The following is a 144,179-nucleotide window of genomic DNA, read 5'->3' on the forward strand; positions in this document are numbered from 1 at the left end:
AAAACTGGCTGGAGAGTTTATCACTGCCCACATGGAGGCCAAATAGGTTGTGGTAAGTACTGAATGGCTGGACAAGCATCATAAAGCATTACCTCAGATGGAGCAGAATTTGCTCTCCTCTGGTGTCAAAGTAATTTTAAGTGACTAAAGACAACTCAGATATTTAGATCAGTCTAATAGGTGGGTTCTTGCTACTGCATGAAGGACATTGCCCCGTATCAGTGGTTAGTGCTAAGTTTCAACACAGGGTTCATTTTCATTGCAGCTCTGCCTTGTGAGAGTCCACAGGGCACAAAGCATCAACTGACCTTAAAACAAGGTCCCCCAACTTCCAGGTTAGATACACACCATACAAGAAGAAACTCATTTACCACAGCTCCTGCTGCCTTGGCTGTAGACAGAAAGTGGCTGATAGCTCTATTGCTGCCTTCAATAAGTGTCAAGTTCAAATCAAATCTGCAGGAAAAGTTTGGTCTGACAGTCAGTCTGTCATCAGGATTGTACTTGCTAGCATCAACTCACACACCCTCCTGTGTTAATTTGGCATGTCACTCCTGAGAATGTGCTGTCCAGTGCTGGATTTTAAGTTTCATTTCCACACTTCTCAGTACATCAGAGGCATCACTTCCCAAGACTTCACAATTCCACTTACTTTAAACTGTCAGCATCAAACAAGTGATTCCTGAGCTACCTTGATACTTAATCTATTTTCAGGAACAGCAGATCAGGAGCCTACAAGATGGAGAGAAACATTTTACAAGGGCATGTAGTGACAGGACAAGGGGAAACGGCTTCAAACTGAAAAGAGGGCAAGTTTAGACTAGATATTAGGAAGAAATTCTTTACTGTGACGGTGGTGAGGCACTAGAACAGGCTATCCAGAGAAACTGTGGTTTGAGCCACCACACTACCCCATCCCTGGAAGTGTCCAAGGCCAGGTTGGATGTGGTTCTGAGTAACCTGGTCTAGTGGAAGGTGTCTCTACCCATGGCAGAGGGGCTGGAACTAGATGATATTTCAGGTCCCTTCCAACCCACATCATTCAATGTTTCTATGACATAATTGTATAAACATAGTCCCTATCTGTCAGGACTGGGCATCACAGGAACAGACTACTTCTGATATTGAAAGTAGTCAACAAACTGCACACAGATAGGAAGAACAACCAACATAAAACTTATTTTTAAAATAATAAACCAAAAATTGCTTTATTAAAATTATACTTACCTTGCAACATAGCTCTCATACCACCAATCTAAGATTAAAAAGTCATTTCTGATAAAAAAATGTGAAAGCAATAAACAAAATATAATACATGCAATGTGTTTGCCTGTGCAATATAGGATTTATTTAGCAAAGTTTAAAATAGAACTGCACGAGTCAACCTAAAAAAAATAGAACTCAAGGTAGTGCTGCTGCAAACCCACATCTTCGTACTCAGGAAGAATCGACCCGTCTCCCTCCCTCTCCCCCCAGTGCTCATTGCCTGCAGTCCAGCTGTCAGACAGAACTGCCTCCAATTTAGAGTGAAGCCTCAGCTCTGCCTGATAGCATTGCTCTCCTAGACATGAGTGATGAATGGGAGAAATGACAGTCTACACAGCCTAAAGCAGCTGTGAGGTACAGGTGGGCAGCGTAGTTACAACAAGGGCACAGTCTGAAATCTGAGTTTACTTCATTGCAAAAGTGATAAGAGTGTTTTGGTCAAAATTGAGAACTGTTTTTAAAACCTATTGTAATTTTGGGTTTTTCTGTTATTAAGAGCTCTGAGATTACTAAAGAGTGTTCTTTGGTGTTATATATTTATGATCCCTCTTACAACTACTCCATTGGCAACATGTTTTTCTAAACCAGAGTATACTGAAGTCCTAAAAAAAGTGTAACTAGGCTCAGGATTGGTAGGTATGGTCAATGAACATTACCATGCTCCTAGAGAAACACATACACAGAAATGATGCACCAGATGTTGTTTGACAGCCTTCAGTCTAAGCCTCTCATACCACTAAATGCAGAAAAATTTCCTTGTGATAAAGTTGGTCCCATTGCAGCCTCCTCTGCCAGCTGTTCAATACTTACACAAAGCTATTTGCTTCCCTGCAGTCAGCAAAATTAAGACAGTCCAAATTTCTAAGAAAGAGCACTTAAACTCTGAAGAAACTTTAAGAGCAAACTTGTTTAGCACTTGTGAAGAGCTTTCTGAAGCTACGATTACCCAAGATGGACAGAGTTGATACAACTCCTAGTTTACTCATGACGGAATAGCCCAGTTTGTAAGACAAAATGTTGCAGTGTTTCAGGAGTTTCACAGCATTTGAGTACATTTGTGCTATAATTAAGTTGCATTCATCCTTGCTTACCACCACCAAATAACTGTAGCCAACAACTGAGCTGGCACAGCAGCCACAACTGGGTAAATACTGGCTTTAACAAGTGACCTCATCAACTATGCTGACTCACAGAAACAAAATTCTAAACAAATGCTTAGAGTACAGAAAATTTTGCACCACAAAAATCAAGACAAAGTTAAAAAGTTTCAACACACTCACTCTAAATTAAGAGGCAAGTAAACTAACAGCGTGCTTGTCATTGTAAAACTACTTTGCTTGAGGGAAAATTCTGGTTGGCTGTTGAACATCTGAAAGGCTTCAAAAGATTAATTAAATAATCCTGTCAAAACAGTTGTTCCTTAATGCTCCCATAAAGAATAATACTAATTATGAATGTATACTGTACTCAATGTGTGTATTTGGAATTAATTTGGCAACTGTGACTTCAGCTCAAGTATCACTGCTTGACTAGATTTTAATTTTGGAGGGATTTATCAATTGAAGAACTCCATTTATTCACTACTTAACTTCTGATGCTTTTACACATATCAATGTTAAGACAGGAGCTTTTCAAGAAAACCTGAATAAACAGCTGTATCTATAGATGAGAAATTTGGTGCTGCTGGGGTTTTATTGTTTGGTGGTTTGTTCCTCCTCAGCCACCTCTAGAGTTCTGAGAGGACCACCCAGGGCCAGAGAAGCAGCTGTGACCCTTCACTGCTAGATATCCAAGGAATGAATCCCTATAAACCATGAACAAAAACATGAGAACAATCAGAGAGCTTGCAGCAAGAGGAAACAATGATGTTTCATGCCCAGCTGGTCCCCTATGAGGCTTCCAGAGTTTAAGGGGAAGTGTTGTGTTTGCAGTGCCCTCTACAACCAGTGCCTCGAGCACACCTTTGCACCATTGTGACCTGCAGGTCAATGAAGTTATGCCTACACAGCAGGCAGAGAGGTACCAGCCGTATCCCAAAGCCCAGCTTTAGACTGCTTTAGATCTGGGTACCACAGTTCAACTGTCAAAACAAACCAACCAAGGCTCCCAATCCCAGGAGGATCCAGGCCAGGACTCGGACCCAAGTACAATCAGCCATTCCCCTTCCACTGCTACCACCTTGTGCTCAGGGAAGGATTTGCCTGTGCTTATTCTGCATTGACATTTGTCTTTGCTGTGTAGGTGTAGGTAGACCAACTGTAGTAACTGACTACACAAATTACAACTCCCCTAAGATACAGTATTTTTTCATTTACGTGGTGTGTGCCCTTAAAAACAAAATTAATAATAGGTTGGCATCAATACCTTCTTCCTACAAGTGGCATAAACCAACTGCTACAGAAATAGATTTGAAGTAAAGCCATTGATAACCCAGTTCTTATGCACATTTGTGTCCCACATTTGGAGGAATCTTACTTTATGGAAATCAGAATTTAATACATTAAATACATTGCAGGATCACCAACTCTGAATACTAAAAAAGAAATCTCAACGCTGTACTTTTCCTTTTTTAAACAAATATTACAAAATTGAATTTTATTGAGTTTCACACAAGATGCACTTATAAAATTGATACAGAATGTCATTCAACAGAAAAAAAATGAAAGCAATTTCAAGCTTTCTTTAGCAACTGCTGAATAATTATGAAGTAAGATACACCAAATTGACAGATAATCTTAATTTCAACGTGTGAACATCTCCAATTAGTATAAAATACATCAAAAATTAAAGAATTTCTAATTTGTCCACAGCACAAGTCCTCTTCTTTTTACTCTCATCCCTGATCAGTAACTACAGATTTTGGCCATTACTCCCACTACTCTTAATGGGAGAGGAGAGGCTGAAAGACTGCAGCAACAAGTTCCCACTGAGCAGACCACATTGCCTGTACTGCAGTTCTCATTACCAAGTCTGCTCACATACATAACAACTCTGTCCAACTGCCTCCGTTTGCTATATCACTGTAGTCCTGCAAGTTTCAGGGATTAGCACATACATTAAACTTTCAAATGTTCATACAGCAAATAAACTTGGGCTTTCCCACTCTGACAAGTTATGAAATTAGCAAAGAGCAAATTGTCTTCATTTGTCCAGCACTGAAGTACTTTTATGATACCTTTCCTTGAAAAGTGAAACTGGTGCTTACTTAAATGTCTGAAAGGCATAGGAAGCTAATGCTGTGTTTTAACAACATATGAAGAATTTATCATTAACTAAGGGGTCTCTTCTGATACAAGACTCCAGCCCAAGTTTTGAGCTCAAATTTAATCCATTCTTGTTCTGAGGATTCAAAACCGTCTTTTGTGAACTCTTTCACAACTGCATCTCACATCAGAAATTAAGATGCACTGTAATGCTTTATAGATCTACTGAAGTTTGACTACAACCAATCAATTAAATTAAGATGCATAATTCTGATTTGATTGTCAGTATTAGCTTTTACAAGCATGTTCTCAGGCAAGTTAATACACAGATGTCATTCTTCTAAGAGTCAAATGCAAAAGGCAGTTCTTTTCTGCTGTATTAATGCCGTACATACAGTTCCAACATGACACTTCTTCGCTGCAGTTAACATTGCTGTTTCTAAACATCAGAAGTGTCCCTTTAAGATCTTTTCCCACAGCAACAAAAAATCCTCAGCTTTTAAAAGTAATTTTCTAAATAATTTGCCTTGCAGGACACACAACACATAAAATGGATATGCTTCATATTTGCCCAGTTAAGCAGAACCTTCATTACTGCGATCTTTCCTTGGTGTTTAGTATTCAGATAAAATACTATGCAGTAAGTCTTTCACTTAAAGGCAAAATTTTATTCTGATTACAAGATTTTCAAGATACATCTTGAAAAGGTTTTTGTTGACAAGAATAACTATCTTGACTTACTGGTTTGTGTATGTGTTATGCACCAATGCTTTATGCGTTTGTCGATATAAGCACAAGTTTTGAATTCTGCTTGCAGATGTTTAATAAAACACGGTAACAGGATAGGCAAGCTTCTGGTCAAGTTGTCATACATTTCCAGGAATATCCTTACACTGGAGGAACCTTCATGAAAAACAGTGTTCTGGAAGCATGGTTTCATAACGCAGAACAGGATTATGTTTTTTTCCAGTCTGTTTTCCAGCAAAGTGATACTGCAGCTCTGCCACCAGGCTAGAGACTCACGATCCACCACATTTTCCAGGAGGCAAGCTAAAGATCACTTACTTGACCTGACCAGATACCAAGCCAAGTTACTTGTAGAAAGAAATTAATATTCTTTTTTGCCATTAATAATTTAAGTTTTTAAATAAATATTTATGTGCCTTTTGGCAACTGTCCATTCTGGTAGCATCTGCTGTCCCAACAGCTCAGTATCCTTAGCACATTGATTTAAAAAAAACAAACCAAACAATCTTAGTCAATTCTGTTTCCACAAATAGTAAACCTGTCTATCTCCAACAAGTCTTTCTTTGCAGACCTGTGTTTTAATTCTGAACTGTCTTGGCTTATATCTTTTTCTTCTCCATCGGGAGTTGTCAGAAATTGATCAGAATTGCTTGTTACAAGTAAAGATGGCGTATTGTCCTTCTGATGCACAGGCTGATTGGTAACGGATGTAGACCCGTTTTCATCTGTGGAAATTCCTGTTGGAACAGAAGACAATTACAAAGATAATCATGAGTTTAACATGGACATATTGATGCAATTTGTAACATCCAGATTCATGCAAAGCTATTCTAAAAAAGTGCACTGCATCAAATCAGCAGAAGCAAGAGAATGCTTTCTGGAAGCTACTACCTCTTATTCGCTTTACTGTAGGAGATTTTCTTTCCTAATTTAGTAAATGGATAGAAAATTAATTCTACAGAAGTTCAAATAATGAGCAAAAGCATAAGCAGCAGAAGTTAGAGTATTTTTCTGGTTTACATGCTCATTTTTTTGGCTTAAGCAAAAAGATTTTTGACAGTTGTGTGAATCACACAAATATTTTCTACTGAAATGAACAAAAAGAATCTCTGTGGCAGGAACTAGATGTGCCTAATCCTCTACATAAGTACAATAAACCTGCCTTCTCTAGGGATGGCTAATAAATGACTCATGCACTGCTACACACTTTATTAGCACTGGCTCTTAAAGCAGTGCTGTTAAAGATGTCTATTTTTATTCTTGCCTCTTATTTCAGTGGGACTGAACACTGGCTTCATTAACCTAAGATATTTGTAAGTAATATCCACATATTGTTTCCATATTTTGTTAAAATTTTTAAAGAATTAAAATGCACAAGCAAATGACAAAGCAATATTTTTTCTTATTTACTATCTCCTTGTAAAGACAGAGGTATTGTTTCTAAAGAAATCTGAAAACATCTGACTGATGTAGAGAGTACGGGAGACCAGCCCAAGAGAACCTTACTTGTCAGAATGGTAGAACTATCCAAATTACTACAAAAATTTATTTCTGTAGAACATCTGTTCACAGTGTACCAACTACTACTTAAAGGTACATGGATTATGCTCTACAGTCTTATGCAAGTTAAGGTAATAAACTTGCACTGAGAAAGGAGACAAGTAATGCTAATTGTAGAACTTGGTTACAAACATAAGTATTTTCTAACTCATCATCAGCTGTCAGCTCACAAATGATTACCAGTAATTAGAACTTTCATCCTTCAAGAGCAAGTTTAAAATTTTATTCTTCAAAATTTTAACTGTTTCTGTGAATGAAATGGAAATCTTCAGAAAATAAATTGACTTAAATTATAAGCTGGCAGAAAGGAGATGAGATTAATTCCCTTACTCTAATTCTAATAAGAGATGGGTTGAGCAACTGTATTGAAAAAAACCTGATGAGTGGGAGATAGAGATTAACTAAGATAGTAGACCCAAGTAGTAATAATGCAAATACACAAAAGCTGTGAAAGGTAAAGTTATTCACATAATTGATTTCTAGTAAATAAAGAACTGCTAAAAAAGTATAAAATCCCAAAATACTGTAAAGTCAAGCCTTTTAATCACCAATGCTCAGAATATTCTAAATAAAATCCGCAAAAGCTTTTTGGTTGCTACTTTTCGATCAAAATCTTTCCATGGGAAGAGGAAATAAACATCTCTGCTACTTCAGTTAAAAACAGTCTTCAGGATTTATATACTGTAAGTTTAAGGCTCAGTATAAAGTAAGTGCAACTTATTAAGTGTCATACCCAACTGTAGTGCTAAAATGTTTAATTAAAACATTATCATCATGATAGTCCTCCAATGAAATGCAAAAGACATTTACACCAATTCATATTACATTCTTTCATCATGAACATAAAACAATTCTATGAATTTAAAGATAAATGCCTGTACCAAGTTCCTGCCTGATGTGATTTGACACAGGTGAGATGTAGAGATTTAGGACTGAAGCTGACAGATTCTTAACTCTCCTACTGCTGGCGAGACACTCTGACGACTAACGAGCACCTTGCATTTCAGGCTGTTCACGTCGCTGGCAAGCAGTAGTGAACACAATAAAAGCCTTACTGTTAGGTTCTCTAGGGCTCTCATTGAGCTTTTCATAGAGGAAGATACAATCCAATTCAGTTGACTGGAACAATGAAGGTTTCTATTTCCTTCTTTAATGTGTCACACAAGTACAATAATGCCACATTTCCATTATATATTAACCGCTAATGCTGACGACCTCTAGGAGAAAACTGCACTGCACAGACTTGAAATAAAGTTAGTAGAGACTTGTTGAAATTCTTATTTGGATTTCATAAAGCTTTTCATTAATTTTTTCATGACAACTACAATTAATTATACCTAATTATACCTATGCCTGAACCTACCATGTTTGACATTCATTTCCGTCAGAAATACATAGATTGCTAACTAAACTTAAGCACTGCCACAGCTGATGTGTAAATATTTACTTATTTGTGCAGTGACAGGGCAGAGGGGTTTGGACTACGTGTTCTGAAAGGTCCCTTCCAACCCCAAACATTCTATAATTATGATTTTCAAACAACAGCCTGCCACTGTTCCCTTGTTTCTATCACCTTTGTTTTTATCCATGTGTAAGGGTGGGATCTTATCAGAGATAGGAGTATTTATTACCAAAAGAAGATGTATGAACTAAAAGCAATAAATTCTATTACATTTACCGACTTATGTTCACAGCTGTGATATGGTACAATTAAGGTCCAGCAAGAGGGTGAATTTGCAGCATTTAATCTGAAAAATTTTTACTGAAAACGAACCAAGGCAATTAACCTTACCTTGGGTAGATTTAAACGTGCTTTGTTGTTTGCCAGCTGTCTTCCCTGGGGTTGCAGTCAGGACAGGATTGAATAATTTCTCCTCCATTTTTGCTTCCTTTACATATTGACATGATTTCCCCAGCAATACAATACTGTTAAGGACTTTGAGAGATATTAGCCTGAAAAAAATTGTTTACATATTTGCATTAGCATATTAAAATAATTGCATATTATTCATACTGCAATTACTTATATGAAAATAATTGCATATAGTTAGTGCTGTCTTAGAAGGATTAGCTAACAAATTAAATCCTTTCAATAGCAAGATCAAAAGGTAATTTCCTTTTCCTCACAATTTATTTCAGATTCAATGCTTAATTTTTTTTCCTCCAGAAAGCATCTAGAGAAAAATACCAAGTTTTATCATTCAACTAAAGGACTACAGGGACAATTAAGCAGCCATTTAAGATAACAAACATTTAAACACAGAAGGAAAAAGGGCCTTCAACAGTCAAACTTAAATGCACTACTCTTAGAACTGTAGCCATAAGTGTGCTCAGCCAAGGATCACTCGTCGACTTTGAACCACAGGACAGCAAATATAGAATAAGGTTGGAAAAGACCTCCAAGATCATTGAGTCCAACCATTAACCCAGCACTGCCAAGTCCAATATCTAGCTTTCACAAATTACAGGCTAATTGTAATAAGTCCTTTTTCACATCACAGAAGTCAGAGCATAAAACTCAACAAATCCAAAGTAGCAGCACTGCATTAACCATCACAGCACAATCCAGCTGGTGGCAGACTCCTTTTCTACTATCACTAATTTGCAGCACAGACTTTGGCAAACTACTGAATCCCTTTTACATCTGTCTTTTCATTTGAAGAACAGGAAGGTCTCATCTACCACCAAGTGCTTTTAGATTTACCACTCAAATAAGCCTTGTAATATCTAAGTTCCATCACTAGCTAACACACGACTCACAGACCAATGTTCACTGCAGTGAGTGAAGGCTCACTGCAGAACGACAAGGAAACAATGATCTATTCTCTGTAGGATGAATGAAACACTCTGTAGGCAAATCAAGCTATGTAACGACAGTGAACCAAATGTAGACTCTAAATTCATTCTCCACTCTCTGAAAAGTCTGTTTATTATGTACATCACTAACAGACTAAAAAGCCAACTTGGAGTGAACATTCACAGATCCATGGAGCAGGTCTAACTGCTTAATCATAAAGTAACCCAACCACACTTCAGCAGCAGCTTCACTCTCTCTCACTGCATTAATGTAATCAGAACTTGTCAGACACAAAAACACTTCTAAGGGAATTTTATGCAATACATTTACTTGTAGAAGAAATTTAGAGAAATGGAGGAATGAGCAGAGCACACCACTTTCAGTACTCTGAAGAAAGTGACATTTTAGTATCCAAGCAACCACAAAGAAAACATAATTTTATAGAAGTTGAAAGCTGTGCTTCTCTACAATTGTATTAGATTATTGGGACAGATTTTACTTCAGAGAGTTGAGAAGCTCTCCATGTTTAATGTTTTAGAGGTGTTTTTCTTACACTTCTTATGTAACATGTTTTTGTTCTGAGAGTAGGTTTTTACAGCATGATTTGTCTCTGATTTAATGAGATCAGAAGTTGAAAAGGCCATAAATCAACACTTTACTGTATCAGTTCCAGCTTCTCCTGGAAAATTATGCAAGTGTTTCTAGCAATTTTCCTTCATTCTATTCTGCCAGCCCACCCCAGGCTCAAATTTCTAACAATAATATAAGTTTGTAGTTGTTCAAAATTCTAGAAAAAGAAAACTCAAGTTTCATATGCTGGGCAAGACTTTAATACTATAACTTACAGTACTACAGTTGTTAATTATCAATATGAAACAAATCACAGGCTCAATCCTTTGCCCAGTTAACTGTTTCAGATTTTATTACGTCATTTCTCACATATCTATGCTATACTAATTTGATGAAAAGCTGAAATTTATGTTCATAACACAAAATACTTGAAAGATCCAAGAGGTAAGTTAGCTCCAAATCTGACTTCATGGCAGAAGTTAAACTCTGTTCTCATTTTTCAACAAGGACAAAATAGACCAAAATGTATTTATTCTTGTGACCTATGCCTTCAAGGAGCAGCATTTAATACTTCATGTTAATCACTTTATTTCTTCCTGCCCTCCATTCTCCAAGCCACAGCAACAGCAAAAAATCCAGGACTGGGCTGCAGAAGTGGAACGGTAGAGGTAGGAAAATATTACATAAGTTGGGAAAAAGGAGAAACCAGTGTGCAGAATGAAAGTGCTGAGCTTGGTATACCAGTTTGAATGGGATGATTAGGGGCTAGTGCTTTCAGTTATATAGAGCTGGCTTTAGGGAGAACACAGGCACAGCATGTAGTATGCTGGGGAAGAAATCAAAGTATGGTGCAAAGGAATGTGGCTGAAATTTTAATATTTGGCCTATATGCAATATCTCAAAGCCCTAGTTGTCTGACACTAAAAAGATGTGTTCCTACACTGATGTGGACTAGACACATCTGATCAAGTGATACTTTTTTTTTGCAGATAAAGGTCAGATTAGAGATAAGAGTCTACCTATTAGTGAAAAATGTGCAGAAATCTTGTTCTTTTCATAAGCTATTGTAAAACAGTAGTCTCCTCTCTTCCCCTATACCTGCAGAACCACTCCCCCAGACCTAGAAGTCTTTCACTTCCCAAGCCTTGCTGCCTTCAATTATAAGCACAACTTGGTAGGACACTGGAAGAGATATTCCCACAATAATGCAGGGCAGGTTCTTTGTAGCAACTTGAATCACTTAATTCTTTATGATTAATTTTAGGATGATTCCAATATGTATCAGTACTGAGAGACAACAAACACTGACAGATTTCCTAGAAACTGGCCATCCTCATGCAGTCTACAGCAAGTGCCTTGAGACAGGCAAACTAGATTGCATTTAAAGTACAACTATGTGTATCTCAGAACTACATACTGACTGGTGAGAAGCTAAAGATAACACAAGTATAAATGGACTGGGCAGCAAAGGGATACTTGCAAAGCATTGGTTTTGGAAAACAAATTGCCACAGGACATTATATTCCTTAACTGAGATTACTTATTAACCTCACCCTTCCCAGACAGGTGAGCCTTGCATTTACTTTTTTTTCAGCAGTTTCCTAACACAAAGTAAACCTTGCATTTAACTACCAGAGAGAAAAATTCACAATCTGTTCAGAGCACTTAAACTGCTTATTTTTGTTGTCTTATTGAATTTTTTCACAGAAAGCTTTATTCCTTAGAACTCAATTTTCCTTTTTACACAGAAGTATGGTGTTTGTCCGTTATAAATTCTCACATGAGCATAAGGGTTTTACATTTATGTTCTACTGAACATAAACTATGTTTACAATGATATCTAGAAGTGTCAACAGAAGCTTCTTTCATATATCTGATCAAATAATGGTGAGTACTTTTCAGTTGTATGCATTTACTTACCCACAGTAGAACAGCACAACACAAACATAAGCTAGGACTCCTTGTACTTTTATTGAGCTTGTTACGACTCTTATGAGCTGTTTTAAGAATAAAAGTTAATCAGTTAAAACTTAGCACACAGTTACAAACAGAACATCATAACAGACATTTCTTATTTGGTAAATTCAAGAAAAAGTAGAAACATTTACATTAACAGAAATTTATTCTAATGTTCTCTGTGGTAGTACCAACTATTCCAGATTTTGGGTTGAACAAGTATTATACTGCTTTGCCAAAACTGGAGTCTGATAACGTTTCCTTCACCACTGACTTTCAAGTAAAATAAGTGAAAAAAGTCTCCAAAACGCAAGGGCTGGAAGGCGAGGTAACAAATTTTGAGGAAAATATCAAGAGATTCTGATGCAGCAAAACAGAATCGGTGTTTTGCACCAAGTGAACCTTATGAATACAAAACTGCTTTGTGGACTAGGCATATGACTCTCAAGTTTCACTAACAAATGATCCTGAAAGCCCAGTTTTATTTCAGTAGTTCACAGCTAGGGTTTCAAGTTAGCAAAGCACTTAATTTTATTTTAAACCTATTAGTCTCCAGCATATCATATCATATGTCAGAACACAAATAACTTGAAAAAAGCATTTCAATTAAATTCTGACAGGATGTACTTTACCTCATTATAAAAGAAATAATGATTAGGATCATAGTTGTTTGTGGTTTTTTTGTGGTGCTTCTTTTTGGGGTTTTGTTGGTTTAGTTCTGATTTGATTTTTTGTTTGTTTTAAATCCTGAGTACAAACCTACATAAAGCCTGTCAACAGTATTTCCCCCATCTCAATGGGAGAACATTATATTTAAGTTAATTCATATTGATACTCTTCCAGGAAAATTGTGAATTAGCATATTTGCTAGCAAAACAAGTACACATTCCCAGCATTATGATAACTACTGCTTATCTACATGTGTGTATAGGGAAAATTAGAGCAGCTATTTACAGAAAACATTCTCCAATAGTTAATTCAAGACAGACAGCATGTGGAACAATGTTCCATTAATGAAGTGATTCATTTTACAGCAGCATGTACAAGTAACAGTCAACTATTTCAGAATGATGTATTCTACAACAGCTCAAAAGCTCAGTGTCCCATATAAAAGAATATTTAGTCATTAAGCATGCCATCACGGGGACAACCACAAGGACTACTATGAAAAACCTAAATAAACTGCTGCACTACTGCTAACCTTCTGGCAACCAGCTGCTTTGACTATTCCAAATGAATGAATAGGATAACTGCCAAAAGTAATATATGTTTAATAAACACAGATGTAGTTTAATTCCACTAGCACAATTCAAATTCTTACAAATTCTACCAAATTAATATATATTCGATTTTCTACAAAAGGCATTCTATGTCCTAAGAACCAGTAATGCATTTCTGAAGTCATAAGTAGTATGTGATAGAGGTTATACTGAATGCTAACTCAACCGTCCAGCATCATTTCAGTTCCTTAACATGATAATTTCATCCTCAAAACATCCAGTCAGCTATCTCAGAGTCTCATAGTCTCAAAAGTGAGATCTTATTGACAGAAGACTGATAGGAAAGATACAACTTACTAAAACAGCAAGTGGAAGAGGAATGAAACCCATTCTTCTGGAAACTGAATCACTATAATCCGTATATGCCTAGGAAAAAAAGAGGAAGAATAATGAACTACTTATGCAAAGGAATGAGCTTATTTTAGCTTGGCACACCCTCTAGATAAGAATAAAGATCTGTTAACAAACACTATACTGGCATAAAGTGTACCTATTCACATTTTGGAATCAAACAGAGATAGCTGTACTCTCAGACAAAAATGTGATACTGCCATGACCAGTCAGATTAGCTTCAGTGCTCTCAATCAAGAGAAACTGGAGTATAATACAAATCCCTTAATCGAGAGCAATTAGGATACTGAATCCAAAGGCACTGTGATATTTTATCTGTACATTATTAGTAGCTTAGAGATCTTTTTGTATTAATTTGACTGATCCTCAAATAGTCTACAGAAAAAACTGTATCAGGGATAAAAGAACAATTATCTGCCACACTAGCAATTTAAACTATTTGACAAACATCTATAATTAGCCTTAAGATAATTGTGTTAAAATAATTTTGAAAATGTGTTTACATTTGAATACTCAAAACAGTTTGCATGACAGCTTGCCTGCAGTACTGAACATCGCACCAGAGGTTAGTGCCTAAATGATACTACCTCACTTCCCACAGAGGATCCTTAGGAAAAGTAATAGAGTAATCAAAACTAAAAAACTTGGGTTTTTTACTATTACCAAATTATTAATAATTAATTTTTTGTAACTAATTTTTTGTAACTGAAGATACCTAACTTCTTTATGAGGTTTAACTACTTCATTCCTCACAACAGCCCTAGAAACATACCCAAGAAAACTACAGAAATTATTGTAATAAAGTTCATTTAACAGTTAAAGCATGTATCTAGAGCGCTGATGAGTGGAACCCTAGCCAGTGAACCCTAAAGAGCCCTCCTCCAGGAAAGGTGTGCTGTAAATAGTCTTCTAAAAAATTGTACTAAATAAAAACACAAGCGGTCTGTGTGTTCTATAAATACCCATGCCATAGCAGAAGCATTCATGGTGCAAACATCCCTATACATCTGTGCACGTTCTCTGTGAAGAAACAGAAAGTCCTAATGAATCCTGTGTTTTAACCCAACACAGTTAAAATACTGTGAAAAGAACAGGAATCTAAAATTATCTCAAGAATATCTGGTTAAGCTTGCTTACTTTTCATGTATCTCAAAAAGGTTATGTTACAATCATCACAAAAAGGCTGTTACAATCATCTGCTTAGTATAAGTGTATTTGTAAGACACTTCTCAACAATATATTAAATAAAGCCTGAACTGACCTAAACAACTGGACAAAAATAATAAAATAAATCAAAAGGAAATATTCGTTCTCTCTTATTAAAAAAAAGCAGAGTAGAATTTCAGCAGTGTAGGAATGTAATAGTACTCTACGTATTTCTTTAGTATTTTTTCCAATATCCCCCCCCAACAACCATGTTAGTTAATACAAGAAAGTTCCTTTTATTTTCAGGCTTACATTTTTCTGTCGGCTGCTAACAAGGTCAAATGCAAGACTGGCTCTGTATTCACTGTAGACCTGGAAAACATCCAGCACATCAGATGTGTGATTAATTTGTTACCACACTTTATAAAAGCAACAAAGCTCTTAATAAAATATTTCCATAGAATATTATAAACTCAAGTTTATAATAAAAAAGTCAAAAGTTTATAAATAAAAAGTCAAAGCCATTTTTTCTGAGGTCTGACTGCACCCTTCAAGAGATGAGCCTCTATTCCGGCAATAAAGCACCTTGCATATATATACAACAAACAAACAACACTATGTGTTAGGAACTGAATGAGGTTTTATAAAGTTAATGAATTTCAGGCTCATCAGAAATACAAAATAAGACAAATCACATTTACTTTTTTTCCCCTCACAGTTCATAATTGGTTTTAAGCTACAGGAAAGCTAGCACTACCATCAAATTAAACAAATGAGAGAGCTTTCTTATGCACCAAGCAAGTGAACCCACAAAAAAAGCAAACTGTATCAGAAGATGAAGGATGAAGTTTTTCATTCTCTTTAAATTTTAACAGTTCTGCAAATTAAGACAGAAAAGTGCCTATTCTAAGGATAAGTGGCAGGACAACTTGCACTGCAAGTGTTAAAAATTCTGGGAAAAGTCTCACCTAGCAACCATAAATCTTTAGAACTTCATACAAAAAGATACAAAGTTTGTTAAATAAACCTTGCAAAATTGCCAGTCACTACCCCCATCCTCCAGCTGTTTCAGCACTCTGAAGCATGCTACATTTTTGGCTATCATGACTTCATTACTGCTCTTTTCCACACTCTCTATATGAAAGTAGGGCACGCATAAATGCCTCTGGCATAAGGGAGCTTATTAAGTGCATCTATTACACTTGTTTCTCTACTGCACAATGCAGTTACTTTAGAGCTGTTGAAAAAGACAGCACTCCACAAGTTTTGATCTCATTTCCTGAAAAGTGGTTTTAATAGTGAAAAGGCACTAACTCACATCTTCACAAATTTATCAAGTGCATCTGAATTCACACAATGTGGAAGACAAATGGCCAATATATCACACTGTAACACACAAGAAGTAACCTCATTTACTGCTTTAAAAGAGGGACTGGATAATATATGCGGCCCAAGAAATTTCAGGAGTGGGAAACTAACATAACCTACTTCATATTAGTGCTCCAGGGACAGTGGAAAAAAATATCTGATTTCAGATTCCACTTTTAACACACATGCAAGAGCACAGTTAAAATAGCCTAACAAGGTCTGTTTTTCCAAAAGCCCGAATTTTAACCTACAAACTATTTTGTTAGGAAATGGTACAAGCTCTGTCTAGACTGCAGAACAAGCAACCTTCCATCAATTTAACTAATGATCACTTCACAAAAGGATCTGCCAGTTATGTGAATTGTAGCTATTATGTGAGCTGTTACACAACACTTGCAATAATTTATGGATCTGGAACTACTAATTTAGAAGCTGAGGTGTTACTTCCCCATTTAAAAGATCCTCAGAAGTATATTGTATCAGGAAATCACCAAGATTTTCCAAATTATATGTTATATATGAAAATAACTATTTTTACATTTTCTGCACTGGAAAAAATTTTAATACTTAAAAAAAAATATTAGGAAAATAAACTACAACTTAAAAGAGCACTCAGCATTCCAAATAGGATACCTACATCTGCTGTGATGTCATTGAATTTTGTTATAAAGGCGTGTTTCACAATATCCACCGCAATTTCTGAAGCAACCACCATGCAAACATCCGGGAATAACACCCAAAGGTGATCTGTAGGTTGGGAAGAAACATGTTAGGCCAGTTAATTAAATGCCAGATACAAAATAAAGATTATAACACTTCTGCTCAACTGCAAAAAATCTTCAAGAGTCTGAGAGTCCATGACTTTACATCACCACTCAGCACATAGTGTGCATCTTCCTTATTCCATCACTGTTCTAGCAACTTATCAGTACTATACAATCTCACCACAGTTAGGATAAGGTTCCAAAGTCTTTACTTTGTAAGGCTTTATCTCTATTAGGAAAAAAAACCTTTGCAAATACTAGATAGTACACGTTCAGTACACATAAGGAATAGGCAGAGTACCTGCAGTTTTTGACACTAAAATTTAGGTAGACTGGTAACATTAAAGCAAAATATACCACATAGATGAGGTTCAAAATTATTAAAGCAATGTTTTAATAAAATAAAAATCAATATTTTACTCAATATTTATTCAATATGGTATTAAAATCCTAAGTATAATCAATATTAAATTAAGAATGGTATTTTTAACATCTTTATCAAATTCCAGCCTCACAAAATAACATTTTCTAGGGAATCTTTCATTCTCTGTGTACCCCAAGGAAAGGAAAGGACAGGGAAGAAATCATTCCAGACACTACGCGAAATATAACTATGCACGTTTATGGTATAATGACATATATTTCTAGCAGAGGATAGAGTCACTCTTAAAAGAATGCCAGAAATAGAAAAATGAGAACCTAAGGTATTTGACAAAATTAAGATTCCTTAATTAAATGTTTTAGTTACCTTTATCTTTCAGATTAAGGAAAGAAGCAAGAGATACAGTTGCTGATTGGACAGAAATTTGTCATGTTTTATTTAATTTTTCTACTAGTTTACTCACCTGGATTCCATGAGAACTGTTCCATATTTCTTAGACATACAATTAGTAGCAGCACGTAATTGGTGAACCTCTCCTTTATGTCTAGAAAAAAAAAAAAAAGCTGTCAACTCCAAAGAAACATTTGCTTGCATACACAGGTATCTACTCATTCTGAGGTTCTATAATTTATTGATTTTTGGGTTAGATAATCTTTTCCACAAATTATTTAACCAGTTGGGAACAACACCACAGACAGGATTTCTGCAGCAGGCTGTGGCCTGGTCTGTCCGATGCTGCCTCACCTCAGGGTTCCAAGCAGCAGAGGGGACTTAAGTCATGACTTACTATCACCTTTTCCAATATGATAATAAAATAATCATCTTTCTCGATAAAATTTGTGCTTTCCTTCTGGGACTCAAAAAGAACCAGCACCTCCTGGTACAAAAATGATGACAATATACCCATCTGTCTTTTCAAGGTATTAGCAAGGTGCATTTCATTTTCTACAGACTGTGGATATCCAAATTGCTATACACTGGATTCAGTAATAGGAAGAAAAAAAGTGTTTCAAGACTATTATGCCTTAGCTAGGAGGTTCCTACCAGTCTTTCACACTGCCACCTTAAAAGGGACCAGCAGGATGTATCAGCAGTTATCAAAACCATAAGTACTGTTTATTCATGGCTAGGTTTCGTGAACGAAGATTTGGGAAAGGCTCTATCCACATTTGTTACAGGCACACTGTTGGCTAAAAAGGCCAATACAAGACAGACATGTCCGATTACAAAAGGCACAGCAGAAAGACCCCTTAGGTGGTATATTCTGCAAGGCACGATTCTTTCTGCGTTGTCTTTTCTCCTCGAGAGTGATCCTGCGTGTGTTCTCAAAAGAAGCAGCAGCGTTATAGATGGTGTGTCTCCAGGTCTCCTGATTTGAGGCCAGAGTAGACCAGTTATGGTGATCAATATGGTCAAGGCTGAGATGTTGCTTCAGGGAGCCCTTGTATCTTTATAAGTACTGTAACACAAAAGAATTCTGACTACACACAAAGAGTCCTATGACTTGCCCTCCCAGACAGGGCAGTCTTTTTTTCTGCTTTGGTGCCCTGTCTCCAGAGATGACGCATACAGCTTGCTTCAGGAAGAAAGCATCACATTTTTTAGCTTACTAAAAAACCACCTGAAATTACTGAAAAACAGGGTAAAACCTAAAGCAATATCACAATTAGCAAGTCCAAAGAAGTCTCTTTAGAAGACAGAGCTATTAGAAAAATCTGTGAAGATACTGTTATTGCTTATTACATCTGTTAATAACCATTACAATGATTTCTTTGTGGGCAAGTCACCTCCAAATCCAAAGGGTTCACTTCATCAAGCACCTCCTATATTCTGTGGGGTTCTAGCTACTGATTTTAGGAAAAACGAAATAGAAATGTTCAGAAGAACACATAAAAATTGATCTGGCCAAAAAAAGAAAAAAAAAAGTGTCAGCTTCCATCATCTCTGACTAAACACAGGTGAATAACAATGCTTGTGGCTGCAGTTGTATAGGGTGTGTATGGCATAATACAGTATAATACCCCTCATTTTAAAATAGAAGTTTCAAAATACTTTTAAGCCTGAAAAAATGGAGCAAAAAGAAAAGAACAAATCCTCCAGAAGAGTGGAACAAAAAGCGCAGGATTCAAGAAGAATGAGATTGCATGTACACACAAAAAAAGACATGTCTTGGGGTACATAAATTCAGCTTTCAGTACAGGCTCAGGAAGGGTCAGAGGAAGCACAAGCTTCCAAAACACAAGAAGTGATGTATTTATGGGGGAGGAAACAAGGAAATTCTTCAGTACAATAAATTTAAAGCTGAAAAAACCAGGACATAGATAATCATAATTTCTCAGTTTCTTGCCAATAACACTCCAGCAACTCAAGTATGTTCTTCTATGCTTCTAAAGTCACAAAATACTGCCCAAATGACCAGAACACAGTATTTTCTGGAAATCTAGTTATGAGATACCACTTGGCGCTGTCATCAATGGATTAAAATGCAGTCAAGCATTCATTGATCTAAATTCTTTATCACACCAATTAGCAACCTGGAAATAATCACTGAGTTTTCAGACTTCTGTCCAGAATCTCAGACAGGTTTCATCTTGTATTTCCCCCATTGCATACTTCCACACTGCCATGACACATCACTGGTCACCTATGTGTAAGACAACACACAGATCTCATCTTCAGTGCTTCAGATCTTAGGAGGCCTTTATAGACAGTTATTCTCAAGTGGGAATTAAGGACCTTAATTCAAGCCTAAATATTAAAGCATGTCTCAAGCTAATCCTCCAGACATTTATTACCTGCTTGGTTTATGTACCTCACCAGACGACAGGATTAAATGGAGAAGGGACACCTTGGGCTTTAAATTTCTGCTTGTGCTATAATAATAAACATTTTTCTTCCACTAATTTCTGAGACTAGGTGACAGCCTAATACCTATTTTTCCCCTCTGCTTATTTTTCCTATTCTCATTGGCCTCCCCTCTAATCTGTTATGTCTGCTGCCGCAGCTGTTCAAGGCTGTTAGGAGTGAGATGAATGACTGTGGCTGCTGCTCTTCATCCTCATCCCTCTCATCAACTGACTGTCAGAGATGCAAGCAAGGGAGACAGCATTTTACAGCAGTTTCAACAGTAATCCCAAACAATTAAAAAATTCATTTCATTTCTCACCCTTATGGACAAGGACAAAAAAAGCTTCAGGATATCCAAATCAACCACTGGTAATCAGTTTTAAATCCCAGTTAAAATTTCAGAATAGAAAATATGCAGCAGTAATGTTTCATCATTTATTATGAAGTTGTTTGATGTTACATATGTACATTCACGTTTTTTTAAACACATGAGGGGAATTTCCTGTATCATGTATTGCCACTTCTTAGATGATGTGGCGAACTATAGAGCAAGTAAGGCTACATTCCTAGATTCACACTTAAAGACAACGTGCTCTTAAAGAACAACTAAAGCAAAATAAATTATTGTATTTGTGAATTTAGTGAAACTGTGACAAGCCACCAGTGTTAGTGTTCAGTTACAGAGAGCTCAGGTAGTAGCAGAAGGAAATTACTCTATTCTGCTTTAGCATAACAAAGAATAAAGTAGAAAGAGTGCTCTCTTCATTCTCCATCATGACCATCCTTAGCTAATATTGATATAAGCCATTTCAACTCAGTTTGACATGTATCCCAAGAAGTATTGATGAGAAGCATATCAGAAACTGTTTTTCTGTTAGAATACAGTATAGCTCCAATAATCCTTTCCATTATAAGACACGATTAAATGAGAGCCAAAATGACAGACTTAGGACATTTTAAATGGTCTTCAGCTACCTCCACAAGCACATGATTAAGAAGTTTATTTTCTCAGTATTCATGTTCCTAAGTGTTGACTGACATCTAGCAGTAATTCAGATATATTTATCCCCTTGACCGGCCTCTTGTCAGCACATACCATGCATAGTCCTGATGACATAGAATGCAAGAAGTCCCAGTGAACATCAGTGACAAGTGGTGTCCCTCAGGAGTCCGTATTGGGATCAGTTATTTAATATCTTCATTAATGACACAGATGAAGGGATCGAGTGCACCCTCAGCAAGTTTGCAGATGACCATCAAGAGTGGTGCAGTTGCCACACCTGAAGGGTGGGATGCCATCCAGAGGGACCTCGACAAGTTTGAGAAATAGGCCCATGGGAATCTCATGAAGTGTAATATGACCAAGTGCAAAGTGTCGCACCTGGGCTGGGGCAACTCAAGGTATCAACACAGGCTGGGGGATGAACAGATCGAGAGCAGACCTGCTGAGAAGGAATTGGGGTTGCAGGTGGATGAGAGGCTGGACATAACCTGGCAATATGCACTTGCAGCCCAGAAAACTAATTGTATCCTGGGCTGCATCAACAGAAGTGTGGGCAGCAGGTTGAGGGAGGTGACTCTGCCTCTCCACTCTGGGGGGACACCACTTGGAGTGCTGCATCCAGGTTTAGAGTCCTTAGCACAGGAAGGACATGGACCTGTTGGAGTGAGTCCAGAGGAGGGCCATTAAGATGATTAGGGGGATGGAGCACCTTTCATACAAGAAAAGGCTGAGAGAATTTTGTTTGTTCAGCCTGGAAAGGAAAAGGTTTCAGGGTGACCTAATTATGCCCTTCCGTCACCTGAAGGGAGTCTACAAGAAAGATGGGGAGGGACTTTTTATAGGAGCATACAGTGATAGGACAAAGGGGGAATGGCTTCAAACTGAGAGTAAGTTTAGATTAGTTATTAGGAAAAAATTCTTTACTGTGAGGGTGGTGAGGCACTATAACAGGTTGCCCAGAGAAGTTGTGAATGCCACATCCCTGGAAGTGTTCAAGGCCAGGCTAGATGGAGCTCTGAGCAATCTGGTCTAGCGAAAGGCGTCCCTGGACACAGCAGAGGGGTTGGAACTAGATGACCTTTGAGGTCCCTTCCATACCAGGTCTTTCTATGTTTCTGTGATAAACTGCGTTCCAACGCCATGCTTAACCTGCACACTTACTAGGGCTGGCCCTGAAGTCTGGCCACACACCATACTATACATATACTGCCCAAACACACTTCAGATTTTTTTGAAAGACGGCACTGAATTTGCTTGTGCTTCCATGCATCCTCTGCTGGTGCAAGTGAGTAGATATGAGCGATCACATGTCAAAATCTATCCACAAGACCTTTTTCCATTAGGATAAATCACGTATGCCTATGAGGGTTGTCACATGAATAGAAGTGGTAAACATAGAAGTGGGGCAGTCTTTTGAACACCTAGTTATTTCCTTTCAGACTCCCTGGCACACCATGAAGGAATCCTGAATCAGGAAGGGAAAAAATAATTTTTATCATGTAAATCCCAGTGTTTATATGTTTAGATCACAAGCTGGTTATAAAATGTAACATGTAAAAGTGAAACAAGATCTTTTGGTTTACAGCTCAGCAAATCCCAAGTAGCTCTACTGACAGCTACCTCTGAACACATGACCAGAGCACCAGAAAGGATCAAAGACTGAACAAAGAATCATCAAGGGGGCACCGATCTCAAATGTACTCCTGCCCCCAAATCCCTCCTCCTTAAAATGAACAACTAGATTAGAATAGTGGTATTAAAAAAAACATAAAGCCACAAAAGAAAACAGTTTGAATTCCAAAGACCAAAGATAAAAATAAAGGCTATTCACTATTTTAATCAAAGAGACAGATAAATTGGGAACAAAGCAGAAAAACAGAATTAAAAAAGAATACAAAATTATAAAGAAAAAAACTGAAGTTCCTAAGACTTCAGAGTAAAAACAGTAAATTTTTGACACAAGAAATTTAAAAAACAGGAAACAGTCAAGCCTAACAGCCAACTGATGCAAATAACCTAATGAACTACACCTAAAGTACTTCTTTGTATGAGGTACAATTGCGTTTTGTGAAAAAAAATTTAATTTACAGCACAGCTTGAAATTAAAATAAGACATTTAAAAGCATAAAGGAAGGCAGCACGCTGGGCTTTCCACAATGATGAAAGAGCTTCTCTTTGTAATTTTGGTCTCCTTGTTCACTAATCCTGACACTATGAAATGAGTTTACAGATAACTATTTAAAAAAGAGAATATACTACTTAAATTAAGGGAAATATTTCTTCCTGCTACAACAAATCAAAACTTTTTTTGTCTTCTGTATAGAAGTCTTTTCTGACAGTCACAGAATTTAGACTGCTTGGATGCACCTGAATTTCCTAGTGAAAGTCAGGGTGACAATGCAGAAGTAGTTTTGCTGCAGCTGACAATCAAAGCTGCGGGACCGACATGACTGAAGTCACAGACGCTGCAGCTGCAGTCTCAGGCAGCTATGTAAGCCCCAAGGTCTTTGTTGACCTTCTGCACCTAAAAGATAACAGGTTCAGTTTTATTAGATAACAATGTAACCAATGCATATCTCATGGCCTGTTTAATTAGTTTTTATGCAGATGATTCATAATTCTTTTAGTCTTGAATTTTTAGTGAATTAGCTGTTACAGCAGAATTTTAAGTGGCCATACAAAGGTGAGGAGGATCACTGTTTCCACTAACACTAAGTCTAGATATGGAAATACTAGGGAACATAGTACACATCAGCTTGCTGTCCACAAAGTGATGCTGAGCACAATGCCAAGTAAAAATGATTTCACAATATCCAGATCTAAACTCCTAGCTTGGTGGTACTTCAATTCCTGATGTCTTACTACATACCAGCTTGAGCCAGGCAAGGCTCTGCGAGGTATTTCAACATGGGATACAAGACATTTCTTAGAAAGTACAACTTCAACAGTTCATTTCTGTTCTCATGCTTCTATTCACAAGACTACCTGCTTTAAAATTCTGTTTGGAGCAACTTCTCTTGAACACAGTATCTACTCTTGAGGTTATTGCTTATCTTTTCTGCTAGATCATATTCTTCTTTTGATTAACATATTAAATAAGACGGGAGTTTCACTTATTCGTGACAAATTCCTCATATCTCTACAAGATTTGCATTATTGCCCTCAAGAATTACTATAATTTAGCTACTGTATACTAATCAGTATCTTTTCATCGAACTGAAAACGTGTTTGACAACACTAATATCTTGAGCAGAGCCCAAGAAAAGGGGATGCAGAAGGGAATTCATTCTATCTAAGCTGAATCAGCTGCCGCTGCCATTGCTGCCCTACAGCAGATTGCAGACCTGAGAAAACAGCTGGAAGAAACTGAGAAAGGAAGGAAATATGTGGGGGGGGCTTATACTTAGTGTTTTCTTTCAGTTAAGTTCAGTCCAGGCATGCAGTTTAAGCACATGGTGTCTAGGACACACTCCAAAGCCTAACTGGAAGCTCAGCCGACAGGACCAGCCTAGCCTGAGTTCCATGGGTAGGATATGGCATTGGCATAGCATGCCAACACAAGATACCTCACTATTCCAGCTGCATAAAAAACACATTTAAAGAATACTAAAGTGATCCGAATACATCAACAATACTGTTCCATCCTTACTGAAGATGTGATGCAGTAAATCTGTTCAAGTTCAAAAGAGGTGAAAATCTCTACTAAAAACCTGTTTCTGTTATTTATCTGTGAGAAGAAAAACAGTGCTATTTATAACCATACTGAAAAGTGTTCCAGGAAAACTTATCTGTTTGAAGGGAATAAATTAGCTTGTTTTGTGCACTCTTCTTTGTAGGTACTCGCTGCTTCTATTCCCATGTGGTATAATGAATGGCATCACTTTTCCCACCAGCTGATAAAAGGAGATCTGATATTGCCATTATGTGTCTTCAATAATGATATCCAGCAATAAAACATTGATATACTTTTCTTTTTATGGAGGAAATTACTAGCCATTTTTAATATCAGTCCCTTGTTTATTTTAACATTTAATTGAAGAAAGAGGCCTTGCCTTTATTTAGCAGAGGTAGGTGCATACTTGTAACTATTTTCTGCATTAGTAAGGAAATTTAAAAAAACTCATCTACATTTTCTGTCAATATTTTAGTAAACATCACTTTCAGGTGTTCTCACTGTAAAGTTGAATACCTTCAATTTCAAAAATAGAGGTAATTAAACCTTGGAACCAAAAATAATACTATTAGCACAGAATAAATAGCTTATCAACCCAGCTGTAAAGATTATTTTGTTGTGTTTTTAAAAACTTTATGAGATAGATTAAAATTTAGTGCTAATTTTTCTGCTATGTGATATTTAAGATTTTTTTGTAAATAGTCTTTCATCCAAAGAACTGCAGAGCAATTGCCATTTAACATTTGCATGTAAAAAATCACCTCAGCAGCCAGAACTCAAAACCTGATGCAAGCCTGTTGAAAATTTAACTATTGATACAAAAATGTGAATCACCTGTTTTTAAATAAGTAGCTACTTTATTTTTTTTTTTTAACCTAGGGCACATTTGGGTTCTCCAGCTTAAAAACTATGAGCTGGAATGAAAAAGTATATTCTATTTTCTTTGCTTATCTTTATAAGTGAAAGTGGGGAAATTTAAGTCAGATATACGGAAGAAATTCTTCACTGTGAGGGTGGTGAGTCACTGCAATACGGTGACCAGAGAAGCTGTGGATGCCCCATTCCTGGAAGTGTTCAAGGACAGGCTGGATGGGGCTTTGACAACCTGGTTTAGTGGAAGGTGTCTCTGCCCACGGCAGAGGAGTTGGAACTAGATGATTTCCGAGATCCCTTCCAGCCCAGGCTATTCAATGATTCTACGAAAACAGTACAAGCAAAGAAGCTCTAGTACAGCCTGAAAGCACAATCTCTCCTATTAGCTTCCAAACCCAGAATTCAACAAATATTTCTGATGGCTGATATCAGTATTAGAAAGAACCCCCATCAGAGGATACCTGAACAGCTTTTCCTCCTGAGACACACTGAGTACAAGTTCCCAAAATTCATACTAAGCAGCAACACAGGTAAGTGCCAGAAGCATAGCATGTTTCCTAAGTACCCTCTGCTATTATTTTTACAGCACATCAAAACTTAAAGAGTCATCTCTGGTATTTTCTTTATATGCCAGCTACTTCATTGTTACATTGGTTGGTTGGTTGGTTTTTTTTAGGGATGGGGGGGAAGTATTTCAAGACCCATCCTCACAACTGCCCAACAAGATGCATTCTGAGATCACTGCCAACATAGCACGCTGCAGAGTCAACTTTTTGAAAACAGAAGACTTGAGACACTTGGAGGCATGGATATTCCGGCACACACACAGGTGTTTCAGTCGATAGGTTGTTTTAGCACCTCAAATCAAAACTAGAAGGAAAACCAATGTTCTTTGAAGTGGAATATCAGTTTCATCCTACTGAACCAAACGGTAATATGGGTGATGAGGAATACAAGTCAGAACACCCAAATTCACAAAGATAAAGTAATTGTAGTAAGAATATTAAATACACTGAATACATTAAATACATGAATAAATTAGAAAAGGAGCCTCACTTCACATTTTCTCCTGATCAGCACAGCTATACATACCGCTATTTGACATTTGGAAAAGATTGTTCTTCTCAAACTTCTTGAAAACACTTCCTTTTATTTCAACAAACTGCAATTTTAAAAACAGTTAGTTAGTTTTTATTGATGAAAAACTGATAAAACCAAACCATATTATCAAATAATATGTGAATAGACATATGATACACAAAGACAAAGGATGCTGAAATGAATTAGGGTAGCTATATAATAAAGCTACATACTTACATTATTGGACATCATGATGGTAAGCAGTGATTTATTGTGGGAATTGAAGGCCACATTAAGAGTTGTTGCTTGAACCATAATAAGAATAGCATGCAGGACTGGATAGCAGAGTTAAGGAAGCATAGTTGAAATAATTTTTCTGCACAACAGTACTGAAGAGCACCAAACCTCAAGTTTCCTCTTTTGCTTCCAAAGTTTAACAAAAAAGTTCCTATATCCATGAGAATCAGACTTACAGCAAGACAATACTTACACGTATGTAATATACCCACAGTGCTTTGTAGCATGTAATAACTAAATTTTCTTGTTGTAAAAGAACCCAATGACATTAGTCAGGAGAAACAGTGATACAATCTGAAGAAAAGAAATTTGAGCTAAAAAGATTCAGAATTAGTCTAAAGATTTCAGAGCAAACAGAGAAAAGTTCAAAAATTGTAAATTCATCACCATAACTACTGGACTATGCATCACTTGAGATATAATTTTCACCGATTCACTGTTAGGTTATTTCACACTAAGCACATTTGCATCCTGAATATGCACAAGTTTATCCCTTCATTTCCAGAAAATATGTTCAAGCTAGATGCATTTACATTCCACTAAAAACCAAAACCCCACTGTCTTCAAGACTCCGTGACCCAAAATACTCAAATACAAATTAGAAATCAAATTTTCCATGAAGTACCAATCACTGTTTTTCACTTTACTACAGGTATTTAAAAAGCTCTCTAATACTGCAGTGGTATACCATTGTGAAGGGATTTTTTTTAAAAGCTGGTAGTACTGGCAATTTTACTTTGCAAGTAAAGGAACACTGCTTTAGGAATACTATCAGTTTCTCAAATGTATTAAAATAAAATAATGCAGAGAAATTACTCTATTTTAGAAAATTGTGCAATTTATCACAGAAAAAGGATACAGACATACAGCACTGCCATGAAGAAGTGAGGAATCACACCTATGTGAGCTCTTTTTCTTTCCTTAGGTTCTGTAGCTGTCCAATAAAGGGCATCCAAAATATCTTGTCCAAATGAAGAAATCAGACGATCAGCCACCTAAACAAGAACAACTTTTTACTGCCTTTCACTACCTACTTTTCTCTCCAACACTCGAATATGCCATTGTAAGTACAGCTCAATTTAAAAAAAAGTTTCACATATTTATCACTTTTCATCTCTTATTTATTGCATTTCTGGATTTTACAGTGATACTGTTCCTTTTGTATGCTCAGCAGTTTACTCTCCCTCTCAAATTTACTATCCCTTTTCAACAGTATTTATGATAAACAATCCTGTGTTGTTATTTTAGATGCTTCCTTGAAAGACATTCAAGTGCAGTTCAAACCTCAGCCTTTGATAAAGCAATATGTATGTTGTGTCAAACTATCATAAATGTTCTTCCCCACCCCTCTGGGTTTAATAGGGGGAAAAAAAACAATGAAAAGTTAATTTCAGATGCATGGCTAAGAATATCAGCTTACAGGTACAAAAAGGATTGAAATTAGACTTGGCTCCACTGTTCCCTGTATACTGAAGTATATACTTTATGCAAATATCTGCATAAAGCAGAATTCAAAATTAAAAGGAGAGTAACACAATGAGTGATCAAGAGGTACTTGAAATTCTGCCAAAAAGGGAAAATTAGTTTGGAAAAAAACCCAATAAACACCTGAAGTGTAATCTAAAGAATATACGCCTAAGGAGGAAAAAAACCTCCTAGCAGTAATTCTAAAGATAGAAAACATATGCACAGCATTTTAACTTGTAATTTAATACCACAGCAAGAAAGGTCACAGGGAATTCCACCAGTTCTCAACACTTCATCATCCTCAAGCAGGTAAAACTGAATATCATTACAAAGAAAGAGGTTTTCTCTGTCTATACACTACAGTTCAGTAATTTTAAAACTAAGCTGCACAACAAAAACAACACTTCAAAATTTAAATTTGGTATCACAAGGCACATGTCTGGCTAGAAAAAAGAGCTATCTCTCATTGCTTACTAATTCAACCAAATAGAAACAGTTGAAATAGAGGTAGTTGAAAAACTACCTCTAGTTATTCAAGACAATATTTTCTCTTAGTGTCTTTCTGTAAGACAACAATTTTGGACACATTAAAACAACATGTAGCAACAGAGGACTAGGTGCGTAATGTACTTTCAAATGTTGAACCATATCTACTAAAAAGAAAGTAATTTCTTGGCACAACACAAATAAACCTAGACTTGGGATCATTTCCTGACTTTTTAAATTAAGAGTTCTCAAGGTAAAGATACCAAAGTGAGTGAAGTCATACTTATTCAAGAAACATTTATTAAATAAAGTTTCCTACAATATGAAAGCTGAACTAAAATAAAATTTTACAGGATGTTTCAAGTAAACTATAAAATATACTACCAAGTATCACCTATGAAATAGAATGAACAAGACCATGAGCTGATGAAATCATAAATCTGATCAGTTCAAGAGATATTTACAGTGGCATTGTTTTCGGCTTTTAGATTTTGTAAATTAGTGTGATCTTTATGATTTGGTTCCTGCTCATTGTGATGACCCATTGAATAATTACACCTGGTGTAATAACACTAACTACAGAATGCTGAGTTTGGTAATTTTTTTGTCCACAATATTGTGAGGGTTTTAATAGATAAAATGGTGGCTTTTGTTTCACTGCTATTTAAACAGTCCTTGTTTCTTAGCTGAAAGGATAGAAAATATTAAAACCCACCACAATATATTGTTGCTTGCTTTTCCAAATATGACTTACCTAAACCCTATATGCCGGCTCCAGGCTCCAGCAGAATTCCATGGTGAGTGCTGTCACCATCATAACGCACACTGGGGCTTCACAAGGAGCAGGAGCCGGTGGGTCTGAATCTAAAAAAGAAAAGTGTCATTTAAGCCAAATGTGCTGAATGCTCCCCTCAGGCTGTCTGTTGGGAGCATTCAGCACATAATTTGAAGATTTTGCATTCCTCATATCTGTCCAGGACAATATTCCCTGAACTTGCCAACAGCCGAAAACATTAGGACATTGTAAACATCTCTGTTGCTCAGTGATTTCACTAAATTAAAAAGATCTTCCTATTCTGAAAACTTGTGAAAAAATGTAAAGCATATTCCTTAAAAAAAGTACATTAGCAGTTCCTTAAAAAGCATTGCTTGCATCAATGGCAAAGACTTTTAATAAAAATCACCAAAACAGTCTAAGCAAGCCAATATTCAAACTGTTGAAAGCTAACTATCAACTAAGTCTTTCAGCAGGATCCCATGAACATTTTCTGCCAATACTGCTGCAAGCTGCCATAGTAAAAAAGCCCCTTAAAAACATGCTCTCTGCTTGGCATGTTTGGTTTCATGAGACACTATGGTAGTTAAACACTGTTTCCAGCTTCAAAGTCTAATATAATTTTTCTAATAACCATGAGTGGTAATAGATTTTTCTCTTTCCTAAAAGAAACACTCAGGTAGCACTTTTCTTAGTTGAGATACATGCTTTTGATTCTGCTACATATAGAAAAATAATTCAACTCTTCATTCAAAATGGAATGGCACGTGGCTTCCAATTCACAGCAAACAGTGTAGTATCGCTTCAAATGATTTGGTAAGATGAGAAAGTATAGCACTACTTGAAGTAGTCTTGAAATAAAGAGAAATTACTATTTTGAGCACATGGATTCATTTAGTAAGTGATAATCTCTCATCAATTATGGAACTATATATGGATAAGTATTACCCCACACAACTAAAATCCATATAGTAACTCAGTGCTAATTTAATATTTGTACATATTTTTCAGCAAATCTAAAATCAAAGGAAAATAAAAACCTATGAATAAACAACTGAGGTGGCTTGTATGATATTTATTTCACTTATGATAACAAAGTGTTTTATTTATGCAATATTTTCGTATTTTATGAAGAAAGAACAAGTGTCTTTAGACAACATATTGAGATTTAGCAGAGTGTAACCCTATTTTAACAGTCTTCAAACAAAGGTACAACAGATGTTCAAACAAGGATTAATGTCATTCAGAGATCCCAGAATCCTAGCAGAGTAACTTTTGTGTACAAAGCCTTGAGTGAGTCCTTTTTAAGAGGTTGTATTCCTACTATGTTCTATATTTGCAGGATGGAGATAAGATTGTAGCTATGAGAACATTATTTACTTTGTGAATCATTGATCATAAAAGTGCAATTAAAAATCTCATGCTTTACATTAATAATTAAACAGAAACTATTTTTTCACCAGAATTTCTCTTTATCTTGCCTCCTGAAAGAGAATTTCCTTTTCTTGTGTCACTACATTCATTCAACTTATTGCTTATGTACTCAGGCTTAAGTCTGCTAGCCAGGACTCAGACAGGTTAAGTAGTAACATGTGTCCTTGCATACAATGAAAGCTGTATTTCCATAGTGATGGATAAAAAAACAAATTCCATGTTTTCTACTATCTTTCTTCTCTGCTCTCTCTCTCGGGATCTTATCACTATTTCAAATCAACAGCTTCTACTTTGCTCAGTGAGCTCAAAACCTCATTCACTATCTTGCATTTCCTAAGACACATCTTTCATTTCCATTTCTCAAGTTTCATGCTGTGGAATTGATTAACAAGCTCCAGAAAGTAGGCAATTGGAAACAGATTCTAAAAACTTATTTTTCACAAACCTGCCTGTTTCACTGCATCTAGGCTTATTATCATGGGTATGTGCACATTTGTGAGAATACCAGATACGCCACATTCTAAGGACCAACACCGTAACACAACATTTTAGATAGTCTGAAAAAGGCATGCTTCATATTCTGATACCAACATTCTTACCTCAAGCATGTTATAGATGATGTAGAGCTTTATGACAGACTGTCCCCTTATCAGATGATACATCATAGAGTAGTCAACATAGTGCATCATGAAGTAGCAGATGACCAATATAACTCCTTTGAGAATGTCACATACCTGAGCAGGTTGTAGCAAACGTCTATCACTGAAATACAAAGGGCAAAAAGTTCCACTAAATGTCATGTACCCACAAAATACAAGTGTTACCAAGTCAACAGGAATTTACAGAAGCCATTAATCAAGGATATATTTCAATGTGGTTTATTACCGCCCCTTCCTCTGACCCTCACTTCAACTCCATGATCATGATACACATTTATAGATCACACTCATGAACAGGATCACATCCTCTTATCTGCCACAACCCTTTAGTTAAAACAGTGTATTTATTAAGAGCTCCCGGTTATTAAGAACCTTCTGCATGCATGCCCTTTGGTTTCTAATTTACCTTCCCTCTTCCAGCCAATCATATTTATGATTTTGACTTCCTCAGTTACAGAAGCTGTATTTGCTATGACCAAAAAGAAATGAAGTTGTCATCTTCAATTTCAGTCTAATGAACCAGATGCTGAGGAATAGGTTGTAAACATAATTCTGTATCTTCAAGCTCTAAGCTCTGCAGCAGTAAATGCAAACAATTTGACATCAGAGCTTGAGGTTGGTCATGAACCAATGCAGTTTTCTATCCACAGTCCCACGAGTAACCCAGGAGACTAAAGGAATCATTACACAATTTCTTCCTCTAAACTAGAATTAGAGGAAGAAAATAGCTTTACCTCAATTGCCCCAACAGTAGCCATACACATAATGAAATTGCAAGGCAGTATTTACTTGTCTATTTACTTAGTTTAGTATGAACAGGATGCAAAGCAGTTAAAAAGCCTTCAAATGAAATCAAAAGGTTGACAATTAAATATAAAAAAATGGAGGAAATAATTTCTATTATATATATTCTTTATATACCCTGAAAGGCTTTTACAGAAGTTAATGTTTCATAAAAGTTGGAACCAATTAGCAGAATGCAAGTTACGAATTTTCAATTTCTGTATTCTTAAATCAGTAGGTTATCCAGAAATTAGACAGTGTTCTCATAAACTCATAAGATGTTTAGAAAAAAAAAAGTAAGAATTTACACTATTTATAAAAAAACCCCATCCAAACAGTTACTTATGACTTCTGGGAGTCAAGACATTCTACAGACCTTGGGGACAAGACAAAAATCCCTGCAACTTCACTCTTTTTATTTAAATATATTATCAGAGCTGGAGTGTTATACTTAGTGTTTCTTTGTTGTCTTCCATTCAAAGAAAAATGCCCTGAAGACATTTTTGCATTACATTGCTATAATATTATTATATGGGCAAACAGACCATGCGTTTGCTAGGAGTATGAGCAAGAAAGTTTCCAGAACTCTCAGATTTACAGTATTAGACTCTGAACAAGGAGCAACTGCTCCTTTCACTTTTTACTGCATAAACTGTATTAAAATGCATTATATTCTGAATAATAGAATTCAACCTGGTCCAGCGTACGAGAACTGCTTAGAGTGGCTTTTTCTCTGTAAGAGACACTTTCCTGCTTTCAGAAGTCATCCAGTAACAATATCCACACCATTTATTTCAGACAAAGTCCTTGAGAAAAAGCCTCAGTGAACCTTCTTCCTTTCCCCACCCTCCAAACTGAGTTTTAACTGAAAATACTAATTAAAAAACTTACAGAAAACTGAAAGTGTATGTTTTGCCCACTGCTTGAAAACCTATGACTATGTCTTTGCATGACACACCTCCCCCCAAAAATGCACCCCAACCTGCAAAATCACATTTTGAAAATTTACTGCCTTATTTAACTACATCTGACTTAAATGGTTATACTTATTAAAATATAATAGCATATATTGAAATGCGTATGACATTTAAGCAAGCTCATGATTATGATTACCATTCATATGCTGAGTAACACAGCATGTTCCTTTTTCTCCAACCTACTTTCATTTTGAAAGTGTACTCAGTCATTTCAGTACAAGTCTACAGACAACACTCAAACTCTGCAACACAGACTGGGATAAAGTGGTAAAGGGTACTCCTACTCCACCACAGTAATGCCAGGTGTTAGCACGTGAAAAAGAGAATCAGAATTTGTTATTTAGAAAATTAGCATCCTCATACTTCCCAGTCAACAATTTCTTTATCACTAGAGAAGCAGTGAGCAGTACCTGGTAGAGTACACCTGACTAGCAAAAGAGACACTCACTTCAAAAGCCTATATTTTAAAAGTTTGGCAAGGTACCAATTTCAGTGATAGGACGGTGTCTTACTGAAATGCAGTAAGGAGAATCTGTTTATGAATCTTCTGAAGCAGTCAGAAAGATTCTCACAGGAAAATGCTTTGATGTCCACAAATCAATACAGACTGAAAATATCATGTCAAAGGTTTTCTGGCTTACAAGTAACATCAAAGATGCTCAACCAACACTACAGTCACGAGTCACAGATGTTCTGTACTCTATCACTCTTCTGCTTGTGTCGATTTTCATCTGTATGACTACACTCACTCAAGTGAAACCAATTCAGGAGAAGCCAATGTAAATGCAGACAGTAACCATCACAGGGGAATACAAACTCTGAAAATAGACTACATACAATCAAGAGCACAGCTGCTCTTCTAAAGGTGGTCTCAACTCTGCAGGCTAACACTGTATGAAGTTCCATACAAACTTGCACACAGCATCATCTACACTGGAAAGATTCGATTCAAAGGCTGCCCTAAAGAGGCAGTTCCACTACTCTTGATTGCTGATGCCTTACAGTAATTAAACTTGTAGAACAGATTACATTCAAATAACATTTTTAGAGAATTTTAGAATCATTTAGGTTGGAAAAGACCTTTCAGTTAATCAAGTCCAACTATTAACTGCCAAGTCCACCACTAAATCATGGTCAACACATCTTTTAAATACCTCTAGAGACTGTGATTTCACCACTTCCCTGAGCAGCCTGTTCCAATGCTTGACAACTCTTTCGGTGAAGAAATTTTTCCTAATATCTGATCTACATGACCTCTGGCACAACTTGCAGTCTTCTTGTCCTAACTCTCAGAGTGACTTGGACTTAACTTCTCAGTAGTGTGTATGTCTAGGAAAAAAAACTGCAGTAAACAATTTTTTTTCTGACATTTTAATTAAAAATACAATCTGTTAATGTTCTATTCAAAGTCGTACACAACTTCTTGTGCTTCTCATCCACACGGTCCAACATTAATGCTGTGACAATTTCTTCAAAACACAGTAGTCCTGGTATTGGCTGGGACAGAGTGCCTTTTCTTCTTAGTAGCTGGTACAGTGCTGTGTTTTTTGGATTTAGTATGAGAATAATGTTGATAACCCACTGATCTTTTGGTTGTTGCTAAGAAGTGTTTACCCTGAGTCCAGGACTCCTCAGGGTCTCATGCTCTGCTAGTGAGGAGCTGTACAGAAAGCTGGGATGGAAGCACAGCGAGAACAGGATGTCCCAAACTGGCCAAAGGGATATTCCATACCACAGAGCATCATAGCCAGGATATAAACTGAGTGAGTTACCAGAAGGGGACCCACTGCTGTTCAGGGACTGGTTGGTACCAGTCAGAGACTGATGGGCAACTGTGTTGCGTATCACCTGTTTCTTTTAGGTTCTGTTGCTCTCTCTCTCTCTTCTTATCATTACAATTATTATTACCAGCATAATAATTAGTATTATTATGAGCATATTTTGTTTCAATTATTAAATTGTTCTTATCTCAACCCACGAGGTTTACCTTTTCTTTCCAATTCTCCTCCCCCCGGGTGGGGGATGGAGTGAGTGAGTGGCTGTGTGTTACTTAGTTGCCAGCTGGGATTAAACCACAAGATCTCAGTCACAAAAATATCCTCACTGTTTCAAACTTCCTCTGTTTGATGACAGAAGAGCTGTCAGCATCTCTACCCCCTAGTCAGCACAAGGGATTACTGCAAAGGCTGACTACAGAAAACTGCCTTCTAGAAAGTGAGAAGAGTAAGAAGATTCTAGCATTTAAAATATATTTCAGTGTTCTTTCGTTGCACACTAAGAAAGACCCCTTCATATTGACTAGACAAGTAATCTATGGTGTACAACTAACATGCTTCTGACTGAGATTAACTATGTCTACTGTATAAGTCCACAGAAGCATTTTTATTGTAGCAGAATCCTTTTGCACTCTGGTTAATAACATTTACAAAAGGATTTCAAGGTGTGGTTCTGAATATAATATGGAATAGGGATAATTATTTCCTACAAAGACAAGAAAATCAAATAAATTAATAAAGTCTAATAATTTGTCACCTTTCAGCAAATATACAGAACTGACTGCAAAGCCTGCAGTTATGAAATGATATAGTCAGTGTTCAGTGAGAACTGAATGTTGCAGTTTTCCTATATGATCAGGTTCACATTGGTCCAATCTATATTTGTTACAAGTCATTCCTATCCTTTGCATTAATCTATTTAATACACATAAACACACACAGGCTGATATGATTTTATGCCTGTCATAACGTCCTAGCCCACCCATTTCACACGCTATATTTTCTGCATTAATTTTTTTCAATATGTTTCTATTTATTGTCTTTAGTAACTACTCAGTACCAACACTGAAAAGTACTTTCAGAACATCTTAAGCACTAATTAATCAGACTTCATGATTAATATAACACACAAATTCATACTGCTGCAGTCATCCACACCATGAGTACTACAGAATCTCAAAGAAACAAAGATAAAAGCTGCTAGTGGCAGCTACACAAAGGCCAAAAAACAAACAAGAAAAATACAGCATAGTGCTGATAATTTTAATATCTCACCTGAAAGTAGGAACCCAAGTTGTAAGAATTAGCCATTACTGAGCTACTGTGATAACTCAGAGCAGGATACTGTACAACCTTATAAGTCATGCTCTCTGAGATGCTCTTAACAGAATTTTACAAGTGGTTTCATTATGCTAAGTCTCAGGTTTCCACATTAACTGTACAGCATAGACTATCAACAAATCAAATTTTAAAACTTCCTCAAACAGCAAAGTACCTTAATACTAAAGAGTAAGGCTTATCCATTCTATTGCCCACTACATAAAATCTTATATTGCTACACTATTGCTATCACTGAATACCCCAAACTTTTAAACATGAGATGATCTTTCAATCTGCTGAATTCAGAGTGAAAATCCAAGCATTTCTCTACAGATAAACTCTCTTGCACTGTAATGTTAACTAGCACTACAGAAGAAAAACCACACAGAGACTTCAACTTTCTACGGCATGTACTTCACAAGATGTGGAAACTCCTCAGCCTTTGGGTAAGTTTATCATTACATCTACTAATTGACAGAAAATCTCCTACAAAACAAAGCCTTACATCTCAAAATCATACAAACACAGAAATGCATGCTTAAGGGCATATACAAGCTTATTATTCATTTTAACATAAGAAAGTTATGTGCAAGCCATACTACTATGCCTCCCCATTCCACCACAGCATGTTTCTGTTTCAGCCCAGTCATTTAACAAAAGGAGAAGTGTGCCAAGCTGAGCGCTTATCATACAGTGTTTAAAGCAGTTAAAAGTCAAATTATGGCAAAATTTATACAATGCACTGACTGACATCAACCAAGAACTAGAAATTTAGAAAAATCGGTCTGTTACAGAAAAAATTTACTTTTTACAATATACTAAAAATCAAGGTTTAATACTCATACTTCAAACTTTCCAGTTTATGGTTTGTTCACCTTGAGACACATTTAGAAAGTGTGAATCCATGTCTTTCCCCTGTTCTGAAAACCACCGGATCTATGCATGTCCCCCCACTTTATAAAGCTAAAAGCAAGCAACTTTCCTTATAACTAGTTAGGAAGCATTACTTTGCTACTCTATAAAATTAATTAAAATGCTATCACATTAGAATGCTACCAAATATCCTAGCTACCCACAAATTTCTTTTACAAATTTTAGGAACAACAACACCACCAAAAAACCTACTTTTTTTCATGATTTGTGATACTTGTGAAAAATCCACTTTTTTACAAATACAGCCAAACTCATATCAAGACCTACATAAAACAGTTACCCAGAGAAGAAAAATCTGGTATGGAAAACAAGTGGTCCTTGTAAGCAAACTCACTAGATAAAGTGAAAGTTTAAGGAACTAGTTACCTGTCTGTAATTTTCAAGGTCTATCTATTTAGTATCATACACAAAATGCCATGATCTTCATCTTACATAGTAATAAGAGTTTTGTCTCCATCTACTGGTTGAGAACCATTAAGTTCAATCATCCACATGGTCTATGACTACACAGATGGTAATATCACTGGATCTGTAACGTTTGCTACGGAACAGCATGATGGATTTCACAGTACTTTACTAAAGAAGCAAAATGGCTCAAGGCTTTCAGTGTATTGTTATCTACCCCATCAAGCCGTTTTTTGTTCCAACAGCTGTACAACTGAAGTTACTTAGCATTCAGCAGAGCATTATTAGGAAAAAAATCACAGTTTACCAATATTTATCTTTAATATGTTAAAAATCACAAGTAGCTAGTGCACAAGTTTAAGTGAGTGATTTCTGAAAAAAACAAGACTGTGTGTTAAGTATTTTAACAGGCCTTGTTTGTTGAATTTAAAGTTGTTAAACCATGTGGAACATGAAATGCACCCTGGACAAAGAGAAATTTGTTCTTGCTGTATAAAAAACCCTCCTCCCTACAGTTGTTTCTCGTACGCTTTTCAGTAACTGTCACCGCACAATGAACAATGTTTTCACTATATTGTGCAATCTGCAGACAAGTACACTTGTCCGAGCTCTTAGTTACTTTAGCATCCAACCCATACGCACTCTGAATATATTGTTATAAACTTAACTATGCACAGACTGTCATATGATGTCATACGACTTCTTAATTTTCGTCTTTCAGGCTTCCTGGTGCTCCTCAATTCTTTACTAGTCTGATTATACATGGTTTTCCAGTCACCTTAGGGTTGTTTGCATTTTGGTTGTTGTGTTGTTTTTTTTTTAAACCAACAGGTATTCGAGACATTTTTCTTGTTTAACTGAACAGTTAATTGCATTTTAAATGGTTCTTTTCTTTTAGTCTGCTTAGTCTCATCCAAATAATTCAGATTACTCTCCTTTGAAGTTAACACAGACAAAATTTCCAATACTGATGTCATAGATACAGTAATTTAAGATATGAATACGGTAACAGTGTAATAATGCTTTAGATCGATATTTTCATATTAATAAAAAATAGACATATACATTTATAAACTTATTATAAGAGTAATGTTTCTATAAATGTTGTTTTATTTCACAGAAAAAACCCTTTTCATTTACACAGGTTTATTGTTCCGCTAATAATGCACTGAAGAAGTCTTTTAGCACTGAGGTTACAAGTTTGAGCATGTATTTTACAGAAAACCTTTTCTAATTATATTATTTGCAGGATTTTTTTTTCCTGTAGTCTTTATCAATCTCTCAATTCTCCAATGTATCCTTCATTAATCAACCGTGGTGTCATAAATTTCTAATCTTACATGAAGCACTAACAAAAATGATTAGATTAACACATAACAGGATATTTTCCTGTTAGCATAACTAAAGATGTCAGGGAAAACAAAAAATACAAGCAAGTTTGTCTGAGGGGTATACCTGCCCACATAACTACACACTAAAACTTTTTAAAATGTCCAAAGTGATCCATTGGAAATATTCTACAATTATGCTCATTTGGCTTCAGGAAGAAAAGCTATTTTGATCAAATCTAATATCCAGTTTGAGGCTTTAAAAAGACATACATCTTATAGTACCCAGGACTTCACTGTTGTAAAATTGTGATAATAAAAATATGTCCCAAATGAAGAATTCCAAGGTACTGAGAACTCAGTTTGCCAAGATTAGATGGCATTGCATTTCTTAAACAATAAAAAGCCTCTACATGCACACAACACAGCACGAGACCATGCTAAGAATGAAACAAAACCAACCTTGCTGTTAGGCCCCGATGAGAGCTGTCTCAAAATAAATTAAAAAAAAAAAAAAAACAAAAACGAGATTTCAAATAAGTGACAACTAGAATAAGCTTTCATTAGGCTTTTATTTTTTTAACAACAGAATCAACTATAACTGAAGTCAGTAAACAAACTGCTCAAGTGCTGTATTTTATTATGCACAGAATCGTCTTCAAGTCTGATACTACGACACCTGGCAATGAACTCTCAGGACTCCCCAGAATTTAGGTTAAGCATTTCAAAAAAATACCTGCTTGAAGTACACACAAAAATAAAGCTATGAACCTGATTGAAGCAGTACTTAGAACAAACATCAAAAACCTTAAGGCACTATAAACTAAAGTACAGCAGGGGCTATAGTTTTTCCAGCATATCCTATTTTAAAATGGGCCAAACTGGTCCATGGGCACTTTAAGCAAAAATGTTTTAAATCTAACATCACAACTTCCATAGTGATGCAAGTTACATATGAAAATATACCTACTACAAACAGCACTGAATCAATTTTGTGTGTTGGTTATTAAAACTAAGTGTTGCTTTCTCCTTTGAAGTACATTGGTTAATTTAGCTATTTGTAACCAGCCTTTTTACTGATTACATGTAGATGTGTGAATTTGGCTGACAGCACAGAAGGAAAAAGAAAATCAGGATTTACTCACCAAGGAGGAATCCCTGTGACACCACATTCCATCCTATAAAGGAAGTGAAAGTGCTCTTCCCTTCGGTCTGATTTACAAGAAAGAAAGAAAGAGAAGGTTGTAATGTTGCTACACTATGCACTGCTATGGAGAGGAGAAAGGACTACTTGGTCTGAGAGTACACTACTGAAAATAATGAATGCACCTTCCTTTTTTGATTGGTAGAAAGCTACACATTTTGATGGGCAGGTGCATTACTTTCTCAATGAACTTAAGGTGACCATTATAGTCCTTCACAAAAAAAAAAAAATTAGGCTTGGGAATAAGTGTGCAACAGAGGTTCAAATCTATTTAATAATCTGACAATATGAACAAAGAAATAATGTCCTAATAAGAATGCCAGTGTGTTTTATTTTTTTTCTGAGATGCTTTCTTTCTTGAAATAATGCTGTTCTATTTATTTCCTACTGAAAAATGTAAATCTGTGAATTCTTAGGAGGGCAATGGGAATTTTAAGAGTTACATAGAATACAGCTGAAGTTAATGATGCTATTGCTGACAGGACCTAAATTAATTTATTTCAGAGAGCAGAGTAAAAGCAAAATGCAGAACATGTATTTATAAACTATATATACTTCCATGTGGAAGAACTGTGAAGGCCTTGTCATTCAATCTTCACATATAAAAAAATCTTCTACTGTACTTTCTTGAGAAAACTAGAATTTGGAGGAGAAAAAAGTCTCACTTTCCCTATCAAGTCCTCACTTGCTTTGTGGAGATGATATAAAATGCCTTCAGGGATAATTAAATTGGGAGTCCCATCAGAGTTTCACTAATACACAATTTTAGCTTTCATATCATGGGGTTTTACAAATAATATAGAAGAGCTTTTCCATATTCCCATATGACCTTTTATTGATGTGCAACATATTTTCAACAAAAACTAGTTAGCTTATGAAAGTTTCAAAACAAGCAGCAATATTATTCTACCCAGAATCTCTGGGTCTGAGGTATTAATAAAAAAAGCATCTGCATTTAAAAGGAAACTGTACCTTTCAGCCACAAACAGAGTTATTTTTAGGAACCTGTCACCAAGGACTGTAATTAGAAAGACAATTCCACCAGGTCCACTTCTCTCTCTACCTTAGATTGGTTGTTAAAGCTAAGTATGTGTTTTTATGTTGTCAAAGAATATATTAATAAAATGAGAGTAGTTTACAAGATTAAAGAGAGTAATTTAGGAAAATTCATGACTCAAAAGAAAATACAGTAAAACAGATTTTTTTTTATTTCAGAAGATGTAATTTAATTTTGTGAAGTGTTTGTTAATTTTTTAAGAGCACAAGCACAGAAACAATGAAGTTGCACCTGCCAAAACTACCACAATGTGATGATTCAGCCTCTGCCAGTTTGATCACGGTGATTTAACCGGCAGTTTAGTTCACTTAATGATAGAATCTTGGATTCTTCTGACTGAAGAAGTTTTAGAGTCTTGCTAAAAACCAGCTTATTTAGCACCAATATAGCTCTCACAAAACCACCAAACTAAATTTGCTCAAAAGGAAAGATCAAGTGATGAGGAATAACAAAAGTCAAACTGAAGGGCTTACACTGTCCAGGCAGAAAAAGGAAACCACTTTCTTTAAGATACGTTACTCTGTTTCCTTTCAGAACTCTGTAAAATGGAATATTAAAACCCGTGGAAGAGGTTACTAAGCATGCCCCATCCACTTAAGCACTGTGCACAATATAACACAGACAGGAATTAGCCCATTTACATAGAATGTGGGTTTATTGTTTTATAGAAATAATGGGTAACAGTCTTTTTCTACACTGAAAAGAGCAGATAGAATTATGAGGAAATAAATGAACTGAAGAGTAAACTGAAAGGGAGACAGAACACTCACTGCTCAATTATTTCACTGAGATGTTGAGAAAAAAGTCAAGATGAAGGGAGGAGCACTTTTATTTACTACACAGAATGGAATATGATGTGGCAGGTTCAAATAACAACTAGTCAACATTTATTTGATATTTGTGAGAAAGAGCAAGCTAAACAGCCACCTGCTTTGTAAGTACCTTTTGCAATTACAAATGTGCTTTACCTATTGAACTCGTTTGTTACAAACAAATAGAAATGTATTTCCTAAGCTAGAAGAAAATCACAAATATTTTTTGCCATAATAAATCATATAGCATAACCAGAAAAACAACAACAAAAAAAAACCAAAATCAAAGTGCAGGCTCTGAATATTTGGAAGTAAGTACATCTGAAAAAGTTCCATTAGATATCACAGACATGAATTCTAAATCTTTCAGTAAAAAGCCACCAACATTAGAACGTGAATGAATTAGACAAAGCCTCAAGTACTGAACAAGTAAAGAGATTCTAGGGATCTAAATTCCAAACACATTGGAGGAAACTGTGACAAAAGAAATCGCCTCAGCAGTTGTTACAAAAACAAAGCCTTCTTCACTCAAGATCATCTCATTTTCACTGCATCTTACCTGGTAACACTTTTAAGTTAACACAGGCAAGTTAAATAGATTAAACTGGATTCTACCCTGCCTCACAGACTAAAAATCCTGTCAAGCAAGCAGACTAAGTTTTAACACTGCAGGTTCATGTACCCACATATACACACATCACGTATGTGTGAGTGCGTGCGGTGTTTTCAACGTCATTTGCTTCAGGATATTGAACAACAACCAAAACCAGCAACTGGTCTTTCAAATTTTTAATCATAATTTCAGAAGGGCAGAAAACTTCTTTGTCAAAAGCAAAACTGATTTTATAGACAAGGAAAAACATTCTTGAACAAAAAAAAAAAGTAGTAAAATCAAAATGACACATTAAAATCCGTTACATTTACCTGAATTTTAACATTTTAGCAATACCATCCACATGGATATCTAAAAATAGGCACATAATTTGACTTGTCATCAGGTTAAAACCAAATAGCTGTCACTTTTTAACACAGCTAAGAAAAACCTTTTGATCTAATCAAAGTCTGAGACTCGGCTCAAAAATAACAGCACAATAAAACATTAGAGACTGCCACCTAGTGCCTATGTTAAGCATCACTAAAGTACAAACATCTCAACTTTAGACTATACTTTAAAATATTATTTCTTGTGCAACTAGACTAGCATTTGCTCTAATCAGAACATACATTTGTAAACTATGCATCTAAAAGCCCTTCACATATAAAAGACAATATTCATAACACTAATTCAAGCAACTCAGTTAAAAAAAAAAATAAAAAAATCTGTAACCATAAATCAAGTTTTGGGAAACCTGGAATAAAAACCTTGAAGTCTTTCTTCATTCAGGAAAAAAATTACAACACTAATACAAATGCTCTTTTTCTTCTGAGCTGCACTTAAGGCTTACAGAATCAGCTTTACTGTAAAGTAGCAAATTTTATGAAGGAAATTAATTCTATCCAATTTTTTATGCCTATGCCAGAAAGGCAAACTAAAAATCCTATGTATTAGCAACTTCTTCTTAGTATTGATCTTAACAGGAAAGCAAGGAGTTAAGATCTAAAAGTTCTTAATATTCTGTTTAATTTTCCTCTCTAAGAGTTACTCTCCAAGATTCTTCAAGGGAAAGAAAAGAACACATTTTATTCAGGGATCCTTTTGGCAAAGTTTACCATGAAAATAAGGAAAATTTTTATTGTTAACAAACAAACAAACAAAACCACCAAAACCCTTCTGTTTCAATATCAAAAAGTCTGTCAAAAGACATGGGCCAAGTCAGTCAGCCTTAGAAATTTTGAAACAGTGTTCAAATAGATGTTAGATAAAAGAACAAAACTGTAAGGTAAGGTTACATCTCTGTCCTTTACTAACCTGAATATGCCTAAGTGGTGCTGTTATCAAACTGTTGTGTCTGAAGGAAGCAATGATGACAGTTAGTGACTGGTGGCGAAGCTTAAAAGTCCCATACACACACCTTTGCTTTGGCTAGTTTAGACCAAAACTTCTATTTTACAGTGGAAGAAGTCATCAGTAGTTCAAAAGGTACAGAAAGGCAATAAAATGAAGCACACACATAAATGGAGAAACATTATTTAAGGGTATCAACACCTTTCTCTTAAATCAACTTACCGTAAGCCATAGCATGGCAAAGTGATGAACCGGAACATTGCCAGAAAGACTCTCAAAGGAAGCAGGGTGAATACATAGAGAAAAGCATCCAGGCACAAAAAGATTCCAAAAAACATCAACTAAATTACAAAAATAAAACAGAATTATGTTAGTAGTTTATAAAGGGTTACAAAAGTTCATAAAGAATTATTTTATGAAAAATACAATTGCGCAAGGCTAATTTACCAAATAAGCACAATACTCTCACTTGCTCAATCAGCTGAACTGTAACAAAAATTAACATGCTATGCACTTTGAAGACTATTCAGCAAAAATTCTGCACCACAAGGTCCAAGCAGCAAAGGCTTTTGCAGACTTTCACAGCTCACCGAACTCAGTCTTTATTTAATGGATGAACTGCACTTGGATATAACTGTAGCTCATTTTCCAGTGGTGACTTTCCTCTAAGGTTACAAAAATTCATGTTTTAACTTTAGAGGAAAAAAGCTGTGTGTAAATGTGCACAGCCAGTTTTCAGTATTACCCCCCCTCCATTTTTTTATTACCTGGTAAATTTTCTACTGCATAGCTAATTATAGTTTGGTAGATCTCTTTCACGGCATATTCATCTTTTTCATATAAGAATATAAACTATGAAGAGGTAAATTTCCCATTGCCCTCTGTTAAAGTGCTTTATCCTTAAATTTACAGAAACAGTTAAAGCCATTTCACTACAGTCCTAAGCCAAGCAACTCTACGATAATTAAACTAGACATAGACTCTACAAATTGAAAGCTCTTGTATACCAGACTCTCTTCACACGACATTCCTTCTTCATCTGATCTTCCGATGATTCTATGAGTCTACCTGAATGGGATTCTAGGCACATGCCTTTATACTTCTGTCAGACCAGGAGCTAATATTTTTTCTTTCAAGGATAATCATGTAAAAAAGCAAGCTTATCTTACTGCACAACTAAGACTAGCAACATCTAAGCAGGCCTAATGTCCATGACAGATATGCATTTGCATGTTGAAGTCATACGTACTGCTGATGAGAAAGGAAGACACTGGGGTAGTGGGGTGTGTATAAACCAAAGTACAAGCAAATTACTTTTATCTCCCATAAGCCTTTCAAAATACCTTCTTTGTGCAACAGCCACATCAGTGTCCAAGGAGCTACGTATCACTGATGTGTGCCCTTCTCTCACTCTTACTCCTTGTGCATCCTTATAACTTTGACAGCAATCCCACGGACTGCACTCCACTGCATCTATCCGTAAGCCACATTAAGAGGACTGGCTTGGGCACAACAGCACTGCTGTCATTCCTAAGTTGTTACTTTCCCTTATAATATTATTTCAACTAATTCTACAGTGGCAGAATATTTCAATACCATCATGATATTAAGGTCTCTTCCCTGACATTCACGCATTTGCCTCTAATACCATATTCTAAAATTTCAGCAGAGAGTTATCATTTAAAGTTATCAGGAGCAGCGTTACATGAATGGTGGATAAATGTATGCAGTGCATTAATATGCTATTAAGCAACCTATTTCTTTGTTAACTTTTAAACCAGGTGCTGAATTTTCAAGCACTGGGGATGATAGAGCTGAACACTTACCTTTTTTTTTTTTTTAACTCCTTAACCCAAGCAAAATAGAAAGACAGCCTGTCATTTTGCCTCTCTGTTCTTTGAGGACATTTTTATAATCTCGAAAACAACACTGCATTTTCTTTTAGATTTAGACAGACTTCTTATCTGCCTGAGTGTAATGATGGTTTTTCACATTCTGTAAGCTTGTGTTAATATTTGCAATTGTTGTTTAATGTCCTCTTTTTTCTAATTTTTTTACTACAATGCACTTGCACTTTTACATGCATCCATTTAAATATAATCAGTACTGAACCTTCCAATCCTTTCTGTAAACATTATTTTTGCTGCTACATTCCAGATACTGAGGAACTAACAGAAAAGCTTACAGAGCTTTTCCATTATCATAACTATAACTTAGAAAAAGAGCACAGTTTAATTTTGAGATCAACTAACAAGTCTTCCCTTAAGATGGCAGGAAGAGAGACCACCTTTTCATTTAGTATAAATACCTTACTACAAAGAAAAGTTTCCACTGAAATTGCACAAAAAGCTTGAGTGGAAGTAGCACTTATACTGTACATTATCTAGCTTCCCCAAATAAAAAAGGGTAGTCAGAACAACAAATACAAAAATACTGCCCTTTTAACATCACACCCCACTCTAAACTCTGGGAATGTAATAAGTGCATGTTAAATAATATCTCCCAATATTAGGCTTTGATAAATTTACTCCAGTTTATTTTCACTATCTGATTATAATTTTCATTCTTATTCTGTAATTATACTACTAGGTAGAAAAAGCCATTAAGAAAATTCTTCTGTTCCTTTCCTAGTGTCTTACATGCCTAATTCCAAGTAAACAGATTTTTGTATCACAAAGGCAAGCGGTTCCTGCAACAGGTGATGATCTGTACACTATTTAGCTTTCTTTCTAGATGCTCATCATCGTATTTTTTTTTAATGAGGAAGATTCAATTTGACATAGCTAGTATGGGTACTAAGCTGGACTAAGCCAATGCAAAGAACTAACAAATTTGTTTCATAATCTCCCTTTAAGAAGATAATTATCACTTTTTAAATCTGCTTATTATACAGTTTCATAATATTTCATATTCAAAGTACAGACTGAAGTTTGATGGGGTTTGCACGGTAAATCAGTTTTACTACAGCATCAATCTTATGTACAAAAAGACTGCTGGTCATTCCTTGTTCCTACACACTGAAAGTTTTATTGGAAATCTGAGGTGATGATCCTTCAGAATAATTTCTGTGCCTTGGAGACAGCATGTAAATCTATATAATTACAGTGGAGATGATGTAGAACTGCTGTATTGTTCGACTGAGTCTCTACCATAGGTGGAATATTCTACCATAAACTGGAATGGGTAAATAGTGAGGATGCGAAGACACCAACCTGGGGGAGTTCAAAGCCCATCTGCCTCTGATCCCCAGCAACCTGTTTGTTGTAGGTGACACAGCTTTAAGGAAGGGCATGGATTACATCATCTCAGAGGTCCATCCCAATCTCATTCATTCTGTGATTTTCTGCAGTAATTGTCTGGGAATTTAGCTTTCTAAAACCAGGCCTTACCATGGCCCAGGGATCAATTTAATGATACTGAAGGAGGAACCAGGTGCTACTGACAAAGGGAATCCTACTCTCCCTCCTTCCTCCACTGCACTTTCATCTTTCTACCCCTACCCAAAGCTACAGAGGTCCCCTTCTGTAGGCTCTGGACTGTCAAGAATACTGGCTGAGCAAATCAGCTCAATATCCTAGCACAGAATAAACAGAGCAAGAAAAGTGAGGCATTCACTGCTGAATTATGAGCTGATTTAACTCTTGGAACAGTCCAACAAGCTCATGCAAAGCAGGCAGCATGCATAAAGCAGGAGACTGAAGTGGGAGGAAGAGTGAAATAAGCCTCTTCCTTCAATGTAAGTTAAATTAATTTAGTTCTATTTTGTAACTTCATCCATAGAGCTTCTGGAAATTTTAGCAATCTTAATTTTAATGTTATCATTACACTGCGTCCTAGCCAAACCTTATTACCAGTGTTGTCTTACTCATTATCCTTGAGCATACTGCTGCTGCTGCCTCCCAAATCAACATGGTTATGCCAAAACAAAACTCTCCTCTACCTTACACCACTGGAATTGGCTCACTGCAGGGCCAGAATGACATCTAAGCTGATATAAAGGAGGTGGCTGGAATCCCTCAGGAAGGGCCACAGCACTGGGATAGAGAGGGAAGATGTGGTAAACAGTAGCAAGAAGCAAAATAGAAGACTATGAAAATTATGTCAAAAACCTTAGACAAACTCATCCATCCCCACATTTTTATAAGACTGAAATCTTCCCATCCTCAAAGCATTAAAGACTTGAAAAAAATCTGTACAATTTTATAATGCAAAATTACATTTTGCTACAAAAAGTTTTATTTTAATTGACTATTCCTTTAAGCATCAGTGATATCTTTATATTTGAATTAATTTGTCATCATTTGGACTTGTCTGTCCCTGCTAATAAGCTGAGCTGCAAGCAGTAACAAGCAAACATAGGCAAACTCCCCCCAAAAACAAAAACATTTAAGTTAGTAACACTGAAAAATAATCATTATAGATATTTACATCTTTTTTTTAGTAGCAAAGGCGTTTTATAAACACATATTTCCTTAAATACTTTAATGCAACAGATTTCATCTCTAAATTGAATCAAATATTAAACATACTTCACCTTCTCCAGTTCTTTTGGTATCCGCATGCACGTGTACACTCTCTCTCTCCGCTCCGTGTATTTTGCTTCATTGTGTTCAAGGAAGTAACCTCTTGTTAGCTCAGCACTGATGAATCTCAGCAATGAAAGATCTATTCAGAAACACACAGAAGCAGAAGACACTTCAGACTTCAGGCATGATCTCCAAAGGGTGAGAAGCTGCTGTGCTTTTGTTACTTGTCTCTCGCTACATGTTTCATTTACAAGGCCTCTCACCCAGAAGGTTTCTGCTGATGGTTAAATAACTGTACGGAAGGAGCTGTATGAGAAGCATGTCCTATGCTCTCCCCTTCATTACCCTGTTGCCTCCCAACAAACAAAAGAAGCTACTTTTCCCAGGCAATCCTTTCCATCAGATAACCCAAAACATTACTCAAAGCTGCTACACTGAATGCAATAAACTTAATTTATTGACAGTCCTCCTAAATTTACTAAGCTCCATTTTTGACTTCTTAAAAGCTATTTTCTCTCTCAGCAACATTAGCAACCTTTTTTTTATTACAAAGAAAAACTTTCTGTAAGATCAAAATGTTCATGGACACATGATCCCAAGTCATTCAGTACACAAACAGTACAAGCACACTGAACATTTGGAGATCAGAACAAAGTCTTGCACAATCAAAAAGCCATCAGGCATGCACAAGTTTTCTGTGGTTTAATGCCTATAGGTAAACAAGCTGAAGGCTGACTGACCTATGTTTAGCCGACTCATATGGCTTCTAAAAAAAACTTTGCATAGAGTAGTCTTGCAAAATTAATAACATATGAAATTATGAAAACCATATGAAATCATAATTATGAAATTCAGGCTGTCAGCGCAAAGAGGTTGAGCTTAAGATTCAACACTTACTGACGAGGTCTGACATCACCACCTCCTTGTAACACTTCAGAAGTGACAGAACACTACAGTGAAGTTCAGCATCTCTGGTTATTGGTATTTAAAAATAGAAACTCTCAGTGTTCACACAACCTTGAAAAGATGTAAATGACTGATCTAGACAAACAGGTGAAAAGCTACAGAGCACCTACCATGACACAAGCACATGTTCACAAACAGTAAACTCAGATTTTAGACAAATTCTTAGTGACTATTAGAGGTGGAAGGGACCTTGCATGGTAGAATGCTCCACATTTCTCTCAGGATGAAGAGGCTGTATAGCAGTAATAGTAAAACTGCCTAGGTAACAGCCGGTAAGAGAGGAATGCAAGTATGGACACTCTGTATGAAACATTCGCCCAAAACTATCTGAGGCAATGCCTTTTCAATAGTTACCACATTGAAGATGAAGACCATTAACATAAACAGTAGCCAGAAAATTATGAAGTGTTTCAAAGCAGAGAAGGAATCAGCTTAAACAGAAGTATACAAGAAGCAGAAGAGACAAGGTGTGCTTATAACCTTGGGGATGGACACACACACACACACACACACACACACACACACACACACACACACATATTGAGTGTGACTAGAACTTGGGGGGGTTACAAACAAGCACCTTGAAGTTTGTGGTGGTGTATTAACATTCTTTGCATGCCTGGTATTGTGATTTATCATGTTGCCTATACTGATCACAGCTATATAACTCAGTAAGTGCAGGTTAATTATGTATTGTTAATAAATCATGATTTCCTTTAAACTAAGTGAACCGAATCGTTTTTCCCCTGTATGAGCTTGTTTGGATAGTGATTTTGGTGATTTATATATTACTGATCCACTTCTGTAAGGCAGGCCAACACCACTCTAAGCCTTAAAATCATTTATTTTAAAACAAACAAACCAATATGTAGTTTAATTAGTAAATAATATTTACATGTAAAGTTTCAATCAAAGTTCATTCTGTGAAATAAAGCAGAAATTCATACCACTAAATCAGTGTTCAGATCTCTTGTGAGCACTATTACTTGTAATTTTTTTTGGTTTTGCCAATTCTTCCTTGTTTAGAAACATGAAAGCAAAGAGATAACTTTAGGTGTAAATACACTGAGTAACCACTCTGTTAACTGCCTAGGTGTCTTTTCTTCCACATCGGATAACTGACCTTCTCTAACTTAAAGATAATGCAACCTCAAGCAACTGAAGTTCCCTGCACAATAAATATATGCATATGGGCAACCACCATAGAGTAACTTATGGGTCCCTGTCAACTTGAGATATTCAATGATTTTAGCTAATGAGCTATTTGTTCCCACTCCTTCTTACCTCACACAAACTATTTCATAGGTCTATTACTGAAAAACAAATGATTTTAAGTTTTTGTCACCTGGCTACACTTTCATGCCCCAGATATTAAGGGATAATCATCCTCATGACTGAGGTTGATCAATACACAAGCTCCAGACTGTGACTGCAAAATAATCTCCCCAGTGACAGGGGATGCACTGGAACACAGTCACACAGCCACCTCCTTTCTGGGCACTCATTGCTGCCCAGCATCAGCCCTAGCCCTGTGCCAGCTGTGAAAAAGATTAGTGGCTGACCCTGTAGGAAAAACACAGTAACCAACAGAACAGCATGAGACACCGAGGCAGGACAAAGCAATAAATCATTTGAAAAATGGCTTAATTCTGCTATCAAAGCATCAGGTAACATTTGCTTTTAAAAGTAAACACTCTAACTCCTACTTCAAATTCCTTCCCTACTCCAAATTTCCCTCTTTTGCAGTCAGAAAATTTTAGACTGTGGCTCAAGTTTAATCTCTTCAGACAGCAGACTCTCAATGCTTATAGTATGCTGATTTATCTCCTCACCTCAAGAGAGGAAAGCATAAGCAGCTTCAAAAACATAAAGGGCCACAAATTTCTTCAAGGTAAGAAGATAATGATTTACCTAAGTTATATTTCAATGCATAGCTACACAAAGGATAACCATTAACCAGAAATGCAGAGGAAAAGTTGTGCAAGCATGAAATGCACTGCGCTTCAGTAAGTTTTTATTATATAATCATAACTTTAATCCCAAATGCAACAATTCCAGGCACTCACTTCACTCCCATCAATCCTAAATACACACTTCTTCTGTAAACACACCAATTAATCAATGAAGAAAATATATATTTTAAAAAGCATTTCCTTCTTCTCTAAACAACTTCTTTTTACAGTAGTAGTCCTGCTTCATCATCATGAAGAAAACTCTACTTCTACTATTTAACATATTACTACCCTTAGGTTAGTTAAGATTTTGAGTTGCTCTATCAAGAAGCCTATTCTCCCTATGTTTTCCTGCCCTGAAGAGTCAGAGAGCACCAATGATTTCTAACTATTTTTAAATTTCAAATCTATTGCTGGAAAACGGTTAGATATTTTTCAGTGCCGCCAATAACAGTTCTTTATAAAGTTATTCAGCTGTCTGTCAGGCACATCAGTATGTATCTTGATCATTCTTTTTTCACCTCAAGGCAATTCATAATACTACAATCAAGCCAATTCTTTTCTAACTATGGAAATTACATCACCATTACATTCTGTAGTGTTCGTCAACACCACAGAACTGCAGTCAATGATGCTGCATGTCCTATGACATAACACATCAGAAACAAACACAACATCCATCAAACTGAGAAGGAAAGTGTTCAATTGTTAAATTACTTTAATAAATCCTAATTATTTTCTTTTTTTTTGCATTTGATGAAACCTGTGTTATCACACTCAAGCAACATTGAGGGAGAAAGCCTGGAAAGTTGAACACTTCAAGCACTTTCCAGATTTTTAGCAAGCCAATCAATTAAGAATACGGTGCTAATAAAGTTATAAATAACTTTACCAACATTAAATCCACCCTGATACACCAACTGACAATTTTTACAAGAATAGCAGGACTATTTTAAAAAAATTACTTGGTAGATACCCGAAATAACCAGTTCAAGTGTGAACGTACATAGAGCTGCAGACTGATAGCAAAAGCAATGACCTTTTCCCTATAAATCCACAGTTAGTAAACTACACTTAGATTAAAAGACTTCTAACAATCTGCGTACAAGTTCAAAGCTCCAACAGCACCGCTACTGTCAGTAGTAGAGGCAAAGACCACTGTGCTCACAGCTGTGTGAACGCAACAAGAACTGGCAGGACGATGAAGCGTTTCACGTACTTCACCAAGAAAGTTGAGCGAGCCCGCAGCCTCCCGGCCCCGGCTCTCCGCTCCTGTCACACACGCTGCCGGGCAGGACCGAGCCTCACAGCCCGAGTTCCAGCTCCAGGGCACAACGCACTCCAGGGGTGATGCCCGTGCTGCTCACAAGCCTCCTGGCCATCACCATTTGAGAAGCTGCGTGACAGGGCACGGGGACCCCACCGCCCGCGCTCCCCTTCCCCGACACGCGCGGGACACACCGGCCACGCCGAGAGGCTTCTCCGCACCGACCGGGCGAGTTCGCAGGCCGAACCCACGGGCAGGGGCTGAGGGAAAGCTCCCCGCGAGCCGCCCGCCGCTCCTCGGTCCCGCCTGGTGCCCGGCGCACTTTACCTAGACCGTCGCCTCGCCCAACAGTATCGCCACCAGGGCGGGCGGACGGCGCCCCTCAGGCACCACCCTGGCACCGACACCCTCGGGCGGCGATGTGAAAGCCAGCCGCGCGGCCACAGCGCGCCGGGCAACAGTCGCCTCGGCCCACCCCGGTCCCCGCGTGAGAGCCAACCGCAGGCCCGGGGCCCCGCCGCTGCGCGCCCGAGGCCCGCTCCCGGCCGCCGCCGCCAGCCCCTCACCGACAGGCTCCTCTTCTTCTTCCTGCCCCGGTCGCTCTCGAGTAGAAGCCCAGCGTCTCGGGTTCGCTGCTGCGGAGCCGGCTTTGCCCCGGGCCGGCGGCGGGGGGACGCGGGTCGCTGCTGCCCAGAGAGTTTTTTGGGCTCTGCCGCGGCCGCCGTCCTGCCGCCCGTTCCCGGCGGTGCCCCCGGCGCGGTGGCGGCGTCGCACGCCGTGCCCATGTTCGCCGCCCCTGCAGCGCCCGCCGCCACCCTCCCCCGCGCGCCGCGCGCGCTATTAGCCGCTGACTCATCAACCGCGCGACAGCCGCGGGACCGGCCGCGCGCCGCTGCCCCGCGCGCGGGGAGCGGGGGCGGGGCCGTCGCGCCGCCATCTTGTGCCGCTGTTAACCCTTCACGGGCCGGCGGTTCCTCCTCGTGCCTCCGTCTGTGAGGCTCCCTCTGGTTTTGTGGGTCCTGCAGGGCACAAATAACGCTATTTGCGTTGGGGGACAGCTCTGGGCTTTGTTCGTAAACTGGCTGTGATGATAACGGTTTAACACACACACCCCCAACACGTGGGGCTGGGGGACAGCAGTTCAAAGCAGCTGGAAACAACGTGATGAATCCACCTTGAGCCATGCAAATAAAAGACCTTGTTCAAGAAATGGAAAGCGGGCGGTGAATTATTAACTCTAAAGCCAACAGGGGTCCGATGAACTGCAGGACACGGGTTGGCCTGGACGGGGCTCTTGAGGTCACAGCCCCGCGCTGCCCCGGCTGGGACGGCGCCGGGAGGAGCCGCGGCTGCCGAGCCCACGGGGAGCGGCTGGAGCCCCCCGGCCCACAGGGAGCTCACCAGCCCCTGCAGGGCTTGAGGAGCCCGCGGAGGTCACGGAGCCCCACCAGCCCGAAAACCAGGTCTGAAAGCATGCGGTTCCTGAAGTGCTGAGGCTGGAAATGCTGTTCGCTGCTGGCAGCGTCGTACTGGCGGTGATGAGGCTTGCCACAGACCATACTAATGAAAACTAACTGTTCCTGCAGCAAACCGCTTATAATTAATACACAAGCAAACAAGAATATAAGTAGCAGGCAGCTTCAACGTAACAGTGAAGCACTCGGATGCAGGGCAATTCACATGGGCACGAAGACAAAATACCTGGCCTGAATTTCAAGTACAAGATCTCCTTCACATTCAGTTCTTGTGTTCTTATCAGGCATTCACATGCCAGATGCAGTCAGCTTAATATTTAGCCACTCACCCTGGGAAAACAAAGAATGCTTTATTCTTTCTTTGCAAGGCCATAGTAGTTTTCCTTTATAACTCTTAAGTTATAAAGTTGTCCCAAAGAGCATTCCAGGCTTTGGATAGACTAGAGGTTCCCATTTCCATTGCCTTTAGTGGTTCTAAATGCCCCAAATCTGGTAGGATTAATCTAAATCTTGTATTTTTGGGCAGTAGAGCACTTTTTACAGGAACTCATACTGTGTAATAAGAGAATCATATAGGGAGCTAATAGTGAAAACTACTACACATTATCAATTTGGACTTTCATCTTTTCTCTGTAGATGTAAAAGGCAGTTGGAAAAATAGGATGTAGAACAAAGAGCTCCAAAAATAGCCGACAAATTACCTCAGTTGAAAGCTGCTGCAGTCTGTGCAAAGTTATATGACAAACTGGGAGACGTTCTGCTTCTCTCCTTCCAACTCTGTATAAAGCTTCTATCCATCCATAAGATATGCTTCATGATATTTAAGGACAACAAATAGTCACAGCTTTGTTATCAGTCTTACCAAAAAGAAGGTCCTTGCAGCATCAAGCATCATCTAACAACCAGGCACACTGAGAAGCTATCTAATGAGTTGCCAGCATCACTTGTGACAGCACATACATTTTCTGTTCAGGGGTTGACCCAAGATAACCTTGCTTGGTTTACAACATCTTCCAGTTTTGTGCTTGAAGTAGTTCAGCTGAAGGCACGATAATAGTATGACTGCAATATGGTTCAGCTAAGAATTCACTTGTCTCTTTGGCACTTCAAAACCACGTTGAGTAGCTATCCTCAAGTTTCTACCCATGGAATCCTTCTGTATGCTTTTTTCTGTATTTATGTACAGTTTATAACCATCATTGGCTGAATTTATAATATATTCTTTTTCACATGCAAATATGTATATATTTCAAGTGATATTTTGGCACAGTGGCCACTTCCAGAAGGTTAATCCAACTGCAGCAAAATCCAGTTTTTATGTATTTGAGTCCTTGAACTAGGGGGGAGAAGTTGTTTGGTGACGAATGTTAGCAGTGTTCATATAGGAAGTAGTGGTTCATTATGATACCTACGGTTGGGAGTTATCTGGCACCGTCTGCTGTTTGGGCACAAAAAACAGTACTTTTTTGCTTTCCACAGCTTATCTGCTATGAGACATGCTGTGGAGTGACTCTGCAGTGGGTCAGAATCTGCTTTACAGTTTCATAACCGTTCACCAATCTTTTCCTGAAGAGATTTTTTAGAGCAAGACACAGTCCTGTCTGTGTTCCCACAGCTGCAGTTCCCCTTTTTTCCCCAAAAGATAATCAGCAGGTGGAGAGGAAAGGGAGGATTGTTTCAAAACAATGATTGTGTGCAGGAAAAAAACCAGTTTCATTCATAGAACAGCAAAAACAATTAGTATAGTGAATACAGTCCAGGAAGTAAAGGTTACTTGAATTTTATTAGAAATGTCAGCACGACTGGTCTTTGGGGCTTTGCACAAGCTTATTTTTTTGCCTTAAATTTTCTATTCATATAGATTAATGTTTATCTACCTTTAAAGTATATTATATATAATCATCACAGAGGGATTTTTGCTCATTTGATATCAGGAAATTTTTTCAGGTACTTTTAAGTATTAAAATTTTATAGTGTCCAGCTCAGCTGTGCTTTAGTCCCTGAGTACTCATTGCTACAACTGCTTTCTCTCCTAGTGAGGATAGTCTTTTTCTGAAGAACATTTTACTTGGTTTAAAACTCCTTCTTTTTTTGTAATGGATCTTTTTCCCCCATAAGACCCAACAAAAGGTCATTAAGAAGAAGATTCAGAAAATGGATAAAAATTGTTTTCATAGTGCTTTTTGGTGGCAGAACTTTCTTGTCTTTTCAGACCTTGCCTTCTGTGTCATCTACTCCCACCTACTCAGATAATCCCCTCTTAACAGAGATGGCATATCAGTGATGTGTGATAAAGAAGAGGTTAAGTAAGATCTTTTTAGAGAGTAATACAAACATGGAAAAAAATCTGTCAACAAAATTATATCTCATATGAGATGCAAATTGTGGACATAGGTTAGGAAATGTGAAAGAAGTATAGAGAAAAGTTTGGAAACTCAGTGTACTACCAAGAAGAGGTAGGTGAAACTGGAGAACACATTAACTAGCAATAAAGAAGATGCAGGTGTTAAAATGATGGTAGTAACAATGAATACTCATAGCAGTATGAAACAATTATGAGTAACTGCAATAGTCATAACCGTGAAAACATCTGGTATCTTTCCATTGTAAGCTTTTTGTTAGTAGGGGTCAAACTTCTTTAGACTTTGCAATATTGTTTAAAACAGACTAAATACTAAAAAGGTATGGTTTAATGGTTTAATTTCTTGAGTATCCTTCAGGAATTATCTTGGATTATTGTCTTCATTGTTTTCAATAATTTTTCGTTTTTAAAAGTGTCATTGCTGAGTACACCTGTGAGGAGGCAAGTCAACAAAACTTGTGGTGAATTCAAAGTACAATAATGCCAATTTTTTTCCACAATAAAATATTTTCAGGTCCTTTTGTAGTATAAACAATTTATTTTGCATTAGGTTTGTGACTTTTAGTTCATCGATCCACTTATTATGTGGGTGCATATTCATTCTTTTACTAAAGGCAATGAATCTCTTAGCAACAACTGAAACTAGCAAACTTAGTTCTAAATCTCTCAGAGTCGCAGCTGTCATATATTTGCAAGGTACAAAAGTATTGGTTAGAAATATAATCTAATTCTGTCTCAGTCAGTTGTGTTTTGGTAGCTGAAGTTAAAAATATCTGTTTACGCCCACAGGAGAAAAATCATGTAAAGACTGTTTCCTTCATCTTATGTTCAACATCTAAGCAGTACATTAATGTTTGCATGGGATAATCTTCACTATGAAAAATAATCAGTATAAGAAATTGTTGTATACACACTAGTAACCTAAGTGTTTCCCCCCCTTTTTTTTTTTTAAATCTCAATAGAAAATATACAATTCTAGAGTTTACCATATTTTTTCCTGAGTTGTAGGCTCACTAAAGATTAGGTTGATTCCTAGGTAAGCTAAGGGCATTACTCAACATCAGCATGTCCTTGAATAATGAAAGTACAAATCATGTTATGCAATACTGTAGTACCTGAAAGTCAAGTTTGACTTCTCACTGGTACATTTCCATTATTTGTTTGCTTTAGAAACTGTATTATATAGCACAGGAGCTACTGCACAGTTAAAATCCGTGGTGCTTTCCAATGACACCATGATTTTCCACACCTGCCATCTTTGAAATTTTTGGAAGAAATAATTCTTTTCAGACACTTTTGTATGGTATTTTATCCTGGGACCATAGTTCAAGCAGGATTGAAGGGCAGAGGTACAGAAAGTTACTTCAGTATTACAGGTTTTTAAATGCATGCTCACATTATCTTAAAAATAAAATTGAAAATATTCTTTGGTTTTTGTTAGGACTTCTAGGAGTTTCCTAGTGTAATATTTTTTATATCTCTTTTCCTGTCAGATATCTTGATTTTTTTTTAATCAAGCAAATACTTTTTCTGTGACCATCAATGACAGTTTTTTCCTGCTCATAGTCTGATCTCCATTTCCCAGTGTCAAGATTTCTTCAGGGTTTATATATCCTTATCAAAATACCACAACTAATATGTAAACTGCTGACTCTATTGGAGTCCAGATATCTGAATCTCTGATGCCCTTTATGTAAAAAAAGCAGCAAAGGTTCTTTTCAACATCAACATCACTGAACTCAGTGATATGTGGGGCATTTCCCCATAAGGTTCACACATTTGAAAGTAAAGTAGCCCCAAGATTCCTAAATCTCTTCAATTCCAAGTTACTTTTATCACAAGCTTCACCCTGAGATGCTGTGAGAAAGGTTTTGTAATCTCTTCTTTCCTCTTTTCTTCATGTTACATATCTGTAGCTGCATAACATTTGAAGATGGCTCTATACATGGCAAGATAAGTTTAAGTGTTATAAAAAAAGAGTGCAGCTGCCTTTGACTGCATCCTCAGCTGCTTCCTCAGCAAAGCTTAAGACAGACATGAGGTGTGAGAGGAATAGGTGGGAGGAAATTGCTGAAGAAAATGGAGATGGAAAGATGCTTATAAAGAGCTCCAAAAGTCATGAAATGGGAACAGAAGAGCAACTGGAGTATTGTCTCTTAACATCAGTTCCTTGTACCTAAAAATGAAACACCCAGTATTAGAAAGTGATTGGTGTTTTGGCATCAGAAAATGTTGCCTGTAAAGTATGTAATTTATGTAAGTTTCCTAATATATAAGTTTCAGTCTACCATTTCTTCATTTTTTCAGGTTCAAGTAGCAAAGGTGAACCCCCAAATTTAGAGTGTCAGGGTGACTGAATTTACAATACGAGTTTTCAGTCTTGCCAAACCCAAGTGGAGATGGCAATCTGTGTTATAAGAATCATTAGCAATCAGGATTCCTGTAAATGGTCCTATTGATTTTAATTAGTTGAAAGTCTCAGCTCAGCAAGAGTATTTCCATTATAATAATGTATGAAGACAGATATATGTATATATACACACAATTAGATTGTGAGATCTCTGGATAGGATCTTAAGTCTCTCATTTCTGGAAAGCATCTCCGCTCAGAAGAGAATTTAAATATGCTAGATTTTAACATAATGGTAAGTGTTTTTCTGATTTTAGGCAATAAAAATTACAGAATCACAGAATCAAAGAATGGATAAGGTTGGAAAGAACCACACTGGGTCATCTGGTCCAACCTTCCTGCTCAAGCAGGGTCATCCCAGAGCACATGGCACAGGATTGCATCCAGATAATTCTTGAATATCTCCAGTGATGGAGATTCCACAACCTTTCTGGGCAACCTGTTCCAGTGCACAGTCACGTGCACAGTAAAGAAGTTCCTCCAGATGTTCCTCACCAGTGCTGGGCAGAGGGACAGGATCACCTCCCTAATGCACTGTGGGATACCACTGGCCTTCTTGGCCACAAAGGCACACTGCTGCCTCATGGACAACTGGTTGTCCACCAGGACCTCAAGTCCTTCTCCACAGAGCTGCTTTCCAGTAGGTTGACTCCCAGCCTGTCCCGGTGCATGGGGTTAATTCTTCCCAGGTGAGGGACCCTGCATTTTCCTTTGTTGAATTTCAGACAGTTCTTCTCTGCCCATCTCTCCAGCCTGTCGAGGTCCTTCTGAAGGGCTGCACAGCACTGTGGGGTACCAGCCACTCCTCCCAGCTTTGTGTCATCAGTGAACTTGCTGAGGAGGCATCAAACCCTTCATTCAAGTCAGTGATGAATAATTTAAACAATACTGGGCCCAGTATTGAACCTTGGGGGACACCACTAGTGACAGGCCTCCTACTGGACCCTGTGCCCCGGTTACACCCCTCTGGAATATGCCGTTCAGCCAGTTCTCAATCCATCCCACTGTTCACTCATCCAACCCACACTTCCTGAGTTTGCCTGTGAGGATGTTGTGACAGACAGTGTCAAAAGCTTTGCTGAATCAAGGTAGACAATATCCACTGCTCTCCTTTCACCCATCCAGGTAGTTATTTCACCGTAGAATGAATCTGGCTGGTCAAGCATAATTTACGTTTAGTGAATCCATGCTGACTATTCCCGATCGCCTTCTTGTCATCCATGTGGATAGATATGGCCTCCAGAATGAGGCATCCATCAGTTTTCCGTGGACTGAGGTGAAGCTGACTGGCCTGCTCCCTGGGTCCTCCTTTGAACACCGGGGTGAGATTTGCTTTCTTCCAGTCCTCAGGGACCTCTCCTGATCTCCATGACCTTTCAAATATGATCCTGAGCAGCCTCACTACAGTGTCTGCCGGCTCTCTCAGCACTTATGGATGCATTCCTTCGGGGCCCATGTGTTCTTCAAAAATGTTAAGCCTCCTGTAGGACTAACTGAGTCAGTTAAGAGGTTCTGGTATCCCTAGTTTAGATTCCTATTTCTGAAAATCATGGCTCATTTTGTAATTATACTTGCACTTGAAAACCATGAACCCTAGCATATACAGAAAAGGAAATATATTGCTTATAAATGTGTAACTAATGGCTTTGAGACCAAATCTTCAGTCATTGTAAGTCAAAATAAAGTCATAACCTTCAGTGGGCTCATGCAGTGTTCATGAGTTTGGGACTGGTTTTGAATTATTTGAAGTTTGAAAGAGTAAATGTGTTATTTTTTAATTGTTATTTGTTATTTAAACAGTGTTAGAATAGGTACACCTAATCCACTGTGCACGATATAAAGAAGGTGAAAAACATTATACAGAACTGCTCTTCATGAACACAGATATTGTTTTATATATATATAGGCATGCAAATATTTATTTAGATATATATTACAACAAAATACTAAAATCAAGGTCAACATTAGGAACTAAGTATTGTTTTAGGATTAGAAATGTTCTATAAAATCAACCAGTCTCTTTCAGACAAGAGTTCAGTGCTGTGTTTTTTAATAATTGTCATCCCTTGAGACTGATTTTTTCTTTCTTTATTGGTTTTGTTATTAACTCTTACAATTCAGTTGTCAAATGTGAGAACAGCATTTGGATCAAATTCAACTCTAATTTAATTCCAGTAACACCAGTATAGCCTACATGATCTACACTAACACTACATGTGTTAGTGTGCAGGCGTAGACTTTTTATGAATTCACAAACTGTGTCTATCAATATATTAATTTCTGTTTATAAATAGCACAGTTACAGCATCAAGGGTGTGATTTCTTATGTCACAAGCCAAAGACCCTCTGTAGTAGCTTGATGAGATAAGAACACATCATCAACTGGAACTCAAAATTTCCTGTCCTTTTTTTTGCTTAAGTTTTATATTTTAAGCAAGCAATTTTAATTTGGCAGGTCCCATACAAATCCAATTATCATTTGGAACTCCAGGAGGATTACTCTATCTTAATGAGTAACAAGAGGCACTGCAATGTATTCGGGATTGCTCTTTCAGCCCTGACAGATCATAAAGAATGCCGCTTACACTGAAAATGCTTAATATTCCTACAGAGTAACCCTACCTGCCCTACATTTGCATCAACTAGCACAATATTACCTAAACATGTTTTTCCTTTCCATTTTCAAATTATTATTGTTGTGAGATCCTGTAATTTTCAACAAGTTGTATGCCCCAAAGTCACATTATGAATTGACAGAATTCATGGAGAGACATCAAGAGTAAAAGTTGAGATTCTATTGTCAGTCCCTGAGTTCACATTTGAAATACCAGAATATAGGTATTGGGGTAATCATCAAAGGTTAAGGAATCCAGAAATTTAATTGAAACAATATGAAATATATTCCTTATATGGAAAATATTCTGAAAGCACATTTTCGAACACTTAAGGCTTAAGATGACTTAAGAAGAAGTCATGTAAATTATGTATCTTGACACTATTATGTTTAAAGTACTGTCAACATTTCAGTTAGTGGGATTTACTGTGGAGTGCTAGATTAACTTCTATCTCAGCCTGTTGAATATATGATTTTTTACATTCCAATGGCTTGTTTTGGCCTAAAAAACTTGCACCAGTGTGCATTGATATTCATATGTTTGTTTAGAGCACCTGCACACAGAGATGCTTGTTCACATAACCAAGTACCCAACATTCCATAGAGGTGTTGATAAAAAGAACCCTAGACAAGCAACTATCCAACCAGCTTGCACAAAGATGTCTCCCATGCACACAGATATTTTTGTGGGCATTAGTCAGCTGCTTGGTTATGATAACTTGATCCAAAGTCTGACTCTGGAGTTATTTTAGTGACCAGGATGCTCTATTTTAGTTCTGTATTATAAATCCTTCTAATATGATTGTTGACAGAACCTTTATCACAACATTGGTAGCAGGTCATTTATGATCATTATGGTCTGCTAGCAGATCATTTATTCATTCAACGCAGGAATAAATACTTGATACATAAATTTTAATAATTGCACCCCTGCCCAGTCAGGACTACCCTTTCCGAATGACTGGAAGTTACATGACTCATTCCCTCCTTTTTATATTCCCAGCTGGCACATTCAGTTCCCTCCCAGTACTCCTATATTTCACAATCCATAACAATCATTCTCCCATTTTCTTAAGTGAGTTTGTTTGAAATGAAATCAAGAGATTTATAAATTAAAATAAGAACAGTTGAGTGCCTGAGTGTTGCCCTTTGGATGAATGCAGAACATTGCAAGCAGCATACTTTACGGTAATATGCAAAGTACACCTTCTTATACATCTGCAGAGCACAAACATACATTTAAATTGGAGTCCCTGATATGGACAAGCAAGACTGATAAAACAATACCTGAAAACTGGAAGAAAAAAAAAGTTAATAATATTCACAGAATTACTGTGCCTTCTTGTTTACTCTCCTGCTTGCAGCATGCTTTTGGCTTCTGATGCTATGACTTTAGATTGCTCATGATGTCAAATCACCCTTTTTTTTCTACAGTATGCTTCCAGGGCACGTCTTGTTTTTGTCCCCTTAGCTGTGTTTGCCTCACATCTTCAGCAGCCAAATTTTAAAACTTTGCCTGAACAGTGTTATGGAACTTTCAGATCTCTAGCCCAACTTGAGTGAGCGTGTTTAATGCTTGACTGAATCAGCTGCATGATGAGCATCACAGTGTCCTGAAGGCACAGCCAGGCATTGAGTGTTTCACTCTGGAAAATAACTGGTGTTCTGGGAGAGAGGAACACCCTCCCATTTGTTTGCAATGACCACTCAAACATTGTTATGCTAGGAGCTGTATATTTTAGGAAGTTAAGGAATAGACTGATCCTGGGCCAGCTCTTTTGTGCAACAAAGCCCGATTTCTGTGGGCTTTCAAGGATAGTTGAGTAGATAATTCAGGGCTGAGAAAGTGAGAGCACTGTGTCTTACTGGGCTAGAGGCAGTTGGAGGTGGCAAGCAGTTTTGCAAGGGAGCCACTTGTATTTAAAATTTGAGATCTGGGTTGAAGAGCGTCATTTTAGACACCCAGGCTTAAAAATTTTAACTTAAATTTAGGCATGGGTTAACAACTGAACTTCTTTTGTGGGAAACTACTCTAACAGGCAGTTTTCCCATTTACTAAGCATAGCTATTCATTTTAATTTGCATAAAGAATATGGATATCTAAGTCCCCAATTACTTTAAAAGCAGTATTTCAACTGATATGATGAAGTAATTAGTGCAATGAGGATATGATACTGCATAGTGGAAAGCTTGGTTTGCCAAGGATCAATTTGTTGACATTTGAATCCAACCAGAAATGAAATGCATAGAACAAAAAGTAGAGTATTTTATAAAAGGCCATCTCATCAAATTGGAACAAATTAAAAGCATGCCTGCTTCTCAGCCAGAGGGGCTAAGTAAAGGATTTCTTTGCAGTAGAAGAGTCACAAATGATCATTTAAAACCAGAAGAGAAAGAACATTAAGGCACAAGGAACTGACATGTTTCTTTCTTTATTCCAGATGTAGAATCATTATTTTTACAGAACTTTTTTCCTGTATATAAAATGAGTATGCTATTACACATGTCACCTTCTACTAGAATTGTGATGCTTGATTCAGCAACACAGAATCATATAATAGTTTGGTTTGGAGGGGACCTTAAAGATCATCTAGTTCCAAACCCACTGCAGTGGGGTGGTGTGTGGGTGTATGTGTGTACGTGATGTGTTTATGTGTAATATCTGTTGTATTAACATTTGTTAATATCTCTGAAATACTCAAACAGGAATTACAATAGGAAAGTAAATACTATAACTTTGGTTTAGATCTGGATTTCCTTTATATGATTGTAACAGTTGTGTATGTAGTCATATAAGTTTATCGTATCACCCCTACAAATAAAGCACTTTCCTGAACTTGAGATTATAATAAAAACAAATCAAGTGATAACAATGAAAAATGAGTGAGCTACAAGGGAATGAAGAATATAGCTGTGAGAGGTAATAAAGCAGGTACTATGAAATACATTTTTTGTTAGTTCTTCCAAGAAACAAAAGGCAAGGACAAGGTGCTTTTTAAAAACAAGGAGATTTTCTTTCTCAGTACAAGATAGATATGAAGGTTGCTGATATAACAGGTAAATGAAGGATTACATCAATAAACCAAAGCACAATGACTTTTAGTTATTATTGAAAATAATAGTTTTTAATTTTTTATCAAGGCAAGCTTGGATTTAAAATATATAGGTCCTAGATGAAAATTTTACTTTTGTGTTATTCCTAGGATCATATTGCTACAAAAAATTAACAAGAGCCATTAATTTCTATTCTAATTAAAGAGAATGGTAATATCTAAGATCATTCATATCAGTGTTGGATAAACACTCAGCAAAAAGCTAGTAAGGGTCTACTTTGTCATCTAAAGATTGTGTAATCTTTCCTGCCAGAAACATCTATATATATTTAAAAAGAAAACAAAAAAACCCAACCCTGCTGGACTATCTCCCCAACTGAAATTGAGTCAAAATAGGGATAAAGAAAAGCTCTTCTAACAGCCTATAGCTATGCTGCACAACAGTTTCAAATAGGAAATGAAGCTATAATATTCAGAATTGCATTGGAAAAGATTTAGTTCTGTTGTAAGGATTAATTTTCATTCTTTTGGACATGAATCAAATTTTAACAAATGAGAGTTAGAAAAATCTGCATATAGGAACACTTTTTCTTCCAGCCTGGTATGCTTCAGGGTTTCATGCTCTTTCTTCATAAGAAATCAATTGGGTTTGATGATGGGCTGCTGGAGACAGGATACTTCTTCATAGTAAGGGGAGGTGTCATCAGCTGTAGCCATGCTTATCTTTTATCCAAAACATGCCTAGATTTTATGAATTCCAGTATGATAGGTCTTTTAAGAAAGGATGAAGATATTCCATCATGTCTGAGTATGCATAGATTATATGGGTATTTTGGAAACATCAGTGAAATAGCTTATTGAATCTGCATAGCTGTAAGAATGGTAACAAGCCGGGAATCTCTGTTGGCAATAGGTGATTAACACCTTTAGTAACAGTACAAAGCATTGTGAACTGTTGAAACAATTTGCAATTAAATATATTTTGTATTTAAGAGATTTGACTTGCAGAGGCATGGTGAGATGTGTCAAAGCATTCTTGGGTGAATATTTGCAGTAGGAGAAAAATATGTTTTGAGTATTCTATCATTCCACCTGTGGCTTGGCTCCTCCAAGTTCTAGGGGGAAAAATAAGGAGACAGGCCAAGTTATGGAAGACATTTAGACTGGGCCAGCGAACTCCAGGGGCTGCATGCACCTGTGGTAGCATATGTCCTTTTTGATTATGGCTTTTCTTGGCTCTTGACCTCAGGGACCTTCAGCTCAGAACTCTGTTCACTACTCTGTCTTACTGATGCATCCAGTTGTTTATGAGTAACTCCTTGAGTTTTAAAAATGCATATTTCACTGTACTGTATTTTTTTATTTTCAGTGTGGGCTTTTATCAACTCTATATAATTGCCAGTGAAGAGTTCTTGCCAGCAGTTGAAGTATCACACTCTGTTCTCTAATTCTAACATGGATATAAATTTTCTGTGCTTGTCTGCTTATAAGAACAATTCTATTTGAAAGACTCACTGTGAAGAAAATCCAAAGGTAAGCAGATTTTTAAGGAAAGGCCTGAAATCTTGCTGGAAAATGTAAACTAAATAGTTGACTAGGCTTCTGTAAAATATTTAATGAATTTAGTACCAAAGGTAAAATGTTTTTGACACTGCTAAATGCACCGTTTATAATATGAATCAAACTGAATTTCGACTAAATCACATAAACAGCTAACACAAGGTATCAATAATATTTGATTCTCTGCTGCCATCTTGTGACTGCAAATGTGACCTGCCGGTATATAGCAAAATCCAAGCACTTCAAGTACGGCCTGTACAGCTTGGTGGGGACGTTTTACTGCAATACTCTTTCTGTTCTTAGGTAGTCAGTCCACACTGAACCAACAGCAGGGAAAGAACGGAGAAAGTACTTTGAATATTTGTGTTAATGCAGTCATCAGTGAGGAGTCGCAAGCTTGGCTGTTGTGTACAGGATAGGTACAGAGTGAAGTCATTGTCCATGCACATTTCTGAGAAGGAACCATCTCTAAGCATCCACTGGCTATGGGTAAACAGATCCACCAGAAGCCCTTTTCCAAAACTCCCTGGAGAACATACCAAGTTAGCTTTTCTGTTACTGTGGGAAAGCAACATGAAGAAACAGCCAGCCTGTGAGTTCTCTCTCCTCTCTGTAGCATAAACAAGCAGACATTTAGCTTGCAAAAAAATTCGAGGTTAAATTAGAAGATGTTATAGAGCAGAATATCCTGCTGTTCCTGCAGCTTGGCTTTGAGGAGTCTATTGAGGACGAGTGAATTAGACCCAGTAAAGAAGGGGGCTCTTAGCTGCTAAACATGCAGTAAGATAGGCAATGCCATGCACTGTATCACTATCACAAAGCAAAGCCAGCCTGGAAAGTGTCTGGTTTTGGTAATGCCACTCAGGTTGAAGTTTTTCACATGAAGACACACCAGCTTTACAGTAGAGGGTAGATGGAGAGTAGGTATCTATACCTAATGCTTCCCATGAACCATACTGTAGAAACAAACTTGGAAAGCTGGAGAACATAGTAACAATAACTCAAAATTATTTGAGGGTGGAAGAGGTAATTTTTGATGCAAAAATTATCCAATAGAATCAGGGCATAAATTGTCAGAGGATAAATTTAGCCTGAAATTTTAAGAAAAGTTTCTCATCCCTCAGTCAGTGAGATTCCAAAATGGCCATCTAGGACAACAAAGGAAACCTGGCTACGAACAGGATTCATCTTGTTAAAGTCGCTGAAAAATCGCTGTCCAGAATTCAGGAGATTGCCTGCAGTCCAGTCCAGTGGTTGCTGCAGTTAGCAAGACTTGTGAAAGCTCAGTAAGAATTACACTTATGTGAACAAATGGAAAGTGCTATTTCTTAATAAAATACCGTAAAACACCCTAACAACTTGATATAGATGTAGCTTGAATTGAAAAAGAGGAGACCTTGAAGGACATAGACCTCCATGCACAGAGAGGAATACGAAAGGAAATGGACAGGAAATGGAAGAGAAATGGAAGACAGAGGCCTCTGTTTTACTCATGCTGTGTTGAAACTGGCAAATTCAAAGTTAAAGACCATTGGATCTGTGTCCCTAAATTTATCTCTAACACTGATGAAGCCTGGCAGATTCACTTTTTCCTGGAGAATTGCACCTATAGTGAGACAGAGGAACTTCTCGTTGGAAGAATTTGTGGTGTGTAGCTCCAATGTGGAAGTTTGCATGGGGAAGGGTGAGAAGCCCAGTTCATGCTATTGAATTACTTTAAGTATTTTCTACTTTAATTTGTTGTTCACCTTCAGTTTTGATCAAATAGTACATGATCACTGTGAATTGAGAAATAATGTTATTTAGAAACTAGGTGGAGCTGTTTTTTTAACACATGCAGCAGGTCTGATATGTTGCACTCTGTGCAGATCCTGTTTTATGTACATAGATGATGCATCTATCACCTGTATTTCATGACACACACATTTGGTAAACTTCAGTGAAGGCAATGGTGTATTTCATGGTGTATCTGAGCTGACATATTGAGCACATTGTGTCCGTGGACAGAGTGGCAGTTCTTTTCCTGTTAGGAGGTATTTTCAGACAGCTTGAAGAAGGTGGAGGCAACTAATTAACTGAGTGGCAGAGATGGAGACTGCATCAAAGATTGACTGGAGAGGAAAGTCTTAAAAGGAGCCAGATGTTGCTATAACAGATATTTTGAAATTATTGAGTAATAGCACAGGAATAGGTAACATCTTTTGAATATTCCACTGGATGTAGCAAAGTAAAAATAAATACACTGCCATTTACAGGTGCTCAGAAAATAAGCAGCAGGCTGCAGATTGAAGAGGGGTGTCAGACATGGGACATTAAGCTCTTGAACCTGTATGTGCCATGATGTTCCTGCTTTCTCAGTGTTTGCTTTGCCAAATGCTGGTAGCATAACCTGCTTTCTCTGAACAGAGTGGAGAAATATATGTCCCATATACCAACTATATCTAAATCCTTTTATGAACCTACTTTGTGGTTAGAAGGCAAAACTGTGAGGTAAGAAAACTGGATTGGGTGCCATTTAGTAAGTCCTCATGGCTCTAAAACCTTTCCTTCACCCTGTACCATTCCCCAGGGCACACCTCCTTCTTTCTTCACCTTGTAGATACCTCAATAATCCAGTTATACTGAAAGGTTATATGCAAGTTGCAGCCATCTCCAGAATCCCAACTTCTCTACATGTGCCCCTGCAGTTCCCTGCATCTTTGGTTAAACAGGGCTGTGCTATTGCTGGATGGCTAAACAAGGCTGTGCTATTGCTGGATGTGCTACACCTTGGAAGACTACCTCTGCTGCTTTCTTAACAGCTTGAACTTGCAGTAGAAAAGCTGGCCTGTGTTTGACTTAGTGCACTTGCTGGCTTTAGAAAAATAAATATAGTCATAGAGTGCTGATTTTTGGCTGTGAGCCTTTGTGACTAATTCAGTCAACAAAACAGGGTAACATTGGTTAAAGTAATTACTTGGTAAAGTAATATATCTTTTATCAGCCATGAGGCTTCAAATAAATTGAGGATTTTCTCATATATTATGATCTCTTGTTTATGATGGAATTGTTGAGTTTATTTTAGTTTTTAAGGACCACAGACATTAATGATATTGCTTAATAGCTGACTAGATACTCATATTCAAGTTTGACACCATTCAAATAAAAAACCTGATTCCTTTGGGTCATACAGTCATTTCTGTATCACTGTTTCTATTCTCTTGACTTTGAAAAATAAATGTCATTTGGTAAAATTATCTTTTCTGTCAAGTTTTCTGAAAGTTTTCAATGCTTGCAATACTGCCCCATAGCTCATTTGACAGAGGAGGCTGGTCTGCTTTTTTACCTCTTTCAAGTTAGAAATCTGGCAAGAGCTCCCATTTCTGCTTGTGTTTGCCTTTTCATAAAGCTTAATTCCATAACCTGAGTTTTTCCTGAAGTCTTCTATTACTGCTTACTCCAGCTCTCTCCTCCATAGTTCAGAGTGTAGCCATTCTGTATATTTTCCCCTTTCCAAAGTAATCTAAAGTCAGTTATCATTTTCCTTTCTTCTTTGCTGCCTTAATCCTGCTTCACTTATGTTCTCTTTGCTATATCAGTTTGTGAGAGACAAACACTGTTATTTTTTTCTGCTCCATACAATCCACCATGCACTATCTCCTCTGCCCAGATTTGGAGGGGCCAGCAAATACTTTTTGTGAGATTTCCATCTTTTGCTCAATGTTCATTAAAACAAAAGAGGTAATGCCCTCAACATTAGGGTTAGGAAGAAGAATATGTGAATATGAAAGAAGTCCAATGAACATGTATTCTTTCTTGGTTTAGGTTATGCTGCCTAGGTAGATCATAGGTAATGCAGCAATGTTTCCATAATTCATTTCCAAGAAGTATTTGCTATCCTGCAATGTGTGTAAGAAAGACAAGCTTTCAGGCACATGGGGTGTGCTGCACAGGTCCAGGAGTTGGACTCGATAATACTGATGGTTGTCTTCCAACTCAGCATTTTCTATGGTTCTGGTACAAGTACTGTCAGTAATCTTCCTTTGGGGCCACCAGTGAGAGAGACTGCCTTTTGCCAGTAGGGAAGAAACCAGAGCAAAGGGAGCTTTTGAGTTCAACTCACAATATCCAGGAGGAGACCATGTTTCCAGGACAAAAAAGTGGAAATTAAGGAAAATTCTAATGGATTGCTAGCATAGAACATAAATAGAAATAAAGGTCTAGTTGAAGTGACAATTCTCCATGGACAGATGGGAAAAGAGCCTGAGCATGTCTTCCCTGAAAACACGGTAAAGGTGAAGAGTCCATCACTTTTGACTCAGTGGCTGAAATGCAATTTATAGAAATCTAATTTTTCAATTAGAGAGAATAGAATGAAGGAAATTAACCTATTTTGTATCAAAGATACAAGTAGGTGGAGAATCAAGCAGTCTGCATGCAGTTTAAAGGTAAATACATCTTGTCAAAGTAAGCTGCAATGAGGCTAATTTGTTGCCATACCGTAGTGCCTACTGTACTCAAGAGGGGAGGGGAAGTTATCAGGAGTGTTTTTGACCAGTCAACTTCTTGGCAAATTCTCTAAGCCTCCAAGAATCATACACATCTTATAATTTTAGATGATAATGGAGCATGGGGTAAAGATGGAGAAGTGCATGATTACATACAACATGTTACATCCTGGAAATGGTTTTTCTCTATCACTGTTATAATTTGGACTAATGAAGGATGCTAAATTTAAGTGCAGTTCACTAGTGTACTTAATAGAATATTCAGTCAATTTGGGTAAATCCAGAACTACCATACCTCTAGCTTTATTAACAGCCCAAATTAAGGAAGAACCATGTAGCCTCAGAGCAGGGTTTTGCTATGCCTAGTGACCAAAAATAATGAATTATAATAAAACAATGTGGCCACGCATGAATATCAAATTTGTGCAGCCCTATTACATTAGCTCTCCTCAGGAAGAGGAGGAGTATTTGCTCTCATTTTCTCATCTAGTTGATAATCAAGGACCCCATCTCCCAAGTCCTGTTTTATTCCTTGAAAGAGACATAAATCTGCATATAGGGTTAAAAATCCCTTTCAACTGAAAAAGGAAGAGACAATTTCAAATAAACCTAAGTGTTTTGAAAATACATTCAATACAGGTTGCTTGATCTGGCCCTGGAACAGCTAGTAGGTTACTGTCAGATGTTCTGCTAAGTCAGGCATCAAGGAGCAGCAAGCTCCCTGTGAGCTCTGGAGCTGCAGGAACTGGCCCATCGGCGGGGTGGGAGCCTCGCCAGCATGGGCTCATTCCCATCACTCCAGAGCTCAAATACAGATCCATGAGCAGAGGGTGCATAGGAGAAATCCCAGGCAAGGCTTGTTGCAGCTCTTTCTCACAAGTAGATGTTTTCACAGCAGCCTGAGCCAGGGACACACAGCTGTGCCAAATCTGGGCTGACATGAGCTGCGGGATCTGAAGCCATTGCATGAGCCACTGGTGGACACAGGCTCTAGTGCTAGGCATATTAGAGATTAAATCAGTGTGATCAAGAGATACTTCACTACACAAGGAAAAGTATTTTAAGAAGCTTGGGAACCTTGAATAACATGGATCTTGATGAAAAAATGAATTTGTCTTAATAAACATGGGAATGATGGACTGCCTACTGATGCTCCAGTTGTTTCATTGAAGTGATAGACTGCAGAGGTAGCAACTGATGTAGCTACACAGAAAAAAGCAAGCCAGATGCTGAAGAGCAGGAGAGCAGTAAGCATTAGTAGTAAAAAAGCACAAGCTAAGGGGTTTGAATTCATCAGAGCTGCATCAGGAAGCAGCCTCTGCAGGAACTGCCATCTTCTGCTAGACAAGGATGGGCCAAGATCTTGATGTGTGACATTGCTAGTTCACAGAGTTATTTGGGGGCAATCATAGTATTGCTTGCCTGTATCTCACACCTCTGCCTTGATGGAAGGCAGTACATTGTCTTTCTAAGCTGGAAGGGTCCCATCTGCGCTCCTGAGTAAGGCTAATAAGTTGAAGATGACTTTCACAATCCACTCTTCAGCAAGACACTGTATCCAACTCCCAATATAGTAAACATGCACTAAATTCATCACTGAATTCATCACTGCACAACTGCATTTTAAACCTCTCTATTATCTACACTTCTATCTAATTTAAGCATTTAACTACTTTATTGCCCTTCTCCCAGTTCAAGCCCTATCCCACCTCAATTTTCTACAATCTTCATATCGAAATAGTTAATTCAGTACCACCTTACTCACTTTTTTTGTGTCTGGATTCAAAAAGACTTGAGCGATTCCTTGTGTCATTTAAGCAATTTCTTTTTGTGCATAAACAGACAATTGACTGGCATACACACATCTGTACTGCACACTCACAACAGATGAGTTTAATGCTTTGCTAGAGAACTACAGCAAAAGCACTTCAGTTACCCACTACAGGACTGGCCAATCTCTCTCCCAGCCTCCTTCACACTCTAAATATTGTTCCTGGTAATAGAAGAACTGCAGGAACTGAGATTAGAATTCCTTTAAAGAGGGTATATTAAAACCTCAGAAGATCTATATATGGCAGAAAAACTTTCAAAGCTAAGGTTAAAGTTGGCACTTTAATAAAGAGTGAGATGCCTGAATAAATTGATGATCCCACAGGTGTTGAGCATCTGCCACTAACTTTAAGTTCCATACCAGCAGAAACCAGGTAGCATGTATGAAAGATCCTTGAACATGCCAAACCCCAAGACTGTACCCCACATTTCCGATCCCTTTGAGCAACCCAGTCTGGCTAACCTGCTTTCAATACACAGTTACTGTACAGCTGTTCATCACAGCCAACCAAGATCAGGGTGAATGTTCACTCAGCTATGCCCTTTGGAAATACTGTCTCTCCCCCAGATGTATGCTAATTGCTTATGCCAGAGGATACTGACCTCAGGAGGAATCTTGTCAGCATTTGCTACTCTGCTTCAGACAACCACTGGGTTAATTTAAGCAGCTGATGAAACTGGTTTGTGCTAAGGGGCTAAGTTTGCCTGAAGCATTTTAGCAAATCCACCAACGTCTCTTCCAGAGCCTCCAGGACAGTGCTGACTGTGCAAACAACTGGGGCAGAATGGGTTTCACAGGCACATGAGATCTTGTGGAGGATGTCTGTCCATGGCCTAACAATGAGTTATCTGAGACACTGGGAAAACATATGAGCAATACAGAATAAGAATGGAGGCCAAATCAAGGCTTTGTCTCTCATTTGATTGTCATGGATGGAGTTTTCAACTAGAATTCACTGCTGATGTCTAAATGTCTTTCAGCATCACAAGGAAACTTGTCCCTTGTGAAAAAGTCTTTAATGCTCCAAGATTACTGATGGCTCCTGAGTGTCTGGCTTTGTAACTCAAGCACCCTCTTCTGTTTTATCATTTCAGAAGACAAAAGAAAGTGAGAGCAAGTAAATAAAATATAATATCTCTTCAGTAAAAAATCTTCTGTATTAAAGCTCATGAGTACACCTGTTAGCTTTCAGGCATCATTTGCAGTACCAATGTGTCCTTCTTATCCTTTCCTTTCAGTAGGAAAATAAAAAGCTGAAAAACAACCATTCCTCTTACCTCTCCCCAGCATCTAATATTTTCACCTTCTTAGTCAAGTATGTAACTTAGTTCTTGCATCCATGTTTTCATAGTTGTGGCAATTCAGCATTGTCTGGGCTGCCTTTTGCTTTTTTTCCAAAGTATACTATTACCTCTTGTATATTATGCTGTCTTTCTTCCCACCATATTTCTGGCATGTTGCATGCCCCATGTGCTGGATGAGGACACTGTCTGATTCCATGACTGGAAATAACTGTTAATAGATTCAGATTAATGCCAGATTTAGTATAATGCTACTTCTACAGCTATCTTTCAAGTGTGTGAACACAGAGTGGCCTCATCTAGGCTGATTTTGACTGTCACGGTGCTTTAACCTCTACATTGTAAGTAGGATCCTGTGTCCTGCATCTGAAGACAGGATCAAAGACAAAGCATCAAAGACAGAAAAATATCACCTATGAAGCAATAAAAATCAGTAAACTTCACCATGAATCCCTCCAACCCCTCATTCTCACACCTCCATGTAGCCTGGAACATCCTGCTAGATACGATGTTTTTATGTTATCTCCAATTTATATTGCATTAGACAGCAAAGTTACATGGTCTGATATATTTTTACATGGTCTAATGTGTTTTGCTAGGGATACACTCAGTGGTTATTAACTGGATAAAACCTGATATTAGCTTGGCTTTGTTTATTTTCTAATGTTATTTACTCTGTGATAAGTGACTAACCTTAGTTAACATTGTGAATTGTTTGCCCTGTAATGACCAGATATTCCATTACGGTATGTAAATTATTTGCATAGTGATCATGATTTAATGTTATTGGTATTTAGAATTATTTGTCTGCTGGTAATGCTGTATAAATGATCTGTCATTAATCACAGGGCACAACTTACCAAGAGCTCTAATGAGGAAAGCTGCAGTTTAATGTCACTAAACTATCGGTCTCCTCTAGGCCATTGTTTTACATCACAGGGAACTGTTTTCTGTATTTATTGATCATTCATTGATCATTACCATAAAGACCTGGGGCTTTGTAAATGTCTTTATTCTTTGATGTAAGATATCATCAGACTTTGAGTCCAAATAATTAAACATAATTAAACATGTAGCTGATAAATCATGCTCAACAGATTTTCACACTTGTAGTTTTAAATCACATTAGAAGTTCCTCCTCTTGAGAAGAAAGAAGTTCCATAGACCACATTTCTCATATTAGTACCAACAGAGCCAAGGACACATCTTTGCTAAAGGAAAATTAAAAAGGCAAAGGCAGATGAGAGACTCCAGCCAGCAGAGCATCATCTTTAATTCAGAAAAAGACACTTCCAAGGGGAAGCTCCTCTTCCCCCGCAAAAAGTCAAATGCAAAATGTCATTGCTCATTTTTATTAGAAACCACTTTTATCCACTGTATATTCTTCTTGCAACACTAGTAAACTATTCACTCAACATCCTTCCTACCCTTACTTAGACTTTGCTATACACAGCAGAGAATCCCACACCCTTGGAAAGTGGAGTGTCCATTTAAAGCTGAGTGCCAGAGAACCAGAGCTCTCAGCTCTGCAGTGATGAGCCAGCATGCAACAGCAGCATCCACACTGCAAATCCCTACTGACAATTTCTGTCTCTTGAAACCAGGACAGAACCATTGCTAGAATTTTTAAGGTAGGAATTAGAGCTTAAGGCCCAAAAAAGCAGGATTTAAGGCACATTTCCAAACCCTGCACTTCCATGCACTCAGACAGACCATGAACAGGTATGTTTAGGTCATATGAGAAGTCTGAGGAAGATTTTCACATATCTACAGTTGATGCAAAACCTGAATGCTTTTTCTTCGCAGGCTCTGAAGTTACTTGAATTCAGACCTATCTGATTAACTAATGTTAGATGAAAGAGTTATTCCCAAATGAGAGACTTTTTGAAATGAGACTCATGCCTAAGAAGGAGCCTTTCCTATGAATTAACTGCAAGGCATTTAGTGTAAATACTTTTCCTGAGTGTTTGAAAGAGCTAGAACTGTATATGAAAATGCAAATACTTGTCACAACACTTTCTGTAATTTTTGTGGAATAAACTATTTACCTACATAGTGATTCAGTCAAATTGCAATGCCTGTTTATCATGCTAAAAGATTTGAATAGTTCGAAAGAAATATTTGTACTGAAAAGCTTTATTTAGAATAAAAAGCAAAATAACTGAAACCTACTGAATCAGAAAATGTATGCAAAGGAAGATCAATGAGAATAAAATATGTCTTTTAATATTTTACCAGGGGAAAAAACAGAATCATTAATGTTATTTTTAATTTTGAGCCTCTGTAACAGTCTTGATTTTGCCCGGTAAAGTTAAACTAGAAGAGTAGTCAGTTGTACAAGGGAGAAGTGGATGATAGAGGAATATGAAGAAGAAATTAATACATCTAAAAGATTAATTGATGATTGATCAATGCAAATAAATGTAGTATATGAATGACTTTGATGCGTCTTTCTCATGGAACCTGTGTGCTTCATAAAAGCTGAACTATGAAAGTCAGTAAAAGATTTGGAAGACAAGTGTTCATGCATTCTTTATAAATAAAGTCAAAAAGAAGGAGGTGAAAGAATTTCAAGGTATTTGGAATCCTTTGCATCAGTCTGTACCCTTCATAAAATATCTACTGACAGAATTAGGCAGGCAAAGAGTGAGATGTGCACACAGCAATATATTGGAAGCACGGTGGGTATCTTTAATTATTCAAAATACAACAGCTACCTTTTTTTGTGAAACCAAATAAAATGAATAGTTTGTCCACTAACATTTTGCTTTTCTCACACAGTAACATGTTTCTCTAAGTATTTTGATACCATGATAACATGGAACAATTGTACTATAATAACAAGAAACTGAGGAAACGTGTTGTATGAGTTCAGTGAGCATTTTGCTAAAATAGCAGCAAATGATTTTTTCGGGAATATAGAGATGTGTTTTGCATTTTAGTTAATTTTATTTCATTTATTTTTTTCATCAACAAATGAAACCATAGATGAGTATATTTTTTAATTTAGAGTTAGATTTTTTTCCTAACAGAGATTCTAACAAATATGTTTCAATTTAGATTAGAATAGTGCCATCAATCAGACAGTGTTCAGCTGAAAACACCGGAATCTCACAAGCATGGGTATTAGGTAGATGTAATGGGTAGCAACGGTCCTGCTGCAGATCAGCTGTATAAGAAAACCAAAAGCACAGGTATGATTTAAAATGTGGAAATCCACAGTCACATATTAGCTTTCTCAGTGTCTGTGAGTTTTTCTTCCCTAACAAGGCCAGTTAATGAGATTAGGAGATTCTGTTAATGAATCCTCTGAATCTTTGCACACAGTCAGAGAAAAAGAGTAGTGAGCATAGAAAGGCATTGGAGAGGAGGGGTTCTTAGAGACCTTGTAGTTTCTTGAGGGTTTTTAGAACATATGCACTGTAGAAAAACAGTCCAGCTACACCCATGGATTCATTCCTTGTCCAAGAGCTGAGCTAATCAGAGTTTACTAGTTGGAGTTTGTACACAAAAGGAGTACGAGAGGGGAGAGATGATGCACCACATCCCAGACCACTCTGATTCCTTTGGCACTGGAGGATCAGGCTCTGTGCAAACTGAGGCACGATGATTCTTCCTGCTGAGAGTCTTTGGACTCTCTTTTTCTTATTCTCCCTGAAGAATTTGGAGGATTTCTAGCCACTATTTTCTTCTCCAGGCTGAAGAGACTAGATGATTTGTAGAGACTGGATTGATGCCAAACTGCAGAGACCAAAAAAACTACCTCAGCAAAGAATGGAATTATGTATACAAATATACTAAAATACAGCCTGTACAGAAACTTACATAGCACAAATAGGGGAATAAGTGCCAGAAAACACTGATAAATTTACCGCATAATAATTATTGAATTTACAAAAAAAATTTGAAAAGCTACTTGCAAGGACATACATGTGTATGTTATAAGATAAAACATATGATACTCTTCTAACAGTTTAATTCTGAATAATATTGACCAAATTTTGCTTGGCCTTCAGCTGAGAAGTAAAAAAAAAAGGTAGCATCTTAGTATTACATATAATACTACTGCAGTGCCTCCCTAATCCATAACGGAAGCATTAATCACTGTGTCTTTGTCATGGCAGCATGGCAGTTTGCAGTCTGTCTGTGTACTTGATTTATGAACAGCTGATGGCCATTGAACTGCATCAATCCACCAAACAGTATTTTGTGCTTCCTTCTGCTTGGAATATGTTACAGAGCACCGACATTATATTCTATCTAATATACACAAGGTTAATTTCGTAAGCTCTTAATTTTCGCCTCTCTTTGCACTGGTTTTCATGTCTTGCTTTTCTTCTCCTCAATCACAAAAGGCACTGCTGATCTCAGACCCCCAGCTTACCACTTTGCTTGAAAGTCTGCACTTCGCTGTGCTCGAGGGCAGGACAGCACACTTCTACCTCCAGCACAATCAAGGTGAGTTCCTGTCTCAGCTGAGAAAGAATTGGCATGGTCCTTCAGCCTATTTTCCTTCCTCTCTCGGTAGGTTTCCTCTTGTCCCATGAGTTTCACATGAAATTTGGAGGTTTGAGGTCTGGTGCAGATGCTTTTGGGCATGAGTGCCCAGTATGGCCGAACTACTTCACACAGTTGCTTTGGAAGGAAAAGAAAGTGGAATAGATTTGTGTTTTGTTCTTTTGCAGATCCCTAAGAGGTGGGACACTCAACTAGAGCTACCATTTAAAACCATGTAGGGGGTCAAAAGGAGGCCCCCTTCAGCTCACCACCCTCCAAGCCTTGTATGCAAAGCATGAGTCCTGAGTCCAATACTATCAGGCTCCAGTCTCATCAGTGTGTGTGGGGAGTGGGTCCTTACCTGTGCATACCCGTGGTGGCACAGCAGCCATGGAAACCCACACACTTCATTAATGCACTCATTCTCTGTGGGTTTTCTGTTGTAGTCTGCTCTTGGGGGGGGGGGGGAATTCTGTCCATTTTTAATGAAATATCCACATCCTCCCTTTTTTGATATTTTCTCATTCCTTAGGCCCCCTTCTTTCTCTGGTTTGCAACTTTTAAAAGCCAAGGCTGTGCCCAGATTTCTATTAGTCACAAGCTTATGACAGTGCATCAGATTGCTGCATTTGGTAGTGTTTAGGAGGGTATTGCTTTGTAAACTGTACAGTGCTATTCACTATTGCCTGTAACAAAGCACTTTTTGTTAGTTAATGGTGTCTAGAAAATTGATTAAATTTAAAGCATCTCCAATTCTGTAGAGTGAGTTAAGAAAAAGAAAAGAAAAATCCAACCACTAGAAAAGCTTTTTTTTTTTAATGCTTTATCTCACCTCTCTTGGTAAGAGAATGAGGGATGTATTCACAAATATTTGAAGAGTGGCTCCAAGAGATAGTGCTGCCCTGCAGGAACTCCTGCCATCAAAGGGTATATATCAAGGCATAATGGGATGAAATTAGGCAATAAAGCTAACCAGATAAGTAGTCTTTCATCTCTGATACACATTCCAAGTGTTGCATAAAGGAAATAGCAATTGCAAACATTTTTTTGGGGGAGGATTCCTACCAGCAAGATCTGCCAGGTGTGGGCGGGGAGGGAAGGAGGAAGGGGAGGCTGAGTGCACCCTTATCCTGGCCAGCACAGACCTGGCTCCCACGCAGCCCTCTGCCCCCGGAGCAGGTCGAACTGTGTACCATGAGGACTCACTCCCCAGGGAGCTTGCTGGAAGCCCTGACCCCTGTGAAGCTGAGCCGAACCAAAGCGCTATTAGGAGGCTCCACCTCACACTGGTGGAAAAATCCCTAGGGTAGGACCAGAAACAGGGCTTGGCCAGATATTTCCATGAATTCCTTGGCCCAAAGCCCAGATGGCTCCGTGCGAGCCCATCACTGCCTCCATGGGCATCATGCCAGCGGCAGGGAGAGCAGGGCAGGGGAGGCACGGTCCCCATGCACTGCCCGGGCAGGCACCGCGGGCAGCGCTCGGCTCTCGAGTGGGGACGCAGCGCGGGTTGTGAATGCCAGTGTGCATTAATTGTTTAGGCTACAACCACCGTCAGTGATGAGAACAAATCACTGGTTCATTTCTAACGAGGGAGTTCGGGAGAAAAAGCGAGATGCAGCAGGGCAAAGTCAGGTTGTGGGGCAGCAGAAGGGAGTTGTGCTGGTTTGCTTTTCTTCCTTTAATTTGCTGTTATTTTCCAATAAAGAACTTGCATTATCGTAATGAATTTTTTAAATGACTGAAAATTAAAAAAAATAATAACATTGCCATAAGCAGAAAACCACTCCACCTTCACCGCCCCCCACAAGATGGAGCTCGCAGCTCAGGAGCGGTGATGATGTTCTTTGTGTCGCTGAAAAATGAAACGGTTTTACTCTCACCCTTTTCTAATTTTTATCTTTTGGTAATATAATGCAGATTGGTTTTATACATTATTTATAGAGCCCAGAACTAGTATAGGGAACACTGTCGCTCATTTTAATGATTTAGGTATGTTTTTTATTATTGTTATACTGTATAGACTTTGGAAAACCTTCATTTGGATCCCATTTAGAACACAGGAAGTTGCCCAAAGCTTGAATGTGAACCTTAATTTACTGAAATCCTTGTAAGGCTGAGAATATTTACTGCTGGCATTTATTGCTCCTGTGAGAGTTAGTGCGAGAGCGAGTGGGGGGGAGAGAAAGAGAGGAAAGGAAAGACAACAGTAACTTCAGCCAAAAAAGCAAAGAACATATGTTGGAGTCGTGCTCAGCTGTGCGTGTGTAGAGCAGGATAATCTGCCTCTGAGCTGCTCTGCTGGGACAGGAGGTGCCTTACTGCCTCTGAGATTCAGAAGAACTCCAACAGTACTTGTCCTTTGAGGAGCTGAATGTTTTCTAAAACCTCTCTACAAAGTGGGGTTCATGAGCAGTTAAAATGCTTGGTTTGGTGTACCCCATAAAGGACTGTGTTCTTTTTGTGCTGCAGTAGAAGTAATTTTGGACTTCCCCCCGTGCTCTGCAGATAAAAATCATAGGGATTTTAGCTGTGCAGAGTCAGAGAGGTTCCAGGGGTGCCCAAGGGAAACCAGATGCAGGACCCTAGGCAGCCTTGGCTAGAGACAGAGAAGTGCTGCAAACCCGCCACTATGTTTCAGGAGGCTGGAGAAGGTGACCCAGCAACCAGCAGTAATGAGGCAGGAAAAGATCTCTTAATTTTCTTCCTTTCTCGCCTTACTTTGTGCTTGCAGAAAAATAAATAAGCTTATTCAAACTTTGGTTGCTAAAATTTTTAGACAAAAATATTCCTAGGATGGGGCAGTCTTTGCTCAGACTACAAGTGCAGGTGATTTCAGCAGTCTCCAGCCTTTCAGAAAATTGGAGTTCTGCACTTTAGGAAAAAGAACAGGTGCCCCAGTAATTCCTCTAGTGTTTTTTACTTTAAAGAGAAGCAGAGCAAAATGTTTAATTTTTTTTTTTTAGGGTATTTGCTTTATACTCCCTTGTTCCTCCAGCCCCCTTTCATTCAGCTGCTTAACCTGCCTTTCAACTGGTCTCTCTGGTGGCTTGTTTGTCCTGCGCTGTGACAACTAAAACAGCTAATAAAGCAGCTGGCAGGAGGGTGAATGAAGGGACCATGCCAGCTACTGCCCCTATGGTGGAAAAAAACAACAGTGAAACTTTGATATGTCTATCTTGATGTTTCCTCAAAAAACTGTATATTATGAAGGTTTCTTAAATGGAAAACACTGTTTTGTGAATTTCTGAAGAAATGCAATATGTTTTCTGAAGAGCAGTTTAATTTAAAAGATTACCCATTAACATGGAATACCCACAACCGTTTGTTACTATTATTACTGAAACAGCTTTTGATGATATACTCTCATTATTTTGAATTTGGTTATGCTTTGTTAGTATGTATTACCGGCACTGTGAAAGGATCAAGGCATTACTCAACAAGGCATACCAGTGCGTGGTGAGAAGACAGTTTTCCTCTCGGAGCTCACAGCCAAAGTATGACCCTGCAAGGAAGCAGGATGGGGTGAGCAACTGGGAGATGCCAAAGCAGGCAAAATCTGTCTGTGGAAAACTGTCCCTCTCTTATAGGCTATATGTTGCATGCAATAGTGGAGTGAGTCTCAGATAGAAAAGGTCATTGCTAAGGTCTCAAATATAGCTCAGTTAGAGAACGATTGAAAGGCCCAGTGCATAAAATTGGAAGATCTGTGTTCATGATACACATTATGCTTCAGTATAATTTTAATCATAGCACCAGATTGTCTCCCGCATTAACATCTAACATCTCCTTGGTAAAGACCTCCCGAAGTACCTTGAAAGATGTGCAGGTAGTTCAGATATGCAATGTCTGCTCCTAGAATTAGGAAAACTGAAATGAAGAGAAGGGGTTTGCAATTGCTTGTAGAGCTGGAAGGTTAGTGATTATCCTTTATCTCTCATGGTGTGAGTGGGAGGGCACCCATCTTGAACAAACTGCTAGGCACAGTTGTTCATTTTTACATTAAGATGTCATTTCACATTAATTTAAAGGACTCCAGTGCAAAATGTGGTGGCATGGTTTCATTGTTAATAATCTCATAATGATTTCAATTTTGAGAAGATATTTAAGCATTAGAATAGATAAGGAGAATCTGGAAATTCAATCATTAGAGCTGTTTAAAACAAGTTGGACAAATATCTATCAGGGATGACATAGGTATATGATTCTTCCTTGAGGCAGAGGAATAGACAGGATGACCTATTTACTCTGTTTTCTAGGACTTGTATGTGACTAGCTGTAGGTGCTTAAGTGCAGAAAATATTCTGTGTCAGAGAAAAAGACCAACTGCATTGAAATAAAGTTCAATTTAACAGGAAGCTAAACAAGAAGTTTGTAGAAATAATGTAATTATCCCAAATGAAAGATAAATAATATCTAAAATTCTGAAGGAAATTGAAATTCTAAGAAAATATGTAGAAGATAGCATGAGAAATGCTCAAAAACAGCATCCAAGAAACCTCAGCTCTGCTGTCTAACATTATCGAATAAAATTATTCCAGTGAGGGGCATTTTGTGTTTCTAGTTCCAGATTCAAATATTTGCCTAAAAATAGAAATTATCTTTTCCTTTTTTTTCCCCTTTGTGCCATCATAGTGTTGCCATTAAGAATATAGCCAGCAGCTACTTTCATTAAGAGAAGCCTCTGATCTCAGCCGTAGGAAGAACAATGGAAACATGCTGTTCTTCTCAAAATGCCTCTGTGGATATAGGCTTCTTCTGCTCGGCTTTTTCATCATGAGCTCTCTTTGCACCAGCGCCGCAAGCCTCAAAGCAGCCAGGGAAGAGCAGGGTCAGGCTGGGTTTCTGGGTATCCCCATCCCTGGGCACGGGCTGGGGACACGCAGCAGTGTCTGCAGTGGAGCCACAGGATGGCTGGGCTGCTGTCCTGCTCTGCTTCTGCCGTGCCAGTGCCATGGTCTGGCTGACAGCCTGGAGACAGGATTTCTTGGCATCTTTCCTAGGAGGGCACTCATGCTGTATGTCACATACTGTATGCTAGAAAGGCAGCTGGGACTGATGGGCAGCCTGAGTTTTGGGTACTGTGGACACTGGGAGCTCAGCTGTAACCAACCCTATATCCATAAATATGCCCTCAGAGAGCCAGGACGGGGAGTCTGGTGGGCTGTATTCTGACCACTTATTAAGGCAGAGTAGAGTTACAGCCGCGTATTGGAAAAACACTTCCACTCAGGAGAAAGCAACCATTTTGAGGACAAGTTTCCCACACTTTCCATGAGATTTTCTGCAGACAAACTCCTAAAAATAACAATGTTTAAAAGGGGAAATGGTTGTTAATACTAAACACTGTGTTGAAGTATAGGGCACAGTCTTCCATAGCTTTACGTACTTGAAGAGTGTAAAGAATGATCTATTTTACTATGATCAGAAGATCAGAGGAACAGAGTAATACTTTTATTCAAGATAACCTTTTAAATGAAAATTAACTCCCAAACTGACCACCCTGGTTTATTTATAAAACTCTAAAAATATATAGCTATTTTATGCTTTCCCCCTTAACAAGGTGGTTTTTATTTGGCAAGGCCATGACCTTCTATGATCATTTGTTTGAGGTCTTCACTGACTGCTTGATGGACCTTTGAGTTGACACCATTTTACATCAGGATATCAACTGCTAGAAAGACATCGTCTCGTTGGCTTCATTTGACAAATTCTTGCATGTGGAATTCAATCGAATGTGTAACAAGCAGTGTACAGTGACCTTATTATTTATCTTGTCAAATGGAGTCCCTAGACACAACTGTCAAGCTGCCATTGACACTAGAGTATAACCAGCTCTGTATTAAACTGTCCAGCTGTGATGTGGAGACCACAGCAATTATTTACTTGGGAAGCATAACACACAGTGCTGAGGATGTTTGAGAGGCATGAGAGCCTGTATAACAGTAACTGTTTCCTCAGTGGCCTTTTTGAGGATGTAGAGGAGAGAACTGGAAAAAGGGTAAAACTCGTGGCTGAGAAAGAGACAGTTTAATAGGACAGAAAAGCAAGGGAAAATAACAGTAATGATGAAAGAATATACAAAACAAAGAATGCACAATACAGCTGCTCACCACCCACTGACCAATGCCCAGCTTGTCCCCAGGCAGTGGCTGCCACCCCCAGCCAACTCACCCCAGGTTTTTTGTTCAGTATGATGCCATAACGTACGGAATATCCCTTGGGTTCATTTGAGACTGTGTCCCCTCACAGCTCTTTGTACATCGGCACACTCCTCACTGACAGGGCAGTATGAACAGTTGAGAAGTCCTTGACTTGGTGTAGCCACTGTTCATCAACAACTAAAACATCAGTGTGTTAGCAATATTATTGTCATCCTAAATCCAAAACACAGTACAGTACTAGCTGCTAGGAAGAAAATAAAGTCTGTCCCAGCTGAAACCAGGACACCCCAGTTTTCCTGAAAGGGCTTTTTCAATATGCTATTGAGATGAGGTAACAATGGCATGAAGAGACCTTTCAGTCACTAATGTCAGATTCAGACAGTCAGAATTATGCCAAAAATTGTACTAGTACTGGACACTTCTGACATGCCCAGTCTACTGCTGAATCACTGTCATATCTAGCAGACTTGTTTGGTGAGGACCAGATGCAGATGGGGATGCTGACCAGTTACATCTCTCATATAGCTCCACTTCAGAGTTAACTATTGACCTGATCCTCTTTGGATACTCTATAATTACAACAAATAGATAAAAAAATAATTACTAACATCTTAATTACAACTCATTTTTATGAAATACAACTTGTGCCTAAATTTTCAATTAATTTTAACTACATGGACACTTGAGGGGGTCTGTTATTTTAAGATTATTCAGGTCGAAGAACAGATGTTAAATTTCTTTAAATAACCAGTTTAATTTTAGCACAAATTAAAAGATTTGTTCATTAATGGTCAGAGCACTCATCCTGTTTATAATGGATGAGAATTGTAAGATTGGAGAGGTGTGCTTTGTCCATAATAAAAATGGTAAATCTCTGCTTTAGAAGCAAGAGAGAAGTCTCCTAAACTGTCGGGTTATAGTCAGGGTCTCCATAGCAGAGCAGAGAACAGGATAACTTTGTGATCAGGTGGGGGAAATGGGCCCTTTTCAAAGAGATTCTTGAAGGTGAGACTTTTTACAAAGGATTTGCTGTGAATTGGACCCATGCAGGGTGTCTGACAGGCAGCCCCAAGAGCAGGGGGGCTGCACATCCCTCTAGTGCCACCCTTCATCCCTGTACCTGCTTATCCTTTAAGTACCCTGGTCATCATAAACTTGTGTGTGATCCCAAGCTATGAAACGACACTTCATTTTAGACACTAGACTCAGCTTTGAGAGGTCCCCTATGTTTGCAGAAAATCTAAGCATCAAAAAATGCTATGCTGTATATTAACAACTATCAGAGTCTGTGATTCCTGGTATTCATGGGAATTAATTAACTGTGTGAAATCGGAGAATTATACAGGTTCACTGCTAGAACTAAGTCACAATTAGTGCCAAGTGCTTTTACCAGTAAAAAAGCCCCATGGATTAGGCCTTTCAGAAGAAAGAAAACCTGCTTCTGAACTTTTTGCCGCAGTTGGATACTCAGTCATAGAATAGTCTACATACTGCCAGTACATTTACAATGTAAACGCTTTCTTTTCAAGGTCAGGGTTTTAAAGTACTAGAGTGCTATTGAAACTGCAGGGGCAGAGCCTGAACAATTCTACTGGTTTTCTAAAAATAAGGAGCTTTATAGCTAAACTGCAGGATGTATTTTAAAAGAAAGAGTCTCAACATTTTTCTTTTTACTGCTATTTGTATCCCATCTCTACCAATTTTTACTGCTTTACACAAAGAACATTTATCACAAGGCATGGTATAAAATCAACACTCTTCCATTCTAGCAGTTAAGCCTCATCTTACAATATCTGTGATGCACCACAATATTCAAATGCATTAAAACAAAACCTGACCCACCAAAGGGAATATGGATTTACAAATAAAATGACAGAAAGGGAGGATGCCTACTTAGCTAGTTCAGACTTCTTAGCTGCAACTACTATGTTGAATTTTACATTAAAAATGTCATATTTTCATTTAAAAGCTGCATTCCTCAAATACCTCATGAAATCCTAAGGCACCCTCAAGACTGAGGCATGAATGAGGCAATCAGTTCTTTCATTATAAGTGTTTAATTCTAATCAATCAGGGCTTAGTATTCCCAAACCTTTAGAGCTCTCTTGTTTAGCTTTTGCAGCGCTTGAAAATGTTTGTTGACCAAAGGGTGAATTTTTTTTTTTTGTTATTGGAAAAGATTTGCCGTTAACTCTGATAACTTAAAATACTGAGGACTAATTTCTGGTCAGTTTGTAGCTAGGTGTACTGACATAAAAACAGTGAGGTCTCAGTGCACACATAAGGTTACCAAAAGATTGTCCAGGATTGCAAGTAAAAGATCATATACCAGCTTATATCCATATTTACCTGAAGGCTGTGGCAAATGGTCATGTGTTTTCAAGTTTAGAGGATAGCTCAGTGTGTACTTGGCTGTACTTGCTTTAAATTTCAGGGTGAGTTACTGTGTCTGTAGCCTGGCTGACTGTTTCACTTGGCCCAGCTGCTTTACTGTCCCAACATAATGCTGAATGAGTGTATTTAATTGCCACCAGTCTTGCTTTCCTGGTCCTCACAGAGCACCAGGACTTAGGAAAAGCAGATGATGGTAAAAACTCACCTGTGTGGATAACAGTGACTCATCTCTCATTTTCTTCTGCAAGATTTTCTCTTTGGCTTTTATTACCAGATTAAAAGCTAAAACACTTAACCTCTCTTTTATACACGCCTGAAGATCTTGTTCTTCAATTCCAAGCAAGTCAAATACTAATGGTGTGTTATCTGTCATTAGCCAATGTGGTAAAAGGGTTTTCACACACAAACTTTTTTTTCTCTATTTTTGTAATTTAATAATAAAATAGAGATACAGATGTAGTATGAAATCAGACAAAGTGTGGCAATTTTATTGTCCCAGTCCAAGTATGTCTCAACTGAATTTGGGTACTGGACTGTAAAACTTCATTTTTCTTCTCTGAACATTTTCAGTTGCATCTGCATATTTCAACCTTTTTTTTTTAAATTGTTTATTCTAAAATATGCAAAAAATATAACAGGGACAAGCTGTTTGATTCTTTTAGAAATAACAGAGTTGTATTTGGCGAAATTGATACAACTTTTAGGACAAGGCTCAACTAGGAAATATTTCCATTTTTTACCATATAGAAACTTACATACAGTTTGCTATCACTGCTGCCCAGCACCAAAGCCAACATCTCAGTCTGTGCAAAGAAACAGGAGGACAGCCACTGGGTGGGCTCAAGGCATGAAACAGAAGGAGGGAGAGGGAGTGAGTGGGAGAGAGACTGTGTGCATATGTCCAGAGGAGTTAAATAGTTAGTGCATCCATTAGGGAGATGAAGGACCAAGATTCATATTCTTCTTATGTATGATCCAAAAAATTTGCTCTACCAGGTCCCCTGTGGGCAAGTTATTTGGTTACTCTGTACTTTCCAAATGTCTCTCCTTAGAGATATTCTATTATGAATAAATAAAAGGTATCCCTTGGAGCAGGGATATTCTGTTCATGTTAATTTTCAGTATTCTGTATGTTCTGCCTCTTTTTGTTCCTGTGCTAACTATATCAGGTGAATGGCAGCAGTGGGAAAAACGGCAAGTTTCATTCTAAACAGACCCAGGGGATGGAAAATGTTGGTTCAAGTTCTTGCTGTGAACAAGAGCAGAGCATGGTTGCAGAATGTTTCTCACTCCTTTGGATCCTACTGGAGGAGCATACCTGATCTGAGTTAGGTGCCCAGACCCAGGTGGGTCAGGCTGTGTGCCCCTGGGGCTTATCCTCTCCTCTGAACTGAGATTGTATCTGGCAAAACAGCTCTCTCTTCTTCCACAAGTACTCTCTTCTCCCACAGGTTCCTAAATTAGCAATGGAGATGGTATTAGATGGCAATCATCTATGAGTAAGATATTTCAGTGGCTAAGTTACTTTGCGGATTTATTCATAGCTTTTACTGAGATCAGGGGGAAATGGTCATCTAGATTCCTCTGCAAGTCAGCCCTTAGGAGTTTCAAAGGGAAAGGAATGTCTGGGCATCATCTGTGTTATTAAATTTTATTTTTGATGCCTCCATAGATTTTATAGTTTTGCAAAAACACGTAGCAAACATGGAATTTATTGCTCATAGTTCATCCAGGAAATGTGTCATAGTACAAGATGGACTGAACATAAAAGATAGTTAAAGAGTATATGGCAATGGTCTGTAAAACTGTTAAATAGATCAATAAATAATTCCAGTGATAGCATATTGAATTTCAATAATCAGTGAAAACCAACAGTTTTAAAAAGCTGAATTTTGCTTTTCTAATGACTAAGTCTGTGTCACTTTACCATAAATACCCAACTTTAGCAATTATCATCAAGGCCCTATTCAACAAGTTTCTAATTTTAACAAATATGATTTACTGCAATAGTGAATTGTTTATGTGACACCTATTCTTTATTCCTTGATGAGTTTAACCCATGAGTTGATTATATAAGTAAAAATATCCGCAGGGAATTTTTTTCAGTAAGTCTAAGGAAAAGAATGGGGGGGAAAAAAGCAGTATTTGTTTCACTCTGGAGATATAGAATGAAAGGTCCCATATAATATTTGAGTTGGCAAACTGACATCAAAAAAGCTGGCAGCAGCCAGTTCTTTAGGGAGAAGCTCAGCTCTCCCAGCTTGCCTGGGTAGAAGGATTTGTTCTAGTACCTTTGCTGTGGTTAGTTGGTGTTTACATGGGGAGACCTTCAATATTGTAGTGCTGAAAGTTGCAGCACTCACCCTTGCCACCTTCTGTGTCAGAGATCTGAGATACAAGATCATGAACTGGAAGAGTTGGACACTGAATAAGCGTTCCCAGAAGGGAAAGAAGAATTCCAGACCTGAACTGGGAATCACAGGCAGCTTTCCAGGAACCAGACTGTGAAAAAATGAATCATTTCAAAGCACTGATTTTAGAAGAAGTTAACTGAGAATATTAAAAACAGACTGCTGTGAATCAATTTATGTAACAAAAATACTGAATAAAATATGTAAAAGAGCGCCATAATTTAAAAAATGCAAGAGGAAGAAGCCTAACACCAAAGTTTTTCTTAAAGAACGTAAAAACCCAGTAATAGGCAGCTAGACAGTTGGGCCTAAGTCTTGTCCAAGCTCTTGCTGTTAAGGTATGAGGAAGTGAGAACCTTTCTTCTCTGCAGGTGAGGAACCTTTCTTCCCTTCAACTGCAGAGGACTGCTGCTCTAAGGCATATAGATCTCTATTATCTAATCATTAATACCTTATTATACAAACATTAATACAGGCTGCATTGCTACAAATAAGGCAAATGGATATATTCCCAGGCAGACTAGAACTACATGCATTAGTGTGTATTCTGGGATTAGCTAAATCAGCCTGATCTCAGTCTGTCATCAGTCCTACCTGCACCAGTTTGTTCCTTTTTTTTCACTTTGATTTTTCTTTTCTTGTCAGCTCGTCTGACCTAACTTTGGCAAACAGACTTACTTTTTAAAACACTTTATAAGGAAGTCTTGTAAAATGTGCAAACATCTATTAGCATTGCTACATCTCCTCAGGCATACTCTTTCTGCCTTATTCTTTATGTCAGGATCAATCTCTTTTTGCTTTTTTTTTTTAAACTGATGTTTGTACAGCACCTAGTCTAATAGGGTTTTGGTCTCTTAGGTGCAGCTGCATGGAGCAGTAACCCAACAGGATATATGAAGTAGACAAGTATAATTTAAGGCCCTGGCCAACGAAAAATGAAAGGGAAGCTGAGCAAAAGCAGAAAGAACACCACTGCTCTCTGAGCTAGTCAGAATTAGCTATGAGACCAGGCATCAGACAGGTGGTCTACAGGGACTGTACTCATCAGATGTGTTCATATTAGGCATGAAATATATCCTGACGGTGCCAAGAAGCTTAGAGCTCTGTATGGTACTTAAACAGGCACCAGATTAAGCTTCTCTCAGAAGGGGAGTGTTCACTGTGAGCCAACTGGGCTTCCCACAACAGGAAAATATTTCCACGTACAAGTTTATAGTGAAAAAAAAATTGTTAATTTGGACACAATGGTCAACAAAGCTCCCCTGTTTCATGTGTCTGTTGCTAGGCTAGAAATGAAAAGGTACAATTGTAGCCACCAAAAAACAAAAGTTGCATATATTTCATGCTTTCTTCTCTGCAACCCACTCAATAACTTCCACAGGTAAACAGCCTGGAGTATGTAATACTGAGCCTACAATCCACACTCTCCTATTAGGACTAAATTGTCCAACGACAACCTTTTCCTTCCCTTTCAGATAAAACAAATTGATTTGCCATGCAATTCCTCTTCCTATCAGACCATATTTAAGTCTGTATGGCTTATGGAGTTTGAGCAATTTTTCCAGATTGGTCTGGTTGTTTTCACTCTGGTTCATCCCATTTGTCACCATCCTTCCCACCCAAACAGCCCTTCTGAGTCTTACAATAACCCTTTAATGGTTTCATGATCTACTAAGCATGAACATTGTGAAATGTGTCTGGAAGCTGTAGTTCACTACCTATATTTTAATCTAAATGTAGTAATTTAATAAAAAATATTGGATTTATATTCCAGTATTCTGATGTCTTTGATGAGTTACTAAAATCTCTTAATTCCATAGGGAATTAATTATGTATGTGAAAAGTAGAAAACTCTGGAGGAAATATTAAATATTGAGAAAAAACATGGAGCCCAATGGCTATTACAACAACATTTGTATTAGAACAGCAATATTCTGCATGCAAGAGATATATTGATAAAGCAGAAGGTTTCGTAACTTATACTGCTGAAAGTTCCATGATTACCTGTAATCCCACTGCTTCCAGTAAATGTGCTGGGTACTGACTTCTTCTAAATAAACAAATATATGTGGAAAATTACATTAGTTTTTTGTTCCCTTTCGCACATTATTTAAACAAAAATTTTCATATTCATATCAGCAATTTTTGCCTCTGAAAGCAGTATATGATTAGGTCTCTATTACAATAATAGGAGAAATATTATTTTTTGATTTCTAGATAAGTTTTTACACTTTATGAAGTATTAATATCTAATTGCATGTTTCAGCAAATAATCAAGTTTTGTTTCACAGGGCAAATGTTTATACCATTCGATTTGTCTTAGTTCTTCCTCATTTCTGTACACATACATATATGCCATGGTACTCAGCACCAAGCAACTCAAAATGGCAAGAAAATATTACCTCACATGCACACTAAAATGATTTATAAAATGGAATCAGTAAAAAAAAAACAACCAAGTGGACCATTCATCCCTGAAAAAGATCATAGTTTCTGACACTATATGCTGGTTTAAAGGTAAACCGGCAGGAGAAATGAACCCAACTCAAAAGAGACTATAAGTCAGAGTTACAATTTAATAAAAATAATACAATAATACAATTATACAGGCAAACAATTGGTTTTAACACACGAAACCCAGAGGTATAACGCAGCACCCTGGGGCACAAACAGAACGGTGTTCGTTGGCCCCTGTGCTGAGCCCCATGTGGTCCCCCGGAGTCCAAAGTAAAAGGAAAGGAAAATCTGTTGGTGAGAGTGCTGGTTGCAGTCTGGTTGAGGTGATCGCAGTCCGCTCTAGAGTGCTGGTTGCAGTCCACTCGAGGTTCTGTCCTCCTCTGGATCCAATGAGTGGGCCCCAGAAGTCCCAAGACCCCAAGGTTATATACACTCAGGTTCAAGTGGGAATGTCCTGTACCTCCCCCAGGGCAGGGAGTTCCACAACAGGTGATTGTGAGTCATGAGATATTTTTGGAATCCTGGATGGCCCATTAGCAGACATGACCCCTCAGGCTGGGTGTGGAGGTGCTAATAGCTCCCCAGCGGGGAGTTATCACACCTGAGTCATTGGTGTGAGAATAGGAACATCCTCCTATCTCACAGGCTTCTGAACACCCAGCTTATAGCCTGAGGGGTCAGGTGTACTCTGGGCAGCTGCTGCAAATGGTCTATTGTTGACAGTTCCTGGGAAATGACATAGAGGGTGTAGAATACACAGTTTGGGTTACACCCACACAGTGGTGAACTGGTCCTGGCTGCTCTAACTAGGACACACTATTTTGTTCATTTATATACCCTGAGCCAGAGCTTTAACTAAAACTAACTTTTCTTGCCTTTAGCAGAGCTGGTCTAGCGGGAACAGATCACGAACCAAATCTTTGATCTTGATTCTAATTTTGGTGCTAGCTAAAACTGAGAGCTGCTGTTTCAGTTGTTCATCTCCACATGTTGAAGCTAAGGGCAGACCTTTAGGAAAGTGGAGATTTCCCTGGAGAGTCCAAGTTTCAGCTCAACTCTGGCCTATTTGTAGAAGCCTTAACAAAGGTCTCACAGTTTACTAACGTCATGATTCCTGTAAATTTAAGTGGATACTATAGATCTTAAAGAGGTCAAGGGAGTTTGTTGTTTTGTTTGTTTGGCTGGGTTTTTTTTCTTCTTTTTTTTTTTATTTTTTTATTTTGTAGATGCTCCTGCTCATGAAAGGTCTTGTCTTTTTAGGGACATTTTAGAGACTGTTCTGCTCTACTCAAAACTACCTGTAGCTGTATAAGAGCATGCCATGTTATGCCATCCAACACCACACAAAATTTCTGAACTTGCGGTAGGACTTATTACTGTGCTTGTGACATGTTATTCTCACTTCTGATCCTGGAGCAGGCTTGGACTGGCACTGCTTTGGAAGTTATTTGCACTGGACTCAGTTGAGCTGCACAGATATACTTGTAGCCTAGGACTGATCCAAGCCTGGATCAAGGACCAGGCTGATCCTGCTGAGAGGGAAAGTTTTTCCAATGTCCCAAATCCTTTCTTTAGCACTGCCTACTTCATGCTGCAGCCTGAGTGCTGATCCTTTGATGATAATATATACAAGAGGACCTTGTATTGTGCTGTACCCTAAAGGTTGTCTTCATCCAAGTCAAATAATCTCAGCTACTCTTCCCAGCCTAGGTCCTACCCTAAAACCACCTCAGAGTCAGTTATGTCTTTTCTGTACTGCCCTTTAAGGCACCAGGCTTGTCAGGAGAAGTCTTTCGGATTTGTCTTTGTGGGGAAGGTTGATGCAGAGGGGCACAAACAAAATCAGGAACTAAGATTTGAGGGGGTTTTGTTGCCTGAACTTCCTGTGTTCCCACTCCGTGAGCCCGGCTATGAAAAATTACTGAAGGGGCTGTTATAGGTTATAAATCCAATAGGGGAATTTTTCTTCCCCTGCTCCACTGTGAGAAAACAGAGTGAGAGGGGCTCTGGGGGCAAGGGGGTCAATTAGGCTTACAAAAGAATTTAGCTGACCAGACCGCATTCCTAATGGATGGCCCATCAGAGGCTGGGGGGAGAGGGGAGGAGTTTTGGAAGGGGGTGGCTGGGCTCTTCTCAGAGGGGAGTGATCAGATTGCGGAGCTCTCTCTCTGGGACAGAGACAGGGTCTGTGTCCGGGCATTTTTGGAGAAAAGGCCTGGAAGCCAGTCTTTCTGGCTTTTCGTCCTGGTGAGGCCTGACCACTGGCCTGGATTGGCTCGCACGCTGCCTTGTGACTCCAACTGGGACCTACTGGGTTTTCATCAGAGAGTTGTGTGCTCGCTGGGAGAGAAGGGAGGAGCCTTGAAACACCGCCATCTGAGAACAACAGTGAGTCCTGTGGGGGTGGACTGCTTTTCCTTCTGCCCTTTTTCCATTGGGGGAAGGGTCTCCGTTTTCTTTTCGGCTTCTCCCGCAATCCAAGACCACCCCCCAGATCCCCCTTCCCACACGGTGACCGCCAGAGCCCGACAGCGCCCCCTGCCGACCACCACCGCGTACTGCAGGCTCTGCACCTCCTGTGATCCAACAGCGCCCCCTGTCGGCCGTGATTAGAACTGCACCAAAGACAGAGAAGTGTTCAGACTCTTTCTTATGTTTGAAGGGGACTTCTGGGTACAGGACTATTGTTTAGTTGTTTTTGTGTTCTGTTACTGTTCTTGCCAATATACATCTAGCTTTTAATAAAGGGTGGTTATTTCTTCTTTTTTTTTTTTTCCCCACACTTCCTCGATTAAAACCCCTTAATTTTTGAATTTACAATTGCTGAGAGAGAGGAGTTTGGTCTGTCTCATAACTCACCCTCTTTAGCAAACATTCCAGTCTCTTCAAACTGAGATGGGGCAGATCCCAAAGAGAAGGTAGTTCACTGGCTGAGAATCTGTCACACTTGTCCAGTTTGATGTGAGAGAAAAGGAGTCGCAGTGTTGCAGCCCCAGGGATTGCCAAGCATGGTGCTGACCTCAGTTAGATTGGTGCCAATACCTGCATTCCACCTGCACCCCATCTGCAGTGGAATTATGCTTCACCCGAGTGTGTGTTTCATTTAAGCCTTCTTTTGCTTCTTTGTTTACTTTTCTTCATATGAGTATGCAGGCTTAGGTAAGGAAAGGAACAAATGCCTAGTCCAATCTGGCCTCCTATTTGGATATGTGTCTTGAAGCGACACTGCTCATTCCCATAGGATGCCCTAGATAAGTCAGCAGCGCTCTGCTGTCAGTGGCATTGAAGAACTACACCTCCCTGCTGCAGGAAGGGCTCTTGCCCTCTCTCACAGATGAGAGGAACAGTGTAAAAGACTCTCACCATTAACAGGTTGATATGCTTTGTCTTCTTTTTTGTGTTCATTCAGAGTAGGCATTGCTCACATACAAGGATACTCTTTTCTGCTTTGGAAGTTTTAAGCAGCTTTAAGTTCTACCAGTAGATAAGTTTTGAATGGATCCTTTCTGCTCTGCCAAAACTCTACTGCACCAGTTTGGCCAAGCTGCTGGTTTTATTTGCTTTTAGGCACATTTGCACAATTTGTTAATGCACTATAAAAAACCTAAATATCAAATTACACCATCTTCACATTTCACTTATGCACTCTTTCACTTCCTACAAATAAAACGCTCCATATTCTTATAGTCCAAACTACTTTTGTGCATGGCCTCTGTATTTGCTGTTTATTTGGGAACAAGACTGGGGAATTTCAGACTATTTCAAATGCTGGTTTTGAAATATACTCTTGGTATAATTTTTTGATTATTCCTTTTTATCACATCTTAACTTTGAATATCAGAAATCCTTCTCCTGTGGATAACGGCAGTTATTGCCAAGCTAATTTCAAATGGACTAGAAAAAGTCAATCTTTTTAGCTCTTTAGGTTTGATTCTGCATGGCTTGTAGGATTATAGCTTCTTAATGTCTATTTTTGAATGCTGGTTTGGGGTCAATGGTTAGAAACTCTGAGTATCATTTTTAGTTCTGAGATATTCTTTTGATTTACATGTCTGAAGCGACAAAACCTCTTATTGTTATCATTTTTGAAAAATTGCCAAGATACAGCCAAATCTTTCACTGCTTGCTGCACAGAACTGGTTCTTGCCTTTGCGTCGTGTACTGTAGAATTCATTATTGTAATACCTTGTTTACTTACATTTCTTTCTGGTGATAATAGGCTTTTCAGCCTTCAGCATTCAAGGCCTTTGTCCACAGAGGAAAAGAAAAATCAGGCAAAACATCAGGCTCTTTCATCAAGCTTTTCAAATCTGATTTCAAAAGTTTGCTGTTAACCATTTCAGTGTCACAATAGAGGAACAAAATGTTTCGCAATAAAAGATCCAGAATGAGAAATACCTGTGGAGGGAAACAGCTTTTGTTCCTAAAACTGTTTTTTTGATGCGAAGCTTATTATCCAAGATTCATATTTCTCTTTCAGTAGTAGGGGCTGTCTACCTTCACATGCCTTGCCCAGTGTATTTCTTTCCACAAAGTCAGAAAGTAATATGGTAGCACCCTTTCTATTGGCATTCTGTGTTTAGTAATAAACAGATTTAACTACTGATCTGTACTTCCCTAAATACATGAGTTTTCTTATTCCTTTAAGAATGGCAACCAAGCTAACAGGTTTCAAGAAGCTGTTGAATAATTTTCAATCACTTATATTTCTTTTTAAAACCAAAATGTTATCTGGAAAAAAATTACTAACATTATCAAACATGTTTCATAAAAAATGTTTTTTCCACTTTTTAAAATAGAAAGTGTACACAAAATGTTATTTTTAGCTAAAACATATGTTGTGCTACCATTAAAGAAGTAAAACGAGCTTTCTTTGTCATCAACAAACCTATACATCTGACAGTGCATGTGAACTTAACAAGTAGGATTCTGTTTTTCAAATAATTTTTTTAAATTAATTTTACTGCTATTATAGTTCCTCAGATTTTCCTATTTTAATACCTGCTTTATGATGCCTTTAAGTTTGTGGTACCTTGTTGGTTTGATATCGTTGATGTCTGGCTCAGAAGAATGTTTTAGAAGTTCTTTTTAATTACAGTGAAAGCAAGTAAGTAATTTAAAGGACTAGGCAAAGGCAAACTTGTCTTTCTTGCGTTGGATCCTCATCACATTTTCCTGGAAAAGATCTGCTCGTCAATTGAACCCTGCTCATTCTGGGCACTGGACATGGTGGTGGTTCAATGGGAGCGAACAAGAGAAATGTGTCATCATGTGTTTGAAGATCACATAGGGAAAATTAAATTTTATCACTTTTCTGACTGCTCAGTACTTGGCTTTGCAACCAAGAACTCTTCAGGCCTGTCTCAATTGTTGTCAGTGATTTGTTTGACCACTCCTATTATGGGTTCGTACAATTTTGCCAAATGTAAAGCAGCTAGGCTGAAACTTTCTGTGCTTCATTTCTACCCCATGTCATATTTTTTGAAGATCTTGAAAATCAGTATTTCAGATGGCTTTTCCAGAGTGGCTTTTTCCAGATGGCTTTTTCCAGATTTCTGATTTTTCCAGAGTGAAGACTCTCTTTCTAGAGTTGAAACACTAGTTTTTAAAAAAGTCTCTAACATGCTTGTATTTGTAGCAGATTTTGAAATCTGACTGAGGGGGTTGATTTGGTGTCGGTGACATTCTTTTTTTTTTTAAGCTCATGAAAATTCATCTGTTTTATTCTTGCCCTGTTGTGACACATCAGAGTTTTGAGACTAATTGTCAGTAGATTGAGCAGGCTCCATCTTCTTACAGCTCCTGTCTGCCAGTTAGACTGTTCTGTCCCTGAACCATTGTCCAGCATAACCAAAACATATTAGCTCAGACTTCCCAGCAAGGCTGCAGCACTTCTGAAAGCATTTGCCCAGTGAGAATACCGACACTGTCAGTACTAGAGAGATGCTACTGCGGAACTTGTTGGTCTACAGCAATTGTGCATCTTCTAGTAGATTGATGTGAACTCTGAACCCCTTGAATTTATGGTTAGTTTGGGGTTTAGGCTTAAGCTCTGGCTAGCCACTTTTAAAATAGCCAAGCTCTGCATGCGAGTACCTACCCTTCCCCATAAAACACAGTCCATCTGGAAGCAAGTCACAGGCCCCATAAGCATACTAGAAGAGTATTTTTCCTTTTTCCATCACTTATGTAGTATGTACTGATGGTTAAATACCATTACTTGAATTTCAACCATAAAAAAGCATGAGTATATTTAAATACGGAATTTGACTGTTTTAATAAACTGCACACATTTGAAAATAGGACAGGTTCCTATTTTACCATAAAAATAAACAAACCTTTATGAATTGAGGTAAGGATTCATGAAAATAAACATTACCCTGTGCTTTATAAGCATCTTATCAATGTATAGTAAACTATTTTTTTCATAATAAGTCTTGTAATACTATAAAGATTTGAATCTGAAATAAAATATGTTTGGAAATGTATTCATTAATGAGTGCATGCTGCAAGCACATCCATCTGTAAAGCTGAACTTTAGCATCCAGGTAATAACTGTGCTGTCAGTTAGGCATCTGTCTTATGGCCAGTACTATGGCACAAAAATAATTAAGAAATATTAAGTGTCTTAAGATCCGCCATTTGAAATGCTACATTAGAAACAGAGTTTTCCTAATTTTTTAGTTATTTTTCTTTATGGGTTTGGTAGATAAGTTTCTTTTCCTTTAAGGCTCATGGAGCTTGGTGAAGTCCCCACATTCTGTGCATTCCTGTGGGTTTTGAATTGCACTTAATGGGTGAACATATGAATACGTAAAAATGCTCTGCCCCCAGCCATAAATTATTCATACCAATAGGCCACTCCTGCTGCTTCTGCACAGGCTGTGGAAGTTGGACACATGGACAGAGTGGTATTTCTAAGTGCTTTAGCATGAATCATGTTGGAGAGGCGCTAAGACTGCCAGCAATTCCCTAAAGAAAGTGTGCGTGTGCTTTCTTCTTGGAACATTTGCTCATAAGAAACTGTCGACTTATTCCCTGACTAGCGTGCATTCAAAGAAATACTTCTGCGTACATTAAGTAAAACACTTCAGCCTTCATTAGCAGGTCCAAAGGTGAGCAAGAGCATTAAAGAAAAGACTTGCAAACAAATAAGGTATGATCCTAGTCTGCAACAAGCAGCTTTCAGAAGGCGTTTAAGCAGAATTGAGACTGCAGATTGCAAAACACCAAATTCACCTGACAAAGAGAAAGTGGGAGAGGGAGAATGAATGTGTGAAGCCACGGCAGGAACGTTCAAATCAGCTTAAGTGTGCAGCAGAGACCTGCAGACTAGCTGGGACGGTATCCTGGAAAATAAAATGCAAGCAGAGTACAGATGTTAGTTTTCAGGTTATACATGAAAGTCTTGATCATAGGGGTTTTTTTCCCCCATTTAATTTTGTGATGAAGGCAGATCCCAATTCAGCAGAGAGTGACCCTCTGTGGATGTCAGTGGGATTCACACACATACCCAAGTGCTTTGCTGAATTAGGGCCAATGGCACCCATGATATCGGTATGTGAGAACCCCCTACACCAGTAGGGGTGTAGTTGACTCATGAACCAAACCCCAGAAAGCTGGTATTAGAAACTGCAAAATTAGTTAACATTTTGTCTTGGCATCCACAGGCAGTGGAAGGCAGATATATGAGATTTTAAGCAAGGACTTTAAAGAGATTTTTAATTGCTTAATTTTTTTTAAACTTTTATGTCCTTGATTCCTTTTTACTCATGTATTTAAAACTAATAACAGTGTTATTTAAAATCATTTTCTCTTACACCAGAAGATATGAAGCTCTATGACATAAAACTAAAACAATTATTTCTCCCATTAGGAATTATTTCTTGATGAAAAAAGCAGTATGTCATGCTTAAAAGAAAAAAAGATACAGTTCTTCAAATCTTCATTCAGAATAGAGGAAGAACCCTCAGAAGTGAAGATCCATTGTACAGGCAGATCAATCTAAAATATAAGGTCAATGCACTTGTGTAGAATTTAAGGATTACTGTAGGGTCTGGATGTTTCCTTTTCTTAGTTTCGTGTTTGCTCATCTTTAAATAAAACAGACTAAAATTGATTGAATTTCCTTACATTTATGTAATTAATATATCCTCATTAGAAATCAATTAACTCTGATAATTCCCATTGGTGACATAGTTGATAAACTGAATGTCAATCAGTGTACTAAAAACAGTGAAATATAATTTCTTGCTGTTCCAAGTGATGATCAACTAATCAGCAGTAAATTTAATCAGAACATATCAACATCAATCAGTCATATTAGTGCTTGAAAGCTACAATAACAAGCTACATCTGACAAGTTATGGGTATTGAAACAATTGTAGCCCATGTGCACACTTAAGTATATGGTTTATACATACACGTGCAAGCAGTTTAAACATATAAGAATATAAAACTCCCATGAATGAAGTAGTTAGCCTTGTAAATGTCTGCTGCTTGAACAGCCTACAGTTTCTAAAATCTGTACTGTGCTTTACTGTTAATAGATCCAAGAGGGTCTTATAATCAATGCCAGCTTTTCTGTATGTCTGTACTGCCTGTTCAAATAGACAAGCTTTAATCTCTTCCCCCTTGCTGGTGGGCAGTAAGTAGGGAGAGAAATGGACCTAAGTGATAGATTTTCCTGGACTTCCCTTCCTTACTTAAACAGTAAGGAGGAGATAAACTGCATAACTGTATAGAGTCTGCCTACCACTGGAGACTAGATTTAAGATGCCCTTCTGGAGAAGAGCCTGGCAGGACTTTGTAGCAGGGACACTGGCAACAGTCAAAATGGCATCTAGGGGCAACTCCTAAATTTTTATTGGGCTTTTTTTCATTCCAGTCATGAAAATTCAAGCTATTTAATGAAGAACTTAATCTCAGGTATGTAGGATACATGGAAATTTATTCATTCCTCTGGTGTAAATACAGACTTCACTATTCAGGCTCTGACCTTTAAGATGCACATATTTGCAGTGTTTAATTCTGCACCACACATGTTCATGGTAATGATTCAAAATCTGAAGAAGCATTTTGAAGGGTATTTATTTGATATTAAGAGAAGCATTTTAATTTGTCTTCAAATAGACCACAAGTGTACATCAGAGGAGTGTACATCTGTTCGGGGTTAGTTTCTATGGCTGAATGAGTATTTTGTGATAAATAACCTATTTAATTGATTTAACCTTTCTCTGTTTGCATATTTTCGGAAGATACTTTAAAATTTTCTTGAATTAGGGGAAATTACTCTTCTGTAGGCTCTCTGAAGATCACCCATAGGTTGTTTACATTTGAAAGACTGACAATTCAAAATTAAAAATGTAAGATAATTCTGAACTTCACTTGCCACATATCATTATTTCTCTTCACAAATTAGGAGAGATTTCTCATGAAACTGCTCTGAGCTACAAGTTTAAATCCACTTTGTGAATAGTGCTGTTATTCTCAAATGTTCTTCAACACTCCTGCCTGTGAACTCATCTGCAAGAATAGTCACAGAAAGTAAATGGAAAGAAGACAAACAGCCAAGACACATTCACTGTTTCACTTGAGTGAATATTCTTAGAAAATATTTAGAAATATTGGCTCTGTTATTAGTTATATAAATATTCATACAAATCTGTCTATCAGATTGCCTCCCTGAAATTACTCAGGCTTTTTTAGGAACTTGGAGAGAAAAGTCTCTTAAAAATATATTTCTGCACATTTTCCAGAAGTATAATAGACTGGATATGGCCTTATAAATTACAGGCTTTCCCATACTCATCCAGTCATGGGGCCAAACTTTAATGGGATATTGGCTCAGCAAGGTTGGAGGAAGGGCAGCAGAATTTAGCCTGTGATTTATACTGCTTTCAGAAATTGCTCAGTGAAAAAAAAAATACAGTAGTGGTACTTAGGTAGTACTGTTGCATGTAATTTATTTTCTGCATAACCCACATGAAATTTAATAAGATATAAAAAAGTCACATTTTTGACTGAAGTCTTACATATTCTAGCTTTAGTGAAAATAACTACTGGCTTCTCAAATGAGTTGATCAAGTAAGGCAAAAAGTGGAAAACATCTATTCATTGAAATGTGCTTTATTTGGTTATTTTTATTTAAAAAAAAGGGAATCGCATTTCACAAAATACACTAACATATGATAGAAATTAGGAAATGTGCTGTAGTTGTGTTCTCAGTGGGGATGAAAAATGAGAATGTTCTGAGAGCCTAGGGAGATAGGGTTCACGCTCCAGAGCCAGGAGCTATATTAGTCTCCAGGATAAAAAGACTGATTTTCATTAAGGACAGTGGTACCCACTGCCTAAAAAAAAAAAAAAAATTAAAAAAACCTCTCTATATGTAGGAACTTGCTTTGTAGAATATCATAAGTTGGAACAATTACCATAGAGAAAACTTTAGTAAGCTACCAGTTTTGATAACTTTTCAATGGATTTTTATACACACTTGTGTGTGTTTGATGATCAGATACCAAGATAAGGTGGCAGTCAAACCCTGATGTAGCCAATTCTAACAAGTTTGTGGCAAATAAATGGAATTTGGTGAATAATATTGTTAATTGACTTACTGAGGTAAACCTAGAAGCAAAGCAAAACAAAAAGCAAAGCAGAGAGCTGCCTGCATCCACTGGGGATTACATCCAGCCTGCCACCCAAAGAAGAGCGGCAGCCTCAGAGGCTTTGCTGTGCACCTGAGGAATTTGGCATCATCTGCAGAAGAAAATTATACAAAATGTGCAATTATATATATAATTTTACTTAAGTCCAGTAGTAATTCTTCTTATGGAACATGTATGTTGATTACAGACCCAGGGACTATATAATAAAACTCAACCTAAGCCAAACCAAACAAATAAAATGCCTCAAATTTTAGTTACCAGCAATTCAGTAAAACTTGTTCCATGTAGCCACAGGGCTAATATGTTCCTGTTTTTCTCTGCAACCATAGCACAGCATCTGAGAGATGGGTTTACATTTGGAGCAAGGATGACTCAGATTAGACATTGAAACAGATTGCCTGGGGCATCTTCAGTGCTGGAGGTATGTAAGAAGGAATTAGATAAATATTTGTCAGAAATGCAATAGATATGGCTAATCCTGCCTTGGTGCAAGGGGCTGGACCCCCAGGAGCTTCCCAGACTTATGATTTAAAAGACAAAGCTATGTTTATAAAGCCAAAACTTTGGTCAAAGTTATAAGTTCAATAAACAATAATCAGAATATCTATGTTATTATTTGGCACCTAAAATTACTTTTAATAAAATTACTTTTAAATACAAAGACAAACACAGATTCTTTTCTTTTCCTTTTTTTTTTTTTTTTTGGAACAAGGATACCATTGCCTTATGCTCAGAGGTCTACACTAAACATTTAAAATTCCACTAAGGGTAAAATCTTTCCCTTTCATGCAGTGTTCTCAGAAATGAGGTCAGGCATTTCTCAATCCCTGGCAAGAAAACTTTCTGACTCATTACTCCACCACAATGCATCCAGAGTTTTCCCTTGAGTCCCAGTCAAATTGTTCAAATGTTTTGGAAAAATATATCTTTGACATCCCAAGAAAGGGAATATAGAAAAGATGTCTTCCTAGCATGAAAAGATTAGAGTCCTCTTAGATTTAAAGCAGAATGTCTTTCAGTTTCCAAGCCATTATTATTTATTAATTCATGCAATGGGTTTCACAAGCACTGAAGTACTTTATAGAATTACAAATTCTACTGTAAAAACACAGATGCAAAAGTCCCATTATTGCAGACACTGCTGACACGTGACCGGCTTTCTTGTAGGACCCAGATATTATCAGAAATCCCCACTAATTTGGCATGGAAATGACTGAGCTCCTCTTGCATGATTGCTGAGAAGTTCCAAATTCTGCAAAGCTTCTGGGCCCTGAGTTTAAGACATAAGGTGCTCACTTCAAGCCCTTTGAAGGTCTCTTGCATTTTCCTTAATGATTGAGCCTATATACTTGTGTCCTGAACCTAATGCAGCTCATCCAAGCCTGCCAGAGTACACAGCTTTCTGGGACATCTGGGGTCTTTTTCTGAGCCATTAAGCCTCACATTCCTTTTTTTTTTCCTTATGACTATCTGTGCGTGTCCATTGCAAAAACATGTTGATGCATTTCCACTCCATTCCTCCTTCCACACTCAGACTCTGGTAGGTTGGACAGGACCTCTAAAGGTCTTCTGGTCCGTGTTCAGAGTAGGTCCAACAATAAACCTTTCCTGCTATTTTTCCTGGGAGTCTGGCTTAAATATTAGCTTTGTCCACTTTGTCAATTTAATATTTTGTTGCTAATACCTTGTTTATATAAAATTCCTTAGAGACTTCTTGTGGACAGAAATGGACTAGTGCATCCCATGGTCGTAAGCATGCAGGTAATTTCTGTCTTTAGAGAGCCTATATACCCTGAGAATGACTCACACAAGAGGCATCAGAAAAAACAGTGTGAGGGCTCTGGGCTGGGGAGGGGGCAGAGCAGAGACAAAGGACAACATTGAGTTAATGTGGAATTCATATTTCTACATCGTGTATCCATCTCAAGCCAAGGGATAAAATGGGGTAAGAAAGGGCCATTCTCAGTGTGCTGGACATGGGAAGAGTTGAAATCTAACCCTTAATAAAATGGCAATACTAGAAAAAGTTGATAAATATGTAACATTTTTCCTTATTAAGAAAGCAGGTGAGATCTCCTGCCCTGTAAGGTGCTACAAAGCAGCTGTAATTCAAGACAAATAATAAGAAGATGATTTTCCTGAGAAGGAAAGCCCTTGTATGTGTACACAGTTGACCACCATCTTCCTTCTTCTGTCTCCTCTGAGTTGCTCCTATAAACTCTAACACTGACTTTGTTACTGTAAGAACAAGGCTAAAATGTTGTAGGGTTCCCAGGTGGTCCCAGACACCAGAGATACCTAAAGGATGGTGTTTCTGTTTAAGCTTGAAGCAAGTAAACGTATATACAAAATCAATTAGACTTAGATCAATTTGTGATCTTAAAAATGAAGAATTATGCTTTCACAATTAGGTGCTTTCGAGCCAAAATTAACAAGGCATAAATCAGAAGAAAACAGCGCTTTACTTCTTGCACAGGACTTTTCTTGGAGCTGGAGAACCTGAGGGCTGGAGGGCTTCAGAGTGGCTTAACAACATTTCATACCTCTATCCTCACACACTACAAAGACCAGCTCTTACACATGTACCCCTCTACTGCCACCTCTAGTAACTACAACATGCAATCTTGTCTGGAAATTTCGCTCTGACAAAAAGAAAGCTTTTCCACCCCATTTATTCCATACTGGAAAGCAGTAACAGAAAATCATTCATTTAGTGCGTGATTATATATCAAGGGCAAGTGGCAACTTGCTTTAGAGAAGGTGAGGTGTCATGCTAACACATTATATTCTAATATTAATAATTTGATTTAATATTTAACATTGTTTTTTGTGTTTAGATAAGAGTCCAGCAAGCTTTCTCAATCATCTCCCACACTTCATTTTCTGGAATATTGTGTGCCCTGTCCCTCACAGCACTTATTCACACATTAGGAAAATATTGACATGGTGTTGTTATCCTATTTGTGCAAAGGTCTCATCTGCTGCTGACATGTCTGTTTCTTTAATCAGCCGTAAGAGTGCCGATGTGTCGCACAATCAGTGACAGACATTTATGAGCTCGACCTGGTAGCTCTTCAGTATGCACAGCTCCCATTGACTGAAGTGGGAGTTTTATATGTTTAAGGGCAGTAGGATTAGAGCAGTTCCAGAAAATGATCCCTGCCTGCATTTGTGAGGACAAAGTGAAAGCTCTTGACTTTCAAACAGAGTTTCACTGGGACTCCCTTCACTACATTTTTCATCCCTTTTTGGCTTTATGTAGCCAATGATTATCCTAATTGAGAAAGGGCTCGACTTTTTTTTCATTCAGGGTGTGAGAAAAACTTTTTCTTTTTTTTTTTTTTTTTTTTTTTTTTCAGTGTAATATGCAGTGGTTCCTGGGAACTCAGCCTCTCCCACATTTCCAGGATCAGGCCCTAGTGATGTCATTTCAGGAAATCTCAAGATAAGAAAAACTGGCTTTCTGCCAGAAAAATGCGAAGCATAGATTTTGTTGCTTAGACCAAAAATATTAGGCCCACCCTCCAGAGCTTCCTGATCAGTTAAAGATGTGCCTCTTCAAAACACTTTTATCACAGAGTAGCATTAATGTTTCCCCCTATTTTACTGCTCTGCTTTTGTCATTAACAAAACCTGGCATATATTTGCTTTCTGAAAGAGATTTTTTTCTTTATTTAAAAAAGTGTAAAAATCTGCCCGTTAGCCCTCACTCACACAGAGCTGCAGCCCAGGCAGCCAAGCAGTTGTAATCCAGCCAGTAACTCACTGAGCTCCTGGGCAGACAGGTCAGACAAAGCTCTCTCTGTGAGCTGCGCTGGTGTCCTTCCTGAAGCAAGGCTTGTGGGAGAAAGCCACAAAACCAGGAGTATCGAGCTGTTACACACCTCAGCTGCTTCCCCTCCTTTTGCAAAAGAGATTGTTGTTATACTGGACACTGAAGAGGACAGTAGTGGTTGTTTGCTGGGCTCCCAGTGACTCTTATAGCTATTGAGAGTTTTCAGAAATTTGTATGAGAATGAAATCTCACCGATTTAATTCTATTCTCGTTTTGCTACCTCATGATAAATTCATGAACTGTGCCACAAGACAGACACATTACATGTTGTTTGTGTTAAAATGGCAGTGCTATTCCTCCCACCTTAGGCAATAAATTGAGGTGCTGAAGTTAAAAGCCTCATTTTCCACTTCTTATCTGAGCAATGGATTCAGGTAGATATCTCTGGGGGGAAATCCTTGGATTTTCAGGTGAGCTGAACTGGGTAATAGGAAAACCTCTCTCTTTTCCCTAACAAAGACAGTATCTCCTCCTAACTTATTTTTGGTGAGAGACTGAATACTTTAAGCTCTTCTCTCACATCCAGACCAGGTTCAGAAGTTTTGCAAGACTGAAGCAAACTAAGGGAGGAAACAGGGCAGATAAAAATGAAGGAGTGTCAAATAACAGGCTTGCATATACCATTTCAAACAAGGATTTTCTGGAGGCTGTATTTTATTTTTATGGGGTGTGTGTGTAATATAGACTTTGTTTAGCTTTTAAACTGCCAGTGAAAGGACAAAACAGGGAGCAACTTAAAATACACGTTCACTTGGGCTTGACTCACCTTCAGCACTCTTTTGGTGCTTTGTTACTACATTTTAAGAAGAAAAACTACCATAAGAATGATTTCAGGGCATAAAGCTTTGATTTGGAAGTGAAATTTCTCAAGGTTTCAGAATATGTGAAGTGAAAAATGTTCTTCTGCCTGTTGTGGAGGCGAGGAAAGAGGGCAGGTCAAATTTAAACCTCAGTTCTCTTCCCGTCCTGGCATAGTCAGGTATCTGCATTTTCATTTAGCCTTTTGAATGTCTATTCAGTTTCTCTCTTCTCTCCTGGGTATGGAAGGAATGGAAGGTTTGAGGGGGCAGAGGAATTTATTTCATTAATGAATGGAGAGGTTTTAATTTATTTTTCTGAAGTATCACAAAATTAGAAAATGAATGGAAGGAACTGTTATGACATCTTGTCATTCCTGCTCTGCCTTTCCTCCAGCTCCCATAGGCTCTACTGATGTGCAGCTATCTGCAGATCTGAAAGGTATGAATCATCTCACACATTGCCGAGGTGAAACCTGGCAACTATTTAACACCACCACTGCAACACTATGGAACATTTTAAGACAGGAAATTAAGAATACCTGAGCCAGCTAAAGCCACAGGGGGAAGTTTAGATGGACAGAATTTAATTACCCATTTTGGAATTTGGCCAGGACACCAAAACTTACACCTCAACCCTCTTGTAAAGTGCCATCAGATCTTTAATACTAACAAGTGGTCAAAACATCAGCTTTAGATCTACTCCAAATGAGAACAGTGCTAAAAGTCACCTAAGACCTGTTAAGGTATTTATTTCCTACTGACTGACAGGAAGGGTACAACATACTGATTCACATACAAACAAGCTAGAGCACAGTTAACAAAACATCTTTCCTAGCAGCACTAGAGGCTTTTCTTCCATAGACATAGCTTAATGTTTTTGGGAGGATTTTCTGTATTTTCAGAAATGCATCAAGTAAAAAAAAGACCCAACATATTTTATTATCTCGCCAGTCAAAATATCCTTGTGCTCCCCTTGCATAGCCCCCAAATATACTTCAGTGCTCAGCCTCTTGTTTATTGCCATTTGTAGCATGGAAAAGAGACATGCCATAGTGAATAGCAGTGTGTTGACTTTAAAGGGAGGATTAAAAGCCTGGAAGTCTACACTTTTTCAGTTCTCACATTATTTTTCTTAAGCAAGCTGTATACTATTTAATGTTTATTTGTGGTGATGATGAAAAATTCTTTCTGTGGGTTTTTTTTTCTAGAAGAGTAGGATTTCTACAAATCACCATTCTTGAAATTCCTTAGGCTGAGGAATTATGTCAGCCCTGAAAAGCATGAATTCATTATTCTCATCGTGTTACTCTGTTGACATAATTCCCTAACAGACTGGGACATGAGGTGTCCCATTTTGATACTTCAACCTACGGCCACTGCTTTTGCCTTCTCTAAATAGTAAACACTTCTGTGTCTGTGCTCCTGTTTTAAAAAATCCTTTGAGCAGAATATCTATATAAAAAGGAAAATCTGAGTTAGCTGTGGTCCACCAGCAATTTATCAAGTAGTATTAGTTATGTCTGTGGGATATTTTTCATTATCTGAGGATTATTAATAGAGGCTCTATATACATAGTGAATATTCCTTGACTAATAATTGAGATAATATCGATATGAAGCCTAGTTTCATTAACACCTTAGTAAAGAGACTATGATGTGAAGGTGCTTTTCCCCCCTCCAATTTGTAATCAAAAGTTACTTAATAGTAAAATCAGTCTTTACTTATAACTGAGGTTGTGGACTTTGGGAGTTGGCAGAGCCAGCTGCTGGGCTGCTGGGAGCCAGACTCTTTTTGATCTTCATATTGAATGGTTTCCTTTGATCACCTAGACAATAGATCATAAAAGAACAGAGCTTTTACCCATATCTCCCTAAATTTGCAGGTAAATAATGAGATGGTCTGAACTGAGGCTGGAGTGTAAGATTTTTAACAAACAATTCTCCCCTTTGAAGTAGACTTAGTAAAATTAGCATATAAATGAGCAATGCTGCTACATAAGGACATGTGGCTGAAGAAAAGGGATAATTGGACTGAGGGGGTTAGTTTCTAAATGAGGTCTTTTGCTGAATGACCGGCAGTTAAACTACAGGTGTGTTCGTTTTGTGAGTTGAAGATGAGAATTGAACAATGGGCTTTACTTAAGTTGGGGACTGTGGCCGGTGTGGGAGAGGACTGGAGCTTTGTAGCTGGCCTGGAAAGTGCAAAGCCAGGTGTGAGGCAGGGCAGATACAGACCATGCCTCTGTGGGAAGAGGCATTCTAATCGGTGCTGTGAAGTCAGGCTGTGGTCCCTTACACTGGCATTCTCCTCTGTCATCCCCAAGTATGCAATGCTATGTGATATGATCCTCCATAAATATCCTCAGAGCTCCCTTTGCTGTGCCTGTGAGGAAGAACCATTATGCTGAAATATCTGTACCAGTGGCTGCTGACAGGAGCTGCATAAGCTGAACTCACCTAACTCAAAAAGCCAGAACAAGGATTTAGTGTGGTAGCAGCAAGTTAACATTGGGATTTTTGAGCCTCACAGCTTTTCATTTCACCAGAATCAGTGGAATTGCCTACCCCAGTGGGAAACTGCCACCTTGTTACAGGCTGCCTTGGACTGTCTCCTCTCTGCATGGCTGGGACAGCCTCCCTGGCACCAAAATGACCTTTTCCTTCCATAGCAAGGACACATGCCTGGAGCTCTCTCAGTAGTGCTACTTCCTAATATACTAACTGAAAAGAAGGTTAAATTAAGTACAAGGGTTTTGAGTCAGCGTTCAACAAAAGTTTCTCAGTGTGTTTGAAAGAATCACACTCAGTCCACTTGCTCCTTTAATCAATTTAATAAAAATCAAACTTGAGACTGACAGGGGACAGTACATGGAAGAGACCATGATCCCAGTGGCACCTAAATAGCAAGCAGGATAGTTCATTCCGTGTGGTACAAAAACCAAGCCCAAATTCCCCCTGTGACTGGCTTTGAGGAAAGATATGGGCTAAGTTTCTGTGGAGACCATGAGCATATTCTGGAGCTACTCACTGGCTGTCCTCTGGCCCAGATACTCCTGAGATCACCTTTGCCCTTCGACAGGAGATGGGATCAGCCCCTCTTCAGTGGATCAGCCCTCTTGTGACATGGAAGGCTGAATCCAGTTCTTTTAGATTTTAAGTGAGTGTTAAGGGCAGCATTTTTTCAAAGATATAAATGACATTTCAGTCTCTTGTGAATGTATCCTGAAAAAAGAGTTTCTGTACATCAGATTTTCCCTCATCATAATACTCCTTTCCTGCCCTTGGAGACCTGTGAGGACAGGACTTTGTCCTACTAGTGAGTGCAGCATCCTTCTGAAATCTTTGACTTGCAGCTGGAACTCTGTCGGAAGCTTTTTCAGGAGGTGAAGGTGACCACAGTGGGCTGCAGCAGCCAGCTGTGCTGGGAATAGCCAGGTACCTGCTCTAACATGGATGACTGAACCAAGAGGGGGCTTTGGGGAGGTTTTTTTGGAGGTACTTGAACTTGAGGCTGAATTTGGACAAGGAGAGTTTACTGTAGAGCTCTAGAAAGATAGGTGTGGGATGGCAGTGGCTGGGAGCTCTCCAGCTGGGACCTGGGCATGTTCATGAAGCAGACCAAGGGATGAGGAAGGTTGTAGTGAATGGGTTTAGAAACAGGAGCTTTGTCACAGGAGAGGCGGGGCAAGGGCTGGGGGGGGAGGGCAATGGGCAACAAAGGAAATGGATTTATTGAACACCTCTGACTTAGATGTTGTGTTTGGGGCAATCCTCTGTCCCATTTTTCTCCTCCCTGCCTGGGTTGTTCTTTATATCTTTTTTTGTTTTTGTTTGGTTTTTTTTGTTTGTTTTTTTGTTTGTTTGCTTGTTTGTTTGGGTTTTGGTTTGGTTTGGTTTGGTTTGGTTTTGCTGCTGGCAACAGGAGTAGTCTGGCCCAACTAAACAGAGCTGATTTGTTCCAGAAAAATTGATATGAACTTTTCCTGCTCTTCTGAAATCTTTCTGTCCTCACCTCTTATATTTATTAGTGTTAGTTCAAAGTGATTCACCAAAAGTTGACCTGAATTCTCAAACTAGTTTTTTTTCTGGCAAATAAACTCTTCACTAAAAACATATGTGCCCATCACTACACTAAATGCATGCAATCTATTTACTTGCTGTTTGGCTGATGGCTGGCCCCTTCCCAGCAGCACAGAGAAGATGGAAGGCATTAAGAAAAGCCCTGAATATTGCCGGCTGAATAGTCTGCAAAAAAAGGATAGGGATGATAGGAATGAAATCCTATCACTGTTAAGAGGCACTTGGAAGATTTTGCTAAAATTTCTATTAAAAAAAAATCAAATGGAAATCCCACAAATAAAAACCATGCGCAGCAGTTTGAAACCAAACTAGTGTGGCACCATAAATACGTGGGAATTAAAAAAAAAAATAAAAAAAGGACCATAATTGTAGGCAATGCACTTTAGTGGCTCAGCTCAGTATGGCATAGCCTCAAAAATGCATTTCAGAACTGATCTCTTCATCACATGGGGGAAAGGGGCTGACAGAGCTGCAAGCACAGAGGCACAGCATCTGCTAAGACTTTACTGCCTGGCCACTGTTCTAGCACACTTGCCATCACTGCTAAGCCTGTGAACATGGTGGGGCTGAAGACAGCCTTGGACTGATGGGTCACTCTGAAGACTGCAGGCAGAAAGGCTGGGTAACGGGATCACCTTTGTGAGAGCAGAAAGGTGGCAGAGAAGCTGAATGTGGAGCTGGTGTTCAGCAGCCCTGTCGGTAGAAGATGTAGGGGCTCTTGATGAAGTTACGTGGTCAGTTCAAAATCTTTTCAGTTGTAAAACAGAGGGTGAGGAGGCAGAGTCTCTTCAAAAAGGAACTGAACAATTGTCCTGGTTTTGACTGAGAAAGAGTTAACTTTCTTCAGCTGGTACAGTGCTGTGGCTTGGATTTTGTGTGAGAATAATGTTGACAACACACTGATGTTTTGGCTGTTGCTCAGTGGTACTTACTGTAAATCAAGGACTTTTCAGTGTCTCATGCTCTGCCAGTGAGCAGGTGCACAAGAAGCCATGAGGGAGCATAGCCAGGAGAGCTGACCCGAACTGGCCAAAGGACTGTTCCATTCCATAGAATGTTCAGTATACAAACTGAGGGGAGCTGGCTGGGATGGGCCAACTGCTGCTCAGGGTTGGACTGGGTATCAGTCAGTGGGTGGTGAGAAATTGTTGTGTGCCTCACCTGTTTCTCTTGAGTTTTATTCCTCTCCCTCTCTCATTTTCATTACAATTATTATTTTTGTTATTATTATCACTAGTATAATTATATTTTACCTTGTTTTAATTATTAAACTGTTCTTATCTCAACTCATGAGTTTTACTTTTTTCCCCCTGATTCTCCTCCCCATCCCACCAGAGAGGGGGTGGGTGTTTGGGGGAGTGTTTAGTGTGAGCAAGGAGCTATGTGGTATTTAGTTGCCAGCTGGGGTTAAACCACAACAACTGTGCAATGCCAATAGTTTGATTGGAGACACCAGCAAGAATTGTATAAGGGTCTCCTTATTGGCTAATGCAGTAGCATTACTAAAAGGGTATATATCCTCTAAATGCATTCCCCAGCAGAAAGGGCAGGCTGCTGGCTCCAGCAGGTAACAGTGCAGAAGGGAGATTTTCCATTGAGGAGGTTGTGAGGTGTTGTATTCAGGTTTAAAGCAGGTGACACCTGCTCTTGGGGCTTCCATAGAACTGAAAATGCATATCTCAAAGGTTGATGAAGAGTGGAACAGAAAAAGGCCTTTTTTTTCCATATGGGGGATCCTTTTGGTGGCATAGGGAAGGAAATATTTCACTAGGAAATAGGAATAGTCATCAAGGAAAGATGTAGAAAACAGAAAAATTACAGGATGAAATAGGCTGAGTAGCAAAACAACTGGGGGGTTGAAAAATTACCAGAAAAGCGATATTCTCAAGAGTGCAAGCAATAGCACAAGCTCCACTGAAAATGAGGTTAGTTTTGGAAATTAACATCACATCTGTCTAGTTCCAATAATCCTTGTCCATTTTAAAATGGAGCTCATGCCACAAGATATCTGCTATAAATAATCAAATACATTATAACCTGGACATATCCTCTACATCAAATAATCCTACCATAAAAACTGAGAATAAAGGAATTTTCTGGATAACTAGCACTTAAGAAATTGTTCCCTGGTGGGTTATTTGCAGCCTATTCTCTACTTCAGTAGGAGTTTATGTTGAATAACTCACAGCTGTGGAAATACCTGCACAATGGAATTTAATACTGCTAATAAAGGGATCCAAATTGGCACAGCTTCACTCAAGACACACTAATGTTAAGATATACAAGTGTCTTGGGTCATGTAAAAGGCTGAGTGGCTTCAGTGCAGAACTGTGGATGCTCATGTGGAGGGGTGGTACCCACTGCTGAAGGATGGGATGCTGCAGTGAGTGAACAAGGCAGCCCCGCGCTGTCCTGGAGCTTCATCGAGGCACTGCTGGTTTCCTGTGAGGGACCATGAATGTGCCATGAGGCCAGATCAGCTCTGAAGCCTTTTGTCTTTGTACAGGAAGTGGGATTGTCATCATAGTCCTTTTGAGGGAATTATAGGAAACTCTGTTTTTTGGGAACTGCTGCACTGTATACACAGAGAGTGCCATAAAGCCACCCATGTACACAGTGGCCACATTCCAGTCAGGGGTAATCCATTCTGGTCACATTTAAGGGACCAGCTGCCATAAGAACATCCCAAGATGAGCCCTTGTAACTGGAAAGCCAGAGCTGACAACTCTGTATGCCTCTTTTAATTTTTCTTTTTTTTTTTTTTTGACTCTCCTAGATTAGTCTATTTTCAAATATTGAAGGGAACTGGGGAAGGGAGGAGAGGAGAAAGATGGAATAACTGATGTTTTGGATGATCTACATCATTCATATGTCCTTCAACTATCTCTCTGCAACATTTACAAGCATATTTCTGTAGAGAGTTGGGCAGGACACAACCTGTGTAATTCACTCTGCAGCATCATAGGTTAGTCAAAAGCCTTGAGAAGGGAACCTCATCAGCCCACCCCTGGCTAGATCAGAGCTGCTTGTATTTGATATTTTACTTCCAGCTCAAGAAATTTTTAACTGTTTGTTTTAAACTTAAAACAAATTTGTGGTACTTGTAGTTTCATGCAAATCACATCTGGAAAGAAAATTATCAAAGTACAAGTTAAAATTTCAATACCTAGAAGAAACCAAAAGAATAAAAGGCATTCAAACCAAACAAAACACTTTTGGTTGAATAAAAAAAAATAAAGAATTATGATTTTGAGGAATCATTACTTCTATACATATATTCTGGGTGTTTCACAGCAGCCTGCAGTTGTATAGGCAGATATTTGGCAGTGATAGTCAACCACAAACCTTCCCTCAAGAAAGGCCCTGATCTGGAGGAGATTGCAGGGTACTCGGATGGAGGGTGAAGTACTGGTAAGGGTATAACAGTCTCAGAAAAGCTATGACTGCAGCCAGGGTTTTAATGTGACAAAATGACTCCCCTGGTTTCAAGGTAGAGATGTCCCTGTGTTTTCTTTCTTCTACCTTAAAGGATATATCAAATTAATCTGCCTGTTAATCAGCTAAAGGAGATTGTTGCAATTAAAAAACAAGAACAGTTTCTGGCACTAACCTGCATGGTCACAGGTGATTAAACAATAAAACAAATTAATAAAATTAATAAAATATAAAATAAGATCAATTTTCCATTTTCCCTTCTGAGTCTTGACCTTGCAGCTACATGTCTGCCCTGGTACGGGGAAGTACCTGCATGAGGCTCATCCCTAGAAGTTTGCTTTCATTACTGATTGCAGTTTTCTTACCCAATACATTGAGTTTTCTTGGAAACTGCTGTCTTGTAGATTGCTGCTTTCGGAAGCATCAGACTGTTCGAAGGCAATTAGTACACAGACCATCCTTCCTTTCCCAACAGTTCCCCTCCCTGCTTGAGAACTGGCCATGTCATGGGTCTCACAGCAAAATCATAGGACTTGACAACTCTCTTTCCATTTTAAAAGCCCATATCCCACTATTACATGGTCTTGAGCTCAAAAATGTTGCCTCCCTGCAGAGTGCCACTGTTCAGTTCCTCATTATAAACTGGCCATTAGTATTTTTTCTTCCCTCTCAGGAATGCAGCTGGCATCTACAGAAAAGCCAAATCCTGCTGCGTGAAATTTGTGAGTTAGGCCCTTCTCAAGGAAATTCTGACTTAAAAAAAGGGAGTATATTTAAAAATAATACATTTTCTGGGAGAAAAAAGGCTGATATAGGCTATATTTTTTGAGCTCTAAGGCTGAAACAGCAGCAAAACTTGGAAGTTTGCTAAACAAAGTCAACTTGAAAGTCCTTGTCCCTGTTGACACAAAGGCCAGCAGCAGAGATAGCTGTGGTATGTAAAAATGAAATTGCATTACTCCTACACAGCTCAGAAACCACAATAAAGGTTCTTGATTGCTGTCCAGAGTCCTTAGCAATATGCCCAGCTCCTGGAGCACTTCCCACCTGATTCACACTGGAGGAGCTGGTGGTCTAAGCACAGATACAGACATAGAGCTGCTGACAAACACGAATGAAAAGATAGCTGTCTCAGTTGTTCACCCTTTGTTATCACCCTTTGGAACATGAGTTTAACCTGAAGGGGAGATTTCAAAGAAAACAGCTGAAAATTTCTTTTCAGACTGGAGTTTGCAGTTAAAGACAGGCAGAAGCCCCAGTATCGATCACAGTTCCTAAATTTCACACCTTCTGTCTGCTGAATTTGAGCTCTCTTGGCAAGCTGGGAGCAAACCACCTTGGTTTTGATGGGTTTGTCTGTGTGGAGCACACACAGGTCCTGCATTCTGTATTACACATGGCCAGAAGATGGAAAGTTAAAAACTTTGTGCAAAATGACAAACAAATTTTCATAAGATATCAAAGACTGATGGAAGAAAATAGAATGGAAAACCCCCCAGCATCTGAAAGCACCAAACACCAGTTCTTAAAAGCTTTTTCAGTAGTCAGACCCCCCAAGAGACCACTCAGGGAGGATAAAACTTCATGTGATGAAATTAGAGTTGCAGTTGAATGTGATAAGACGTGTTAAATGCCTGCTTCGTATCAAACATTTGCTAAAATGTCTCCTAATGCACATACAAAAGAGACGCTAACCTTATATATTACAACTGTTCAATATGAAATTATACACAGCATCTCTGATGAATTCGGAGTTGTTGAGACAGAGCTATTAATTAAACTGGGCTGATATACAACTTGAGGATCTCCACAGATCAGGTAGAATTTCTTTTAGCATGGTATAAAGTACACAGTCTGAGAAATGCTCTGCATGTCACCTTCCAACTGGTAAGATATTGGACACCTGAGAAGTGTTTCTGTCACAGGGCACTGTACAAAGTGAAAAAAAAAAAAAAAAAAAAATTGGACTCCAGCTATGAGCACTGACCTAAAGGATCATGAATTTGGGTGTCCAGCAGGCATGGAGGCACACTGTGTGGGCATTTATCTGCTTCAGCTGAAACACGTTCCCTTGCTAATGTGCGATAACCTGAATTATCAGGGATGGATTTAGTATCTTATCCAAACTGAAGCTTACCAGTCTCATCCTGCCTCCTATAAAATTGATGGAAACACAGTTGGGAATTTCTTGGGGAGCTGGAGTGCTTGTGCTCTGTTGTGGTTGAATGCTTTTTATAACATTTTTGATTCTGTATGCACGAGTGTATTATTTTCTGATGTCATCTTTAGTGCATAATGGTGTTTTAAAATGTGCTTATGAATTAAGACTTCCCATAGACCCTTTAAAATTATTTCTTGATGTGAGGGATAGTTCTTTTATTTTGGAAGTGATTCACAGGGTCAGGGAAGAAATGCTTTTACGGTTAAATTGCTCCATCACTGTTCCCAATAAAGCCTCTCCCTTTGAAAGAACTGATACTAGTTGCTGTCAAAATAACATGGTAAATTAGAACAGATTTTAATACTCTGAACATTGAGTGGAAATTCATATTTTCTCATGAAATGTACCAACATGGTCCATAAATTTAGAGACTTCCATAAGTGACTTTCTATCTAAAGGTACCATCTGCCATTCTGAAATGCTAGGGTACCACCAGGCTTCCTAATAGAACATAATGGTATGTTGGAATAACAGCAGTTCTATGGGATGTTAAATATTCAGTAGCTTCTCTTACATAGTAGAAGATTCAGGCCTTAGCCTTGTATAAAAATATGCTGTCAAAAAGCTAGAAAAAACATACAAATCATCCAGTCCTACACAATAAAACCAGCTGCTGGGGTTACGTGTGCCCCAGGGCAGCTTTAATTTGGACATGCAATATATCACCATAGGGCTACTTGATCAGAGTTGCAGTCTCAGGAAATATTTTCAGGACTATTCAATTTCCATTAGCAGTTTCTCCAGGATATGTTAGACACAAACTGGGTTTCCTTCAGTATCAATCATTCATGTTTTCTCTTTCATCCTGTCTTTGCTAAAATGGGATTTTCATGGAGGCTGTGAAATTGCAAAATTTAGTCTGTTCTATCATTTAGACTCCGTTAATGGTGTTTTGCAGCAACAGCTGGGTAAGGAGCCTCTCTCCACCCTGGTGCTAGAGAACACCCAATGATGTCCAGTATTTTCCTTTCCCTTTGGTAGTTTCCTTCCCCTCTGGCCCCTGTGTGTTTCTGCACACTTTCAGACAGATCATCCTTGGTAGCTCTCTGGGACGGGGCACTTCTTGCTTTGTCCGCCAAGGATCCAAGTTGGTTACACTTTGCAAATGTGTGATAGCAGTACCTTCTCCAGGACCAAGGTTAAAAATGAGTCACAACTTTCACAGAGGCCTGTGATGCTGCAAGCATGCAAATACTAGTTATACCTCCCAAGGTCCCTTCCAAACCGAATTATCCTACTACATTATTACATTCATACATATCAATGCATAGATGATGAAACCTGAGGACACCTTTCTGAAAAGACTACAAAGCTGCAAATACTGCTTATTTTTGCTTGTTGTGGAAAGAGAGAAAGAAGGAGATTGAAGAACTGAAATGTTCTCACGAGGGGCAGCCAGTGAGACCAGCTGATGACTCATGTGAGTTGGAAGTTCCCTGAGAAGGGGACTTTGCTGAACAAAGATCCACAAAAAATATTAATCCCCAAACAAAGCAATTCAAAGAACAATCAAAACCCACCAGTGCTTATGATTCTTGCAGGGTTCAAGTCCTTTGTAACAGCAACCAGCTTGGTTATCAGTGTTCATATTCAGTCACTTTACTAATTATGTGATCTGCTTTTCCAAGTAAACTGGAATTTCCTCCCTCTGATTTGTGAGGGCACTTCTCAGAGCCAGTATTTCCCTCCATTTAGCTAAAACAAACAAGAGCTTTCTCTTTGAAAGTATTTCAACATCATGAGATAAGTTTCCTTCCTCCTTTTAATAGCTGCAGGGCTCCCCAGAGGGAAGTATCAACAACATTATTCCCTTCCAAATTCTAAGAGAGATACAATGTTCTGGTAGGTGTTGGGATTAGATTACAGTAAAATTAATTATTGGTTTTAAGCTTTCACTCTTCAGGCTGCAACCTGAGCTCTCACAGACCTGTTACCATACCTGTACCAGGTTACACCTGTGGTGTTTATTCGCCTTTCCCACTGCTCTGTGCCAGACACTCATGGAGCACACAGAAGCCACAGTGTCATTTAATTGCAAGCCCCAACCAAAAGCCACAAAATCCATTAGTTCATGTGATCACTGTACTTTAATCCTATACCTGTTGGGGAGTGTTCCTGAGGACAGGACACGAGCACTTGGGATTAGAAACAGGATCACAGGCTCTTTCTTGATGAGTTTACCATGTCATTTGAAATAGGGTAAGAAAAGCCAATGCAGCAGCTCAGAGAACAAAGGAAGGAGCAGTGAGGAGACTGCATGTCCAGCTGCTGTACATCTCGACCTGATTCCTTGAGCTGGCCCATTTTGGACATTTCTTTTATGAATAAATAAGCGAATAAATAAAATTAGCTAGCTCCATCTGTTATTCACCCTAACCACAACAGGGTGGATTGATAGCTTGTAGACGAGGTTTTTGAGGAGATATGGAGAAAGTGTCCTTCCAGATTAATTCAAGGACAGGACTCCAAGGAGTCTGTTGCCCATTTTTCAAGCGATCCTATGTTTATTTACTGAAACAACAGGAGTAATATGACATCATAAATCTTTTAAAAATTGAAATAGTAGTGCCAGTCTTGAAAGATTAATAATAAGGAACGCCTTTTAGAGTGTGCTTGTGGAAATGTAACATGAATGATTAGTGGTGTTGAACGTTAGAATTACAGTGTATAATTGTAATGTTATAGCAGTTATATAGGAGCCAGAGATTCCTTAATGGAATACATTGTGAATTTAATTATTTACATGGAAAAATCAGGACTGATATAGTCACTGAATGATAGACCTACAGTTTCCTACATTCTGCAAGTGTCACGAAGGAGCAGCATTGCTATCCACGTTTGTTATTTAGATAGATTTAAATTCTACCCTACAACTGATATCCTTTGTGCTCTAGAGCCTGGAGTGTCTTTTAGGCTATCTTCCTGCAAGGCATACCATAGGTGCCAAAATTCATTGAACAAGGATTTTGATTACAGGAGCATGGACCCACGTCAGGGGCTGAGGTTGGTTCCTGGGGCAGAGAGGGAGCTGTCTTGCTAAGAAACAAGTGGCCACACAGGGTGCTTTGCCCTCTATTCCTTCTGCACTGGTCACTTCAAAACTCTTTGGTGGCATCACATCTAGCAAAAGCATGATTAAAAAATATCTATATATTTTTGGGATATATAGATTTCCCTAGACTGACTTCAGGGTGTATGTACAGCCACTCAAAAAACCCCCCTAGAAGTTCTTCAGCTGTTTTTATAATGTCAGTAATATTAAAAATACAGTTTCAGGCAAGAGCAAAACATCACTCCCGTGCAGAAAAGGCAGGATTGTGTAGACTCAGTATCTCTGTGTCGGCAGCTCTCCCTGTCTTTGCCACTCGCAGGGTGCACCTTGCAGGGCTTCCCAGCTGCCCCGGGACGCAGGCGTGTCCCTCTGTGCCTCCCGGCTCAGCCGAGGGGCTTTCCGGGCTGGGCTGTGCTCAGAGCAGCGGCACCACTCCGGGGGTTTTGCTTGCTCGGTGAACAATGGATATGTTAGCAAAGGGAAGAAAGACGGAGAATTTTTGAAATCCTCTCAGCCCCAGTTGAGGGACTCATCATACAGCTATCAGACAGGATTCAGCAGAGTGGAAATCCCTGTTCTGATAAGCCCCAGCCCTGGAAGGCGAGGGATGCAAAGTTCAGGATGGAGGTGTGCTGGCTGGATGCCCTGCACTCCCTCACACTTGGCTTTCCCAGCTGTAACCCACCCCTGATGTTGCACATCGTTATTGTTAAAAAAGATCATCTAACCAAATCGAGCTGTAAATGATTCACACCCAAGTACAGACTTTCCCTTTTGCTGGAAAAAGACTGAAATTCAGTGAAAGTCTATTTTCAAAAATTCTTGGTGTGTGATCCTGTCTTGGTGTGTGATCCTGCACACAGGCATGTATGTTTTGCATGCAAGGAACTGTAAATGCACTGTATAAGAGCACGTTTGTTAACACAGTTTATTGGCACACTTATTGGCAAAGCATACATAAAATACAGTTGTATTATATAACACACTGACTCACTGTGTCTTTACATAATGAGTTGAACATATTAATATGTAAATGAAAAAAATTAGTTTCTTTTATAAAGTTTCACATAAATACACCGGAATTAAAAAAAAAAAGTAAAAGAAAAAATGAGGGCTTTACAAAAATATTATACAAGAAATATACTATGAAAAGAAATAACAACAAAGCCAACTCAGATACAATAATAAAAACACAAAAGTTTTAGATTTATTAAGCTGCCCACAAAGTTAATGGATTACATGGCTTTAAAATATCTGGATCGACAGCAATTTTACAAAGCATAAACTCTCATAGGACTGGGTGTCTTTTTCCACATAAAAATATTTCTCATGTCTTTGATGAAAAAAAGACATTTCTTGTTTCAGTATTTTTATTAAATGATGGATAGAGTATCTACTGGCATCAGCTAAATGTAAATTAAAAATGCTGGATCCTTTATATGATTAACTGATGGAAGAAAAGTTAAAGAAAGAACAAAAGTTACTTTAAATTACTTTTCCTTAAAAGCTGATCTTTTTCTGAAACAAGAAATTTCAGGTGCAAGTTGAAAAGCAGAAAATATATTACAATTGTAAAAAGTTTTACATAGTTACGTTAATGAGATCCTGAGCACTGATGACTTTAAAATATGGCCATTGTTTGATGAGGAAAAAAACAACCCCTTCCAATAAAACGCACTGTCAGAAATTTTTCATGAGATGCTGTATCTTTTCCAATTATTTTAATCGAGGTCAGTGCCAGTATCATGTTGTATGAGAATGCTTCCAAGGTATGTATATGGAAGCTTATACAAGAGTTTTCCCTAATGAAAAAAAATTGGATAGCTTTAGTTTAGAAATAGATACTTTATAATTTGAAAGGTGTTTCTTTTAAATTTTATTTTGAAGAATGCTGTGAAACAGTAATTAATAACCCACTGACATATATTGCAGTGGGCATGGCTGCAGGTTAACCTATTGGGAAGCTTGTGGTGTGGGGTTTTCAGATTTTGTCTCCTGGTTAGCAGGAGGTTTGCTGTTCCATGGGCTGTTATTTCCCAGTGCAGGTGAATTGTTGAAATCTTCTTCATCATCCATGCCATTTGCTGCATCATACTGTGTATTCTCTAATCTAGTGATAAGCCTTTCGTCTTCATCCCCAAATTCGCCTCCCATCAGAGTTGGTTCTCCTACCACCATCACATCCTGTGAACAGCACCCAATATTTGTTATATGGAAACCTTGAGAGAGAAAAAATCAACTTAAAAAAATTATGTTAGAGAATTTGCATCGCTTAACTTTGTGATATTTGAACAACAGAGTTAAAAGTTCCCACATAGTAGGAAGCAGGAGACAGGCTTACACTTTATTTCTAATTAAATGAAAAGCTATAACACATCTCTCTAGCTGCATGCTCACGGCTCTGGATCTCAGAACCCCCAGAACTGAAAAGCAGGTAGACTGAAAAATGTGCCTGCTTTTAAGCAAACAAACAGGCTATGAAACTGCTTTTAAACTCCTCCTTGAAATATTTAGCCTTTATCCAGTAATTTTTTCCTGAACCATTTTCTTTGGAAAGGCACCAGGGTGCATCTCAGTTGGAACTTTGCGATATGTGTATTTTAGACGTAGTTTAAAAGTAACTGCATTTCTTATCCTCAGACTTCTCAAACATGGAACACAACACTAATAAAGATGGTAACTCTCTAATCCATAGCCAGCCAAGCCCTTTTACGCATCTAATATACTTGACATTCTGCTACTTAATTATGGTAATTAATTTAGGTAAAGTTTTCGATAAAAACAATGTTCACACTGATTTGACAATTTGCATAGCTAATTAAGTCATTAGCAAAAACCTGCTGATTGCCAACAAGCCCTGAATTTACCATCTGTTATTTCATGGTGCCTGTCACCTAACTCCATGTAGGCAACCCTGCCGCCAATCTGTGCAGTAAGAGGACCAATCTGTCCAGCTGGTACCGTAAAAGCAAGATGAAGAGTGCTAATTATAATTACACTGATGAAGCTAGTAGTCATCAGAAACTGAAGCATGCAAGAAAGACAGAATTCATCTAATCACTGCTTTAAGTACAAATTGTCCTTCCATGAAAACAAGTAAACCGCCTACTGTACTCCAGTGCATCACAGATTTGCTGCAAAAAACCTAAGCAGCATGGGATAGAAAGGTGCAAACTTGAGATTGGAAAGCAAAGGTGCAAAGCCAGAGAGCTCTCTTGTTCCCTCTGTTCAACAGAGAATCAGGCTGCTGTGCTAACTGCTAAAGAAATATGTGGGATGCATCTTTTCATGCAGCTCAGGTGTCAGGGCATCAGCTAGTGCTTGGTAAAAGTGCAGTAATTCCAGATGTCTAGCTTCATTCCTGCTGATTTAACAAGCTCTTCCAAGAATCCTAGTAAACAACAGATTCATATTTTAAAGGATCTGGTTCTCCTTTTGAATGTAAAAGCATTTGTAAAAAGCAAACAGAAGACACGTTTGCATTTAATAAGTTTTCTTTTTAATCAGATGTGTACTTCCTTCACCACAAAACAACACAAATTATTGCCTTTAAGTGTTTATACTATTTTTTGATATCCCTCAACAAAGGCTGGCATGATACAGAAGAATTTTTGTATCACATTTTCAGCCTATGCTATGTAAAATATTTTTGAGTATATGGAAACTGTTACATGATTTCTTCTTCACTTTGTCTATATTTTGTTACTCCATATATCCATAAAATATTTGGTTAAATAAAACTCACACACAACTTTAAGACATAGAAGTTTTAAAGACAAAGGTGTTCATAAGCAAAAGTTTTTTCTAATTTATTCCATCTCTCTAAACAATAGACAATATATAGTGTGCACTGCTGAACCAGACCTGACCCCATTGTATTGCGAGAGCATTAATGACAAGAGAGACCTGGCAGAGGACAGCAGGTTGGGTTTGAGGTGTGCAGTGTGATATGGCAGGCAAAAAGACCAGAGTGGCTGAAACACAGAATCACTGACCGAGGTGGCAACAGTTCCCTTTACTTCAATGTTCTTGAGTACGGGCCTCAAGTTCTCCCTGCTGCCACACCAGCAAGAGGTCAGTGACTTGGATGAGACTTAGAGAAGCATATCAAAAATCACCGTGGGGCTAGAACAGCTGGCTGGGGAGGCCACATGAAAGAATTAAATATGTGTTACATCCACCAAATGATTGGGAGGGGTAAATATGCTTAACAACTGCAAGTGCTGAAAGGAAGATGATCACTTTAGGCCAATCTGAGGAGATGTAAACTAGGGTACTAAGATGAAATTAAGTGAACAAAAATGTAATCCCTACTGCTAAGACAAAATTCCTGTTATTGATAATGGCAAACTGAAGATTAATGACCCCACTGGAACAGTGCTAACTTTGCTGCTCAGGTCACCTAATGCTGGGCTGGGAAAAATCTCAGTCTGTGGTAGGAAACATATGTGCATCAGTGGGGAGATGTTCAATCACCTTGTAACTATTTTCGCCTCTAATTTCTCAGATTCTTTGCAAATATTATTCCTTTAATACAATGACATCCACTGAGAGGGCAGTCTGCATTTCTATTTCTCTCCATGCCATTGAGTCTCTTTCTCTCTCTCTCTGGGAATTAAACTACAATTATGCTGAGGTTAGTGGAGTTTTCCCTCATTCTATTTAAAAGATAGATATCACAGCATTAGTTACAGGACATTTTAAAAAAAATCTTGACAATCTTGCCACTTCTAGTTATGTCAGGCAAAAATAGTGTCTCAGGAAGCGCACACGCTGTTTCCTCCCCAGAGAGGATTCTGCTCCTTAGACTGAAAGCTGAAGACCCCACCAAGTGCACCCCATTGAACCTCCACTCACTAGATCCCGTGCAATGACCACCAACCTCTGAGGAGGACTGGAAGTGACTCCTTTTAGAGCCCCTCAATGCTTCTCCTTAAATTGGCCAGTGGGGGTCACTGCTGTTGAATGACACAAGGCTCCATCCCTCCCAGGGTTGAGGCTGCAGCTCTGGAGTGCTCCTAGCTCCTGCTCATGGAGTGAGAAGCAGAATCCAAGAATTAAACCCTAGTCTCTTGCATGGCAGCACACACTGCTATGGCCTAGTTATGGTAGCACATATTTGACTAGATTAGTTTAAAAAAGATTTAGTCTGTAGTCACTCAATCTTATTAATTTACTCTGTGATTAGAAACAATATTTTTGGTCAAGGAATGTCTCATGATAGTAAAATATGGTTGCAGTGAAGCACTATAAATAAAGCAGTGGTTGTTTTACATTATGTGATAGAAATGTATTATTTTATAATATAACCACAAAAGCAGCTTTCATGTATATCATACCTTTCATCCTGAAATTACCCTAGTTGCCATCCAAACTGTAATTGATGCATAACAACTACACACAGAGGTCACTTTGTACACAACTCAAATAAAAGCAATTCTATTTAACAGACCGGTCACTTTTCAGGCTTTATCTTTTTTATACCAAGACTCAAAATTTAGCTCTGCTCTGCTCAGTTATGTAACTAAACTTTTTAACTTGGGATCATCCTATATGTAAACAATGTCTTAGTGAAGTCTGGAGATAAACTGCCGGGCCATGTAAAATTCCCCATCCCTATGCCTGCCATCTTTGCTACTGTTAATCCGCGATCCCACCCAGTGTGTTAAAATGATTAGTTCATAGCTCAGGTGTCTCAGTTCTCAGAAGCAGATGAACAGTGCTCACAAGCCTGAGATAATTAAAAATGCCTAACACTAGCAAATATATTGTTCAAGCACGCCTCATACTCCAGGGACTGAAAGTTGCACTAGTTCTAGCAGCTAACATACCTCTAGTGCTAAGTCAAAACAAGAAGGGTACCTCCTCCTGCTTTCCTTCTTATGGAATTGTGTTAGTCACGATTATTTTAATAACTGACTTCTTAGCTCCTTACCACAAAAAATTATTAATGATTGAGAGACCCACTGCTGCCCATATCCATCATGTTCACTGCTTCCACTACAAAAACATCAGACTGACGTTGGTGTTGAAATGATCTATAGAAACAGAACTGACATTTTAATTAGGCTTCAGAGTAAACACTTTCTAGCGGAAAATCTTTTGCATTTCATCATAATCCTCCCTGTTAATTTGACATTCTGGTCTTGTTTGGAATATTTTTCCTAAAGTACAAAAACTGGAAAAAAATTTATTCGCTCTCATCTCCTTACGACTAAATCTTGGATTCTGAATTGCACAGTTCTGGACATGGGATAATTTCCGACACAGTTCTCTGGCCTTGGAACTGTAACTGTGGTTCTACAACATCCTTTACAAACCACCTAAACCTATCCCCTGTTTCTGAAACACATATTGCTCCCTTCCATGTTAGCAGGTTTATTTATGGATTTGGTTTCTGAGGAGCTTACAGAGAACTACAAAGAGAAAGAGAGATTACTGAGGTATGTAACTTGCTTAAAGAGTGCAAGGAGGTTCTAATTAAGACTCTGGATGCAACAAAGAACGTTTGATTTACTTAGTGGCATGTAGTGATGCTTTATTCTTTCCAACACAAATGATATTTCACTGGATTCCTGGTTACAGTACTACACTCAACAGGATCTTCATTAGTAAATGAAAGCAAAATCCACCTATTAATTTCTGTAGTGATGACTGGGAGCAGCCTGGAGCAATGGTTCTTACAGTTTGTGAGAGTTGTGCATTACTGTCAAATTTCAAATATATGAAAATGGATCAATGTGCTCTCTTATTCTTAAACTTAAAAGAAAGTAATATTTATTTGATAATAGCTGTGTGGACCCCTTCTGATGGTCTTGCATACACCTGTCATCCACAGATCACAGTGAACAAGTCACTATTCTACAGTATAGGGGCCTGGGCTTGCAAGAAAGTTTTATTTGAAACAGAAGAGAATGAAGAATGCTAAGGAATATGATTTTAGCCAGTAAAGAGGCTTGAAAACTGAGCAAAGACTTGGGAAAACACTGCAGCTAGCTTCAAATATCAGAGGACATTATTAGTGTTGTGTGATAAGGCAATGGCACACCCAAATTAGATAAATAATTTCTTTGAATCATAGGAAGTCTGACATTAGAAAGGTTTTCTATGAACCTTGCAGGAGGAGTTTGCCCATCTTTGCTCTTTGTTTAGAGAAAAGAGGAAACTGGTAACTCCAGTTTCTGCCCAATGGGCTAATGTTTCTTCCTAAGGTCAGGTGGATTAAGAACATAAACAAACCCAAACCCAGCATCTGCTGAGGCTAAGGCAGTTGAGTGGACTGCAGCTTCTCAGTCTCCCTGTTCTGTCAGTTTTCTTTATGCACTAAAACCAGCCAATGCAGTACTGAGCCTGCCCCTGTGAGGGTCTGAGAGAAGAAAACTTCTGGAGAGAAAAATGTTTCTGTATTTGTGCTATTGGAGTGACTTTAGTGGGACTTAGTTCTACTTCCAGCACACTACAGTGTGTTGCCCCAGCACCTACAGGATTCAAGTCAAAAGCATCACTGGATAAGCAATGGGCCAACCTAGGCATGAGCTGTGTGGTGCAGTCATGTAGCACACTGGGTAACTACATTTGTTTTAAGAATGTAGGAAATATGTAGGAAATATGGAATATGTAGAAAAGATATTAAACATGGGACTTGGGTCACAAGAGTTATGTTGACAAGAGATACAGAGTCTGCAATCAGTAGGTTGAGAACTAACAAAATCACAGAAATTGATGTTTTTCCCACCATCGTAAGGGAAAATGGGTGCAATAGAGTGCAACTGTCAAAAGGGCAAAACTTTGTATTTTATTTACCACAGTTGAGAAAGTATAAACAACAGTTAGAGACAAAAGGATGGACTAAGACTGAACCTTTTCAAATTACTGATGAGAGGGAAGGTGCATACCCACCCACTGGCAGAGACCCTTAAGACGCTTTTAAAGACAGTGTTATTAAAGATGTATCAGAATGTGTCAGCGCTGTGAAAGTGCTAATCAGTTTAAAGCAACACAAAGAGCACAAATGATACTGATTGATTAGGCTTCACCAACCAAGCTTCAGGGTGCAGTGCCAACCTGACCCAGGCATGGAAATACAACCACATCATTTCACTTTCTGGGCTTGGCTCTGTATTGTCAGCACCGTCCCTGCCTGAAGAAATGATCAACAAATAATGCAGGTAGAGGAAATGGCACATCCTCCTCCTCCTCCAACTAGAAGAATGTCTATGTGACAAGTACCATTGCCTCTCATTAATCAAGGTTGGTTCAGCCCAATGTATTTATCTGAAGAGCTGGAAGGGGCTGTGGGGAAAATGACAAAACTCTGTGAAGCTGCTGGTACTTCAGCTGTTTTCTGGACACTATCCTGAACATGACATTTGTCTCCCCAGGCACGAAGACCTCATTAAAAAAACAGAAGTTAATGGTGTGAATGAGGTGTGGATGAGCTTAGTGGTAAATTCACACATTTGCCAGAGTGTACAAAGTATTACTGTAGGAGCAAAACTGAATAATTACTAATGTCCTAAACCAAGACTACATAGAATAGAAGCTAAGAAAACATTATCTAACCAGGATTATTTTACTATTAGAGAGAAAACAACACAAAAGTGTAAAAGTGACAGGAAATTTGTAATTAGATGTGATTATGGTGGACAGACTGACTTTGCTGGCTGAGAAGAAATCATTGGAGAAAAAGGGAAAGTTGAACTTCATATTAGTCCAGATTTGATGTGGATATGAGCCCATTGCCAGGGTTCTCTAGAGTGGAAGATGAGAAAAATTGAACTGAAATTAGGTCTGGTTATGTGAGTCATCTGGATAGAAGATGCAGTGATTCCATTCCTCTTCTCTAATAAGGAGGGGGGAAATGCTTTTAACACTGAAAATGAATCATTTCAGTAGGTTTTTCATTTTTTTATACTGAGTAGGACAGTCCCATTCACAGAAAGCTGTATGGACAAATGAAGCTTTTAATGAGTTGGAAACTGCCAGATTGTATTCAAGGATCTCTTGTCTTCTATTGCATAAGGGAAACCAAACATTAACTACTAAATGATACACTTTAAGGCACAGTTATGTGAAAGAAACAGAAAGCAAGTTACTGCTACCTGCAGCTAACTTCAGAAAGCAGTGGTATGCCTGTAATAAGGTCCACTTCAAGGAATGTGTAATTTTGAAGAAATGTGGTAACAGCTCTCTATTAAACTGAAAAGCATTGAATAGTTTTGCACAAAAATATCCTACTGCTAAAATTATTTCAAGTTCTGTCTACCCTACAGGGTGGCGCAACCATCAATTCCATCTGGTTTGCTATCTTTGCTGTGGGGAAGATAGGAAGAGCTGTTAGTATGTCAAATCAAACAGCTAAGCATTTTCCCCTTTGCAGATGGAAAGGAGAAGTGTCCTAAAAATGGAACCTGATCCTCCATATGAAAGAGTTTGGACCATTTTGCTACTCTGGTACAGAAAGAAAAGAATATTGAAAAACATTGACTATGCAACATCCTGAAAGTAAATGAAGGCAAAAAATCCATCCCTCATACCATGATAAACTTCACCAATGTGTCTCAGATGCTCAACTATCATCTCCATCAGGAAGAGCAGCCTTGACTACTTCATGTGTCAGGAGTAGCCTTTCAGTACCTGAAGTCAGCTTCAATATCAGTGGGAGTGACAGAGGGCTCAATTACACTCAAACATACATGGCTACCACTGAAGCCAACAAAAGTTGTCTCTGCAGGGAGGGGCAGGATGAAGAGTGGCAGGGGTCAGATTCTGGTCTTACTGAACTGAACTCAGAGCAGAAAGTAGTGAGATGAAGTGATTTTATTGTCTTTTAAACTTGGGATACAGCAGGGAACTAAATGGTTGCTCAGTTTTGCACTTAATTGCTGTTTTTTTCTTAAATATGTTTGAATATTGATCCAAGGGGGTTTGTGGCATGCTTTCAGTGAGTTAGAGTGGTCCCTGTCACCAGGGGATCAGGTAGCTGGCTTCTGACTGTTTTGTGTTGCCAGAAAAACACAGAGATGCCTATATAAGGGAAAGAATCTGACTCTGGGGATGTGAGCCATGTGAAAATGTTAATATGACAAGGAGGAAATATGAGTTTAATGTACTGAAGCCCCAAGCTTCTGTAAACTACTGGATTGCTGAATCAGTTGCTAAACAAAAAAAAAATCTTCATTTCATTTCACCGGTGTTAGTCTACTCCTCTTTTTTTATCTGGGTATTCAAGTTTCCTAGGAAGTGTCTGCTTTGTGCTAACAAAAGGCCTATATTCTTTGTCATGTTTCAGAGGAGACCTAGTCCTTTCCTATCTGCTGATCAGAAATCCAATAAAAATCCCTGCATGTTTTTCCCAGGGTATGACTTTATGTTTCCTTTAATATAAAATTAATTTCACAAGCTTTAAAATGCATAAGCTATCTCCTTATTGACTAAGACACACTTTGTCACAATCTGGGGACTGATTAGCCCTATATTGTGAATAAGGCAGTAAATGTGACATTATTAGTGCTGGTACAGTTACTATTCTGGAAATGACTTGGTGTCTCCCTGTACAATTAGGATGTCAACAGTTCCAGCTAGCAGGGTGGATAAGCTGAGAGCCATATTCCAAGGGATCTACCCTCTGCAAGTGGAGTGGTTGGAAAAAGAGATAACCCTTATAGGTAAGTTAATTCATAACCTGTTCCTGTTCAGCATCTGAATCTGGCACCAATTAGAAGTAAGGTACTAAAGTAGAGAGAGCAGCAGATTCTTCAGGTGTGACTGTCCTGCACCACAGGGACACATCCTCACTTAGCACTTGGCAGACGGAAGTCTGCAAGGCTCTTGCTATATCTAAAAACATGAGGCCCAATCTAGTCCCACCACTAGTGGAAGGACTCCCTTTGACAAGAAGGGGAGGTGGCCCAGGCCTTTAGAAAATCACATCTGATCCTCAGGACACCTGGGTTTGAGGGTCCTTTGTTAAAGCTGCACTGCAGAACAGTTCCTTCACATCTCTTCACTAATTCCCCAGCTTCCACAGCACACTGTGCAAGATTGCCTTTTGCTTGTGATAGTTTTGGCTCAAGAATGCACCTTCTTTACAATGTAAAGAAAGAATAAAAGCACCGTAAGTGATTCAGGCCTAAAAGGAAAGCGAGACTTACAGGTACCTGACTTGATAGACTCAGGTTTGCAGCAGCTGACTTTTTCTTGCTGTTGGTACTATTTGCATTGTTCCCAGCACTACTGTTGGAAGTGCTGCTGGTTGAGTTTTTCCTTTTTCTCCGTTTGGTTGTTGGTTGTCTTGTGGGTTCTGCTGCAATAAAATGATAAGTAGGAAAGCAAATGGCAGATACTTTAAAGCATGAACTAAAATGATCCATAAGCAGAAGTGCTAGAATATTTTTTCATCTAGTTTTAAATTTCTAAGTTTAATAGTAGTAGTAGTAGATTTAACATACAAACCATAGAATGATTTTTGGGCCTAAATCAATGGAAGCTGCTTTCAATTTTGTGTAATGGATTACCAAAACTTATTGTCCCAGCATTATCTATAAAGACATTTCAAAGGATTTTACCAGGGGGAGTATCCTGAGAACTATCATGGTGCTCAAAGGGACTGTGTAACTTGCTGAAGGTCACACAGCAAGCAACAGTGCTAAACAAAAATGCAGGCCTTACTCTGATGTAGGGTACAGCCTCAACTGACCCAGCCAGAGAGGAGGGCTAAGGTAGCTTTCTACCCTACTGTTGTGGCACACGAGCAACTACCATTTGAGCTCCTTGTGCCTCTGATTGTGGCCTTCACCTTTAAATCTGCCACTCCCAAGAGAGCACTGCTGAATGCCATTTCTCTGCAAACCTTCAAAACTCAGGCCAAAACAGGACAATTACACAGCTTTGCTTAAAATGGCAAAGAACAGAGGGGCAATTGTACTTCTCAAAATTTGACCTGAGCACCCGTGCGAATAGTCTTAGATATGCAAACTTTTATAATCTGAAAAAGCGAGAGAATTATTATTTTGAGGTGTAAGAGGAAGGAGATTAGGTTCAGGTCTGTAAATAACTTTATATTAGTCTCAAAGACAATTAATTATGAATTGTAGCTGTAATTTCAGAGTCACAGCAGGAAGCTGGATTACATAAACGATGAATTCTAATGGAGTCAGTAGGCATTTTGCATTCCATCTACACATTTTTTTGTACTAAATTATATCCCAGTCATAGTGAAACCATCTGAATGTGCACATCCATAAATCAGTTGTGTCAGACAAATCATAAAACATCAATAATTTTCAGGCTTCCTTTTGGAGCAGTGTTAATTGCTTTCCTTTAGAAGTAAATTTTCCTATTGTTTCTCCATTAATTTTACTGTAAAATAAGTGGAATACTGGAAGTGAAACATACCTGGTGGGGCCACCATTCTCTGCCATTTTTGAAATAAGCAAGTCTTCAAGCAGTCTCGAGGACTTAGATTGTAAGTTTTATGTCTTGACATCAGTTCCTGCATTGGCTCCAGTATTACACACAACTGGAAGAAAAAATCAGAATAGAACAATTTCATCCAAGCAAAAGCCCAGTTGATCAGTATTTACATTACTGGGAATCTTACTTCTGGTTTTTTTTTTTTTTACTCTTGCTAACTGAGGATGCCTTGTAAAGTTCAGTTTAATCTGCACTGGAATTGCAGGATAAAACTCTGAAATGGGAAAACTTTTGCTCGCTATTTGCTACCTTAAGTATTTTTTATATATATCAGATAAACTTCAACTCCGGTCTTTCAGGCTACAGAGATTTCAGAACACTAGAAGATGTTCATGCTTGATTGCTTAACCTGCAAAGAATAATTAATAAATAATAAAATGCCCATAGTGGGTTATCATTCCCATACAGCAAAATGTACACACGGTGTTCTTATGACCTGCTGCATTCCACAAAGAGGACTTCTCATAAACTATCTTTTATCTTGCAACTGCATGCAAAATAATTCAGATAATTTTGGAGGTTTTTTTGTGTTATGAGGACTATACATTCTCTTCCTATGACATGAATGTCACATCCGAGAACAAAGAAAAACATTTTATTTTCCTTGTCTGCTTGAATGCTGAATGTATAAGGTGGAGATTTCTGAAAAAAATGGAATTTCAAGCAAGAAATAAATAGTATTTTTAAATAGTCTTATATATTTTCTATCTGTTCACTTAATAATTAAAATCACTGTTCACTGCTTTTTTCCAGCATAAAGAACTCTGAGCTGGTTTCTCTTCTCTCCTGTTTATCACCACAGATCATTTCCAGTCATTTAAGCCTCACACAAAGCCATAGAAGACTACAGAATTGCACACATATAATTGAGAGGTTACTCTTGCTTGCAGGATTCTTGTTTTTCAGTCATCCTACATGAGAAAAAAAAATTCCAGGTTGACCTGTAGGTTCCACCTGAAATTTGCAGGGCTGGCACAAGTAAGGAAAAGGTTCCTCACTTCCTAACTGAGCACATATGAGAAGGAAGTAGCTGGCACAGAATAAAAATGGACTCTGCATGCCATTTTTAGTCACTTTTCAAAGCAGAATTGCATTTAGAAGCAGGGGTAGGGTTTTTTTTACCAACACTAAAAGTAAGACAACAAGTTGATCAAGTTATTAGAAGTTAGAATGGCAACCACAAAAAGACATAAATTAAGCCAAACCTTTTTTTGAGTTATTGACTTAATTTTAGCAAGTTTTGCTGAAGGAGCATCTAGGACTTAGTTCAGCAGGAGATGTTTTACCTTGGTGCTTTTAAAATATGTAAGACAGGAGGCAAATTCTTCTCTCTTTGCTGCAGAGCTGATCAATGCTTGCTCCATTCTCTCCATGTGCACCCCACTCTCATCCATACAAATGGAGATGCAAAGTATGCAGGGAAAATAGCTGAAAGGGAGCTGCCATGAGGACTAAGAGACTAATTCAGCATTTAAATATTACTGTGTATTGGCACTGCCGTTTGATGAGCCTTTCATTAACAGCAGTTAAAAGAGAAATAACATAAAGCAGCAGGGAGAATGAAGAGCTTAAGTGTGAGAAATTAGTTTTTCCAGTTGCAGAAATTGAATCTGCAGTTGCCTCATTGACTTTTTTCTTACATAGAATTTTTTACATATTTTTTGTAGATAAATACAAGATAATCTAATGGACAGAGAGCTGCTATCAGATCTCTGCTGTCACTTTGGGCTCAGATTTTCCTCTAGGTCAATAATCTAACAAAAATTAAGCGCATCAGGTCCTAAAATATGTTTATGCTGTGAAAGAGGTGTTGTATTTTGAGTTTTTATTCAATTTATTCTGAAACCAGAGACAGTTGCTCAGGTTCTGTGTTTGTGTGTGTGTGTATGTGAGAGAGAAAGAGAGAGAGATTCATGATACCATGGACACCATTGTTTTGGTTCTCAAAAGTCTGGCATGGCTGCCTAATTTTTCTCATTATGAGCAAATAGTAACAAGCGTGAAAAAGATAGCTGTGATAATTCTGAACAAACTAGTTACCCTGGGCAGAGCACTAGATTCACATAGCTCTACTGCTGCTGGGACTAAAACTATGTAAATATACACGTAAGTCTTCCAAGATTTCCTTAGGGACACTTTATTCATGAAACACTTACTCCTCCCTATATATTTACTGTTGGCAATGAAGAGAATGTTTCTTCTTTATCATCTTGGCAAAGATATTTTTTATTGTGCTCTGACTGTAATGTGCACTGAGAACTAGGTCGTCCCTGCCACCTGTAGATACCTTCATTGTTAATCCTATCTATAATCTCTTTCACTTCACACACAAGATTAAATGGGATACAGACCCAAAATGTAGAAATGCCTGCCTGACCTCACGTGCATAGAGTCAAAATATGAGCGCAGAGGGCCCTACAGTAGGACATGGGACAGTCTCATCTTCTGGATACTTGGAAGCTGTATGGACTTGCATGAATTCCTCTTCTGGTTTGGGGGAATTCACAAACATTTTCTCCCTTTAAAGTCTGCAAATTATAAGGTCAACTTTGGATGCCTGAGTAATAGGAGAGCCTTGCACTCCGTGGTTTTAAATGCACCTAGCTCATGTGAATTTGGCACAAGTGTAAAATGATCTGGATTAACAATTATTGATATTAAATCTCACAGTCTTTTTCAGTGACCTTTGAAACCTACTTGAAATCTAAAGTGACTCAAAACCAAATCCTTGAAAGAGGAAAAGATCGTGCTTCAATTATCTAAAGTCTGAGGAACTTACCATTGAGCTTGGTTTTTGCAAAAAGCAAGATTAAAAATGCAGGGAGAAGGTGCATTTAAGAGTTTGGTTGGCCAAAACCACCTGCCATCTTCAACCACTAGTGAACAGGGTAAATGGCAGGCTGGGTTAACTGCATCATTTTACAGTGTGACATCTTAAACCAAAGCTAACAAAATGTTTTAAACTCCTACATTCATTGACATATAGAAGAAGCCTGAGGTTTAAACTGCCTATTCTCTACAGATCACCTTGTCTCACTCTGTGAGATTTCTTCAAAACATTTTTTTAAGCCTTGGATAATACAAAAACATACAAGACTTTACTGTAGTGCTATATTAATAATATTTGGAACACCAAAAAAACCAATCACTTCTACAAGGAATTTCTTCACAGCTTGAAATCAGTCACCCAGGAAAATACCCTAAAGTCTTCAAGAATTTAGTGCAGTGATGATGTTTGATTACAGAAATAATTTCTACATTCCTAGGAATGCAGAACCTTTAATGGTAATGCTTGACAAGACACAATTAGGTATTTCCAATCTCCATGCTTAGGCAACACTAAAGGTGGGACTCATTTGCCCACACATAGGTGTTTAGTGCCAGCTGAAATGTCCTAGGTGATGCGGGATCTGATCCACCAGGTCGCTCTTGCCGTCCCAGAAGGCCTGGATGTTTCAGGCACTAGAACGTGTGGGCAACTGAACAAGGCCCAAAGTTGAAAGAAAATTTATGTTTCTTTTAGCTTTTAAAACATATTTGGAACAATGTGTATCATAATAGATTATATATTTCCCCTCTGCAGTACTGAAATCCACTGAAAGAACTCCACATGATGCTTAGTATCCCAATATTATTAGAATTAGTTTCCAACCATCTTTTTTTAGTTGAGCTCATTGCTGTGATGTCTGACCATTACTCAGAACCATTGCCGTTTCACTGCCATAGCTGCAAGTTGGAGACAGCACTAGAGATGGACACAGTGCTTCACAGAGAGAGAAGTCTTTGGCATGAGAAGCCTGTATTTGGGTGTGCCCAGTACACACAGGGATGCATGCACACATTTTGTTACTATATAAAGTGACAGTGATTTTCCTAGAGTTCTATATGGATCCTATGGTCAATTCATCAGTTACAGGGCTTGGATCCAACTTGACAAAATGGTAATGTTATACCCTTAGGGCTCAGGGGGGTGAAAGTACAGAATATAATAAAATACATGGGGTTCTGGGGTTTTTTTGTGTGTGTTAGTAAAACACATCTGGAAGGATTTGATTTTTTTAACAACTTTTTATTTTAGAGGAGAAGACTAGCATTTACAGGTTTCAAAACCCAGTGTGTTTTAAGAAGGGAGTTATATGAGGAGACACTGGAGGCACTGCAGACAGGGGTTAGAAGGTTCTGAGAATATGGATCCACACATAATTTCCTGTAATACTTCAGTTATCAACAGAGGTCAAACCAGCCTTCATCAGTAAGGGGAGCCATATTCATCTCTGAGATCAGCCCAGTCACACCAAGGATAGTTTTAGCCTTATGATTTTTGTTCTAATTCTGGGTTTTTATTCTATTCCGAGAACAGATACTCATTCTGGTAGCAGTGAAGATTAGCAGAAAGACCGATGTGAAAGCTCTCTTTCACCTTACTTTTACATACCATAAGCTTATGTATTCTATTGCTAATTTAATTAGCAATTACCCTCTTCAGTGAAACCTCTTGTCTCCACGAGATTTTTTCCATTTGCAGTAGGGAAGGTTGTTGGGTGGTTGGTGAAGGCGCTGCGGTCCTGCCGGCGCTGAGCTGCAGGTGGCAGAGCTGCCCCAGCTAACAGGCTTCCCTGCCTCCATGCCAGCAGTACAAAAGAACTGCAGCCCTTCAGTTTTTCGATGCTTTTTGCATTTTAAAGAGAAATCACTGAGACTCGAGTCTTGCAATACTTAGGTGCTGAGACTGGCATAACCACACAGCCAGTTTCTTTAAATCAGGAAACATATTTGGTCAGTAAGTGCTGGACGGCCAACAAGTCCCACAGTCTACCAAAAGAAGCAAGTTTTAGGGATCTTCCCGTGGTAACCCATTTTGTCGGTAAAAGCAAAAGTTTCACTAACCACAATTTAAAAAATGGAATTAAGTAAAATTTTCATATAGATGACACTTACAATTGTTAATGCATAATGTAACATCAGTTTTTCTGAATGAGCCAGCAAGGAACCAGGCAGCAACGAGAGTGTTCCTTGAAGTTTTACTGAAATGTACTTTTAACTGTTTAATGCTTGAAACTTCTCCTCGTTGAATGGCTGTAGTAATCACTTGAAAATTATAGGAACTGCTGAAAATTCAGAGCTCATGGAGATGTACAACCCTTCCTAAAACTGACAAAACCCCCATTTGAATGGGAGTATTAATCACTGCCTAATGTTCAGGTAGGATGTTGACAGTGAAGGTATACCTGGAATACAATGTGCAGCCTTGAAGGGGTTCAGTGCTTTCTTTAAGAGCTCATTTTTTATCCTTCACAAACATTCTGAGTTATTAACCAACAACTCTGTGACATTTTATTTCTATGCTGAAATGCAGTCTTCCCTCTGCATATCCTGTATGTGCTCTAGAGAAAACAACTCCAGTTGATGGTGCTAGTGAAATTCTGGCTTCAGTGCATTTCCCTGGGAAAGGTCTCACTTCTTCAGTGGGGCAGGATTACTGAAAAGAACTGAAATGTCTCTACCCACTGTTTTATGCATATCCACAGACATATATTCCCAGAGGTCCATGATATGTTACTAATACACCTGTGACGAGGAAGGGGACACATTATGGGTATTTTTTCAGTTCTGTGAAAGAGCTATACCTCCAAGCCTGACTTCCTGGATTGGTTTTTAAAGCCTTTCAAAGCCCAGAGTATGAATGCTCTGCACTCCCAGCAGTATGGCACTGAAACAGGAACACATTTCTGCAGTCCTCAGTAAAGTTCATTCTTTGGAGTTAGAAATAGAGAAGGCTTATAGCTGAGTTTAAATTTCTCTGCTCATGCTTGTTTTTCAGAATTAATGTAACATTTCTCTGCAGAACAGAGGGAGGAATGAAAATTTCCTAGGAACATATTGCTGCTTCTTTCACTGGCCGGCTTGCAATTCACTGCTCAAAATAGCTTGTGTTTTTTAAGGATTACATGTGAATACAGAACATTTTCATCTTTAAAACTGTCTTTGTTTTCCATTAAAAACATGGAGATATAAATGAGAAATGTTTTGGTTTTTTCTGAACTGAAAGAAATTAGGGGTTTTTTTTACATACTTGTTTTTCTGGAGGGGATTGATTTGGCATTGTTCTAAGTTCTTGCCCAGTATGTCAAGTCAAATACAAGTCTCTTCCATCAGTACATTTCAGTGGATCAACCATATCCATGCTCCTTCCCTTCATGATAAACTTTAAGCCAAAAGAAGGGGTTTTGAGATTCCCATCACTCAGCTTACTACTCTTGCTACCTACTTTCCCTTTTTGAAAGAGACACTGTACACTCCTGCTGAGATGTGGATGCAAATAAATGTGCATTGTACATCCCATGTAATGGTATACATGGAATAAATATATGTTCAATTTTGGAATTTTGCAGTAGTTAGTGTAGCAAGCAGCAAATCCAGTAGGTGCTTCAATTCAAGTTATAAAAGTCATTTTAACTTGAATATTCAAAATCCAGTCTGCATAGGATCCTTTATTTTAGTGAAACCTTAGATGATCTTTGGGACAGAATGAAAAGGCAGCTCTTAACCCCAATAGCTTAAGTTAGTCCAATACCACAGAGTAATCCCTGGACTGTTTACTATGACTACTGTTCTTTCCGTATTTCCAATTCCTTCTGCGCCAAAGATTTTTAAATTGGCAGTGTATAAACAGACTGAAGTCCTTGGTTTTGCTACATAAGTAGGGAAAAATATGAGCTTTTGGTATCTAGAAGGACGTGGGAAACTGCTTGGAAATACGGTATAGGCACACCTACTGTATTTACTCCTAAATTAAATACATTTGATTTAAACAGACAGTAATGAAAAGGTTTGAAACTGTTGCTCAAAATACTTTCTTTAGACTTAGACTTAAAATTTCATTGCTATGAATGGGATCACGCCTCTCAAAGAAATTGTTTTAGACTAGTTCAGGGCTCAGCAAGGCAGGACTGCATCAGGTTGAACTTGGCTCCTATTTTAAGTACATTTCCAAAATCACGTGGAGTGGATATTTTGTGTTAACTTAAAAAAATACAGGATGAGTTTCTGTAGCACAATACCGTAGCAGATTCTGGGACAAATTCCATAACGGGAGATCTACAGGATCTGGGATATACTTGATAGCCATCACTCCAAAACGGAGAATGTTCTATGTTTTGTAATGCTTACCACACTGAGTCAAGAAATATTTATACTCGCAATCACCTAAGAAGCTAAGAAACAGAATTTCTAGCTGAACACTTGCAATATTAATGATCATTAACATCTACAGCTTATTACTTATTATTTATACAATGCCAGAGATAACATGTATTTTACAAACTATTGAGCCCCTTGTCCTAAAAAGATTCCTATGTCAACTAGACAAGAAGTAAAATACTAAGCCATGAGTAATTTGGCAATAGAAAGGTATGCATGTAAACCCAACAATTTCATATAGCTATCTACAAGTCCCTTGAGGATTACTGATATATATTTAAATGGTTCTCACGTGTTGTCACTTGAAAATATGGCTGTTTTGCCTGCTGCACTTTAAACAAAATGTCATTATTTCATTGATAATTTTGTTATTTAGAAAAAATTCTGCCACAAGGCCCCTGGCATTCACTATTCCTTTTGTATGTGTTGCCAACCCTGCAAGATGCAGGGGAATTATATGCAACTGCTGAAGCTCCATGCTGGATTCACTAGTAAATACTCAGCACTCGGTAATGTTTATTCATCCTATGCTCTACCCTGAATGCCAGTCTAGGACTCTCCAGTTTCTCACTAAGACCCAGAGGTAGGGAATGATTTCTCAATAATGCAGTATTCAGCTGCTCAATTGCTCCCAAGCTACATAGCTCATCATGTTTTTACACTGCTCTATATCTGCAGCCATTTCAATTCCCAGCAATAGTGATAATGGAAAGAAGCAGCATTCATTTCAGGTAAGACTAAGCTTAAAAAACATGGGTTTGCAGGCAAATATTATAAGTGGATAGGAAATGGATCTTAACACAGCACAGCCATCACCAGTGTTGCAGCTAATTCTTGTTGGACTCCAGTTTAATTTCTCCTTTCCTCTTTTTTTCCCTCCCTCTTCTTTACATATCAGCTAGCTAACAGCTTCCACAAGTGTCCTCTCCTTCATGCACTCCGGAGCAATTCAGGTCATTATGGAAACTTTGTTAGCTCTTGTGGCTATTAATTCTGCCCTTCTTTGTGCTGACACCACGACAGCATCAAAACCCTGTCCCTGGTCACCAGGGAACCCAATTTGCTTTATGGTTCAAGAAGTTTCTTCCTCCTTGCTTGCATCCCAGCCAGGACTGCAGTTCCTCACATCCTGCAGTGTGCCCAGACTAGTAGAAGGACTCTGGGTTCAACACTTCTGTAACCTGGAAAGCATTCCTGTCAGTGTCTGTGTTCCTGCAGAACTGCTGCTGAAATGCTTTGCAGAGAGCTGAGCACACCTATCCCCGAGAAGAACCTCATTTGAGGGGCCTCCTTAGCACCCATATTGTATCAAACTAAAAATAAACCTGGAGAGCTCACTCACCAAATACCATCATGGGCAAAACAGACTCAACTGGGGGATATTAATTGAATTTATTATTAATTACATCAGAGCAGAATAATGAAAAGCTAAATAAATCTAAAAACACCTTTCCCCACCCCTGCCTCCTTCCCAAGCACTACCTCCTCCACTCCAGTAGTGCAAGAAGATGGGAAATGGGAGTTATGGTCAGTTCATCAGATTGTTTCTGCCACTGTTCAGAGAGAGGACTCTTCCCCCTGCTTCAGTGTAGGGTCCCTCCCACGGGAGACAGTCCTCCATTAACTGCTCCAACGTAAATCCAGCCCATGGGCAACAGTTCTCCATGAACTGCTGCAGTGTGGGTCAGTCTTCCACAGGGCACAGTCCTTCAAGCCTAGACTGCTCCAGCATGGGTCCCCACAGGGCCACAAGTCCTACCAGGAAACCAGCTCCAGTGTGGGCTGCTGTCTCCACAGGTCCACAGGTTCCTGCAGGAGCCTGCTCCAATACGGGTTTGCCATGGGTTCACAGCCCTCTCTCAGGCATCCCCCTGCTCCAGCATGGGTCTCCTCCATGGCCTGCAGGAGGACAGCCTGCTTCACCACGGTCTGCACCAAAGGCTGAAGGGGAGTCTCTACTTCAGTGCCTGGAGCACCTTCTCCCCTTCCTTCTTCACTGACCTCGGTGTCTGCAGAGCTGTTCCTCTTGCATATTCTCACTCCACTCTTCTCTGGTCACAATTACATCTGACCAATAACTTTTTTTTCTTCCTTAACTATGTTATCACAAAGGCATTGCTACCATTTCTGACTGGTCTGGCCTTGACCAGCAGCATGTCCATCTTGGAGCCACCTGGCATTGGCTCTGCTGGACATGGGGGAAGCTTCTGGCAGCTTCTCCCAGAAGCCATCCCTGTAGCCCCCCTGCTACCAAAACCTGACCACGCAAACCCAATACAGTGACATCTTCAGTTTGTAAGTAATGAATGGTGTGGAGCACCTTTGAGATGCCATGTAAGGCATGTTGAACTGGACAGATGTGCTCTCCTTTCCCCATCCAAGAGGAAGCACTCATGCTGGAGTGCATTTGTGGAGACGATTTTGACATATGTCTTAATTAGTTATCACTTCGTCAGTACGCTTATTACAGAATGTACTGTAAGGAATTCTGTTTCAACATATTCTTAAGCATTAAAAAATGTTTTAGGCCTCTCAGTCATTGTTGTAACTATTTGAAAACCCTTTCCCCTCAAACTCTGAAAAAAGTCTTTCCCTGTGATTTTGCTTAGTCTTTTTATTTAAGATCTGTAGTTTATGGGCTTAGAAAGGAGCTCCACTGTTTGTAGTTTTGCTTCTCCCTTTGAAGTTTTAATACTGTTTTTTAAATAGATTTCTAATTTTTGATTCTTTGCAAGAACTTTGCAACTTTAAATTATTCACTCTTCCTCTCATCGCCTAGACATTAAAAGAATGTCCTTTCAGCAAATGCTCTTTTTCCTCTTCACCCTCTGTACAATGGGGAGATGTTTTGAAAAACCCTTCCTTCACAGCATCACACAAACCTTATGAGCTTTTAATATTGTTTGCCCAGGTGGGCTCATGCTTCTTCCTACACCAAAGTGGACAGTGAAGGTTATCTTCTTACTTTCCCTCAATGACAAATCAGACAAAGTAAGGGCACGTGGTTTCAATAACATAAACAGATATTCCTGGAATCCTAATGGCACAGGTAAACTGCATTCAGTTGCTGCATATATTTTCAGCTAATGAAAACAAAAGGACTTACAGGGGAAGTCCCATGCCAGAGCTTAGTTCTGAAAACCATGAAAACCTTTAATCTGAGTTGTCTAACTCTTGTTTACAATTGTCTAAATCTTCCTTAAGGATCTCCTGGTGCAATCTGGCCTCACCCAAACTATACAGATTGTTTGGTGTTTTCTTCAATGATGACAACCTGCTTGAACCTTTTCCTTCAGCAAAGATCCTAACCTAATGGTCAATACATCAAATCACAAGCCTGTATCATAACAAAAAGTCTTGGACAGCCCATCATATTGTGTGATTCTTCTCTCACAGCTATCTGTATAGTCAGTGATCAATAGGAAAGATTTGTGTCTTACACATCTCAGATCAGAATTAAGCTCTTAAATGATTTTAAGAGAGACCATAAAATTTATCCTTGTAATTTAATTTAACATTAGTGTTAAATTACATTGCAAAGTGCATCATGTTGACTGCATGATATGATCTTTTATACTGCATTTGGTATTGCAGTGAGTATCAATTTCAGAGAGCTTGTCAGGACAAAATTAAATTTTAATGTAAATCAGAGCAGATTCATTGATTTCAGCCTATACTGGATTTGGCTGGAGTTCCACCATTAGGTAGGGCTTAAGGTTGGTCTGTAGTAATTAAGAGAAGGAACTAAGCCCTTTGTACCAAATATTTTTTACTTAAGCCTTGTCCTGTGAACTAATATTTCCTTTTTTACATCCAATTGTAGGTTATGAATTGACATAGAAACCCAATACCTATTGTTTTATCTCACTGTGTTTCAGTGGTCTAGTGCAAAGCACATGACATTTGAAAGCTTTCTTAATTTCATTTTCTCTTGATAGTTCAAAAATCATACAGCTTACAATTTGTTCTCATTTCAATATTGCTACCTCTGCTTCTAACACAATCACCGATTTTATTTCTTACACAGTACCAAGTTAAAAACAAAACAAGGGTGACTTTGGAGACTTGTGTACTTCAAAAGAGGTTCGTTCCTCTCTTATTCTTTGCCAAGCGCATTTACTTAATAATCAGAATTCCTTAATAATCCACCATCACCGCCGGTCCAAA

At 38.4% G+C, this 144,179-nt stretch overlaps 2 protein-coding genes across 16 annotated transcripts in view; both read right to left on the reverse strand.

Moving 5' to 3' along the window:
* Positions 1–3,825: 3,825 nt before the first annotated feature.
* TAPT1 (transmembrane anterior posterior transformation 1) lies at positions 3,826–53,906 on the reverse strand. Of its 6 annotated transcripts, none has more exons than XM_029960440.1 (15): positions 53,801–53,906; positions 49,058–49,189; positions 44,746–44,864; positions 39,968–39,991; positions 31,925–32,087; positions 28,023–28,158; positions 27,104–27,201; positions 26,879–26,948; positions 17,854–17,934; positions 16,882–16,991; positions 15,189–15,248; positions 13,677–13,745; positions 12,064–12,140; positions 8,569–8,729; positions 3,826–5,953 (listed from the first exon to the last, which is right to left on the reverse strand). In XM_029960440.1, the coding sequence occupies exons 2-15, from the start codon at positions 49,082–49,084 to the stop codon at positions 5,724–5,726; spliced, it is 1,425 nt and encodes a 474-aa protein (XP_029816300.1). In that variant the 5' UTR covers positions 49,085–49,189; positions 53,801–53,906; the 3' UTR covers positions 3,826–5,723. The 6 variants fall into 6 exon arrangements, with proteins under 6 accessions (XP_029816300.1, XP_017923139.1, XP_017923158.1 ...); XM_018067650.1 differs by lacking the exon at positions 53,801–53,906 and adding an exon at positions 49,529–49,553 and having other exon boundaries at positions 49,058–49,188; XM_018067669.1 differs by lacking the exon at positions 53,801–53,906 and adding an exon at positions 40,651–40,717 and having other exon boundaries at positions 49,053–49,188.
* A 67,342-nt stretch (positions 53,907–121,248) lies between these two features.
* Positions 121,249–144,179, reverse strand: part of LDB2 (LIM domain binding 2) — a 219,246-nt gene continuing 196,315 nt past the window's right edge. For 2 of the 10 annotated variants that reach the window (XM_018067710.2, XM_008930339.3), the window contains 3 exons: positions 132,735–132,858; positions 131,492–131,643; positions 121,249–122,522 (listed from right to left, as the gene is read on the reverse strand). In XM_018067710.2, coding sequence (XP_017923199.1) covers positions 122,292–122,522; positions 131,492–131,643; positions 132,735–132,858 — 507 coding nt within the window. In that variant the 3' untranslated portion in view covers positions 121,249–122,291. Of the gene's footprint in view, positions 122,558–125,220; positions 125,364–131,491; positions 131,644–132,734; positions 132,859–144,179 lie in introns of all 10 variants that reach the window. The other 8 variants (XM_018067721.2, XM_018067724.2, XM_018067715.2 and 5 more) reach the window with 8 other exon arrangements.

This window comes from Manacus vitellinus, unplaced genomic scaffold (genome assembly GCF_001715985.3).
Source record: "Manacus vitellinus isolate BGI_N305 unplaced genomic scaffold, ASM171598v3 scaffold_0_pilon, whole genome shotgun sequence".
Lineage (NCBI taxonomy): Eukaryota > Metazoa > Chordata > Aves > Passeriformes > Pipridae > Manacus > Manacus vitellinus.

Bases quoted from the DNA above. Each gene is read 5' to 3' on its own strand.
- TAPT1 (XM_018067650.1), bottom strand. The intron at 44,865-49,057 runs GTGAAGTATGTT...TTTGTAATTTAG, and splicing joins TACCAAAAGAACTGGAGAAG to TTGATGTTTTTTGGAATCTT. The intron at 26,949-27,103 runs GTAAGTATGTAG...TTAAAATTGCAG, and splicing joins CCATCATGATGTCCAATAAT to TTTGTTGAAATAAAAGGAAG.